Source organism: Catharus ustulatus, chromosome 15, assembly GCF_009819885.2.
Source record: "Catharus ustulatus isolate bCatUst1 chromosome 15, bCatUst1.pri.v2, whole genome shotgun sequence".
Classification (NCBI taxonomy): domain Eukaryota; kingdom Metazoa; phylum Chordata; class Aves; order Passeriformes; family Turdidae; genus Catharus; species Catharus ustulatus.
In genome coordinates this window covers 2156080-2270522 of record NC_046235.1, presented here as the reverse complement: position 1 = coordinate 2270522, position 114443 = coordinate 2156080, and the positions used below count along the sequence as shown (strand labels likewise).

The 114443-nt window shown below is 44.7% G+C and overlaps 1 protein-coding gene across 5 annotated transcripts; it reads left to right on the top strand.

Moving 5' to 3' along the window:
* The first annotated feature begins 822 nt into the window (after positions 1-822).
* On the top strand, positions 823-105889 carry LOC117003564 (protocadherin alpha-C2-like). 5 transcript variants are annotated; one of them, XM_033073546.2, is made up of 5 exons: positions 823-3365; positions 60330-60388; positions 62508-62596; positions 102044-102145; positions 102583-105889. In XM_033073546.2, the coding sequence occupies exons 1-5, from the start codon at positions 867-869 to the stop codon at positions 102651-102653; spliced, it is 2820 nt and encodes a 939-aa protein (XP_032929437.1). In that variant the 5' UTR covers positions 823-866; the 3' UTR covers positions 102654-105889. The 5 variants fall into 5 exon arrangements, with proteins under 5 accessions (XP_032929437.1, XP_032929435.1, XP_032929436.1 ...); XM_033073544.2 differs by having other exon boundaries at positions 828-3365; positions 102044-105889; XM_033073545.2 differs by lacking the exon at positions 823-3365 and adding an exon at positions 7728-10307 and having other exon boundaries at positions 102044-105889.
* Positions 105890-114443: the final 8554 nt, after the last annotated feature.

Genomic DNA, 114443 nt, shown 5'->3' with positions numbered 1-114443 from the left:
CGGGAACTGTTCCCCAAGGCGTGTTCGTGCTTCATGGGGAGGGTGATGTAATCACTTGGAACGATCCATTGATTACTGAGACACAGAAGAAGGAAAGAGAGAAGACAAGATGAGTGTGTGTGGTATAATGACAGTGAAGAGAAGGAAGGAAGAATTCCAGTAAGGACGGGAGAGTTTACTGATATGGCACAGATGCTCTCACTGTACACAAGGAAGGAAGGAGAGCAAGTAAGTAGGACATAAGCTGACAGAGAGGAGAAAGACAGAAGATGCTATGAAGGAAGTAATTAAGAATGGAAGAAGAGAAAGAGGAGAAAGAAAACAAGAGCTAAGGAGATGAGCGGTACGCAATGAGCTTACCTGTAATCACTGGGTGAAGCTGGTTCACAAGACCCTTTGCCTGAATTAGAATATTCTGTGGTCTTACAATAGTGCCATGTAAATCGAGTTGGTGCATCCGGCTTGTTTTTTTCTGCTGTCTGGAACGAATGCTTCATGCGAGTTATAAGAGGTAAAGAAGAGGGAATAGAAGGGGGGAAAAAAGAAACAAATAATCGGAGGAATAAACTGAAAGACGAGCACGGTTGGAAGAGAAAAAGCAGAGGAGCTGGCCGTGACGGTCGCGGAGTGTGTGAGGCGGCGGAGAAGCGCACGGTGTCGCTGCAGGCTCAGGAACGGCGTGTGGGCGGCTCCGCCCCGGTGCGGCGGAGAGCCCGGCTGTGAGCGCGGGGGGCGGCGCGGGCCGGGCAGCAGAGCCGGTGCGTCCGGGCGGCGGCGGGGAGCCGTGCGGGGCCCGGGCCGGGGCCGGCGGGCACAGCAAGAGCGGCAGAGCTGCAAGAGCGGAGGCGAGAGCAGCGGCGGCAGGGATGGGCGAGCGTTGCTGTGCGGTGCTGCGGGTGCTGGTGCTGCAGGCGGCCTGGGCGCTGGCGGGCGGGCAGGTGCGCTACGCGGTGCCGGAGGAAGCCAAGGCCGGCACGGTGGTGGGCCGTCTGGCGCAGGACCTGGGCCTGGAGGCGGGCGAGGCGGAGGCGCGGCGGCTGCGGCTGGTGGCGCAGGGCCGGCGGGCGAGCGTGGAGGTGAGCGGGGCGAGCGGCGCGCTGCTGGTGAGCTCGCGGCTCGACCGGGAGGAGCTGTGCGGCAAGAGCGCGCCGTGCGCGCTGCGCCTGGAGGTGCTGCTGGAGCGGCCGCTGCGCGTCTTCCATGTGCAGCTGGAGGTCACCGACATCAACGACAATGCCCCCATCTTCCCCGCCGCCCGAAAAAACCTCAGCATCGCGGAATTGTCTGTTCCGGGGTCTCGTTTCCCGCTGGAGGGCGCGTCGGATGCGGATATCGGAGCGAACGCGCAGCTCTCCTACACACTCAGCCCCAGCGAGCACTTCGCTCTGGATTTACAAAAAACAGATGAGGACGGTGAATCCTTATTCTTGGTGCTTAGGAAATCTCTGGACCGCGAGACGATTCCGGTGCACCGGTTGGTGCTGACGGCGACTGACGGGGGCCGGCCATCTCTGACGGGCACCATGGAGCTGGTGATCTCGGTGGTGGACGCAAACGACAACGCGCCCCAGTTCAACCAGTCGGTGTATAAAGTGCAGCTGCCGGAAAACGCAGAACGCGGCACTCTGGTGATCAAACTAAATGCCACAGATTTGGATGAGGGGTCGAACAGTAATATTTACTACTCGCTGCAAATCCTTTCCCCGCAGGAAGGAAAAGACGTTTTCGGACTTGAGAGGAACAGCGGAGAGATTCGTCTGACGGGTGACTTAGACTTTGAGGAAGTTAGTCTCTATCGCCTGCAAGTGGACGCGACAGATAAGGGGACACCATCGCTCTCGGGTCACTGCAAGGTGGTGCTGGAGGTGCTAGACGTGAACGACAACGCGCCAGAGGTGTGGGTGACGTCGCTGTCGGTGCCGGTGCCGGAGGACGCGTCGGTGGGGACGGTGGTGGCCCTGCTGAGCGTGTCGGACCGAGACTCGGGGGCGAACGGGCGCGTGCGGTGCTGGGTGTGGCCGGCGGCGCCGTTCGGGCTGGAGGCGACGTTCGCGGGCTCGTACTCGCTGGTGCTGCGCGAGGCGCTGGACCGGGAGCGGGTGTCGGAGTACGAGGTGGAGGTGCGTGCGGAGGACGGCGGGGCGCCGGCACTGGGCGCCAGGCGCGGGCTGCGGGTGCCGGTGTCGGACGTGAACGACAACGCGCCCTTGTTCGCGCAGGCCGTGTACACGGTGCTGGCGCGGGAGAACAACGCGGCGGGCGCGGAGCTGGCGCGGCTGTGGGCGCGGGACCCGGACGAGGCGGGCAACGGGCGCGTGAGCTACTCGGTGTGGGAGGGCGCGGCGGGCGGCGTTGGGGCCGCGGCTGGCAGCGGCTGGCGTGCGGCGTCGAGCTACGTGTCGGTGGACGCGGAGAGCGGGCGCGTGTGGGCGCTGCAGCCCTTGGACTACGAGGAGCTGCAGGTGCTGCAGTTCGAGGTGCGCGCGGTGGACGCGGGGGAGCCGCCGCTGTGCGGCAACGCCACGGTGCAGCTCTTCGTGCTGGACGAGAACGACAACGCGCCGGCGCTGCTGCCGCCCGCGGGCTCGGCGCCGGAGGCGGGCGCCGTGGCGGCCGAGGCAGCCTCCTCATCGTCGTCGTCGTCGTTTGTGGGGCCGGTGTCGGGGTCAGGCATTCTGTGGGCGTGGGCGGCGTGGGGGGCGCCGGCGGGCCAGGTGGTGGCCAAGATCCGCGCCGTGGACGCCGACTCGGGCTACAACGCGTGGCTGCGCTACGAGCTGTGGGAGCCGCGGGCCAAGGGCCCGTTCCGCGTGGGGCTCTACAGCGGCGAGGTGAGCACGGCGCGGCCGCTGGACGAGGCGGACGGCGCTCGCCACACGCTGCTGATCGTCGTGCGCGACCACGGCGAGCCGGCGCGCTCGGCCACGGCCACGCTCAGCGTGTCGCTGCTCGAGGCCAACGAGGCGGCGCTGGCCGCGGGATCCTCGGCGTCGTCGTCAGGGTCAGGGTCGCGGTCGGCGGTGGGCGTGGATGTGGGCGGTGCTGCGGCCAGCGCGGCGACCAACGTGTGGCTGGTGGTGGCGATCTGCGCCGTGTCGAGCCTGTTCCTGCTGGCGCTGGTGCTGTACGGGGCGTCGCGCTGGGCGCCGCGGGCGGCCGTGCTCTCGGGGCCCGGGCCCACGACGCTCGTGTGCGCCAGCGAAGTGGGCAGCTGGTCGTACTCGCAGCGCCACAGCCGCAGCCTGTGCGTGGCGGACGGCGCGGCCAAGAGCGACCTCATGGTTTTCAGCCCCAACTTCCCTCCGCCGCCGCCCGGCGCCGCGCCCAAGGACACGCAGCCGGAGCCCTCCGCTCTCCTCCACACGGTCAGTGACACTGCCTTGCTCATCTCTCTCCCCCTTCGCCGCCTAGTTCGTCTTCTGCTCATTGTCTGTCGCCCCCTGGGTAGTTCTTGCTCGTAATAATGCTCCGCCCCCGCAGTCTGAGGGCGGTGGGTGTATAAGAATGTTAAAGGGACTTTGCTCTCTACCGCTGTGTCCATCCCGAATTTCGCAATTTTTTGTTATGTAGAAGCAGAAATAAAGTATCATGGCATCCCAGAGCACTCAGCATGCACAGCTGAGTGTAACTGCGTTGGGCAGGAGTTGTGTCCTAGAATGAAATCAGTGCCAGTTTCAGTGAGAGGTGCCCCGAACTGCTGCTTTGCAGGCAGCTCTCCTCATTGTGTGTTTCAGTGTGAGCTTGGGGTGGGAATACAAAATACCTTGTGTTGGAAACAGTCCCCCGATCACTTTGTATTGACTTAATGGCTTTGCTGACTTCTGACCATGTTGTTATTAGTTCTGGATCTTTATTAAAACCTCTCCTCTTTCATTTTCCTTGTAAGAGAAATGACACAAATTTACACTTGGAACTTGAAATACTTGGTTCCCTGTGGAACCAACAACTCTGCATTTAGGTTCTATCATCAGACTCATCAAGAAAGTAGGAAAGTCAGTATTGGCTTTTACTATAATCTTTTTCATTGCATCTTTTTATTCCCGTAAAGGCAGGAATCTGTAGCATGTTTATTGAAGTGATTTTGGCAGTGGCAGAGGAAGGCATTGATTTATTTTTTTTTATGTGACCTTGAGCAGAGGGATGAGTCGCCTAAGGAAGGTGGGATTCATTGGGAAGGCCATGGGCCATGTTTAAGACAGGAATGAGTGAGGATGTGCTTGTCTTGAGAATTCATGAAGGATACCTGTGATGAATCAGGGATACCTGGAGAAAACTGTGAGGCAGCAGGGGCACAGGGTGCTTCTGCATGGGATCCATTGCAAGGCTCTCAGGTTCTGGAGTTGGAGTCTTTGTGGACCTTGAGGTGCTGTGTGGTATTGAAGTGGCAACAAATGCTTTGAGGTGATGAAGATCTCCTTCCAAAGGATGTAATTTGTGCTGCTGCATCATTACTGTGCAAAATGTGTTGGTCAGAGTAAACGCAATGCTGAATATTGTTTGATGAAGCATTTCCCTCTTCTTTTGAGAAGGGCATTGATGGAGGGCAGGACTTCAGCTCGCTGGAGTTCCTGTGTAGGGGTGCACGTCTGGAGCAGCTTCCTCATGTCTTGATTTTGAGATGATGGCTCCTTTCTCCTTCTCAAGTGGCATTGGCAGGGGGATGTGATGGGGAGGAGGTTATAATGTGTTTGCGCCACATTTTTCCAACCTGAGCATTGCAGGATCAGCCTCAGTAGAAATGGGGTGTCCCCTTGTCATGCTCAACCCTGATACCTGCACAAGCACAGCAAACCTTCCAGAGCAGCCCAGCTCTGATATTATGATAGAAATTCTACTGCCACATTCTCCCTCACAATTGATATTGTGAGTGTGCTTGTGCTTCAGCATTTGGTGTGGTTCTCTCAAGACCAAATTAATCTGGACTAGGATCAGAGCTTTCACTCTGATTATAGAGTTTTAAACATCTCTCATGTGCACTTCTGTGGTGAGAAGACACCAGTTCCGTCTGCAGTTGCTAAAAAAGCATAGAACATTCAGAGCGAATTTCATGGAGACATTCTGCTGGACATTTTGCGATTTGTTTATTCCTTCTTAACTTCTTTGTGTCGATTCTAAGGGATGGTGGGGATGTGTGAAGGCCTGGATCGAGCTCAGAGTGGGTTTTATTGCTGGGCCAAGCTGTTGTGGTGGAGCTTTCGGTTACTGCAGCTGCAATTCTCCAATTGCATGGAGCCCTCTGTGATGGAGAGGGTGAGTTCGAGTGGAGAAGTTTCTTTACTGAGGAAATGGAGCTGCTGTGTAGCATAAGCACAATCACTGGGGAAGAAAGCTCCAGCTGCTGATCTGGAGATTCATTTGCCAGAGTTTGGAATTGAGGATTCCACTGGAAAAGCTTGTGAAGACCTTAAAGGTTGCTTGCCTGAGATCCTCTGAGGTCTTTCTGAAGTCCTGTGTATCCTTGGTATTCTTCGTGATCTTCCTGCCAGATGTGAGGACATCTACCATACACAACTCAGAGCACTTGCTTTTGAAAATATGGTGTTGGTGAAACAGCATCATTTCCAAATATCAGTCGTGCTTGGTCAGCCTTCTTTGAAGCACTCTTTTCTACATCTCTCCTCTCGTCTTGATAGGGAGTGGAGAAAGTTCTGACCATAATTAAGAAGTTGCTAGACCTGGCATTTTGATACGGTGAAATGGGATCTTCTAGTTTTCTTCTCGTATTTTACCAAAAAGATTCTTCTTTTGCATTGGCAATTTGTTGATAAAACTGGGTGAAATGTAAACGGCTGAATATTGACAGCTGTCAGGTTGCAGAGTTTGCAGCTGTTGACCATCAGTATGAGGGATGGATTTTCCAGTCTTCTAAACTGAGTTTGAAGTTGTGAGAATGTCCTTAGATTTGCGAGATCTCTCCTGTTTCACATGTGATAAAAGTGCATGAAATGCATTGTGTTCTGTTCAGTGATTTAGTGTTTTTTGTTGAATGTGGGCCATTTTTGCCTAATCATCTTCCCCGAAATCTCTGATAACATTAAAAGGAATGCTCCAGAACCGATTCCCTCCCTTGAAAGTAAATGTTTTCTGAAGAAGGAGCCCGGGATGCTTCAGGTAAGTTGCTGTTCCTGAAGAATGAGTCTGAAGGACAGTTGTACCTTTATATGTCTTTGGTCCTGGATTCTTCATTTTGGATTGACCAAGTGTACCTGGATTTGGAGTTGTACTGAATGATCCTTATGGATGCCTCCCAGTTTAAAAAGTTCTTTGATTCCTTTACTGGATCAGCAGAGCACCACTGCCTCCTCTCCTTTCTATCTTCTTTGTCCAGACACAGCACAAATAAATACCAGAAGCACGGATGCAAAAGTGACCCTAAAACATTTCTCAGAGTGGATGTGTTGGGAGTCGGGAGTGTGTTCTCAGAGCAAACAACACAGATAAAATGACTTTGTTGCTTTTACCCTGTGGATCAGCTACACAGATGCATTCCACTGGGGAAACGCCCCTGAGGCTGGACATTTTTTCTGTGTGTTTCTGACTGGCCTGCCTGCAGTATGAAGACAGAAATTTCCATTCATCATGTATGTTGCAAATGAGGCATCATATGAAGTGTGTTTGCGAGCTGTGGTTGTTCTGTATTTTTTCACCATTCAGGAAGGGTTGTTGTGCTTGGCCATGATGGTTTCACCCCTGAAGAACAGATTGCCCTGTGTTGTTTGTGCTTAGTGAAGCCTGTTTGCACTAAGGTAAAAGTACCTAGGGATTTGGCTTTGTTTTCAGAGAGCTGTGAATTCGTTCCCTGGAAAGGATGGGACCTGAAGACTGTGGTTTCCTTGCAGAAGATGAGGTGAAAGATCGCTGTGTCAGCCTGGCATAGACCGGAAAGGAGCAGGAAGTGTTTTCCTTGAGTGGAGAAATGAAAAAAACACAGAAGAGAGGAACGGGAACTGTTCCCCAAGGCGTGTTCGTGCTTCATGGGGAGGGTGATGTAATCACTTGTAACGATCCATTGATTAGTGAGACAAAGAAGGAGGAAAGAGAGAAGACGAGTGTGCGTGGTATAAGGACAGTGAAGAGAAGGAAGGAAAGATTCCAGGAAGGACGGGAGAGTTTGCTGATATGCCACCGATGCTCTCACTGTACACAAGGAAGGAAGAAGAACAAGTAAGGAGGACCTAAGTTGACTGAGAGAAGAGAAATACAGAAGATGCTATGAAGGAAGTAATTAAGAATGGAAGAAGAGAAAGAGGAGAAAGAAAGCAAGAGCAAAGGAGATGAGCGGTATGCAATGAGCTTACCTGTAATCGCTGGGTGAAGCTGGTTCACAAGACCCTTTGCCTGAATTAGAATATTCTGTGGTCTTACAATAGTGCCATGTAAATCGAGTTGGTGCATCCGTGTTGTTTTTTCTGCTGTCTGGATCCGAATGCTTCATGCGAGTTATCAGAAGAGGTAAAGAAGAAGGAATAGAAGGGGGGAAAAAAGAAACAAATAATCGGAGGAATAAACTGAAAGACGAGCACGGTTGGAAGAGAAAAAGCAGAGGAGCTGGCCGTGACGGTCGCGGAGTGTGTGAGGCGGCGGAGCAGCGCACGGTGTCGCTGCAGGCTCAGGAACGGCGTGTGGGCGGCTCCGCCCCGGTGCGGCGGAGAGCCCGGCTGTGAGCGCGGGGGGGCGGCGCGGGCCGGGCAGCAGAGCCGGTGCGTCCGGGCGGCGGCGGGGAGCCGTGCGGGGCCCGGGCCGGGGCCGGCGGGCACAGCAAGAGCGGCAGAGCTGCAGCGGCGGAGGCGAGAGCAGCGGCGGCAGGGATGGGCGAGCGTTGCTGTGCGGTGCTGCGGGTGCTGGTGCTGCAGGCGGCCTGGGCGCTGGCGGGCGGGCAGGTGCGCTACTCGGTGCCGGAGGAAGCCAAGGCCGGCACGGTGGTGGGCCGTCTGGCGCAGGACCTGGGCCTGGAGGCGGGCGAGGCGGAGGCGCGGCGGCTGCGGCTGGTGGCGCAGGGCCGGCGGGCGAGCGTGGAGGTGAGCGGGGCGAGCGGCGCGCTGCTGGTGAGCTCGCGGCTCGACCGGGAGGAGCTGTGCGGCAAGAGCGCGCCGTGCGCGCTGCGCCTGGAGGTGCTGCTGGAGCGGCCGCTGCGCGTCTTCCATGTGCAGCTGGAGGTCACCGACATCAACGACAATGCCCCCATCTTCCCCGCCGCACGAAAAAACCTCAGCATCGCGGAGTTATCTACAATGCCGGGGTCTCGTTTCCCGCTGGAGGGCGCGTCGGATGCGGATATCGGAGCGAACGCGCAGCTCTCCTACACACTCAGCCCCAGCGAGCACTTTTCTCTGGATTTACAAAAAACCGATGAGGACGGTGAATCCTTATTCTTCGTGCTCACGAAATCTCTGGACCGCGAGACGATTCCCGTGCACCGGTTGGTGCTGACGGCGACTGACGGGGGCCGGCCGTCTCTGACGGGCACCATGGAGCTGGTGATCTCAGTGCTGGATGCAAACGACAACGCGCCCCAGTTCAACCAAACGGTGTATAAAGTGCAACTGCCAGAAAACGCAGAACGCGGCACTTTGGTGATCAAACTGAATGCCACAGATTTGGATGAGGGGTCCAACAGTAAAATTTACTACTCGCTCCAAATCCTTTCCCCGCAGGAGGGAAAAGACGTTTTCGGACTTGATAGAAACAGCGGAGAGATTCGTCTGACCGGTGACTTAGACTTTGAGGAAGTTAGTCTCTATCGCTTGCAAGTGGACGCGACAGATAACGGGACACCCCCGCTGTCCGGTCACTGCAAGGTTGTGCTGGAAGTGCTGGACGTGAACGACAACGCGCCGGAGGTGTGGGTGACGTCGCTGTCGGTGCCGGTGCCGGAGGACGCGTCGGTGGGGACGGTGGTGGCCCTGCTGAGCGTGTCGGACCGAGACTCGGGGGCGAACGGGCGCGTGCGGTGCTGGGTGTGGCCGGCGGCGCCGTTCGGGCTGGAGGCGACGTTCGCGGGCTCGTACTCGCTGGTGCTGCGCGAGGCGCTGGACCGGGAGCGGGTGTCGGAGTACGAGGTGGAGGTGCGTGCGGAGGACGGCGGGGCGCCGGCGCTGGGCGCCAGGCGCGGGCTGCGGGTGCCGGTGTCGGACGTGAACGACAACGCGCCCTCGTTCGCTCAGGCCGTGTACACGGTGCTGGCGCGGGAGAACAACGCGGCGGGCGCGGAGCTGGCGCGGCTGTGGGCGCGGGACCCGGACGAGGCGGGCAACGGGCGCGTGAGCTACTCGGTGTGGGAGGGCGCGGCGGGCGGCGTTGGGGCCGCGGCTGGCAGCGGCTGGCGTGCGGCGTCGAGCTACGTGTCGGTGGACGCGGAGAGCGGGCGCGTGTGGGCGCTGCAGCCCTTGGACTACGAGGAGCTGCAGGTGCTGCAGTTCGAGGTGCGCGCGGTGGACGCGGGGGAGCCGCCGCTGTGCGGCAACGCCACGGTGCAGCTCTTCGTGCTGGACGAGAACGACAACGCGCCGGCGCTGCTGCCGCCCGCGGGCTCGGCGCCGGAGGCGGGCGCCGTGGCGGCCGAGGCAGCCTCCTCATCGTCGTCGTCGTTTGTGGGGCCGGTGTCGGGGTCAGGCATTCTGTGGGCGTGGGCGGCGTGGGGGGCGCCGGCGGGCCAGGTGGTGGCCAAGATCCGCGCCGTGGACGCCGACTCGGGCTACAACGCGTGGCTGCGCTACGAGCTGTGGGAGCCGCGGGCCAAGGGCCCGTTCCGCGTGGGGCTCTACAGCGGCGAGGTGAGCACGGCGCGGCCGCTGGACGAGGCGGACGGCGCTCGCCACACGCTGCTGATCGTCGTGCGCGACCACGGCGAGCCGGCGCGCTCGGCCACGGCCACGCTCAGCGTGTCGCTGCTCGAGGCCAACGAGGCGGCGCTGGCCGCGGGATCTTCCTCGGCGTCGTCAGGGTCAGTGTCGCGGTCGGCGTTGGGCGTGGATGTGGGCGGCGCTGCGGCCAGCGCGGCGACCAACGTGTGGCTGGTGGTGGCGATCTGCGCCGTGTCGAGCCTGTTCCTGCTGGCGCTGGTGCTGTACGGGGCGTCGCGCTGGGCGCCGCGGGCGGCCGTGCTCTCGGGGCCCGGGCCCACGACGCTCGTGTGCGCCAGCGAAGTGGGCAGCTGGTCGTACTCGCAGCGCCACAGCCGCAGCCTGTGTGTGGCGGACGGCGCGGCCAAGAGCGACCTCATGGTTTTCAGCCCCAACTTCCCTCCGCCGCCGCCCGGCGCCGCGCCCAAGGACACGCAGCCGGAGCCCTCCGCTCTCCTCCATACGGTCAGTGCTCCTTCATTTCTTGCTCTGTGGTTTCTCACCCATCCCCTGGACATTTACTTCCTTGAGTTGTGGTCCTCCCTCGCGGCATCAGGGAGGTACGTGTTTTTTGCTGATTAGACCAGTCTCTGCTGATTCAATTATCGTCCTCCTTATGGTCTGTAATGTGTTACATCGCAATCGGGTTTTTTTTTATTCCACTACAGTCTTCTCTCTTCCTCTTACCGTGTTAACGTGGGGTGCTGTTCTAAATCCTTCGATCTTTTTGCACTCCCCCCAAAGTTGTATCAAATGTTTTTTTGTCTTGCCATTTTGATGGCACTGAGAAATTTTGTTAATATATATATTCCTTTCTTCTCTCTTTTTTATGCTTTTAGAGCCTTCATTGGCTGTTTCAGAATCATTCACAGTCTGTCTTGAAGCTACATCTTTTCTTGTCTACTCAGCTTTGTAGTTCTCCGCATTGAAAATATTTTGTCATTTTCCTACCTGGGTGTTCAGTCATCAACTCTTTCAGTCATCACCTCTTTCTGCAGTTCTTTTCTGCAGACCTGTATTCGAACTCTGCTCCAAATGGTGATATCGCTTCTAATTTTTGATACATCACTGTCCAGGGCCTTCTGAGATCCGCTCATGAGTTATTAAATGGAACAATTATTGATAAAGATCTCTGCCCCTCTGCAGTGTTTACCTAATCTTGCTGGTTTTATCGGGTGTGGTTTTCTTTTAACTGTGGAGTCAATCAGAACTCTGATTTTTCTTTCAATTTTCATTTTGAATGGAGTATCTTCACTTGCCCACATTACCCTGTCTTACACATGGGGCAGTTCTAATGAATTTCTTCTTTTGACTGCTGTAAATTGCTGCTTTCCAGTCTTTTCTTACTCAGAAGTCTCCTTTTTGATTCGCCTCTGAAACAGAAATCTATATATGAAGTTCCTTCCTCCTCACTGTGCATGGCATATATTAGTTTATGAAATGCTACAGAATTTCTGTTAATACGAAAAACACAGATGCACTTCACGTTTCCCCCTTCCAAGTACGATTGAAATGCACTTTCTAATGTAAGGTACTTAATTGCAGAAAACCACGAACCGAAGTAGATGTCAAAATGTGCAGCTGTAGTGCCAGACCGAGGAAGACATTGGTAGAGGACTTGTTTTTGGTGGATTAATGTATTTGTAGAAGTAGCTCAGTTTGGTTTCTGGTTTGGGTAGTCCCATGTACCCAGCAGTCGCAGGCATTGTATTTCTAGGATATTGTGGGGTTTTAACATTATCTTATTTTTATTCGTGTTTACTTAATTTTATTTTTTCCTTCCCTGAGAATAATTTTTTAAAATAAAGTGATTTTTTTTGGTCTTATTGTGTGCTTGCCTTATGATAATCATGTGAATACGAAGATGGACGATGCTTGAAACTCCCGATTTCCACATAGAGTGATTTAGCTTGACTTTATCCGGAGGTGTGTTCAATCAGGAATTGTGAGTGAAAGCCATGCTACGAAATAATACTCTTTTGTTTCGGAGTCTGTGCCCCCTGCCATTACCGTGGTTCACTGTCTTGTAGTCTCTTAAGGCAAATTTTCCTTCGAGAGAAAGCTGTGAGGCTTCAGGTTTCGTTTGTTTCTGCTTTCATAGAAGCGGATACAGAAATGCTGGCAATACAGCAGAGATTTGAGAGGATGGAAAAAAAAACTGTTTGCTTTTTCAGCCGTACTTCCCTGAAAATTTGAACGGTGATCCTTGAACACAGGCCTGACAACGGAGACCTAGAAATAAATCACGACAACAGTTAGAATAGCAACACCTGTAATTAGAAGTATCTATCGGGGGACCTACAATGATGTTTTTAGCGTTTTGTATGTTCCTTTTTTGTTGTCGTTTTTTTTACCTGCGGATTTATGCATCGTTGATTCTTCCTGTGGTAGAACCAGCAACCCACTAACCTGTGAAATGACCTGGTGTGTGTCACTGCCTGGCCCACATGGCAGAAGGAAGTACTGTGTGGAAAAGAGGTTCTGATGTATTTATGTCAGTAGATGAGGTGGGAGCCTGCGAAGATGCTATGAGATGAACTGTGCCTTGCCACAACCGTGGTGCGAGCCTTTTATCTTGTCTTCAGTTGTGTCATGGTTCTATGACTCTGCTGTGCCCTTCAGCACCTCATCTCCATCAGCACCAGGTGCATTGTTTTGACATACTATGAGTTTCTGCCTAAAAATGAGAACCAAGACCTTGATCTTCATTGTGCAGCTACATGTGGGGAATAAAACTTACTGAAAATATTTTACTGACACATAAAGTCGATAGAGTTCAGGTTCCCTGAGCTATTTCATCCTTCTGAGAGGATTTCTGCTCTGTTATGTTTAGAGCATAGAGTTAGGGAGTCACTGATGGAGTTGAAAGTCTTTAGAGTTGGTATGTGCTGATGCTTTATCGGTTGGAAATATACTTCAGAAGGCAAAACAATTCTGCTATGGACAGACACAGGTATTCTTTGTCATATGATGGGCTTACTGTATTATTTACTCTACAAAAAACCAAGGAGACTGTGGAATTGCTCGGCTACATCCCCGTCACAAAGTCATTTAAAGGTAAGCAATTTCTATTAGTTTCTAACATTCCTGGACTGGACCAATTACATTACATCTGAATCTATGTCTTCTGAAGACCTGAGTATTTTCTCTGGATGGAAGATCGAGGATACAGTATTCTTCTGCTGAGGAAACAGCTGAAATATCTTCCAGAAGAAAACATAAATGAGAAAATTGAGTTATGCCTTGTCAGGCCTAAGAGAAGATCAAGTCCGGTGATCAGAAGTGGGGTAGGCTTTACGCAGTGAAGATATTCCTAGGTATGATTGCTGAGTTAATATGGCGTTCAATTATATGTACATTTTGGAAAGCGTACTTTTCAATAAAAGTATCTTAAGGAAGGAGAAGAGGAAGAGGGGAAGGAGAAGGGGAGCACCCAAAAGAACCTGCTATTACCGCTGCGGAGGAAGGCAGTCTTCGGGAAGGAAATCGCAGGGCGCATCGGGAGCGGGCGGAACCACGGCAGGTCCATCCCCGCCCGGAGCCGCTCAGGCAGCGGGAGGAGAGCAGCGGAGGAAAGCTCGGCTCACGGAAGGAGCCGCGGTCGGACACCAGGTGCCGCTGTTGGCCGCGAAGGCGCCGGGAGACACGGGAGGGCGGCAGCTCCTCCCCGAGCCTCAGTCACGGTACCGTCAGCGGGAGGAAGAATGCGGCGGACCGGCCCGGGCGCGGCGCAGAGAAATTGAAGCGGCGTGCTGCTCCTCTCAGGGAGACCCTAAGGCGGACGTCGGGGGATCCCAGGGGAACCAGACAGGGCGAGACAAGAGGCCGGAGGCAAGAGTGGCGACGATGCGGTGGGGGCCGGTGCTGCGGGTGCTGGTGCTGCAGGCGGCCTGGGCGCTGGCGGGCGGGCAGGTGCGCTACTCGGTGCCGGAGGAAGCCAAGGCCGGCACGGTGGTGGGCCGTCTGGCGCAGGACCTGGGCCTGGAGGCGGGCGAGGCGGAGGCGCGGCGGCTGCGGCTGGTGGCGCAGGGCCGGCGGGCGAGCGTGGAGGTGAGCGGGGCGAGCGGCGCGCTGCTGGTGAGCTCGCGGCTCGACCGGGAGGAGCTGTGCGGCAAGAGCGCGCCGTGCGCGCTGCGCCTGGAGGTGCTGCTGGAGCGGCCGCTGCGCGTCTTCCATGTGCAGCTGGAGGTCACCGACATCAACGACAATGCCCCCATCTTCCGTGTGGACGAGGAAACCCTGAACATCGCGGAATCGTCTTTGCCGGGGTCTCGTTTCCCTCTGGAGGGCGCGTCGGATGCCGATATCGGAGCGAACGCTCAGCTCTCCTACGCACTCAGCCCCAGCGAGTATTTCACTTTGGATCATCAGGGGAATAATGACCAGAGTGAGTCTTTGGGTCTTATTTTAACAAAAGCGTTGGACCGCGAGACGATATCCGTGCACCGGTTGGTGCTGACGGCGACTGACGGGGGCCGGCCGTCTCTGACAGGCACCATGGAGCTGGTGATCTCGGTGCTGGATGCGAACGACAACGCGCCCCAGTTTAACCAGTCGGTGTATAAAGTTAAAGCCTTAGAAGGTTCAGAGCTCGGGACTCTGTTAGTCACGCTTAGTGCCACGGATCCTGACGAAGGGATCAATAGCGATATTATCTATTTATTTAGTAAGCGTGCCAGTACGAAAGTTAAAGAAATGTTCAGTATCGATGAAAACAAAGGAGAAATCAGACTTCAAGGCAAATTAGACTATGAAGAGATGGATAGTTACGAGATCCCTGTAGAAGCAAGGGACAAAGGTTCTCCCCCGCTGTCGGGTCACTGCAAGGTTGTGCTGGAAGTGCTGGACGTGAACGACAACGCGCCGGAGGTATGGGTGACGTCGCTGTCGGTGCCGGTGCCGGAGGACGCGTCGGTGGGGACGGTGGTGGCCCTGCTGAGCGTGTCGGACCGAGACTCGGGGGCGAACGGACGCGTGCGGTGCTGGGTGTGGCCGGCGGCGCCGTTCGGGCTGGAGGCGACGTTCGCGGGCTCGTACTCGCTGGTGCTGCGCGAGGCGCTGGACCGGGAGCGGGTGTCGGAGTACGAGGTGGAGGTGCGTGCGGAGGACGGCGGGGCGCCGGCGCTGGGCGCCAGGCGTGGGCTGCGGGTGCCGGTGTCGGACGTGAACGACAACGCGCCCTTGTTCGCGCAGGCCGTGTACACGGTGCTGGCGCGGGAGAACAACGCGGCGGGCGCGGAGCTGGCGCGGCTGTGGGCGCGGGACCCGGACGAGGCGGGCAACGGGCGCGTGAGCTACTCGGTGTGGGAGGGCGCGGCGGGCGGCGTCGGGGCCGCGGCTGGCAGCGGCTGGCGTGCGGCGTCGAGCTACGTGTCGGTGGACGCGGAGAGCGGGCGCGTGTGGGCGCTGCAGCCCTTGGACTACGAGGAGCTGCAGGTGCTGCAGTTCGAGGTGCGCGCGGTGGACGCGGGGGAGCCGCCGCTGTGCGGCAACGCCACGGTGCAGCTCTTCGTGCTGGACGAGAACGACAACGCGCCGGCGCTGCTGCCGCCCGCGGGCTCGGCGCCGGAGGCGGGCGCCGTGGCGGCCGAGGCAGCCTCGGCATCGTCGTCGTCGTCGTTTGTGGGGCCGGTGTCGGGGTCGGGCACGCTGTGGGCGTGGGCGGCGTGGGGGGCGCCGGCGGGCCAGGTGGTGGCCAAGATCCGCGCCGTGGACGCCGACTCGGGCTACAACGCGTGGCTGCGCTACGAGCTGTGGGAGCCGCGGGCCAAGGGCCCGTTCCGCGTGGGGCTCTACAGCGGCGAGGTGAGCACGGCGCGGCCGCTGGACGAGGCGGACGGCGCTCGCCACACGCTGCTGATCGTCGTGCGCGACCACGGCGAGCCGGCGCGCTCGGCCACGGCCACGCTCAGCGTGTCGCTGCTCGAGGCCAACGAGGCGGCGCTGGCCGTGGGATCTTCCTCGGCGTCGTCAGGGTCAGGGTCGCGGTCGGCGTTGGGCGTGGATGTGGGCGGCGCTGCGGCCAGCGCGGCGACCAACGTGTGGCTGGTGGTGGCGATCTGCGCCGTGTCGAGCCTGTTCCTGCTGGCGCTGGTGCTGTACGGGGCGTCGCGCTGGGCGCCGCGGGCGGCCGTGCTCTCGGGGCCCGGGCCCACGACGCTCGTGTGCGCCAGCGAAGTGGGCAGCTGGTCGTACTCGCAGCGCCACAGCCGCAGCCTGTGCGTGGCGGACGGCGCGGCCAAGAGCGACCTCATGGTTTTCAGCCCCAACTTCCCTCCGCCGCCGCCCGGTCCTGCTGCAGAAAACGGTACTGCTGGGAAGGGCCTGTCTCTCTCCCCTCTTGCTTCAGGCGTGGTAAGAGTCTTCGAAAACTTTCATTTTTTTCCCTCTGTGTTTGGTGGTGCTGTTTACTTCGTGTTTGAATCTTTGATATATTAAAAAATCTCTGTGATAAAAGTTTTAATACGATATCCTAACTTTTCAGTGCATTGCGTTTAGACGTGATGTTCCCCCTTAGACGTGCGTGTCTACATTTGGAAATTTTATTTACTGAATACATGACTGTCCCTCGAATTTCCATATTTTCTTCTATTCTGTAATTAAAAAATAAGATGGCTCCATAGGACGTTATTTTAATCATGGGGTTTGTAATTATTTTTTTACTTCTTACTTGGCGTCAAATTGCTTTTCTAGGTGTTAGAGGATTTTTTTTTTTTCCTATTTTAAGCGGCTTTCAACCTCTGAGTTGTTCAGAATTTCGGTATCTCCGTCAAGATGAATATAATTGTGTTTTTGAACAAGGTGCGTTTATGTTATTTGATGACCGTGAGTCAGGCGCCATGACGCCCTGATGATTTTTTTTAAATTTAGAATCTTTCTGATTGTGATTCGCCAGTCTTGATAAGCTGAAATACATGCAGTGATAATTTTGGGATGAAAAGTGTGGATGAAATGTTGATGGAGGTTGTGAGCGTTGCTGTGTTCCTGGAAGTCCATCGAAAATGTGTGGATATTTGAGGGTGGAGCAAAGTAAAATCCAGGATGCTGTGTGGAAAAATCGAGAATTCTTTAAAGGAGGCGATGCTAATTTGCCATTCCCCACTATCTGATCTCACTCTTTGTAGTGCTGTGGCATCTTTTTTATCCCATCCGTATTGAAACGTATTGTAGAAAGAAGAGTTCATATTTGGTGGGAGTGGAGATAAGCGGGAAATTGTTTAAGGGAAAAGTATAAGGGAAAATTTCAGTGTGTAGTGTTCGGATGGTAGGTTGAAAGCTTTTGTTTCTCCCAGCAGTACAGCAGGAAAAAAAACCAAGAGAACAACTTCGACATTAATTTCCTCAGCGAATTTCTGACGCAGAGAGCGATCATTTAATTGCCGGGGTCCTTTCAACACCATTTTTTTCAGCTGATCTTGTCCATGCACTGATGACATTGAATTGACTTGGTTCTCATCTCGGTCATCTTCAAAACACTCTTTGAGATAAGACTTTAAGGTCATGTTTAGTGTTTCTTGTTCAGCGTCAGAAAATTAAAGGAATTTTTAAAGGGAAAAATGAAGATCTCTTGTATCTAATTTTATTTTTGTATAGCTTGAAAGCGAAGTGTGTGGAGCTGCCGGGGTAATAAAAACAAGAAGTACGTATATAATTTCGTGTTATGCATTCCCTTGGTTTGGTTAACCCCCATATTTTTAAGACACAGTGATACCTGTAAACGCGGCATTTTTATTTTGACACTTGGTTGGGTTTTGAGCTGATGAGCTCTTTAGAGAAAGGACATGGACTGAAGAACTTAAATGACGGATCGTTCTTTCCAAAATTACGAGAATGGTGCTTATAGGTGCTTATAGGGAAAACAGCAAGGAATTTTAAAAACTGCATGTCGTTTTGGGAAAGTATCGTAGGAGTGGGTTATCTCGTCGGTCCGTAGAAAAGCATTTGCATCCCACGATTTTATCTTTTCTTAGGTCACTTAGTACCGGCTTTAAGTTTGAGGTTTGTGTGTATTCGCTGGGGATTGTTTATTTAGTTCTGCTTTGATCGTGCACTGGAGTCGCGTGCGGAAGGGGCGTGGGTATCACCACTTAACTATGCGTGAACTGCCTTCGCTTGAGAGTAGCGAGGTTTATCCAGCGTTGTAGAGCTGTCACTTCTTTCCTTTATCCACATGGATGTGATGGAATCACGATTTTCTAAAGGAAAAACACCCATTTAAAGGTTATAAACAGATTTAACTACCTCTGTAGAAGATGGAGAAGCAGTATTTGCGCACAAGTGTGGGAAGGGACTCGTTTCTTTAGGTCATGATTAAGGGCGATGTGGGGTCTCAGTGCCGATATTTTGGGGTAGGGGAGGATTTGGCTTCTGTTCTGTTCACCTTGGTTTTTCTGACTGTAGTGATGAGTTGAAGACCTTATCGGAGTTTGTTATAGACATACACTGTCAAGAAAATATTTCAGTATTTCTGTTAGAAACATAAAGCCATCCTAACTTTAGAAACTGCTTGTGGATATTTTTACTCCGTGGAATGGTCTGGGCAGGACTCGTTAACAGAAGACTCTAGAATATCCGTCAGTGCTTTGAATAAACGCTGCCAATTTTGCGCAGTCGCTGCAAGCCCAGGCTTTTCTTCACGTAGTTCTGGAGAGTGATGCTGATTAAGGCGATGTTACCAGGCACAGCTCAATCCTGGCAGCCAGGAGCGCTGCCGAGCGCTCCTGCGGGCGGCTCCGGGAGCGGAGAAACGGAGAGGAAGCGGCTGCAGCGCCTGCTCCGCCGTGGTGGCCGGAGGATGTTTTGCAGCTTCCAGAAGAGATTTTACAGGCAGGGAAAAGCCCGCCACGGCTGCCTCGGTGTTGTCAGAGACTCCGAGTGCTCGGCTCGGAGCCGCTCCTGCCGCACGGGCGGGACCGAGCCCCCGTAGCCGCTGTTGCTGGTGCCCTCCCCGGTGGTCTCTGACCGGGGGTCAACAGACCGATCTGTGTCCTCGTCTTAAAGAGACGAGATCTTGCCTGGGATGTATTGAATAGCATGTAGTGAATCCCCGTTTCTGTGCCTTGATGCGGGCAATGAGGATTTTCGTGGGAATCTAGAAATCCTCTGCATATGAGATTGTTATTCCGAGCTTCTGACAGCTTAAAGTCATCTCTGCTCCCGCGTCCCCAGGGAGCAGCTGAGAACTTTTTGAAGGGCATACTGACACTGCTGGTCGCTCTGCCAGCAGGCACAGCCTGCCTTGGCAAAAAAGAGGGGCTCAGAGCAGATCAGCCCGGAGATGCTGCCAAAATTTCTGTCCGCCCCATCCGCTGGGAGAAGCGCGGGCGGGGCTGAGAGTGAGCCTGGACTGGGGAGCTCCCGCAGGATTCAGTGCGGGCTTCTCCACGCCTCCCGAGCAGGAGGAGCCCGGTGTTTCGGGTCGCCGGGGCACCACCGTCCCGCCTCTCGTTTGGAAGCTGACAGCGGGCTCCTTTGCACCTCTGTCGGCAGCTCCGCGCTGGAGATTTGGACTCGCTCCGAGGTCCGGTCGTCCTTGGTGCTCAGGCAGATCGTGTATAAGCCGGGTTCCCATTATTGTGGGAGCTTTTCATGTGCTGCTTTCGGGCGGCGGTGAGGGCTGGAGCTGCCCTCCGGGGACAGCAGCCGCCGCACAGAGCTCATCGGTTTCCTTGGGAGGAGAAACAGCAGAGCTGTTGCTCCATCTGTTCTTCACGGATTCCCCTGCTGTCTCCCGCTGAAATTCAGTGCCCTAATTTAGCACCAATGGGCGCCCCTCAGTTCTGGTGAGCGCCCCTGGGATTTTCCCAAGCCCCAGCACCGAGCAGGACGTGTCTTGCAAATCTCCGTCGAAGGCACCACCTCTGATGCACTGCCCGCGGAAACGGCGCTTTTTAAATCATCGCTGATGTAACGATGATGTTCAAACACGAGTCTCCCTTCGCGTAGTGCTCCACAGCCACGGCACAAACTGGTTTTGCTCTTCGCCTTTATTTTTTGCCTTTGCTGGTTTAACAGCTTCTTCTGGCAGCCACCACTGCTCTGAGCACAACGTGCGTGGCTGGACTAGTGACATCTGAAGGAAAAGGAGAGGATTGGCTGAAAACGTGAAACAGGGAGGGAGGATGAGTGCGCTCCGAGGCGGTGTAAGGGCAAGCACCTGGCAGGCAGGGGAACGTGGAGAAAGAGCTCTCTGAACACATCAGGGGGTGAGACATGGTGAGGGGTCGTGTAGGAGTGAATGATACCTCAGAAGGATCACGAAGATTAATTCCTCTACGAGTCGGGTCAAACGGCCTCTAAGAATGAGTCGAGCAGAGAGAAGGGAGTAGGGAATGGTTTGGATATGGCAAACTGAAGGCAAATACAAGAGGAGGGGGTTTAAACACAGGTTAAATTGTCTGCTGTGATACCAAGGGAAGTTTCTGAGTTAAAGGTGTTTAATACAACTTAATTCTTTTATACAGCATAATTACGCAATTAGAATCAGTGAATTGAAACAGAGATGAGACCTCTGAGACTGGAGACCCTGAGAGGAAGGATTAAGTGGAAAGGTGGCCCAAAATCGCTGTGTACAAAAGCACACTTGAGACTGTGTTGGGCTGGACGTGGAAGGGAAAGCACAAACAGGCAGGGAAGAACAGGCAGAACTCAGCCAAGCAGAGCAGTGGCTTCACACAACCAACAAGGCTGGATTCTGCCCCCGTGTGTTATTCCCTTCATGGCAGCAGTGTCTGTGTTGTAACTGCCCCATGATATTTAATATTATTAAGCACTGGATCTTGGCTGTGACCCAGAGCTGTTTACCTGAGTGGTGTGAGGATCAGACACTCGTGAGCTGGGTTGAGAAAGCAGCGTGGTAGGATCTGGGTGTCGAGATGATGCTGGCAACATGAAGGTGAGCAAAGCTGCCTGACACATCACTGTCCCCAGCGGAAAATGGCAAGAGGACAAGCTGTGCCAAAACACTAAAGTGGGGTGGTGAGGTTTAAAAATAATGTTAAAAATAGTGAAGACAAATTCACTTAGTGAGCTGTAAACAAGCACTCGGGTGATGCTGTGAAATTAGAGATGTAGCAGAAAGATGAAGAACTTATTTCATGGTCAATGAGTAGTAAATGAATGCAACAAAGAAATTGTAGGCTGCCAGATAATTCTCAAAAGGTGAGTATATCTGTGAACCAAATGTGCAATTACTCCGATTTTGGCCATTCATTTATCTGTTTCTGCTAGCACTGCCAGTATTTCAGGCACCAGAATGAGTAACTCCAGCTTGTTGTTGTTGTTCCAATACTATATTTGAGGAAAATCTGCCTTTGACGGGGCTTTTCTGCTCAACAGGAGGATGTTGAGCCCAAAATTCTTGGGTTTCTTCATTGTAAACTGAGTCACAGGTGGGTGGGTAGAGGCTTATGTTTTACCTGTGAGGGTATCAATATGTGGCTTTTCAGATGGACTTATCTGAAGGTTAATATCTGCAGGTTAATATTAATATTAAGGAAATATATCACTCTTTCCTGTGGCTTTCATAGACGTTATTGCATTTTCTCGGGGGGTTCAGAACGACTGTGTAAACCCAGCATCTTCTCAGTATAGTAGGTGACATCATTGCAAAAGAGGAATCTAGGGCACATTGGGAGTGGGGGCAGTCTGGGTGACAATTCTGTAGTGATTGGGTAGGAATTGGGGATTTCTGCTCTTAATAATCAAGAAAAGAAAAAGGGGTAAGCAGCAAACGATGAGCACTTGCATTGAATACTGTGTGCAAAGAGTTATTGAACAGATTTGTGTCCTCTGTGAATTGAGGTGGATGCACAGCAGCAGCTCTGTAGCTTTCTCTCAGCCTTCTGCTGCCAGCCCTGCTTCCCCCCGAGCTGTAAGAGATTCGGTAGCATCAGTGCAGCAGAAGTAAAATGCAACATTCAGGTACTGCCCGGACCTCCTGGAGTTAAAAAAAATCACATCTGCAGCCAGCTGTGCTGGAGCAGACCAAGATCTGTTCCAGTGTGCCAGGATGAGAACCTTGTTGTGAAGCTTTGCTGAGTTGTGAAGATGCAAATAGATGTATTGATTTTTTTTTTTTTAATTTAATGTACAACTTTTGGCTGTGCTCCAGATTTCCTCCCTTTTTGAAAGGCTCTATGTATCCTATACATAATTGAAATGTTCTGTTTCAGTTGCCTTGAAATTCTCAGCTGCAGAAAGAAGCACCATGAATATGAGAAGGGTTAAGATCTGTCTTTGTCACACATTTATAGCCTCTTGATTTTGATCAGGATCCCATCATAACAGGCTCTCACAGAAGGAAGCTGGAATGGGGGGGCTGCCAGGGCCCATCTGTAGATACTGCTGCTGAAGATCATTCCAGGAAGGCTTCCCAGAAGGATATTTTAAAATTCTTTTCTTCCCTCTTGTACCTGTTTTGGGGTGTAGTTGGTGTAGTTCCCTCTGTGTGGAAAGTTGGGAGAACAGAGAGTTTTGATGCTTTTTTTTTCCCACTCATGAGCTGCAGTCTCTGTGTGGTATCAGCTCGCCTCTCACCACAATTCTTGGGCATGTTCTAAATGCAAAACCTCTTTGGTGCCGATATTAATTTCTAGAGAATAGTTGAACTGCTGCAGCCTCCCGTTTTCCCCTGCCACCCGAGCCAACCTCATCCTGCTTTGGGAGGCTGGATGGGAGCTCGTCTGTGGCTGGGGGTGATCTGACAGAGCAGAGACCCTTCTCTCCATTAATTCCTGTTCCTTGTTCAGAAGGTGAAGCGGGAAAAAGCCTTTTTCTTTTGCCTTTTTTCAAATTCTCTTTTTTCTCCCCAGGTTGTTTTCTTTTGTTTTTTGGTTTTTTGTGGGTTGGTTTTTTTTTTTTTTTTTTTTTTTCCGCCGTGAAGTTTAACAGGGGCAGAGCCGACTGCCTCCTTTAATTGCGCTCTTAAAACCCCTCTGGGAAATGTTGTGCTCAGCCGGAGCGTGCCCGGGCTATGCTGACCCATGTTTAGCCGATGCCTGTCACTTCTCATCCACCTTTCCCTTCCACCGCTGTTCTCTGACAGCATCCTCTCTCTGCCTCTCCCGCAAGGAGCGGAGGGAGGAGGGGGCTCCGCTCCGCATCTCTTTTTCACGGAAACACATCCATGACGCACACCCGGCTGCGCGCATCCCCCCGCTCCCTCTCCGTTGGGGCGTTAAAAAAAAAAAAATAGAAGGAGAGGGAGGAGAAGCAGCCGCCGGCTGGCGGGACAGCGGCGGCGGGGGGAGCGCTACCCCCTCCCCCGGTGGCACCGGTGTCGCCGCGGCCTCTGGGTGGCGCCGCCGCCGCTGCTCGCCCAAGAACCGCGCGGGGCCGGAGCTCCGGTCACAGCGAGCGGCGGCGGCGGGCGCAGCGCTGCGGAGCTGCCGCCTCTCCTCTCCTCGCCTCTCCTCGCCCCGCACGGCAGCCGGCGGCACGGCCCGGGGAGGGGGGAGCGGAGCCGCCGCGGAGCCTCCCGCGCCCGCACCGAACTTGTCGCCTCGCCGCCGGCGCGCCCCGTTCGCTCCGCGCCGGGAACTTGGGGTGTTCGCTGAAATTCTGGATTATGTTCCTGCTGAGCCGGTCTGCGGGGAGCTGAGCCAGGGGAGGAAGCATGCGGGGCTATTTAATGGTTTTCTGCCTTATTTGCTGCACCGCGGACGGGCAAATAGTGTATTCCATCGCCGAGGAAACAGAGCGTGGAGCGTCTGTTGGGAACATAGCAAAGGATTTAGGAATAGATGCAGCTACACTTTCAGCTCGGAAATTTCGCATGATCACCGGTTCAAGTAAGCAATATTTTAATATAAATGCCAGCACAGGGGCTTTGTCTGTTAACGAGCCCATAGACAGAGAACAGCTTTGTGAATTAAAGTCTGTCTGTCTTCTCAATTATGAACTCGTGTTAGAAAACCCTCTAGAGCTTTATAGGATGGAATTCAAAGTCTTGGACATAAATGACAACTCCCCCAGCTTTCCCTTAAGTGAATATCATATAAACATGCCTGAGTTCCTGTCACCTGGGGCACGGTTTACACTCCCCAACGCCCAAGATCTCGATGAAGGTGCTAACAGTGTCCAGAATTATACTCTGAGCCCTGACGAACATTTCTATTTGGAAATGCAGATACGCGGGGATGGGAGTAAATATCCTGAACTGGTGCTGAAGAAAGCCTTAGACAGGGAGCAGCAAGCCACTCACAGACTTGTGCTTACAGCCAAAGATGGTGGGAACCCTCCAAAGTCTGGTGATGTCCCGGTCATTGTGACTGTGCTGGACACCAATGACAATGCACCAGAATTTGAGCACTCGGTCTACAGGGCGAGTATCTTGGAAAACTCCCCCAGTGGCACTTTGGTAGTCCAAGTGCATGCCACGGATTTGGATGAAGGTCCAAATGGAGAAGTCAGGTATTCCTTTAGCAATACAACTTCTGCTGACTTGCAGCGGATGTTCTCAGTTCACCCCCACACCGGGGAGGTGACAGTCAATGGCGTTTTAGCTGTTCAGAGACCCCTTCTCGAGATGCTTATTGAGGCAAGGGACAATGGGGCATTTGGCATGTCCAGCACAGCCAAGCTGCTGGTGGAAATCACAGATGTGAACAATCATGGCCCAGAGATTACAATTACATCTCTTTCGAGTCCTATTCCTGAGGATGCCACTCCTGGCACAGTGATAGCTCTGCTGAGTATTTTGGATAAGGACCCTGGGGAGAATGGCAAAGTAACCTGCCAGATCTCTGAAAACCTTCCCTTCCAGTTAAAGCCTTCCCTTCAAAACTACTACAGCCTTGTCACCAGTGAGCTGCTGGACCGAGAGCTGGTCAGTGAGTACAACATCACCATTACTGCCACAGACTTGGGTTCTCCTCCTCTCACCACTCAGAAGACTGTTTGGGTGCAGATTTCTGACGTGAATGACAACCCCCCCGTCTTCAGTGCTGATGCATTTGATGTGTTTGTGGAGGAGAACAATCCACTTGGTGCTTTTCTCTATCAGGTCTCGGCATCTGACCCTGATATAGGGGAGAATGGTCGGGTCTCTTACACGCTCAGGAATTCCACAGTTGCAGGCAGTGCCCTGACCAGTTTTTTGTCTATGAACTTGGCCAATGGCAGCATCTATGCAAAACGTGCCTTTGATTTTGAGCAGCTTCGGAGCTTCCATTTCCAAGTGGAAGCCAAGGACAATGGGTCACCAGCCTTGAGTGCTGCCATAACAGTGAATGTTTACATCTCAGACCAGAATGACAATGCCCCAGCCATCCTGTACCCCACCAGCCACAATGGCTCAGTCGCCGTGGAAGTCGTGCCCCGCCTGGCTGATGAGGACTACCTGGTCACCAAAGTGGTGGCAGATGATGAGGACAATGCAGAGAACGCCTGGCTTTCCTATCACCTCACCCATTCCTCCGACTCCACCCTGTTCCAGCTGTCACCGCACACCGGCGAGCTGCGCACCACGCGCTCCCTGCGCTCCACCGACTTCCTCAAGCACAAGGTGGTCGTGGTGGTGCGGGACCACGGGGATCCACCTCTCTCCTCCACCGTGACTGTGGGCATCCTCCTGGCTGACACCCTGCCCCAGGCACTGCCAGATTTCGATGACAGCGGGGAGCCACCACCACTGCTCAATGCCACGAACATCTACTTGATCGTTTCCCTTGCCTGCGTCTCGTTCATCTTCGCAGCGTTCATCTTCTTCCTTGCCATCATCCGCCTGTGCCGCTGCCGGACTTGTTGCTGCTGCTGCCCAGCTGATGACTACAAGAAGTATTGCTACAGTGTGCACATGCTGCCCAGCTCCCACCTCCCAGCAGACATGCTGGAGGTCACTGGTGTGGGTAAACTCACTCACACCTACTTGTACCGGGCATCTGTAGGTCTTGGGCCAAGTAACAGCAGCATCCCAAATGGAGATGCTGGGAATGTTGCTGGTGGCTCGAGGTTACAAGTGCCAGGACCCTGCATCCAAGTGCAGCAGGTCCAAAGTGACCGCTCCAGTGTTGTCCTTGTGGTAAGTGCTGCTTCCTTTCACTTCTTTCCTCCGAGGCACATGTGGGAGGGCTGCTCAGTGCAGAACATACTGAGGGCGTCTGCAGGAGAACAGGTGTCAATTCATGGCACCTGGAGGAAATTTCAGTCTCTTTTCTGTATTTCCTAAAGCCAAAAATCTCTTTGACTTTAGAAATATCTCCTAGAAATATCGTTATGAGATGACAAAATAGATTTTTTTTGCACTGTAAACATTAAGGACCTTCAGACACAACTGAAGATAAAGGTGTAAGTGAAAATGAAATACCTCACAAGTCAAGTCATTGTCTTCAGAGAGCTAAGTAGGGGCATGACAAGAGTCCATGCAAGTTTCTAATCAATGGGTGATTCTAAGAGTAGAGTCTGTGATTTTTATTTTAATTTTTTTTATCCATGCGTTGACATTCCTGTGATTTTTTTCATTGAGTGGGAGCAGTGTGTTGAACCAAGATGTTGGTTTGCAATGCCTAAGGTAACTCTGTGGTGGAATAGCTGTCATTTCATATCCAGCACCTGTAACTTGTAGTGCTCATCTCACTTTCCAAGCAATCCATAGGTTTTGTGAATCTATAAGAATTCTCTTCTGGGCCTTTGACCAAGCTGGTTTCTTCTCAGTAGTGTGATGAGTGATTCTGCAGGAGAAAATATCTTCCTGTGATTACAGTGTAGGGCCACAAGGTGGGCTGTATCTGCAGGCCTAATCTGCTGGGTGCTGCTGTGTTACTTGTCCAAGATCCAGTTGTCTTATATCTATTTTTAATAGGTCCTCTGAGTGGTCTTTATATTTCTATGAAGTTTTGAGATGTTTTGCCTTCAGACTGTCAAATTCTTTGGTGTGCATAACAGTAACTAACCATTGTTGGGTCTGTCCAGGCCAATATTCTGTGTCTGGTGAGTCACTCCAGATGTTTCTAAGGGAAATGAAAGAACTCAGGTTAGACAGACATGGTGTAATCTCCTTCCTGCTGTTGTTTTTTATTCTACTTTACAATTATTAGAGGTTGTCCTAAATCTATAGCCATTATGTTTATTTTCACCTTTGAAATCTTTAAATATATGTGAATGCCCAGCCCCTTTTTGAACATTGATGTAAGGGTAGCTTCAATAATTTATTTGAATAATCAAATATACATTCAACTATATAACATTTTGGTTTATAACTCTTGAATTTCCAAGTAGTGAATTTTTGTAAATATTCCCTTCTAGAAAGGTTCAAATTTGCTCTTAACTAGACAATTAATTCATCATGCCTTCTCTCATTTATGTGTTAACCAGATTTGATTTACACATGATGGTTTTCCTAGTATTTAATCAGCCATAATTAGTTTTAAATTCTGTTCTGTGTAGCAGCAGAGGGCTGCAGATGTTGTGGGTTTCTCACTGCTCAAAGAGGAGTGTGTGGAATACCCAGGTCTTGTAAAAGCAGAAGAGTTGGTGTCCTTCCTTAAGAAATTGTAGAGTCTAGAAAAATAGCAGTTGGCAGTATATAAAGAAGGATCTGTACCTAATGCATAGATTACTTTGGGAATATCATTAATTATTTGAGGATCTGGAGAACAAAAAAGTTGAGTTAGAACCTTTGTAAAGGGGAGGTAAAAGTGTTTTGGCAATATCTTGATTGAGGAGGTCCTGACAGTATCTGGGGGCTGTAACTTGGGCTGGAGAGTAGTTCGTAATTGCAAAACTAATAATAGTGATGACACATATATATATATATATATATACACATATATGTATAAGAACAACAACAACAACAAAAAAAAGCTCCAAAAATGGTCACAACTCATTTCTTTGTTCCAGTTGAGCAAGATCTGGAAACTCAGGTTACCAACACGTTGAAGAACCAAATGAAAATAAAAATGCCCAAGTATCCCTAATCTCCATAACCAGAACAACTGTAATGTGTCTTGCTGGATTTCAATCATTCAGGTTAATTTTTAAACTTGTACCATGAGAAGCCTTTTTGCAGCTTTTGATAGTGGGCAAAATAAATCCCAGATGTCATCTCTGGCAATTTTATTTCCTTGGCTTCTAATGCTCAGAGTTGGGCAACCATAGGCGTGGCTTATGTGGAAAGTCCAAAGGTTTTACATTAATTGAGCTGAGCAGGGGAGAAGAGGCAGAGACTGAAAAATTCATCTACCCTTGAAAGCAAAATCATCCTGGTTATTATTAATTTGGGGCTGATCATTCCAGTGGCATTTGAGCTAGAGAATTAACTACATGTCTATATCTATATCTATAATCTATATCTATAATCTATATCTATCTATATAATCTATATCTATATAATCTAAATCTACCTATATCTATATAATCTATATAATCTATATAATCTATATAATCTATATAATCTATATAATCTATATAATCTATATCTGCATCTACCATTAGAAATTCCGGTTAAAATTTTAAAATTTAATTTTGGGTATTGACTAAATATCCAATGTCTGGAAGTGCTTTCAGGCTGATTCATGTGGAGTTGAAAATACGAACCTATGTGACCCTCTGAGCTTTTGAGGAGGGGAGATTGTATTGCTTCCTGAGAAAATAAATGTAACAAAAAGAAAGTAACAAATATTTAAAAGGCACTAGGAGAAACTTCATGGCTATCGTTCCAAGCACTGAAAAGTATTTGAAAAATAAAATTTTACCAGAACTTCAATAGACCTGATTTTTATTTTGTTGGGTTTATTTTAATTGAGAAGGTGATTACATTTTTCAGTATGTGTAGGATAGAAAAAGGTCTGCATATATGAAAATTTAATTAAATTTCCAGAAATTCGGTGTATTTTCAAAATTTAGTCTGACTTCCTTATTATTGTTCTGCTTTTGCTACTGAATTCAACAACAGGCTTGAACGTTTTTACACACGTAGACACATGGGACCCATTTGTGTTTTATATTTTCTATCTGGGTTAGAGCTATAAATAGCTCTGTGTATGGCCATAGCAGCAGTAGAGTAAACTGTAATTGTATCTTTTTCAATATTTTGTTGTGCCTTTCTGCAGCATGGCATAAATGGCAGCTGAGTGAAAAGCGGGGCAGGAGAGACAAAGGCACGAGTGGTTACTAAAGTAAGCAGTGGTTCCCTGAGCAATTTCTGGGGTTGTGATGTAGCCATGGATTGCTCCAGTTCTTTTGTTTGCTTGTGTTGGCCATTGTGCTGCACAAAAGGCCTGTGGGATGTTTCTGCACTCAGAGCGTGCTGACCTCTCTGTGACTCGGCATTCGATATTTAGGTTACACCCAAAAATAGACGCGAACCTCGCGATGGAGAATTTGTCTCGCTAAACTGCAATGGGAGTGGAATAATTTTGCACAACGTGGCATGAATTTGCTGTGACAAAAATGGATCCACTTCCATTGAGACAGGCTGGCAATCGAGGCTGAACTGCTGCAGGCTAAGCATCAGTGGCTTCCTCACACAAGGGAAGAGCAGATGTGTGTGCAAGCCCTCCCTTGTTCTGGTGGGGATAACACAGGCAAATGTAAGAGTGAATTCCTCCCCAGTTCCTCCTGTCAGTGCTGACAACAGCTTGTCTAGAACTAGCAGTCTTATGTCCACATCACAATAATTCAGTTTCTTGGCTGTGAAAATTACTCTTGGGGTCAGGCCAAGGAAATCCTAGAAGGAGCAATGATCAAAGAAAATCCAGTGAGGAAAGTGCCTCCCTCTGACCACTCCAATTCTTCCACAGGAAGGATGTGTTCTGCAAAAGAATCTTGTAAACCCTACAAATGCCTGGGGTGAAACTTTTCTTGTCTGATGCCTGCCCTGGAGTGTTATTTTTAAAAGTAGGGGAAGGGAGAATGGCAGGAGGAGTTGGTTGAGACAAAAGGCTTGAGGGGATGTGGAGAGTAATGTGATCGTGTTTGGAGATGGATGAGGGGAAGGGAAGGGTGAGGTTGAATGGTGACATGGGCAGAAGAAGGGTATGAAATCTTTTTTGTATGAAAGCATAACACCAGAAAACATAATTTAGATCAACTCCAGTCCTTTCCTGTATCAGTTACAATTTCATCTTAAATATTGACATTCAAATATTTAAATTTTAGTGGTAAAAACAATAATTTTAATTACAAAATTCACTAGTCTGTGCCTGTTATTCCTATTGGAAAGTTATTCCTCTAAGGATTTGAAATGTTCTTCTGACATCCTGCCAACTCTTCTTTGCTATGAGTTTGTAGACTTTTGATTTTGTGCCAGCAATTCCCTTTTAGTATGAGTAGTTCTTTCCCTCTTTGCATCCTGCTTTATCCACAGCTTAGAAAGCAACCACATCCTTTCTTAGCTTCGTTTTACCAAGCTAAACAAGTTGATCTTGTTCAGTCTTTTTTCCTGTGGTCACCTCTGCACTTATCTTATTATGCTGATATCCCTTCTCAGCATCAGCTTTTAATTTTTGGATATATATTTCCCGTTTTTCTTGCAAATATGTGACCAGACCTATGTTGTTTCAGAGACAGCATTTCCTATGTAGACAGGAATATTTCCTCACCCAGGTCACAGGGAATTCATCACCTAATTCTTCTTGGGAGGCCAATTACTTCCTCCATGATTTTAATTATTTGATTAATCACGCAGGTATTACTGCAGAACTTCTTTGGGGGCAGAGTGGATGGGTCAAGGTTAATTCCCAAGATGTTTCTTCTGCCCAAATCCATCCACCTAAATGCTTGATGTTTGAGCCTTAGATGTTAAAAAGTCTTGGTCACCTGCTCAGAACAAATCATCCTGTTAATCTTTGTTCTGTGAGTTTAGACAAAGCCCCCAGCATTGAGAGTAAATGAATGAGTTTTATCTCAGCAGATCTCCAGATTGTGAAGTGAATGATTCCTTGATTGTCCTGTGGAGTGTTGTTAGAGTAGTCCAACTTCTTGTGTCTTAAACTTTCCAATGCTGCACTGTATTCAGTGTTTTACTAAAATCAGAATAGATGAGATGAATTTCAGTTTGTTTCTATTGAAGAGGATTGAAAACCAGTCTAGCAAATTGTTGTCTTTGATAAATCTATGGCTGTTTTCCTTCCTTTTCAGTGTACCTTCATTTTTCTTTTAGTCCTTCCTCCAAATTTGTATCCAGACAAAAAGGGCAACGGGCTTATGGTCACACAGGCTGGATTTCACCATTTTAAATTAAAGTCTGCAGTTGTTTTTCTTCAATGAGATTATTCCACTTCAGACTTGACAAGTTATATTAAAAAAAAAAAATAAGCCAAAACAAATTCTCCTCACTCATATGCTTTTATTTATCTATGCTTTTAGAAACCTATGATGGAAATCAGGTAGTGGGGAATTGAGGATTTTCTCTTGGTGACAGCAATTTCCGTTTCCTTGAGTGATTTGTCACACACTCAGTGTCACACTCCAGATGCTGAAAACAGAGGAAAATACAAATTACTTGTCACAAAAGGGGATCATGGTCCATGTGTGCCATATTTTGTACCAATGGCCTGTGCATCCTCTGCTGCCCATTGGAGCTGCTGGATTTTAGTGTGGCTCAATGTGTTAATGCTGTGTATTGCTGGGGTTGCAGTTTATTCTTTTAGAATAACAAAAGGAGCTGTGACTTGTTCAGATTATTAAAAATCACAATTAATCAAGAGAATGGCAGCAAAATCCAGCATCCAGACTAAAAAGGGGGCAAGCAGGCAGATGGGAATGAAGGTATTTAGTTGAGAATTTGTAAGGCAAAGAAACACAGGGCAAAAACTCAAAGATTTGGTGCTATCAGAGGCATTTCTGGAATAAAAGCAAATTTGACCAATAAGGCAAATGGAGATTAAATATCATAGAAAGAAGGTACATTAAAAAAAATGGTTTGAAACCTCTAGTCTCTCTAGTCTTTGAGCAGTCTCTCTAAGGAAAATGAACATATTTTTGTTCTTTGGATTCTTTCTTCTCCAAAGGTTTGATTTTTATATTTTGATCTGTTGGTTCTTCCATCTCCCCCATGGCTGGTCCCAGTCTGATGGCTCTTGACACCGTTTTTAGTGGCTTTTTACTTCTTTCTTGCTCTGCAGAAGTCGAACATCTTTGCACCACCGGCCTGCAAAATCAAAGTTGATGATGTTCCCTCACAAAACCCGAAGGTATTGATTCTAAAAGGTTCTGTGCTGTTACTTCTCAACCTTTTCCAATCCCTTTGTTGGGGTCAGAAATGAGGGAGCAGGGAAGTCTCACAGCTGAGTGGGCTCTTCATCTTTTGAGCTACACAGCTATTATTTCTGTGTGTTGGGAACGTGTTTTACACACTTTTAGGTTCTGCTCTGTAGCCAAAATTTATCTGGAGATTGGTGCAATATCCTTATGGTTAAAGCAGGTCTCATTACATGGTATTAAATTGGCAGGACTCTGATCATACCTGTAGTTTGAAGAGATTTCAAGAAAAGCTTGAATTCAGCTTTTCAGCTTTGTGATTTCAAGAAAAGACAGATGTGGAGCTACTGGAGACAGGCCAGTGGTGGCCTCTAGATACCAAAAGGACTGAAGCATTCCTCATATGAGGGAAGATAGAAACTGGGACTTTTCAGCTCATAGAAGAGAAGGCTGTGGGACTGGAGGGATCTCATTTCTGTGTGAAAATAGAGCCAAGCCCTTTTCAGGGGTGCCCAGTGAGAAGAAAAGAGGAGGATGCTCTGTCTAAGTTCAGGTCATTTGTTTTGTTGGTTGTTTTTTTTTCCCCACTGTGAGGATGCTGAGCACTGGCACAGGTTGCCCAGGGAAATTGTGAAGTCTCCATCCTTGTAGATATTCAAAAGTCATCTGGATGTGGTGCCAGACAACCTGCTTTGCTTGACCCTACTTAGGAATCTCAGAGATCCCTTCCAGCCTCAACCAGCCTGTGATTCTGTATCGGCCTTAATGGAGAAGTTGACTCAGTTTCCCTCTTTGTAAAATATTAATCTTGTGGAATATGGCCCATGGAAATTCTATTATCTCTATATATTCCTCCAAGTGAATCCTTCACATGTTTGGATTTGTTTTATTGCTATGTGTGTGTTTGGTTTTGTTTTTTTATTGAACAGTCACAAATATCCTAAAGATAATCAATCTCTAAAACAATTTGTTTTTCAATATCATATTGGTTAGAAGGAGATTTGGTGGAAAAGGAAATTATTTCTTCCCTGCAGTCAGGGGAGATGTAACTACTACCTTATCTCACATTTTTGGGGCTGGAGAAGTAAAATCACCCCAGCAAATGACTTGTGTAGTCAAAGTTGCCAGCTGGAATAGCTTCAAAGGATCTGGGGTTGTTGGTTTAGGACTGCTATTTGCACTTTCATCTTTGTTTTAATCTTATTATATATTTGTCTAGGGATTAGAATTTGTTCATGTCTTCTCTTTTACAGCACTGTGCTTCTCTACGAGGCATTCCACCTCTTTAAGGCCTCTCACCTTATTAAAAAAATGACAGGAAAAATTAACCTGAGCTAATAGAGACCATGGAAAGATGCCAGCTTGATTCAGTGGTCAAAGCTGCAGAATACAAATGTGCACTGGAAAATATTATCACTTTTACCATTGTCATGTCATGTTTGATGAAAAAAGGTTTTCTTCCCTCAACCTGCTCAGAGAGGATCCAGATGGTTTTGAATAAAATCCAAACCCATCAAGCTGTCCCCATTCCATGAATTAATAGCTCAGCACCAAATGTTTCTCTTCTGTTTTGTTTGCATTCTCACTTAGGATGGGAGGCAAGAGTGGGTAATGTAGGTAATTGAGGTTCTTGGAAAACTTGTATTAAAAACTTGTATTGGATTAAACTTGATTGGGTGGGGAAAAAATGAAACTTAGTGGCTGCCCAAGATATTTAAAAAGCCAAAGCTGAGTTTAAATGTCCCTACTCCCTCCTAACAGTTTTTCTAGTCCAGAGATCATGTTAGAACAGAAGTGGAACAAGGGTGGAGTTTCAATAGCTACAATTTTGTTGTAGGTATTTTCCCTTCTGAAAACACTGGCACATTTTTTTCTCCTTTGTAAAAAAGTATATTGGCTCTAGATTAATCAGAGTCTTGGCATAAGTGTTTCATGTGTGCAGGCTGGAAAATCTCCATATTTTGTGGCCATTTCAAGCAAATTAACAATCTCAAACAGATGTATATTGCATTATCTCATAACTTACTACATCCTTGTACCCAGGGTTTCCAGTCACCTCAAAGGTAGCAGAATTATTCTATTTATCAACCTTAATGTTGTATATTTAGACTGTTCCAGGTCTATATTTGGCTACTTCTAATGCTCAAGCCTGGTTTACTTCCAATAAAGCTGGTAGAATTTTATATATAAAAGTGTTCTGCCTGAAAAACACTTTTTAGTTACTATTATAAATAGTGTTGAGTCATTTAACATCATGCATTTTTAATGTAGTAATAACTCTTCCAAAACGATTGTTTTTCAAAATACTTGAACAGAGGAAAAATGGATCAGCAGCAATTACTGTCAGCAGTTGCATCTTGTATCCAAAGATCCAATCCAAATTTGCTTCCAGGACCAAATCTATATTGCTTATGGGGGGATATTTTGCTTAAACCAAAGGAAAGGTTAATGTGCCATCTGAAGAGACCTCCCACCTCAGTAACAGATGAAATGAAGTCAGTATGAGCAATTTTAAAACTGTTCTATTTTATTTAATGAAAGCAATTGATGGTCTTGGAGCCACAGAATTCTGTATTTTCAGCTCAGTCCACTAATGAATGCACGAAACCTTTTCAGCATTTGAGGCTGTATCCATATCATTATTTACTATAAAAATGGTCTGATGTATAGAAACCCTCACCACAGAAACCCCCAGGTGCTTCAGCAGGGTGATGGGTGGGAACTGGGCATTACCTGTTAGACAATTTGACTGCACAGTTTCTCATTTCTCAGACTGGCTGCTCCAAGTCTTATCCAAGCTGGCCTTGAGCACTTCTAGTGATCCAGGAGCAGGCCACAGCTTCTCTGGGCACCCTGTGCCAGCCCTGCCCACCTCCCAGGGAACAATTCCTGCCCAATATCCCATCCATCCCTGCCCTCTGGCAGTGGAATCCATTCTACTTGTCCTATAACTCCATACTCTCCCAAATATTCTCTCTTCATCTTCCTTTGGACTCCCTTAGGTACTGGAAGGCTGCAGTGAGGCCACCCTGAAGCTTTTCTCTCCAGACTGAACAATTCAATTCTCTCAGCCTTTCCTCACAGCAGAGGTTCTATCCCTCTGTTCAGCTTGGTGGCCTCCTCTGAACTCATCCCAACAGCTTCTTGACCCTCTGTCTTGGTTTACATTACAGGAATTGATCAAAGGTATCTCTTCTATCACCATCTGTTGAGGGTGGGGCAGTGATCCTGATCTCCTTGGGAGATATTCTGCTAATGGGCCATCCATTGAAACCAGGTCGGGTAGTGTTCTTTATCTACATGGCATATCTCCTGTTAATGGCCATATTTTATAAACCAGGTGGGGCATTGTTCTTTGTCTTTTCACAACCCATCCTTCCTCCACGGAGTTATTTTCTGCTAATGGCCATTGAATCCTACTGTGTGACTGATAAAATTACTGCATCCCATTGGAAGTTGCTCCAGCCAGGAAGAAAAGCCCAACCTTTCTTACCAAGATAAAAACAGAGGTTTTGGGACATTAAGGTAGCCCCTTTCTCCACTGGACTCCAGAGGGAAACCGCACCTTGTACAGGAGCACTGCTCCAACTGAGCCACATCTGTCACTGCAGGAGGATGCAGCCACCATGGAATGGGACTGCTGCCAACACCCTGCCTGACGGGTGTCAGGCTGTACTCTGACTTTGTCAGGGTTTGGAGTTTGTTCTTTGTAGTATTGTATTTCTGTTTTAATTTCTCTAGTAAAGAACTGTTATTCCTAATTCCCATATCTTTGCCTGAGACCCCCTTGATTTCAAAATTATAATAATTTAGAGGGAGGGAGTTTACATTCTCCATTTCAAAGAAAGGCTCCTGCCCTTCTTAAGAGACATCTGTCCTCCAAACTAAAACACCCTCCTGTGCTGGGGACTGAGGGCAGCTCTGCAGGTGGGATCCCACCAGAGCCAAGAGAAGAGGCACAATCCCTTCCTTTGATCTGCTGCCCACGCTGCTTTCGATGTGGAATGTGTCTGATCTTCCCTTGAAATGTCTTGCTGAAGCATGTTTTGGAAAAAGGACTTGGTATTTGTTGCAAAGTGGTCTTTGTGTCATGCTTGATAGCCATTAAGAGCTGCTAAGGCTGGCTGAGTTACAAACTTTTGACAAATTATTGTTCACTCTACTTGGTAGATAATCACAAGAGCTGGAAAGCTCAGCTGCCTCTGAGTCCTGCCAGCACAGAGCCCTGATCCAGCCAAGAGCTGGCAGGACCTTCTGATAATTGCAGTTGTATGAATTTGGCCCAGATCAAAACTGAGGCTGGGGCTGGAACAGAGGACAGTGGATTGGGAGGTAAAAAAACCCAAAAATGAACACAGTGCCCAGCCCAGGACCAGGGTGCAGGGAAGAGGAGGGTCCCTAATTCCAGCACAAAGGTTTAGAAATGTGAGTCTGTGCATGGGTGCTGTTGAAGCAGCCTGTTTCACAGTGTCACTAAAAAATATTCAAGGAGTGTAAGAAACTGAGAGAAGTGAACAAATAAGTATCCAAGATGAGCATAAATAGCTTAACTAATTGCATGATGCAACAGGATAGTGATTAAATAGATGTACCACAATGGAAAATAATAGATAAAATATTTTATACCTCAGAAATCTAATAGTTGTTTTCTTCTAAATACTTCTCACTGGAATGAAGATGCTTTGTTTCAGAGAGATTCTAGCAAGGCTGAAGATTGTATTTCAGCAGTATAAAAAGACCAGAAAATAACTCATCAGGGTTAAAATTTGGCAGGGTTCCCATTGTGGGTGAATTTAAGCGCCAGAATTCTTGAATGAAGGATTAAAGGAGAGCTGAAAGTCTTTGGTGAAACTACAATGTCAGGATTGCTGCCAGTGTATGAAGCAGAAGGAGAACTGTGGTGCTTGTCTCTTTTTCCTTACCTTCTCCTGAGGTCTAGTTCCTACCATCAGGAATGTTTTCACATTTCACTCTGATTTAAGATACATAAGAGAGGGATCAGACCCAGTCTCCTGTTCCCACTGAACCAGCAGACAGAACCACTCGGCTTTTTGTGTTCTTCTAAACCCTGACTTTGACTGCTTCTGTTTCCACAGAAATCCTCCCCTGACCACCATGCTGATGGCTTGGGGGGGAATTGTCCTTCTCAGTGAAATCCTCTAAACTCTGTCTTTAACCAATATTCAGAGTGATGAAGAAACCCAGCAGGTACACTGGTGTTGCTGGATGTTATTTTAGTTTTTTCCTAACCATGTGGCCAGTAGTAGTTAGCATTCCAAATGCACAATCCTGAAATCTGTCTCTAAAGAGCACAATTTGCAAGGAATATGAAATGCAAGGAGTCATGCTGAGACACTGCAGCTTTATCTGCTCCTGGAGGACAATGTTTTGATTAGTACAAGGAGAGGGGATTGATTTCAGTGGGTACATTTGGGATCATCATCCCTGTTTATCACTCAGGCTCGCACGTCCTGCTGTGGTTTCTCTGTCCAACGCTGGGAGGAATGTGCTGAGCTCAGCTGAGCTGTTAAAAGCTGGAAGTCTGGTGTCATTTGAGGTGTTCCAGGGCTAGCAGATGTATTCTGTAAGACTGGGAGATCTGTGCCCTTCTGCAAGGAGCAGCTGAGGACTGGCAGGATACCCTGTGCCCTGCATCCCACAGCCTCTGCTGCTGTTGCAGGATCTGGTACAAATACTGTGGGTTTCCCTCAGTACACAAAAAATATTTGGCTTTGCCACGTGTATGATCCATGCAAAATGCATAAGGTAATTCTGCATTAATGCTGCAGCACTAAATCATGCTAAACACCAGTCCAGCTTTTAAAGCAATCTTTCATTAGGTCAATCACTCTGATCTATTCAGTAAGAGCTCTGGTGCTCAAGGAAACAAATATTGAAGTCTTACTAAATTCAAACCATAAATATTTTGTGTCACTGAGATTTTAAGAATTCCAAAGGGAAGTTTGAAAACCGATTTGCTTAATGTTTATTTAGAAATCCCCAAACACTTATCTCCCTTCAGCACCTAGTGCAAATAATAAATTATACATGTGCATATGTACCTTACTGCTTGAGACTACCCAAGTATCCTTTGCAGCAGTGCTTTAAACCTGGCTGTGGCCATTTGAGCCCAGACTTTGCTGACATCTTAGGAATCAATTAAGATACTTGCCAAAAAAATCATGAAGTCCCTGATGTAACAGTGAACAGAACCCAGCTCCCTTGACTTCCTGCTTTTATGGCATGTGATCAACTCCCTCTGCCTCCATCTCACTTTTGTCTTGTCTTGATTTCTAAAGCCAGTTTAGTTCTTTATTTTTTTCCTTCTTGTTACTGCATTAATGCCACTGCTTCTCAGGCTTCCTCTGGGCTTCTGATCATGATCTGCATGGCTTCCGTCTCCAAAAACTCTCAGATGCCATTATCAGAGGTGGACTTGTTGCTCTGGTGAATCTGCCAGGACTATCACAGTGTTGAAGCTGGGCATATGGGTCCTGAACTGGACAGCTGTAACCAGTGGCTTTCCAGCATCATCTTAATCCCCTGGCCACTGTTTCATCCCAAGGTGTGCCTGTCAGCCTGTACAACACAGGATAGTTCCCATGCCATGCAGCCAAATCCTTTTTCAATATGGTGTTTGATATTACAGTTCTTGTATTTCCTAAAATCTGTTCACTGCTGCCTCATTCTCTGCTGCTGTACCCTTCCAGGGAAGGAGCTGGGATGTTGCTGATTGCTCCCATCTGATCTCCTCCCACTCTGCTCCTTACAATCCCTCCTTCTGCCTGGAGCTGGTCCTGTTCTCCAGCAGCAACAGCAGCAGTGGGTGCTAGAGACTGAGGAATGCTGAGGAAGGATGCAGGAGTGGTGTCTGTGTGTAGACAGGAGGTGGATGTGGAGCAGAGACCTCGTACAGCTGTGCCTCATCCCTTTCTTGAAGTCTCTCTGGGTTGTAAAACCATTCTTGCTTTTCCTTCTCAGCGTTGTCTGTGCTTTTAACTTGGTTGCTCACAGCATCTTCTGGCATCAGTCTCATCCTTTCAGATTGAATTCTTACCCCAAATTGAGTCTGGCACAGAAGAATCTGGAATTATTATGTAGAAAATCAGGATTGCAGAAATGAGTGTAAGATCTTGTGGCAGGGAAAAGGGATTTTATCCTGCAAATCCCTGAAGTTTCCCACTCTCACTCATTTTCTCACTAGATTTTGCACACTCACACCCACATAGCACCAGTGCCTGATGGCCACTGGTGACCAGGATCATTTGTGTGCAGTGCTTTGGGACAAGGGACATTGGCTGTCATGGCTCACAGTGTCATTCATTTGTGATAAGAGACTGATCTGGGACTTGTCATTGATGCCCTTTAGCAGTGGGAGCTGGCTGGGATCTTTTACATCATTGTTTCATTTCACCTTTTTAGTCTTAAGTAAAATTCCTTAATTTCACAGTTCTCTTGTATTCCTCACTGTGCATATTAAGTTCTCTTCTCCATCTTCTTTACACCTTATTTTAGGTAATTTTCCTCCTCTTCATTCATTTGGATTAAAATCTCATATTTTAATTATGGGTCCTCTGTAGCAATTAATGCATTATTTTCCTGTTTTTCCTTATTTTGTATTTTGTTTGTGTGCTTGAGCATTTGCACACACTTAGAGTCATACTGCCTTTATACTAATCCTAAATAATTCTTTTCTTTTTGCAAATCTCTGCATGCAAAAGGAAAGAAAGTAAATGGGTTCAAGTCATGGATTGAAGGCAGGAAAAATTCAGATTAGTTACACGTAATGAACTCAAACTACTGATAAAGTGCTCACAAGAAATGAGGAAGCTAAATTGTTGCTGGGGCTTTTTTATTTTGCATAGCATTATTATCAGATTATTTTGGTACATTATCAGGAACTACTTGGAAGTGCACAGCTGGAATCCAATCCTCTGTGCTGTTCTGATAACTTTATTAAATATGAATGAGATTGTAAAGTACAGTAAAGGGCATAAAATGGCTAGAATACAGATTCCAGGTCAACAGAAAAAAAAACCACCCAAGCTTTTGTGTGTCTATTTAGGAGAGAGTTGGGAGCAAGGAGGGTGTGGAATCCCACTGTGTGCCAGCACCCTGCAGAGAAACACAAATAGAAACCAAAATCATTTAGCAGAGAGTGTAAGTCAGGGTGAAATGCTGCTCCTGGTTGTGCTGAGTAAGGAAATCAATGGGATGTGTCCTGAGGTCAGATAATATCAGCAGAACCTGCAGTATTAACATTTTGCCCATCATATTCGTGGCTATAGGTTATAAATAGTCCAAGAACAGCACAGTTTGGGCAGAAGGATTTTTTGTAATAGGATTTGAAGTAAAAATCTTCTCAGCTCAGAAATGCCTGCTGAGAATTAGCAAACAAAATAAAATATTTTCCTGCCCTACTTTCCTTGCTTAGCCATTCCCGTGCAGATACATGAAATACAGAAAGCTGTGGAGCAGAATGCTGGTCTTATAAAAAAATCCTCACATATTCAGTGTCTTTTATGGAGTCTGTACTCTAATCCCCTCCTGCCTCCTTTATGGCTCTCAGCTGCTCTTTAAAATAGTTGAAGGGGTTTAATTTTCTGTCTGGCTGCACAAGATGTGGCACTTGGACCAGAGGTGCAGGAGAAGACCTGCAGCTGAAAGTGCAGCTGCAAGGGGATAAGAGCAGAGGGTTCTTGGGGGTTTGCCCTTGCTGCTCAGCAAAGCCTTCCCCATTTGTGCTAAGAGCTGGGTGGATTCTGTGATGCAGATTTTCCCCAAAAGGAGAAAAGAGGGGAGGAGGAGACTGAGGGCAGACCTCAGAGCAATCTACAATTTCCTTATCAAATTCCTTCTCTTCTCTCTGGTGACCAGTGACATCAGGGCAGGTTTAGGAAAATTTTCTTCATCCAGGGGGTTGGAATTGGTTCCCAGGGCAATGCTTGAGGCATCAAACCTTCCAGGACTCAAGGAGGGTTTGGACAACACAGGGTGGGATTATTGAGGTGTCCTGTGCAGGGCCAGAAGTTGAAATTCAATGATCCTTAGAGGTCAGCTCAGGATATTCTGTGATTCTGTTTGTTCCTGGGGGTCAAGTTTCTTCCTTCGCACTACACAGAGAATTACAAATCTAAACCATGACTAATCCTGAGCCCACCAAGGCTGGAACCAAGAGTGCAGAAATTCACTCCACACCATATCTGGCTTGTCTGTTGTGGCAGGTGTGGTGAAAACACTCTGTACCCAGCCTGTGTTTGTGCTGCTGAGCTCTGGAAGCCCAGAGCACCACCTTCATTGCTCCTTTGGTTGTTCATCCCTTCCACAGCAAGGAATTTCCATGATATATCAGCAGCTCTGCCTTGGTGATGGTTGAGCCTCTGACTCAGCCAGAGGTAGAGGTCATGGTTTGCTTCACTTCTATGTTTTAAAAAGCACAGCTGTAATAATTTAATTTCCTGGGAAAGTTGACATTGAGTTTGTCCAACATCAAGAAAAGAGCAATCAAGCAGTTAATTCTAAAATATAACCTTGAAAGGGAAAGTCATTGCTACACTTTTAAGTCTGATTAAGTAGAACTTGTTCCATTAATTTGAGAAATTTAGGGCAGCTCTGTACAACTCAGTATAAGAGCATTTTGGGTCTGATTTTAGATTAAGGAAATCTGCCCATCACTTCTCTGCTGCTTTACATATTCAACTTCAGGAGCAAATTGGAGCTTGGTGCTGTGTAAGAATATCCTGGTGGTTTGAAACAGACCCTTGTAGTTCAGAGCTAACCTCATACAGCTTTGGAGCAGAGATGTGGAGAGAGGAGGAAGAAATTCTTCCCTGGGAGGGTGGGCAGGCATTGGCACAGATTGCCCAGAGCAGCTGTGGCTGTCCCATCCCTGGCAGTGTCCAAGGCCAGGCTGGATGTGGTTTGGAGCAACCTGGGATAGTGGAAGATGTCCCTGCCATGGCAGGGGACAGAATGAGATGAGCTTTAAGGTTCCTTCCAACTCAAACCATTCTAAGTGTCATAGAGAAAGAAAGAACTAGAAACAATTTGGAGCAGCATGAACACAGCTTAGATTGATGATCCAAACATCTTCCAGTCGTGCATCTGAACTTTCTGCTTGTGTCTTGGGCTGCCTGGAGTGCCTGCAGTGTACTGGAAAGCATTCCTGTCTAGGGAAAAAGCACAAAACACTTCAGTCCCATTTAATTTGTCACGTGGGACTGAAGCTGCAGGTAGGTGTGCTTTGGTGAGAGAATGCACCTGATATTCCAGCACAGTTATAGGTTAAGAGGCTAATTCCTGCTTCAGCCAGTATTTTGAAAATACCAGGAGGCAGAGTGGCAGCAGGTGTGAGACTGGTGAGTCTGGGCTCTCTCCCCCTCTCAGTGCAACATTTCAGAAGTGTTAAGGATGGATTAGGCAGGCTTGTAAAAGGAAGTTGCAGTGAAGGTATCTGTGAATAACAAAAGTATGAGTTAACCTTTCCGTACAAGGGGTAATCCTGTTAGTTCCTTAGCAGTGCAGATGCTGAGGAAAGGAGAATTTCATGTTTTGTGGCTCTGAACTGAATATGATTGCCCAAATACAGGTCTCAATAAATTAGGCATTGAAATCAAAACTTAAGATATGCTTTTATTACTTAAATTTACAATTCTTTTCCTTGATGTACTTTTATGAGCTAAGAGAATTCATGGAGATGTCATTAGGAAATGCAACAAACCTGGAAAAGTCATTAGTGAGCAGGAAAGCAAGAAAGAAAAAGTGCAAATGAAGGTGGAGAAAATTCCAACCTCCCAAAAAGCAAAATCTGATCCAGCACAAGGTGTGCAGGTTACAATTTAGAGCATTGTCAGTCAATACTTCCAACAGACTCAAAGGCAAACTCAGGTCAGCATTAAAACCCTGTGGTTTCAAACCTACCAAATTGCCAGTTCCTTGTTAGATGCAAAGCAGGCAGATTCAGGTTTAGGTTGTTAACATCTAAGAGACACTTTAGGAGCAAGCAGGGAGTATAAACAAAGCTAATAGATGTAACTCAGCATGTGTTTTTAAGAGAGGCAATCCACAGCACTTGGGTACTTGTACAGTCTTTAATAATACAAACCTGGTTTCTTTTCCCTACTAAAGAGAGGCACTGGCAGGCTCTGAAGAAAATGCCTTTGGTCTTTCTCAGCAGTGAAGAAGGTGACTGTTCCTCATATTACTCCTTGCCTGGACTTTTGATTCTTGCCCTCTATTTTTATACCTAGGTCTCCATTTCCATTGGTTCTGTGCCATTGTTTGGTGCTTAGCTTCCGACTTTATCTGAATTGTGTAGACAAAAACGGGGGGAAAAGGAGACCTCAGCATCATTTTGGAACACAGTGTATTTCTTGTATAGCCACAAGGACAAGTGCAAAACTCCTAGGACACTGAGGGGAGAGAAATATGGAGAATTACCATAGAGGGAGAAAGTGAGTGGACATCCTGTGGCTCATGATGAAGGCACTTCTTAGGGAATTGAGTACAAAAGTGCTCCTTAAAGCAGGAAACTAAACTGAGTGTTCAGTTTCCAGGCAAATGCTTACTCATTTATGAATTTATATGTTCATATTCAATTAAGCATTCAGAGTTTCAGGAGGGTCAGAGCTATCTCATAACCTTATCCCAGTTCTCAAACTCTGAAGAGGAGCGTGCAACACACATAAATATAAGTATGGAGTAAAGCAGTAGCCAGAGCTGAGAAACAAATTAAATTCTAATCACCTGGAAGAAACTTGTTTGAATCCAGTGTGTCTCACAACTGAGGTGAAATTTAATGGTGATTGCATGAGCTGGAGAATCACAGCCTGGACAAGTGGTAATGACTCTGCCTCCAAAGAGAGACAGTGGTGATAAAGGAAAACACAACCTTCAAGAGAATATTTAGAAGTAACATTTGCAGGCCTGGTGGTGACTTTAGAAAGGTGAAAAGTAATTTTGTTGGTGTCCACATTGTTAATGTCCTCCCATTTAGAATGGCACAGTGTGTGACATTATGTGCAATAAATTACAAAAGGATTCTGAAGTCATCAGGAAAATGTAGCAGAAGACAAACAGAACGAGTCAGACATATCCATCCTTAAAATTTAGACTAGAAGTGAGGAATGATTGAATGTATCTGGCAATGAGGAGAAGAAAAAGATTTTTTTTCTATGTATCTTTGTGGTTTATCTCAATAGAAATTTATAACATCAACCCCTCTCCATATCCCAACCCCAATTTTTTTACATGACATTTTCTAGAACAAGCAAGTTCCATTATTGCAAAGAAATTGTGACCTAAATACAAACAGGATTTTTTCTGGCTGTTTAGCAGCCTTGGTTCCCATAACAGCAATGTTTTAAATAGCCTGGCTTCAGATGCTTGTGATACAAAAAGAAATTCTCACCAGTTAGATTCCTACCAATGGGAAAATGGATTTAAGGAAAGACAGAAGAACAGAGCCAATCCAATTGAACAATTTGGATTTCTCTATTTCAAACATGAGAGAGGCAGGTTCCAAATGAAAAGATGACTTGTCAATAACTAATTCAAGACATAGGAGCAAAGAAGTTGGGTGCAGAAATAAGCAGCTCACAATCCCTCAGGGAGGCATTTTGCTGCATTTTTAGGAAAAGTGGGAGTCCCACATCCCCAAGAAATTCCATACAGAATGCAGATCTTTGAGTTGCCATATCTCTAGGCAGTATTTTCCTGTTCAGATAATCCTTGAGATTTGGGAAGTCACCAGAAAAAAGCCCTGTATAATTTCCTTCAGAGAACAGTGCAAGGGGTTCTCACTGAAGCAAGCAGGGCTGCAGGAATCCTAAGAACATGAAGTGGGGTTGAACTGAAGAAGTAGCCCCCTTAAAATACCAAAATGTTTTTTTTTCCCATAGACTTCATAAGTACCCATGGACTAGAGGATGGTGCTCACAGGAAAAAACTGTGCATAAGAAACTGCACAAACTCATCATTCCCTTACCATTTATTTTTTCCACTTTGGTTGATGTAATCTGGCCAATGACTGATGGATGTTCCTTTCTCTGGACTTGATTTAATTCTAAGTAAGGCAGACAAACTGCAGGCACCAAATACAAGCAGGCACATAGAGGAAATTTAGTTTTTTCCTGGAGAATGACACCAATTACCTGTTTGTTAATGGCTGAACTATGGATTTTGTGGACTTGTCTCCATATTTTTTGCACACAGTTGTATCAGTAGGCTGAAAACACGCCTGCTTTTATACAATACTCAAACAATCTCATTGCTCCTAAAAATCAGTGTGCTGGGAAGTACTGCAGAAATCTGGAGTCCAGTGCTTGGAGCTGGAGTCTTCCCAGCAGTTTAGAAAGGACCCTGAGTCATTGAACCTGATGTTTAAGGGATATGAATTACTGAAAGTGAAATTATTTATAAAAGAAGTGAAATGTCTTTTCAAATGCCAAAACACCTTGAAGTTCTTCAATTCACATGTTGTACATTCACATCTTTCTGGTTTCTAGGATATCTTTCTCTCTCCTTTTGCTGTATGAGACTCAGAAATAACCAGAGAAAGAACCTTGCCTTGTTCTGCAATGAACAAATTGAACACAAATTTATTGCTGCCTGAGAAAGTTAATGAGATCCTTGTTACAACTTCATAGAAAAATAAAATCACTTGTATGATTGTGATTTGAAATGGATGAACTTTTCAAGGGTCTAAATACCTACAAAAGTTTATCTGAATATAATTGTATCATTACCAAGAGAAAAATCTGCACAGACATTTCTGTGGCACTGCATCAGCCTGCTTCTAATTCAGGCTTATTCTGTATTCTAGAACTGTTCCAAGGAAGACTTGCAGAGAAATGTGAGGATTTTCCATACTAAAATAGTTACATTACTATGCCTGCTGTGGTATATATGTATCCATGTATAACCACCTTGAGATATACTTGATTTTCTTGTGCAGGACTTGGTAAAAATCAGTATTCTTTGCTCCACCTGCATGTTTGTACTTGTGCCATTTAATTTAGCCCAGCTAATTAAAGCAGTGCAGTTTTTGTATGTCAGCAAATAGCAGAGGCCTGTGTGTACAGACACTGCATGCAGGCAGCCTCCAGTCACTCCAGGGGTTATCAGATTTATCAGCTGGTTTTGCTGCAGGGATGAATTCTGATTCTCCTGCTTGTGTGCATTGTTCTGAACTCAATGGGTACATCTTTCTTTAGTGAGATTTGAAGGGGTTTCAAAATTTTAATGCTTAGATGAAATTTCAAGAAATTCCTGAAAAGCAAAACTCTGGGAAAAAGAAAATTAGGAAGCCTCTAAGCCTTGATTCAGTTGAAACTGAAATTACATTTTTCTGTGTTTCCATTTTTGTCTATTACTAGAAAAATCAATATTACTACAGAACTCATCCTGAAGTGTTTTCTCAATTCAAGTTTTTCCTGAATTAAAATCACAGCCTGCAGGACTGACTCAGCATTAACACTGAAGCTGAAAGAAATACCTAAAATTATTATGGCCATTGATGAATTTTATAGAGATTTAAAAGGACCTGGGGAACATTTAATCAGAACAGAACACATTTTGGTGTTACTACTATCCTGCTTATCCACTCTGTAGTCAGCATTAACTTTATAAAGCAAGCTTTTTGAGAAAGGCTGTGACATTTGTGCAGTGCTACTGTAAATAAGCCAAGCTATAGTATCAATTTATACAATGATGATCAGAGTAATATTTTATTGGTGCTATAAAACCCACAAAAAAGGCAAGAAGCCAGGCAATCCTAGATCTTACAATTCTGGAAGGAGAAAAATTTTTTGAGATCTTGAGGCTGAGAGACAAGTTTGATGGGAATGAAAAACATTATGGAAAATGTGAATTCTCTCTGTTCAGTTTTATGTTCTGTGGTGTTTTGGTTGTGCAGAGTCTGAGCTGAGCACTGAGGCACAGGGTGTGAGAAAAGATGAACCAGGGTGAGCTGGGGCAGGATTTGAGGGTTCATCAGGATTTGAGGGCTCATCAGCCCTTCCTTGTTGAAATACAATAGAGCAGAGCCTGAATGTCTGTCACAGGTAACTCACTGATGTCCAGAAACAGTGGGAGAGATTCCTTGCTGGTATTAAACCTCCCTGGATGTGTGATTGATGTGTTTCATTCACACAGAGTAAAATCAGCTTGTGGCTAGAAAGCTGCTGCCTGCAGAGATGAGATTTATCTTCCCACCACCTCCTAGCCATGGGCATTGGCCATTTCCTGAGAGGCTTCATTAATATGTCCTTTAAGGCAGGGTCAATATTGCTGGGGCTTTTTTTATTGTTGTTTTGTGTCTTTGTTAGAGCACTCTGTGGGTGTGCACACCTGGAGGTGTGGGGCAGAGGTATCTGTGGGCTGTCTGGTGAAATCACTGTGTGTTTTTTGGAAAACTGAGGGTGTCTGTCTTCAGGCTTCAGTCTTGCATGATGGCTGCAAGTTGGTTTGACACATGGTTGCATAGTTCATGTATGTTGGTGCTGCTGTAACTTTTATTTTTATTGCATTCAGCAGGGTATTGGGTTCTTTGCTGGGTGCAGATTTCTTCTGTTTTGGTTGATGGGGATTTTGCGGTTTAGCACTTTTTAACTTTTTTTTTTTTTTGTGAGACTGTTAAGGTATTTTGTTCTGAATCTGTGAATATTGTGATCTTGCAGGTGGGTGCCTCGCCAAAAAAATTGAAGTTAATTTTTTTCTAAGTGTTTGGCTCCTGGCAACTGGTTGAAATGGGCGATTTTCCAGGTGTTCTAGGCACTTGGCATCTCTAGCTGCTCTTGTTGGTCTGCACAGACCTACATTTATCCTCCTTAAAAAAATATACAGTGTTGGTGGCTTGACAGCAGTAATTGCAGATACTGGGATACTGGGCAAATATTTGAACCACAAAAATGGGCTGAGAATAAAGAAACCATCAGCCAAAATGGGGTAATGTTGCCTCTTCTGGTAGAGGTGGCCACAGATAAAAGCTGAGAAATTGGTAGCAGTTCTTAGTGGTGCTGAGTCAGAGTGAGGGCAGTTATGCTCCAGGGTTTGTGCATCAGATATGTTAGAGAAAAACCTTCAGAGATTTGTAGTGTTCTCATGCTGAGGGTGCCCAGGCCCTCTGGGGTATTTCTGTATCCCTCCCCTTGACAGACCAGCCCAATCCAGAGAGGATATTTTGGATGTTCCAAAAGACTTTGTGGGGAAAGAAAGGGGGAAAAAAACATCAGGGAAAGAAACTTGTAGAGAAAAAGTTTCTGCATTGTAGGTGCAACATAGCCGCACACCTGGAGCACAATAGCGTATGGTTTGTCTCATGAAATCTCTCACCTTAGGTGGTGTGTGAATGAAGTTTAAGTTTATTGTCTTTGCTGGGACTTTTGACATTGGGCTAAAACTCATTGCAGGTGCAGCATCTCCACCCCCACTGCTGAGTTTGTTCAATTTTGTGTCTGGTTTTTGTCAGTCCTCTGTCACAAGGGGAGAGGAGGAAAAAAAAACTGGGAACTTGGAAACAGATCATGTTCCACCTTCTCTCTGCAGCTGCACCTGATCACCTTGAGCCTGTGTATTGCACTGGGTGAGAAACTGAGGCTCACCTTAAATGCTCGTAAGTCATGGGTGTGACTTGCAGAATCCTCAGAGCCGAGCAGAGGTGGGCGGGAGCGGCTCAGGGGTGCCCACAGAGATTGGGCAGGGGGATGGTGCTGCAGCAGCGATGAATCTCGGAGGGAGCAGAGGGGCAGGTCTCCAAGAAAGAGGTCGTCAAACCCACTGCAGCAGCACACAAACGGCACCAGGACCTGGCTGCCAGCCCATTTGCTTCGGCGCTCTGCGCTGATTTAACCCTCTCGAGCGGATGTACTTCAGCGCTGCAGCAGCAGCGGGTCCACAAGCGAATTGTCAGCTCCCCAAAGCTTCAGCAGCGAAGCCAGGGCGGAGACAGGACCGGCACAGGAGCCGCGCCCCTCCAAGCTCGGCGACCACGGGCACCGAGGGTCCCGGAGCTCCGCGGGGCCGCAACACGTGGGCGCGGGGCGGTGCGGGGCCGTGCGGAGCCGTGCGGGGCCGGACCGGGCGGGGCCGTGCGGGGCCGGGAGGGGCGGTGCCCGCCGTGCCGCTGTTCCCGGCCCAGGTGCTGAACCGGCGCCAGCCGCGGCTTAAGCGTCCACCCCCGCCTCCTCCCGCGCAGCAGCTGGAGCAGGAGAAAGCGGATCCGGCAAGTCCCGGTCCCTCCTCCTTCCTCCTCCTCCTCATCCTCCTGAGAGCTGCCGGAGGGAGAGAGGTCGGAGCCGCCGCTTGGCGAGCATGGAGCGGGCGGCGGAGCCGGAGGCGGCCGGGAGCTGCTGCTGTCGCCGCTCGCCGCTTGCATGAGGCGGCCGGGCGGGGAGTGAGGCCGGGCCGGGGCCGGGCTCGGCAGCTCCCGGCCATGGCGGCGGCGGTGCTGGGCCCGCTGCTGCTGCTGGGGCTGTGCGCCGGGCGGGCGGCGGCGGGGCAGCTCCGCTACTCGGTGCGGGAGGAGCTGCCGCACGGCGCCTTCGTGGGCAGCGTGGCGAGCGACCTGGGCGTGGATCCGCGGCGGCTGGCGGCGAGGGGAGCGCGGATCACCTCGGGCAGCGGCCGGCAGTACCTGGAGTTGGAGCTGGGCCGAGGGGCGCTGCTGGTGCGGGAGCGCATGGACCGCGAGGCGCTCTGCGAGCTGAGCCCCTCCTGCTTCCTCAGCCTGGAGTTGGTCATCGAGCAGCCCATCGAGGTGCACAACGTGGAGGTGGAGGTGCTGGACATCAATGACAACGCGCCGCGGTTCCCCCGCCAGGATTACCGGCTGGAGATCAGTGAGTCTGCCGTGCCCGGGGCTCGTTTCCACATTGAGAGCGCCCAGGACCCCGATGTGGGCACCAACTCTGTGCAGAACTATCTGCTCAGCCCCAGTCGACACTTTGCCCTGGACCTTAAAGGCTTCCAGAGTGGCAGCAAACTCCTGGAACTGGTGCTGCAGCAGCCTCTGGACCGGGAGCAGAGTGCCCTGCAGCAGCTGGTGCTGACTGCCGTGGATGGGGGGGATCCCCCCAAATCCGGCACAGCCCAGATCTCTGTGCGAGTTGTGGATACCAATGACAACCCACCTGCCTTCGACCGCTCCACCTACACTGTGAGCCTTCTGGAGAACTCCCTGCCTGGCACATTAGTGGTCAAACTGAATGCCTCAGACCCGGATGAGGGCTCTAACGGCGATGTGATCTACTCCTTCGGCAGCTACACCCCCTTGAAGGTGAGACAGCTCTTTAGCGTGGACCCCCATTCAGGGGAGGTGCGGGTTAATGGCACTTTGGACTATGAGGAGGCATCCTCCTATGAGATCTATGTGCAAGCCACTGATCAGGGCCCTGTCTCTTTGACTGGGCACTGCAAGGTGCTGGTGAACATTGTGGATGCCAATGATAATGCTCCTGAAGTGGAGCTGACCTCCCTGTACAGCCCAGTACCGGAGGATGCAAGGTCAGGAACTGTGGTGGCCCTGATGAGTGTCACCGACCAGGACTCAGGGCTGAACAAACAGGTGAGCCTGCGCATCCCCCCCGGCCTCCCCTTCACTCTCAACTCCTTCAAGAACTCCTACACCTTGGTCACCCAGGGCAAACTGGACCACGAGAAAGCAGCAGCCTACAACATCACAGTTACTGCTACTGATTCTGGGAGCCCCCCTCTGTCCTCCCAGAAGGTGATCCATGTGGAGATCTCTGACATCAATGACAATCCCCCACGCTTCGAGGAGCCTGTGTACTCGGTTTACATCCCTGAGAACAACCCCCTCGGAGCCTTCCTGTGCACTATTAAAGCCACTGACCCAGATGTCGCCAAAAATGCCTATGTGTCCTATTCTCTGCTAGATGGAGAGATTGAAGGGCTACCAGTTGCTTCCTATGTCTCCATTAAATCTGATAGTGGCAGCATGTATGCTGTCAGGTCCTTTGACTATGAGACACTGAGGGAGTTCCAGGTGATTGTCCAGGCTCAGGATGCTGGGATCCCACCACTGAGCAGCACTGTCACTGTCTACATCTACGTGGTGGATGAGAATGACCATGCTCCACAGATTCTGTATCCTACCTCAACCAACACTTCAGCAGCCCTGGAGATGATCCCACGCTCGGCATATGCTGGATATTTGGTAACCAAAATTATAGCCATTGATGGGGACTCAGGACAAAATGCCTGGTTGTTCTTCTCCCTGGTGCAAACCTCAGATCCGGGTTTGTTCAGGATAGAGCTCCACACTGGGGAGATCAGGACTACTCGCAAACTGGGGGAGGACAGCTCTCCCACTTTCAACCTGACGGTGGAGGTGAGAGACAATGGAGAGCCATCGATGTCCTCATCAGTATCCATCACTATTGCTGTGGTGGACAGAGTTTCCAAAATCATCCCTGATAGAAGAAGACACTTTAAAAGCCCAAGCAATTACTCAGAGGTCACTCTTTATCTCATTATCGCTTTGAGCGCCATCTCCTTCGTTTTCCTTTTCACAGTCATTGGGCTTTCTATTATCAAGTGCTACAGATACAGTCTGTATGGGAGCTCCTGCTGTGCAGGGTGCTGTACTGTCAGAGAAAGGAGCCCTGCTGAATTGTACAAGCAGGCCAACAACAACATTGATGCTAGATTGCCCCAGGGTTTGAAAGTACAGCCCCATTTCATTGAAGTGAGGGGCAATGGGTCTCTCACTAAGACCTACTGCTATAAGGCCTGCCTGACTGCAGGATCAGGAAGTGACACTTTCATGTTTTACAATACCTGTGGCCCAACAGGAACTACTGGTCCCTCTGCAGTGGTGACTGAGAGGCATCTGACAGGACAAAGTGGGCAGAGTGCACAAAACCTGATCATACTTAGAAATGACTCCATTACTCCTAACGAGGTGAGGCTGCCTTGGTTAATGGTCTGCACAGTGCTCTGAGCAAATCTGTACTCAGGCAGAGTACAGCTGGAAAACTCAGATGAAACATATTCCCTGAGGGGCTTGCTGACACTCAGCTCTGAAACTTGGTTGTAATGAATCTAATCTATGCCATGCATTTTGTTTCTAGGTAAATACTGAGACTTTCAGGGCTCAGGTGGTAAGTTCAGTGTATGCGTCTGTTGTTCGAGATTCTCATTTTTGCAGCATATGCTGCACTGAGTGTTGCATCCTTCCCTGACTAAAGTTGCCTCCTGCTTCAGAGTGCTAGGAAATGACTCATCTTTGTCATTTTTTTATGGGAATTTTGATGTGAGTTTTGATGGGAAAACTCATATTGCAGGAGAAAAAATAATCAGTGATTAGCCTTGAAATCAAAAGGTTCCTTCATGGCAGTTATGGGTGTTTGCTGCTTTGCTGTCTTCATACCTAAGGAAATCTGTCCAATTCAGAAAAGCATATTACTACAAGGATCTTGCTAATGTGAGCATGTTTTAGTTGTCTGAAAACTGCAATCCCTCCTCTGATAATGTTTGTTCTACCCAGTGCTGCATTTTATGCTTTCTGGCCTGTGACAACCCAGTGACACCTTTGCAGAGAATTACAGCAAGTCATTAAGTTGCACAGTGACAACTTCGAACCTGCTGGGTTGCTATTGAAAATTGTTTAATACCTATGGTTTGACCAGCTGTGTATTAACCTTTGTAATATTTTCCCACAGTAAGGAATTAATGGTTGCTTTATGTAGTTGCTGTGTGGTTTGCATGATCTGTGCAGTTTCCTTTTTACCCTTGTTGGGACTGAACTCAGAAGCACTCACAGGAGAGACTCATTCTGGTGCACAAAAGGAAAATATTGCCATTACTGTGTGTTGTTTGTACCCCATAATTGTGGCAGATTGTGGTCTAAGATCAGTTTGTGCATTAATGTGTGCTATGCCCCAGACAGGGGAAAATCAGGGAAATAATTGGTGGGATAGAAAGGAGCCTGCCTTGTGTTTTCTTGCCACAGAAATAGAACAAATTTCTTCCTTCTCCTTCTCCTTCTCCTTCTCCTTCTCCTTTTCACATATGGAGATGTTAGCATCTTTAGCAACTGGTTTTTGTTGAGCAAAGATGCCCATAGCTTAAGGGCCAGCAAGTCTTCAATAAAAATGCTTTTAGGGAGTAATGATCATCCATTCAGCATTAATCCATTTTAAATTAATGCACTGTTTTTCTGTGCCAGGGTACAGGGGAAGTACTTTTTCTCTTTCTCTGCAGTTTTTGTATCTTAAAATTTTCCTGAGTGTAATAAAATGCCTGGGATATGTTTGAGTAGGAGGGAATATGGGACATGCTCTATGAGCTTGTATGCTGAGGAATCAAAGAGTGAAATATATTTTATAGGTGATTTTTGGGGTGGGGGTGTGCAAGAAGAAAAGCACTAACTGGAAATGGCTTCACTTTGGATGCAAGCCGAGTAGGAAATCAGTTTAACAAAGAGATTCCTATCACACTTTGAGACTCACTCCATCAAATACAGTGAATTAGCAAGTTTTGATTAGCAGCACAGAGCAGGAAGTGGCAGCAAAGCCAGCCCAAACTTGGAGCACAAAAGCAGACAAATGTAAAGAACAAACTAATGAATACTGCCTGTGTGGGGTTGTCATCCAAAATGGGAATCAAGTATTCAACCCATTCTGTGTGATTTAAACAGAGATGAAGTTCTGACAAGTTTTACTCTTCACAAGTTCTTTGCTTTCTGCTCCTTCACCTGTCCTGTTGTAGGACATTCTGTGAAGGTGCATCAAGGCCATGTGCTCATGAGGAAATGGCTGAATGTAATGGCATTCACTAATTACTAGTTCCTAGCTAATTACATACTAAAAGTCACATTATTCCCCTGTTTCAAGCTCAGCATTCGCACTGAAGATGCCATCAATTGCTTAGCAACACTGAATTCTGCATTTTAAGGATAATGACCTTTGTATTATTAGATTTGCAGAGAACTATGTTTCTCTTTTTAGTTTAAGTGAACTTTGAATCAGCCTTTGAGAGTCTGTGCCTTCACTTGTGAGGCAGAGCAAGGCAGGATTGTCCTTGCACCAATTTACAAAGTCAGTCTCTGATCTCTGTGTTACTTTTGGAAAATGTGAACAGGTCCTTTATTTCTTTTTTTTCCTTCCACATAGTTTTTGGAAATGAATTTTCTAATTGGTGTTCATTGAAAAGGAGCGGATCAGGTGAATAAGTTTGCTATGCACAGATAACCATACCTAGGGTTTTACAGTGGCTAAGATTCTGAAAATGTTGTTTATACAGTGAGAAGAAAAATATTTCCAAGTTATGTGGGATTAATCTCAGTAACATTTGGGGCAATAAGTCTTACTTCTGTTCCTATTTGCTGGTAAGGTCAAAGATGCTCATAATGACACAAAGTTGTGACTGACTTTATTGGGTCATTAGAAGGATACAGAAGTGCAAACAAGTGCAATAAGATTAGGTAGGGGCTTTTTTGTCCCTGGTGAAGTTCTGACTCCTGTGTGGCAATTCCTTTTTAAGTGCCAGTGTTGTGATTGTGGGATGGAAACTTGTTTCTACAAGATAGCTGCTGCTTCTGTGCTCACCCTGCTTACCTGCACAGTCCTTTATGGATTTATGACTCAGACCAGGGGTGTTTTGTAAAAGAAGAAATGCCCTAATGCAGCTGCACAGAAAATCTTGGCCATGGTTATTGCTGTCAGGAGGCTGGTGATAAGAGGAGCAGTGTGGGGTTAATGGATATTGTTCTCTCATCAGATAACTACTGCAGAGGGACTAGGCAGGCAGTGCAGGCAAAATAAAGGGATAAAAAAAAAATACTGTGGCTTCATTTCTGCTGCTGTGTGGGTTATGGGCAGCCTGGACTCCTGTCTTGCCAAAGAAGGATGAACACACTGTGGACAGGTTGCGTGTGGAGTTGTGATTTTGTTGCTGGGCACTGCTGCAGTGATGATCTATCATTTTCAGGAAGGTTTTCAGTGCTTTAGTCTGGAGTCTGTTTCCTCATATTCCTGTGAAGATGCTGAATGATGTCTGGGTAGTGTCTGGTCCTTGGTATTTCTTTTCATCTTTCCTGTTTTGTTCTTACATCCTGGGCAGTTAAGCTCATTTCTGGTGCCTTGCACCCCATGACAGCCTCTTCCCTTCAATGCAGGAAATAACAATCAAACCAAAATGTTTTAGCAGGACTTTTCTGTCCCAGAAGGCAGCCTGGCACATTCCTAATGAGGAGTGGGCAGTTGGGATACTTAATAGAACTAAACTCTTTTATATTATACATTTCCTTGTACCCTTTTTTGTGTAGTGACACGTGTGGAAGAAAAAATATGATGTTTCATGTGATGGTCAGAAGTAGAGCATTTTTCTCTATGGACACTTTTAAAGAAAGTGAAAAAACTGAACATTGATGGTGGTGAGACCCAGGAGATCCATTGGAGTTTTGCAGCTGTTTGCTCTGCTTTTGTCTCTTTCTCTGTGTTTTTCACTTCAAAACCAGCTTGCTAAACACATGGAAAAAAGAAAGTAACACTTGAGTCGATCACATTTTGATACTGCTTTAAATGCAGGCATGTTTTGAAGTGTCTAAACCCAGTAACCCCACAGCACTGTTTGTAGCAGTCTGGCAAGGAGATTTCTCTCAGAGGATTTCAAGGTATTAATGGTGCAATGTCTTACAATCTCACTTCAAGAACTTAAGCCTCTAAGAAATTCTCCAGCCCTGCTGACATTGAAAAGGTTAACTCCAAATGTTTGTTCTTTTGTTGAATGGCAGTGTCTGAAGCTGCCTGGCTAAGCAGGGACTGTGCTCAGGGCATTCAGGCTTGGTTTGAGGCTTCTGCTGTGCCAGCAGAAATCTGCATCCAAGATTTAGCAGAGGTGTTTTCCTTCTCTTGGAACTCACTAAATGGACTTTACAGGAGCACTTGTCTTCTCCCTTCACCTCAAGTTTTCTCAGAGTTGGGAATGAAAATGAACATTCCCAACTTTGGCCTTTTGAATTACACCCTTTTCCAGCTTCCTTTTTGATTTCTTGAATGATAAAGATATGTTTAAATAGTTTGTTCTCCACATCAAGTTAATTCTAAATATTTACAGAAGGAAAGCAGGAATAGAAGTCTCTGTTTCCTCATACCTGTCAGCATTGTCTCACTGGAAAATAAGCAGACCCATAAGTCATCAGAGGTTCTAAAAGGCTTTTATTATTGCTTCAAAGCAGATACATTTGATAAATATACCTTATGTCATTCTGTTGTGCATTTGTGTGGAAATCAGAATGAAGCAGGATGTTTTTAGGAGTCTCAGCATCTGGTGACTGTTTGTAAATATTTGATTTACGCTTCTCTACCTCAAGCAGGTTTTGTTCCAGCAAGCACTGAAGTGAGAGGTAGTGTTAGCATTGATCCATTGAATATGGGATCAGGACAATAAAAAAATTAGAAATAGAAATAGAAATTTATCCTACCCCAGGGAGAAATTCTTTCTGTATTAGGTAAAAAAGAGAGCTGAGGAATATGTTTGTAAACAACATATTTTCAACTAAATTTATTCTCCACAGACCACTGAAATGATTCTTCAGTTAACCCACTTGAAAACAACTGTGGGACATTTTGCATGAGCTTTCCTGCTCCTAAGATGGCTCTGTTTTCCATGACATATTCCCATTATCAGACTTCCCAATGGGATTGGTTGTTTATGGCCAGTAACATCCATGGCTGTGCTTTTGTGCTTGACAGAATGTGAGCCTGGTGCCTGGAAAAAGCAGCAGGAGCAAACTGGTGTTCACCTGGTGCAGTGACAACCACTTCTGTAGGCACCTGGATGGATTTTGACTTGGTTTTGATGATGTGTGCTGTAACTGAATTAGAAAAAGCAGCTGATGGGGGAAAAAAAAAAAAAGGATGGTTGATTATTTCTGTGCTGGATCAGGGGATTTCTTTCAGTTGTTGACAAGACTGCTGAACTTGTTACACTTGAGGACTGCTTGGACTTGAGGGAAGTGGAAAGCTAAAATTGTCTTCAGCCTGGTAGAATGTGCTGGATTGTGCTAAGAGCCTTGTAATGAGCTGGGGAGGAAAAAGGAACAATATTGTCTTCATCAGCATTGTGTGACACAGTGAGAACGTGGGGATTTCCAACTGGGAGCCCTTCAGAGCCTGCATTCCTCTTTGTGCTCCCTCTCTGTCCTCACTGCTGCTGCTCAGCTGTGCCTTGTCCTGGTGCTGGTGGCTTAAGACACGTTTCACAGCCAAATCTGTGCCAGGGCTTTGCAGAGGAGAGCTGGGAGCTGCTGTGCAGCCCCTGGGGCTCTGCTTGGAGATGGTGTCCTGGCACAGTGCCTGTGCTGTGGGACACACCTGGACGTGTGGCAGGTTTTGGGGAGAGGTCTGGGGAATGTAGTCTGTTATGTTTTTGGATATAAGTTCTGTCTTTGAATTCCAGTGCCTGAACTTAAGCACCCACTACACTATCACCTACAGAATCTTGTTTTCAGTATCCTGGGAAATAACCTTGGTGTGTCCTCAGGGCTTAGTTTTCAGGGACCTGAGCTTGCACTCATTGGTTGTAGTTGAAAATTACAGTGATGGTCCCCTGACAAGGCAAAAATTATTTGATCAACAGAGGATTTCTTAACCAGAGATACCAAGCAACCCAAGCTCTGAATTCCTGATGGATTTTTAAGCAACAGCACTACTGCATCTGAGCTAGGGAGAGATTTCTGAATAGGTTTGCTTCTTCTGCTGTGCTCAACTTCTCTTACTGGTCATGCTTTACTGCTTTTCTAGTCTGGTCTCATTTAGAGATGTATTGAAACAACTTCTCACTTATGGCCAGAAACACTGAAAGAATTGCAGCCTGCAGCAGAACAAAAGGAGAAGCTAGCTATGCTGACAAAACAGAACTTTCACTGACTTTGTCGGACACTGACCTGTGGTAAGACAAGTGTGGGACAAATGTGGCTCTTGCTGAGCTCTGGAATGACCCAGTCAAGCAGCAAGCACTTGGTAAAACTGGGTGAAAATAGATCTGCACAAAGGCAGGCTGCTGCCCAGCTGCCTTGTGCTCTGGTTCTTCTGTAATCACTTCAGAAAGAAGTCTCAGATTTTGGTTTATTTCATAGTTAAAAAAACCCCAGCCCTGACAGTCACGTGTGGCAATAGTTCCACCTCCAGAGTACCTTTTGCTCATCTTGTTCTCTCCTTCCTTCTTCTGCTCCTCTGGAGCAGCACTGCAGCCATACCTAGGGTCACAGAAAAGAAAGAACTGTTTGGGAATAGCCACAAGATGCCAGAGCTTCTGGATAGTAACCCTTGAAAATCCCAGTTTCCTAATTTCTCATATATTTATGTGAAGAGTTTGGGTCTGTGCATGTGAAGTGAATAAATTATGAATTTCTAATTAATGAGTTTCTCCTGCCACCACCACTCTTTTAAGATCAGATGTCCCATTGCAAACAGAACATAGATTTTTGTTTTCTAGCCAGGAGTTGGAAAGCTGTCATCCAAACCCCAAAAATCTGTGTACTGTGAGTGAGTGGTTGTTTTCCTCTTTTCTCACTCCTACCCAACTCGTGTCAGACTTTTTCAGTGCTTTCATGTAATCTCACTTTATCTGTGTTTTGCCTGGGGTAAGATTCCTCCTCCTCACATTGCCTACTGGACTGGTTACTACTGGTTAGTACTGGTACTACAGGTTAGTAACCTGCACCTGTCAAATTGCAAAATAGAACAAAAGTCCAGCAGTTCCCCTGCTATATAAAAAATTCAGCAGAAGAAAAGACAAATCTTCTGGTGTCAGCACCCTTGACACTCAAGAAAGGCAAGCTCAGGAGAGGATCTGATCAGTGTGTGTTCTCTATCCTCTTTCATTGACTGTTACTACATGGGTGACTTTAGAGTTGCTTTGACATCCCTGGGACTGGGGCCAAAATGGAATTAATCAGAAAAGACTAGAACCATGCATAATGGGCTTCTTGTCAAATCACTTTCTGCTAAACTCAGCAGAACCTGAGCATGACAGAGAACAGGGGGCTAAATGGGAAGGAAATTGCTAGCACAGATGTTTAATGTGTGGTTGGAAACAGCAGCCTTCTCCCTTCTGTGTAACCCAGACCATAAAAATACTTGTGTGTGCATCATCCAAGAGCATCTGAGTCTTGAGTGATGCTGGACCTGGGAAGACAGAGCCATACTGGAAGTTGTAATTGCTCCATTTTTGTTTGAATAAAACCTATTGATCCTGGGAAAAGCATATGCCAAACCTCAAGAGGAAAGACAGAGTTGGCTTTAAATAATTCAGAGTATTCAACACTTTCTTTTTCTCTTTCAAGTAATGGGGTCAAATTCATTTCTGATCTGCCTCCAATAATTTGAAGAGAATTAAACCATTACTGTCATTTATTATTTGTGTGATTGGCACTGTGCAAGACACATCAGGAATGAATGTAGTCCATTATGTTTTTGGATATAAGTTCTGTCTTTGAATTCCAGTGCCTGAACTTAAGCACCCACTACACTATCACCTACAGAATCCTGTTTTCAGTATCTTGAGAAATAACCTTGGTGTGTCCTCAGGGCTTAATTTTCAGGGACCTGAGCTTGCACTCATTGGTTGTAGTTGAAAATTACAGTGATGGTCCCCTGACAAGGCAAAAATTATTTTCTGGAGCAATTTTTGATCAACAGAGGATTTCTTAATTATCTCCTTATTTAGCAAGTCATGCTGCAGCACATCAGCATATGCTGAGGTTTGTTGGTCAGAGGGTGCTGCTGGCTATTTTCCGCTTTTGCCTTTTATGCCCTCTCATGAATATGGAGAATCTCACAGGTTTTGGTATTACGGCCATGTCTGTCCTTAATAAAAGACTTGCTGCAGTCTGCAAATCGGATACCATTCATTGCAGTCCTCTGCAGTACACTGAATTCCAGCAGAAACTTAACTGCCTACGTCCCCCTCACAGGGGGATTTATACATTTATACACCCTCAGGCAGATAATATTCAATACAGGAGTTTGGATTTCCTCACCTTATCAGGTAAATAACCACCATATTTTCTAGATTTCTTGATGGGGATTTTTTATCCTATGCCCAAAATGTTGATGAATGTATGAAATAACTTTCCACCAGTTTGCAGCATTAAATGTTCCACAGAGGTCATCTCTAACCAGAGGCCAGACAAGTTTTTTACAGAGACACTCCCTGTATGCCCATTTGGAAGTTTTTTTTAAGTTGTAGAAAGATTTGGCAATTCACCAAAAAAAAATGAGTATATCCATATAAGCTTTTCTGATAAAAATGAGCCAGATGCAGATTTTTAGCACTTTATACTGACACTAACAGCATTGTCCTGGCCTTTTGTTTCTACAGCCAAAACACCCCAATCCGGACTGGCGCTACTCTGCATCCCTGAGGGCAGGAATGCAAAGGTATGTTTGCTGTTTCCCCAGAAAAGGGGAATTCTGGCTTTTTCCTCTCTGAAAAGGACAAAGTTCCTTCTGGTGATATCTATGCTGAGATGGAAAGCACCTGAGTTCTGCTGCTGTCACTTCCAATCTCCCCGTGCTGCAGATTCAGTCTGACTTGCATCTTATGTTGTTACTGCACTGCTGTAGAGCTGTGCTGTTCCTTCTCTTTACCTTCTGCTTTTGTACCCATTGACTGTCAAGGCATAATTGTTCCAATTATTGAATCAGTTAACTGTCATTATATACTTTTTGTTTATTTTCAAGCTCCCTGTAATCATCAGTGCTGATGTTTCAATAGGCAGCCTGCATTTCCATCTCCTTTTCCTCATTACCATAAAAGTAGCTGCTCCTGCAGCAGGTTTATTAACCACATGGTGCAATCAAGAAGATTAATACAGTTGAAAGGACTTTTTGAAGATATGAGATGGATTTTCAAAGAAGGAAAAGTGAGGCTTTTGTCCAAATCTCTTTAGACATCTTTGAAAATCCACTGCCTAATACCATAAGCAGTCTCTGCTATAATTTTCTACTCAGTGCACTTGGAAAAAGAGAATTATACTAAAATTGCTTCTGCAGAGCCTCAATCAAACATTATTTTTACTCTCCCTGAGCAGATCAGAAAACTGCTTCTATGTTCAGGTGTAATGTGATGTGTTCAATAAATTCCTGTAGAGGTGGAGATGCAGTTCCAAAGCTGCAGCCATTCCTTGTGCCATCCCAAAATGAGGATTCTATGGGTTTCTCAGAATTGCTGGTGCAGTGGTGCTGCACCTTTCTCCATTACCCACAGGGCTGAAGAGTCTGTGTGAGACTGAAGTCCTGAATCCAGAGTCACACTGTGCTTCTTGTGGGTGACACAGAGTGACTCCTCACTGACTTTGAGATGCTGTGTGAAAAGGAATCTAAACCTCAAGGGCCAAGAGCAAAGGACCACAGAGCCAGCTTGACTTTGTGGCCTACTGAGCAAGCTGTTTTCTTTCTTTTATATTCCTGCCATGACTTTCAATTTTTTTTTTGTAATCCGTAACTACGAAATCAATGAACAGTCTGGGGAGCAGGATCCTGGAGAAGGAATTCTGCCTACCTGAGCACCTTACCTGCTGGTCCTGAGTCAGGCATGCTCTTGTGAATCTACATTCCTTCCTATAGAAAGTTCAAGATTTTATCTGAAGCTACTTGAACAATTCATGAAAGGTTAGAGTTTATTTTAATGCCACAGGACTAATGGGGCCTTGCTGGGAAATTGCACATGTTCCTCTGCTGCCTCACATCAGCAGCCTCTGTCCTTACCTGAAATCTCAGGTTCTGAGCCTCTGTACCCTGCCCAGTTGATGATTTTCATAAAATGCTGCCATTTCATAAAACTTGTAGAGATTTGGTGCCCTTGATGTCTGTCACATGTGGATGAAACTGGCCCTAAAGTTCAGCTGGAAGTGTGAAAGGGAGTGTGAAGCCAATGAGCAGAGACAGGGACACAGCCACAGATTCCTGTTTCTCTTAAGGAACAGCATCTAAATATCATATTTAGTTTTGTATTTAAAATAGCAGATTTTTTCTTTTCCTTCCATGTAAGGTGCAAATTGGTGCTTTTGATGCCTAGTGCTCCTGATGGGACACTGCAAAATTTGCTGTATTATTTTTGCATTTGAGAAAACGCATTTCTCTTCCTGAATTGCTCATGAGAAACATGCAGCAACCCAGGAAGGTGGGATTTGTTAAAATGGCAGAAGCTCAGAACTGACTCCACCAACTTTTTAATAATTTGCCCAGTGTTGCTACATCCTAATAGCAAAGATGTGTCACTTCCTTATCAGTGATTCCCAGTCAATGAGAGCAAAGTGTCCTGCAGGTGTGTTTATTTTATAAGTTATTCCATGACTGGGTTTTAGTAAATAATCAAAGGCATTTTTTGCAAGTCTAAACAGCTGCTTCTCATGCTGCTAACATCATGCAGTACTGTAGGAGTAGCTGCACAGTGATAAATAATTCTGAACTTTGAAGAGTGGCAGGAAAGGGAAATGCTGTGAAGTCCAGGGCAGAAGGGAATTGTTTAATCCAATTTTGGTATTTGCTTACCCAGTGCTGTGCATATGGAGGAGGCAGCAGTCCTGCGTGGAGGAGCAGCAGGGCCTGAGCAGCAGTGGCCAACAGTCTCCAGTGCCACAGCAGGTAAGGATGTGCAAATCCAGAATATTTGTGAAGAGCTGATGCTAACTGCAGTAGATGTCCTGATGCTTCTACTTAATTTTTCCTCTGTTTTTTATGTCTGAGTGAATTTTTCCTGTTTTAGATCTCTTAGCGAAGACCCTCAGATGAACTCAGCTGGTCAGAGCATGGTACTAATAACCCCGGGGTGTGGGTTGAGTCCCTGTGTGGGATTTGAGCCCCAAGGTTTGGGTTCAGTCCCTGTATGAGATTTGAGCCCCAAGGTTTGGGTTCAGTCCCTGTGGGAGATCTGAGCCCCAAGGTTTGGGTTCAGACCCTGTGTGATTTGAGCCCCAAGGTTTGGGTTCAGTCCCTGTGGGAGATCTGAGCCCCAAGGTTTGGGTTCAGTCCCTGTGGGAGATCTGAGCCCCAAGGTTTGGGTTCAGTCCCTGTGGGAGATCTGAGCCCCAAGGTTTGGGTTCAGTCCCTGTGTGAGATTGGAGCCCCAAGGTTTGGGTTCAGGCCCTGTGTGAGATTTGAGCCCCAAGGTTTGGGTTCAGTCCCTGTGTGAGATCTGAGCCATTCACTTCAGAGCTGGACTCGATGATCCTTGTGGGTCACTTCCAGCTCACAACATTCTATGATCTGGATATAAAGTTCTTGTCAATTAATCTGTGGAATCTAAATAGAGTGGAACAATAAGGCATAAAACACATCTTTTTCTTTACTCAGTCTCAGATGAGATAAATCCCTGATCCCAGCTTTCACCCTGCTTTTGGAGGTTACTGGTTTGTGTAATGGATTAATGGAATAATGGTTCCGTTCTGATGTGTGTATTCAGGTGTGTGTATTCCAGAGCTGGTTTACCCTCCATTTCAAAAGAACAGTAAAACTGGGGTAGGAGCTTATCACTTTTCCCTTTGTTATTTTTACAAAGCCAGTAAGACTCTTTGAATGTCTCTTCTCATTTTACTTCTCGGTGGTGAAATCAGACCTAATTTTTTGCTAGCTACTTTCATTCAGTAATACATGATGATGGAGACTAAAATGTTATTTACTTGTCAAAATGATGACAAAAAGCATGGTTTAGAATGGTGCTTCATTGACTCTGTCACTGACTGATGACTTCAGTCAATAAGAATTGGCAGAAGGCTCTCATGGAGTTTAGGAAAAAAATCACCTGGATGTTTTGCAGTGCAGACAAAAAAAAATTCTCCCTTTTGATTTTGGAGCAGGAATAATATAGAGACATAGAGGAGCAGTCAGTCACTGTTTTCAGCCATGTCCTAAGTAAAGTGTAAACTCAGTGGATGCCCTGGGTAGGGTGGTGAGCCCTGTATGGCAGCTCTGTGAGCACTGTCAGTCAGGAATTCAAGTGAGGAGTGATGCTCACATCACAGAGGCAGCTCAAATGCTGGGAAGCGGGGTGTCCAGCAGCAAAAAGGTTAATTACTTCATTTTATCTTTCTTGGTGCAATCCTTTCTTCCTATTTAAATGGGAATTTCACCTAGATAAAGGGCTAAAGAACAAGCTGAGGATTTGCAATCACAGTTACAACACCCACAAATTAATGATGCCCAGCCAAACCTGCACTGGTTGCAGAAGGGCTGTTTGCAGAAAGACATTTGGAAATTAATTTAATATCTAATGGGGCCCTAGGCTATGACCAGCTGGGGTTTGTGTGCCCTTCCTGCTGCTGCAGGCTTTGCAGGAGGACACAGCCTTTGCAGAATATCAAGGGTGTGTGAGTGTTGAGCTTGCATTTGAAAATGTCACCACGAGAACACTCTAACCTTTGTGAGGGCTCCCCTCAGGCTTTGGGCTGTGCTGATCATCCTTGGCTGAGCACTCAGTGTGATGCCTTCAGTATGGATACAAACATTACCCCAGATGTTTTCTTGCTGGCACTGCCAGTTTCCAAGCACCTGAATGTAAATGCAAAGGCAGGATGGTTCTGGCATCTGAGGAGCTCTGGGGGCATTTGGGTCCACTCTGGAGTCCTGCTTGCTGTTCTGTTTTGGGTCTTATCATTTTAGACTTGCTTTGGGAACCTGAGCATCTCTTTGAGCAGCAGAAACTCTTGGCTCTTATTGCTACTTCCTTCCATAACTTGTGAGACACTTGTGTATCCCAGCACAAAGAAGATTATTTTTTGTCTTTGTTTTTTTGTTTTGTCTTTGTCCACTCCCAAGGGATTAGGACCCTGATATTACATTAATTCTTTTTCCTTTTATTTGTAGTGGGTTTCAGATAATATTCTCCTCCTCTCTTTGTAACCAAAAGCTTTAGATATCCCTGATCCTTAACAGCAAGCAGGTGTTTCATGGAGAAATCTCAGGATGAATGGTTGTGTTAGCTTTTGTAGCCTCAGTGCACCACATATTCAGCAAATTGCGGCCACTCCTTTAGAATCCTGCCTGCAGTTTCCCAGAGATATCTCTTTCAGTGCTTCTTTCCTTTTTTGATTTAGGTTCAAGACCTGTAATAACAAGTCAAGTGTTAAATCAGTAAATCCTTAATTCCTGATATACAGTTGAACATCACCACACATTTTTCAGCAAATATCTGTTGCCCAAGCAAAACCTGGTCCTTATTTGACTGACCTGTTGACTTTATTGAATATTTCATCCATGCAAAGAGCAGTGAATCTGGATGTGGCATTTTTAAAATTGTGTTTGCATCTTCTTAGGCACCAGTCCAACCAATTGTGGATTTGCAGTCTGGAAATTTCTGGGTGAGGTGGGACAAGGAGGTTCAAACTCCCTCTGGCTTGGAGTTCAGCTCTCTGGAGCATCTTGTTACTTAGTTAGGGAGTGAAAACAGATTTCTGGTTTATGGTCTATGCCCTTTGGTAGTTTTGTCAATTCTGTCAGACTTTAGATGACCACTAATATGAGAGAACTCTGTATTTTTGATAATTAACTCAGAACAAATGGAGCTCGATTGGAGCAAAATGGTGAGAGCTCATAACAGAAACTGAGATGAACAGAAATTTTGCTCTAGACATAAAACACTGATAATTTCTGAATAAATCAGACTTATGAATAATTCAGAGCTTAGAGTTAGTAGGCATTAGACCAATCCACGTGTATTTCTCTGTGCTGCTGGTTCCAATCTACAAAACAGAACTGGTGTAATGCAAATGCTTCACAAAAACATCTGAAGATGCTTTCACAGCACATGTAAGACTCAGGAGAACAATGAAAAACAGTCATGAGACATTTCAAATCTTGTATTCAATGTAGGCTTTATATGTGTGCAGTAAACAAGGCACTGGGCCACACACCATAGGCAGAGAGGAAAATAAAAAGACTTCCATTCAGACAGCTCTGTAAAAGATGAAAGGATCTCATGATAAAATCTGCATCTGAATTTTCTAAGTGTGTAGGTGAAGCTGTGGGTGAAACACTGGCATCTCTGAAGTCCATGTCAAATAGCCCAGGGACTTTCAGGAAATGAGGATTGCAGTGTCTACCCTTAGAAATATGCACAAGGGACTGAATTCAGATTGCCTAGGCAAATGCCATCCTAAAATGAACTAATTTTGTACTTCTGATTTTGCTGTGCTAACGTTCTTCTGAATATATCTGCTATTTCTTTTCCTTTTCTCAGGGAATTAGATGGGGAGGAGAGGTGGTAATCCTGATTTTTAAAGTTCCAACAGGTCAGTGTCCTCCCCGTGCTGGGGCCACAGAGCAATTATTTTAACAGAGCCTGCCTGCACTTGGGGCTCTCCCAAGGACCGAGGGACAGCACACAGACCACCATGGACTGGTTGGGAGCACTGCAGGAAGAAATTTTTCTCTGCCCAGAGCAGCTGTGGCTGCCCCTGGATCCCTGGAAGTGTTCAAGGCCAGATTGGACAGGGCTTGGAGCACCCTGGGCTCGTGGAAGGTGTCCATGGCAGGGGGGTGGAACAAGATGATAAATAAGGTCCCTTTATACAAAACTCTTTGCATCTCATCACCCCAAATTTTAATCTCTCAGCATTTGTCCTCTGAAATTACTGTGTCTCACAACTTTCCTGGTTTAATTCTGGTTTTTCTGCTGTTCCTCACCTCCTGCCTGTGACCTTCTCACATGTGCCATGCTAGCTGGGGATACTCCTGGTCCACATACTCCTGGGTTTCCACTGGGAACTACAGTTCCTCTGGAGTAAATTTGTCTTGCTCTCAGGTTCCTGCTGCAATCACCTGGAATGCAGACAAGGTCCACTGGCAGGGCATGATATGCAGAATAAGTGATGAATCCAGAAAACTAAATGGGAAGCAACTGTAAATATAAGCAAATAAGCAAAATTTCCTGAAAAGGGAAGTCAGTCTTCCTAGTGAGTTTTGTGCTGCTGGTTTGGGGTAGGGTGTTGTGAACAGAATGCGGGAGAACTGAAGAAAGAGCAGGGGGTTCTTGTGTGGATTTTAAGAAAAATGTCCAAGAATGCCTTGATAGAGAAAGAAATCATTATCATTATTCACTGTTAGCTGTGTCATTCCCAATTCTCAGACTAATTTGGATGTCAAGCAGGTAAATCACAGAATTCACAGAATGACCAGGTTGGAAGAGACCCTCAAGATCATCGAGTCCAACCCATGCCCTAACACCTCAACTAGAATTTCAAATCCAGCCTGAATAAAAGTATTTTATCTGGAAGAGATAATTAATTCCAATGAAATGTGAGAAGGGCCCAGATGAGATCCAGGATGATGGTGGAAGGAGGGGAGACCTGAGCAGAGAAACCTGAGGGCATGAGAGGGGACACCAGTAAAAATCTTGTACAGAAAGGTGAGCACAGAGGATCTGGAAGAGAGAAACAATTGGAAGAGATGCTGAAGGATCTACAGGAGGCAGGTAGCCCTGGGAATGGCACAGATCAGTTTTTAAGTGACTACAGAGCATAGGTCACTGGAAAGGAGATTGGCACCCTGGGGTTGGGTAATAGGTTGTGATGAGAGGGACAGAAATCTGCACTGCAGTTGTTCTTTTCATGGAATAACCATTTGACATTGTCCATGTAACATCAGCACAGAAGGAATGGAAAGGATCAGGGGGTTGAGTCTCACTGGTGGAACAGACAGTGGTGTTGAAATCAGGCATTGCAGGAGAAGCTGCAGGGTCCCACAAAGCTCTCAGCCACTGAATCAGTCTCCTAAAAAGCTACTTTTAAGAGAAAGAGCTAAGAAAATAACTCAGAGAGTGATGAGACCTAAATTGTAACATATTTCACATGATATAGCTTCACACTGTGGCTGTAAGTGGAGGAGAATTTCTTCCTAAAATGTCAGTGAATTTCTGTTCTCCTTCTTCAGATGACCTTTCTCATCTGCAGAAAAAAGGTGTGATTAAAACTCATCAGGCAGTCACTGCAAAGAATGTGCAGGAGCTGGAAGTGCTGTTTCTTTGAGACTATTAAAGGTGAATTTACAAATAAACCTGCTCTGGCTTAGCTGTAGCAGTTCATTGATTAAAGCTATAAAAGATAATGACTAATTAGCAACCCAGAATACAAAACTGGTTCTTGGTTTGTTGCAGAATGCTGCAGGTGTTTAAAATGGAAGGAGCTAGAAAATGCTGCTGTGCATATCTACAGCCTCTATATTTTTTAAATTAATAACCAGTTTTCTATAGAATTTTGTAATTCCATCCTTCAAAACCAGAAATGTATAGAAAGCCAAATATCAGCCCTAAAATTCATATCTTTAGTGGTCTAAGAAACACTGTGATAATATGTGTAATGTTTTAAAGAACAAAAGAGGGGAAATACAGAACAGCCTGGTTAATTTATGTTTCTCATGAAAATTAGTCTTCAAATCAGTGATTTAATCAATTCCCAACATGAAAGTCCTAAGCAGTTCCTAAGAATTTGTAGAAAAGTATCACAGAGATTGCATCTTGAATTTCAAAGCCTCTTGAATCATGGAAAAAATCCTGCCCTTAAAGGGCACTGAAGGCTAAATCCCTTTCTTTTCTTTTGCATTTACATTTCGGTCACTGAGGTCTCAATTCAGTTCCAGCCATTTGCTGAGACCTTCAGCCCTCAGTTTTGTCCCTACTCCCAGAACATTTTATTTCCAGAACATTCCCTGCATACTTCCTGCTTTTTGCTTTTTCACCTCTGTTTACTCCATTTTCACTCCTTTCTTGTTACCTCTCTGGTTTGCCAAGTATGTAGCTCTGTCTTTCTAATTTTTCTTGGTTTTTCCTTTCGTCTAATGACTTTGGTCCCTTCCTGCTCCCCTGTCCACTGTCTCCCCTCTGTATTGTTATTTCAGGGCTGTTGAAATGTAGGTCACCAGCTTGGCCCCACATCACCTTTTCAATATTTCATACTGAACTAAGAATTTTCAGGGATAAATGCTTCTCACTTTGACAGCCTGATGGAAACTGGAGAGGACTGAGAATTTCAAATGCTACTTGGACTGAAAAAAAGAACCATTTGGAAATCAAAAGGACTTTTTCAAAAGAACATGTCAAAAATACATATTTGTTATGACAGATGCAGCTTGACATACTGATCATTATTTTTTAAAAGCTGATGTCTGTTATGACCAGGAGCTCATCTGCCTCACCCCATCCAATTTATGGTTGAACCAGCACTTTGGGATTTCAATATTTGGAGCCAGGACTGGGTAAATTAATAGGTTAGTTTAGATTTCTGTTCAGCTGAGTGAGCAAAGAGAGGAGGGGATAACAGATGATATACAGAACCTGCAGTCATGACTTGGCTAAAGTTAAATTTACTTTCTGTTAATTTATTTTCCTCTTAGCTGCAAAACCCTCATGACTGACCTGAAATAGTCTGTGATCTTTATCAAGGGGTCCATTCTTTTTCAGCAGGGTGTACCAAGTGAATGAGATGACATGGGTGAGAGATTTAATACCTTAGTCCTTGAAGGCTCAGTGTAAGGAAAAAAGGACAGGACTCATCAGAATTTGGGAAAGGCTAATTCTGGGAACTTTAGGACTTTGTGTTAATTTTGACTGTCAAAGAGAATGGTCTTGAAAGAATTTTTGTCTTCATGTACTGTTAGAAGTGCATGACATATTGTTGGCTTTTCACAACTATTAGAATAAATTCTATATGTATAATGTTAAAATAACTTTTCTGTATAAATATGTTTTTTTTCTAATAGCAAAAGTTAACCATACGTTTTTTAACCATAATACACTTATACTACCTGCTTAATTAAAATAACAGCCCATAAATGTGTAATAAAAACTCTACAGCTAACACATCAATTACCAACACTCACAGCTGCAAAAAGCCAAAACCACCACCCAAATTAAAAAATAATTTAAAAAATCAAAACCACAAGCCAAAAAACACACATGCTCTAAAAAACCAAACCCAAAAAGTGCCCATGGTAAATAGTTCTCAAAAAAAGTTAAACTAGTTAAACTACACATAAAAAACTATAAATATGCAACAAGTTAATGTATTATAAAATGTATTTATAAAAGCATTCCCGAAACAACCATGTGCTCTTAACAACTTGCCAAGCACACAACCATTTTAACCCTTTACTTTATGTGTGTCTCCTATTATCTTTTTATTAAACCTTTTAAATTTTACCGAAACAATAAAATGTATTTTTCACATGTACTATGGCAAACTGTTGATTTCACCTGCTGCAAATATTTGTGAGAAGAATTTCCCTTTCTCATCAGTGATTTGCCAAAATATGAGTAGTGGTCTAATAACTGTGACAGACAAAAGACTCTCTAACAATTTAAAGTTAGAGAGTGAATATTTATTCAGCACTGGGCAGCAGTGTGGGATAACCCCCAATACACACTGCAAAATTACAGGTGGTCACAGAGTCTGTTTATTGACAAAAGGTTCAAACCAATTACATATTCATAATACCAGCCCCTCCCATCCCTTGCTTCCTATGGTAATTAGCTTGAATGGCTATTAAGCAGCGTGGTTGGCTTCTTGAATTAAGTCTGGGGTCGTTTTTGTGGGGAGGGGTCTTAAAAGGAGGAAGTAAGGTGAGTCTTCCTCACCCTGACCTTTTCTATTAATGACAATACAAATGGCTTTGGGGCAACTCCAGTTTGGCAAAGAATGAGTTTCTGGTTGCAATTGTTTAACTACTAGTTTCATCTTTTCCCATTCCAAGCACAGCTAAGCAAACACAAATTGACAGGCAATCAATTATTTAAGTTTCAGGTAACTATCTCAAGCCCAGTTTCTTCCAACTTTTAACTAAAATCCTAATTTCTTTAAGATTAGTGTTTCAATCAGGCCCAGGATGCATTTGTGCATCCCACCATTCAGCCCAGTCCCTGTGTATGTACATCCTTCCACTTGGGTTAGGACAAATTCATCCCTGACTGGAGCCACTTGTTGAATTTTCCCAACTGGAGATCAAGTCCCATTTCTGATCCCCACATGGGGTGATCATTTCAGTGCAGGTAGGACTGATAGCTCCAGCTGAGATGTAAATAATCCTACAAAATTCCTGAAACCAGGAATGAAATAAAAGCAAAGGGGACAAAAAGCTAGAGGTTTTCTGTGGCTGAATAACATAAAAAAAGTCTTCTGAAATTGTGGACAAAAGCTGCTGCAGCTTCAGACTTCATCATTTTAAGAAGTGATAAAGAGATTTTATGTAAGCAGTTTATCTGGCTATAATTTCTATATTTAGGCACAGGGAGAAAGTTTAACAGCAATAACTCCTTGTCTGCTTAATTCATGCTTTCCTGTAATAATCTTTTTGCTTCCTCAAAATGGAGGTTAAATTTGCACTTAAAAAATTAAAATATTTCTCATAACTGAGCCAAAAAATAAAAGGGGGGGGGTCAAATATAACATTTGCCAGATGATGTGATTAGTTCTTAGACATCTGGTAGGAAATTATTTTATAAATGTAATAAAATCGGATTTTCAAATCTAAGCAACTTTTTCACTGTCCATTGCTTTAGGCATGTGGTTCTTTGTGATCTTCATAACAACACCAGCGAGTTTGCCTTGTCTGCCTACTGGTAATATTTTGTAGCTGCACAGAAGACATGGATTTTGATTCCTGTCTTTATTATTTTCAATAAATAAATAGAAAAATCCCTCCCTTTCTGCTGAACTACCTTGGGTTGTGATCTTGTCAGAACTTATAAACTAAACAAGTGTTTATTTGGTCAGTACTTCAGGGAATTGATGGTAATCAAATTGTTTCCACTTGAGGTTACAGCTGCTTTATTTTTTCCCTGTTGTGCCTCGCTTTTGTGTGCATGGTTTGGGGGTTGTTTTTTTCTCTCTTTCTCTACTGCTGTGGGCTTAGTCTGTTTAGGTTTTTGTTTTAAAAGAAAATATACTCAAGTAAATGTTAAAACAACCTATGGTATTTATGATCCCAGATCATAAGTTTAACCCTGTTATCTCTAGCAATATACAATTCACTATCTGATAGAAAACAGATGGATAAAATAAGGATGTTTCTAAGTAATCCTGAGAAACTGGGAATGTATTTATATTGTGAGTGGTGGAAGAAGAAAAGAGGCTGAGGGAGTGCAGACCACTCTGTGATATTGAATCTTTTCTTAATGGATGTCTGCCTGTGTGCAGCACTTTGCAGTCCACAAGGGTCATAAATGTATTTTTCATGTGTTTATTTTTGTAAGCAGTGCCTCAGCGTCTGCTGTGGATGCTGCACAAACAGCAAACAGCAGAAGACAAGCCTTGCCTCAAGGAACTTGCCACTGACATGAGCAGGGCAGACAAAGTCTGGGAACACAAGGGAAAGGGCATGTTCATTATCCTGCTGTAAAAAGAGGAAAACCAGGGAAATTAAAATTATTCTTATGGCAGAGTGCTCTAAGAGGGTGTTGATCAGCACCCACCTGGCCCAAAATGCTCTCCCTGCAGGAGTGAGTGAGGAATTACAGAACTGTGAGGTTGTTCTGCCACACAGGAGTCAGAACTTCACCAGGGACAAAAAAGCCCCTACCTAATCTTATTGCACTTGTTTGCACTTCTGTATCCTTCTAATGACCCAATAAAGTCAGTCACAACTTAGTGTCATTATGAGCATCTTTGACCTCACCAGCAAATAGGAACAGAAGTAAGACTTATTGCCCCAAATGTTACTGAGATTAATCCCACATAACTTGGAAATATTTTTCTTCTCACTGTATAAACAACATTGGAAGTGTTCAAGGCCAGGTTGGATGAAGCTTGGAGCAGCCTGGGATAGTGGAAGGTGTCCCTGCTGATGGTAGGGGTTACAATGAGATGGTCTTTAAGGCCCTGTAGTGGTTTAGATTTGTTAATTTTAATGTATTTATTTTTTGTTGTGAGATAATATTAGAAGTAAGGCAGGCTTAAAATGTAAAGGGTGTAAAGAAAAATTTTATTAATAACATAGAGGAACAATAAATTTAGAATCAAATTTTTAGATTACTTTTTAAATAATAATATACAGAAATATTTTCGTTCTTAATTTAAGAATAAATTTTTTCCAGTTTCTTTTAGGGAGAGGAGTCTTTTATTGTTAGGTTATAGGGACTTATTTATAAGAGGGGAAAAAACAGTTTTTTGTGGTTTTATTCTTCACAAATAGTAGTTGCCTGGGAATTCGTAACTGTGAATTACTTAGAAACTAATTAATGCAAAACCAGCAGAGGCCTCTTCCAACCCAAACCATTCCATGATTCTCTCTTGTGAACCTCTCTGATCTCTTGGCTGTTCCCTGGTTTTGTTGAGGCTCCAGAGCAGAGCAGGGCTGCAGAAGGCAGAAAAGCAATATGTGCATGTTTTTCCAGCACACATTCTATTTATGTAACTTTGACCTGGAGATGCTGATTTTACTTCAAGAGCTAAACCCTGGAATCATTCAGTCCTTACTTGGGTGCACTCAGAGGGTGCAATGAGAGATGTAAAACAGCAATAGCAGCACACAAAGGCTTCCCCTTCATTATGGGGATTTAATTCTCAGAAAATCAAGGCTCTGGCTGTGGAGGAAATGAATCTGACTGCAGCTTCTCTGCTCTTGTCTTATATAATTACAGTCAGCCATCCCTAAAAGCATCCCCTCTTAGCATGCACACACAGCTAGCAAAATAAATGGGTTGATTAGGAAGGAAAAAAAACCACACCAGAAACCCTTTGTGGTCTTGTGGAAATTGTTCCTGTGTGTTTATGCTGAGAAAAAGAGTGTCTTGCTTTATCCACACAGTGGATAAAAGAGGTTGAGAGAACACAAAGGAGACTTGGAGCAGTGCTGGGGTCAGACACCAAGAGTGACCAGAACAAACCAGTGAACAGCAGCAGCTCATCCCACAGCAAAACTGTGCAGACTGGAGCTAGAACAGAACTGACTGAGAGGGGGTTGACTATGATGAAATTAAATTTTTTATATTTTTATTGGGTTGGTTACTAGGAACAGGACAAGTGGTTCAAAAGAATGAGGGAGTGGAGTGACAGGACAAGGGGGATTGGCTTCAGACTTAAAGGGAGTAGGTTTAGGTTGGGTGATAATCAGAAATTCTGCCCTGGGAGGGTGGTTGAGGCACTGACAGGGTGCCCAGATTTGCTGTGGCTGCCCCATCCCTGGAAGTGTTCAAGGCCAGGCTGGATGGGGCTTGGTGCACCCTGGGACAGTGGAAGGTGTTCTGCCATGGAATTAAGTGAGCTTTAAGGTCCCTTCCACCCCGAGCCCTTCTATTATTTGCTGTTTGTATCCCAGTTCTGCCTTCCATGACTTCTTTTTGGGCTGTTCTGAGAAGGAGTTTCTGGCAAAGCAAGATTTGTTTCTGCCAAGCAACAGGATTCACAGCCTCTCTTTGTGTGGAGCACAGTGAGGGGCTGCAAAGGGACTTGAAACTCCATTTATAGGTCACACCTCGGCTGTGTAATACTGAAGCACGTGGAAACAGGCTGCTGTCGTGGCTGGGAGTGGCACTAATTAGATCCCTAATTGTGCAGCTAATCTCCTTAGACAATTAAGGGCAAGAGAGGTCCCCTGCCCTTCCCTCTCTGCATTTGTCCCTGTGCCTGAGCTGCCCAAGGGATTTTGCCTCAGGTTATGCCTTCTTATCCTGTAACTCCTCCTTGGCTTAGTGCCTGGGCCTTTGGGTAGCTTATTCTAGCTAAATTATTCAAACCTTGAAAAAAGAAACTCTTATTTCCAAGATGCAAACTCTGATCTTCAAGTGGTTTCAGCAGTTTTTGCATATGCAGGTTTTTAATGCATTGAGAGGCACTTGAAAATCCATGACACAGATTATGAGCAACCAGGAAAGCCATGAGCCTTCTTTAGTTGGTTTGATTAAATTTTCTGATATTTTTGTTCCACATAATCACTTGGATATGGTAGCAGAGTTTAAAGGAAGAATGTTGTAAGGCAGAATAAAATGAAAGAACTTTTGACCAAAGGCAGTGAGTGAAAATGGCAAAATAAATATTAAACATTTTGTGTTTAATATTGGGAAAAATGCAGAACAAACAATTCCTCCCCCAGCTTTCCTTCAAACCCTACATGTAGACCTTACAACTTTGCTTTAAGAACCAAAATCCAAACTGGAATTTTCTTTACCAAGGAACACCATGCATTAAATTTGTGATGGATTTGTGATGGCAAAGTACATTCTCCTCCCTCCTGCTCTCTGCTTTTCACTGCTTTGTGCTGCATTTGTGATCCAGAATGTTCCCAGGAGCAAGAGATTGTCATTTTAGTAGTAAATTAGCTTGCACATCCATAGTGATGGTGAAGTGAATTCATAATTAATAATTCCAGCAGCTGAATTGTCCACGCTGTTCCATCTCACACTGCTCCTGTTGTCACCTCTGGATAGAATCAGACTCTCATGGTAACAGTGTCCTTTCCAAATGCCTGGAGTCTGTGAAAAACCAAGTTCACTTTCCTGGTAAAATTTTAAAAGTGTAATAAAAGAGAATGAGAGCCAGACAATAAAGCACAAGGTTATACAGCTGGGTGCCTGGCCTTCAGCCATGAGCACAGCACTAACTCACAAAAAACTTCTTCAAATGCATCCACATGTTGCATATTCACAGACCTTCATGCATTATTCAAAATCATCCCCCCCAACCTGTAAATTGACTTTTAAAAAAATTTCTCCTTGTGGCTCCATCCTGGGGTACTCCCTGATAACTGAAGATCAATAAATTCCCTCCCTGGGGTTCTGGTGTGCATCACCAATAATCCAAGAATGTGAAGAATTTCCTGATTATCTTTTTAAAACTCTCTGAGTTAGCTACATGAATAAAAGCTTTTTACATCACCATGTTATAATCAAAAGATATATATATTTATCACACTATTATTTTTAAGTTTTGTTAATATCAGAAACTATATTCATACAGCAAAGTTTTCCAACATTATACATATAGCATTCATTTTAATATTTGTGGAAAGTCAAAAAATGTAAAAGGTACTTAAAACAAGTCACATGTAGAGGATGAATTCTCACAAAAATTGTGACTGCAGCATGCACAGACTATCAGCAAGAGGAGTGGGCCAGCACCACCCTGCTGGTTTGGTTTCCAGCTGATTTATTCTCTCTACTTACCATGTATAATGTCATCTCTTCACAGGGAAAATTACCTGTTCTTGGTAGATTATTATCTTGCTGCAAATTTATGCTAAGTAGGTAGCAGGGTCTCCCACATGTGTAGCTGCAAACCAAAGAATTTAAATAAATTAATAACATTAGTGCGAGATTTTCTGCTTCATTTATTCCCAGACTTCAGTTAGGAGAAATAAAGCACCCTGAGGAACATCACCTTTTGTTTTTAATTGAACTGATTTTCTGTGGGGCAAGAAAGGGGACAGAGCTCCTCAACGACCACAGGTCCTTTTTCCTTTCTGAAGAATGCAGGTGGAATTAGACAGTGAAACTATTTTCAGCATGAATTCTGGAGCCAGAAAAAAGCACATTTATTCCCAAACTTCAGTTAGGAGAAATAAAGCCCTGTGAGGAACATCACCTTTTGCTTTTAATTGAACTGATTTTTTGAAAGGTGACAGAGTTTCTCCAGGACCACACATGCTCTGGGTCCTTTTTACTCTCGGAAGAGTGCAGGTGCAGTTAGACAGTAAAATTATTTTCAGCATGAATTCTGGAGCCAGAACAAAGCACATTTCTGTTCACACTGTAAATCCAGCCTGGTGCACAGCCTTTCAAACTGCAGCTGAAGCCACCCAGAAGAGCTGGAAATGGAAAAGCAAACTGCTTCACTTCTGGGCTGACAGGCAAAGCAATTTGGTGATCTTCATCCAGTTCCCCACTGGCAATTTGCCACGTCTCAGAAAATATTCTCACAACTGAAGCTAATGGGCAGCCCCAGCAGGGAGGCCAGTGGGTCCTGCAAGATGAAATCCATGCAGGGCAGCTCCTGATCTTCTCTGAGGCATCTTGGCTAGACAGTGGGATGGAAAGCTTGGAGCATTCCTGCCAGCTCTGGAGCTGTTCTCAGTGCAAAATACATTCCCAGCCATAAATAAATACTGATGCTCCCAGTGTTTATTTCATGATGAATTTTTATGAATCTTGAAATTATGTGCCAAATAGAATTTTAAAAGCTTAGTGCTTATCGAGGTGTAGAATGAACCTTGTTAATCTTGCTTTTTTTTTTAACTTTTACCATTCACAGATGGCAAGATTTTGTAACAGACATTGCATTTGGATCCTTCATAGCTGTGATGTGAGGTCAGCTCTGGCTTTGATCTTCTTGGATGATAGCTTCATTTTAATCTGCAGATTCTCCTCTCCATTTGTTCATTTCCCCTGACCAATTTGATTAAAAACTCGTCTAAGAGCTCTCCATCATTTTTTCATGTGAAATAAAAAATCATCAGAGGACAGAATGTAGGTAAAAGTAAAACACAGGTGTTACTAATCTACCAGTCAGCCTAAAATTGCACTTTATTTGTACATTAAAGGAGAGAAGGAGGCAGTGAAAGATTCTGAATCTCTCTGTGAAAAGAGCTGAAGCAAGCCTGTAACTGGTGCTCAGTATAAAATCACTGCTGAATTGGTCTTCAGAGTTGCTAGGAAACTAAAATACAAATCCCTAGTCTGTAAAGCACAGATATCATGAGCATGACAGATTTTTGCTGCAGTTCCTCATTTATTTTTCCCTTCCTTGGTGGAGGATGGAGAGAAGCTGCACAAACCAGTTTGAAGGAAACATTAGGAAGCTGATTTCTGTCCTGATGTCCCTGCAAGTAATTAGAATTTTTAGGAAGAGCTGTGTTTCAACTTTAGGAAGAGCTTGCATGCATTTCAGGGAGATTCTGTGTACTAAATGAATGGCTTGATGTGGTTCCCTATCAGCTTTTGCCTGTCTTGGTCTCTTCCTGGAAGTGTTCAAGCCCAGGTTGGATGGGGCTTGGCACAACCTGGTGTGGAGATGTCCCTGCCCATGGCACAGGTTTGGAATGAGATGAAATTTAATCCCTTCTAGTCCAGGCTGTTGTACGAAATCTTGGAATTTTTTTTTGTTTTGCTTTTTCTTTTAGTTCTTGCCATATATTCCAGTCCTTTATGAGATCTCCTCTGGCTGTAGAGTTAGCTGGTTCAGGGAGCCCTGATTCTGGAGAGGCTTGTGTAGGCTGGGTTTTAACTCAATTAGCTGCTGCTGAGAACTCAGACTGGCACAAAAGGGGTGGGGATGCCACAGACTAAATGCTTGGAACTGCATGCTCAGAACAAAGGACTGTGCCTGTAGAGAATCACACTTGTGAAAACAAGGCAGAAAGAGGAAAGAAGAACTGATCTTGTTGTAGAGTTGATCAGAACAGATAATGAAAAGCAAAGAAAGATAAGGGCTTTCATTATCTGAGTAAGTAAAACACCAACAATGAAAGAGATACTGTGTCCAAGAATAATAAAGCATTTGATAAGGGGTTTGAGAAGTACAGTAACCTCCTGAAAATATTATTTCTTCTAAAATTCGTTGGGTCTGAAGTGTATTTATGAACTAGAATGTAGAATAGAAATCTGCTTGAAGAATATAGAGCTGCAGCACTCAATACATCAAATTTAGAAATTACAGGTGAAAGGCAGATGAGTTATAGCTATGCTATAACAAGTTAGACAAGTAAGAAACTAAAATCAGGCATTAAAAAGGTGAATTTTTGGTTGATCCCAGTTGGTCACACAACCTGGCGAGCTCAAATTCTGGTGAAGAGGAATGATGTGTTACATTTAATTTGTCATTTCCTTGAGCAGGTAATTAAAGAGATCAGCTGAACTATGTTCACCAAGTTCCTTTTTCATTGTTATTGGAGTAGTTTTATCATCACTACTGGAAATGCTGTTTTGCAGCTGGAAGGGAAAATACCCAGACTCATGACTATAACCTTTCCCCTTTGCTGGGAAAGACCAGCAGTGATACTGGGTAGGAAAAAAGATTTACTCCAAGTCTGGATACAGCAGCTATCCAGTCTTCAACAAAGCAGAAACCACCTGGTCATGTGGAAATGCAGGATGGAGATGACACCCATGGCATGATTTTGCAGACCCAGGCAGCCTCAGCAGACATCCCACAAATTGCTGCCAGGCAATTTTCAGCTGCCATGTGGGCAGCCTGATCAATGGCCAATTCCATCTCAGCTGGGTTGTGCTGCCAGCTGCAATGCGATCAGCAATGCTGATGGGTTCAATGAGGCAATCCTAGGCTGGAGAACGTGACCCAGTGTTGGATTCATGTTTTATGGCTGTGGGGAAGAAAGCCACCAGCCATGAGACTCTGGTGTTTGGGATTTATCCCAGCCACTCTTGCATGTGGCTGCAGTGTTGCCTGAGCATATCCACAAGAGAGAAGGGAGAACTCAATTGTGTTCTTCCTCCCTTCCCACTGTTAAAAATGAGAAAAAAAAGTCTCAGTTTGTAGCAAAATTTAGATTGATTTTTTTTATATAGAAAGAGCAAAGCAGCGCTGGGGAATGTGAGGGGTCACTGCCCACTCCATGCTCCATCCAATCTTGGTTTGCAGCTTCTTCTTACACTGTGGTCTCTTGCGGTAATCAATAATTTTTGTTTTCTTGCTGTCATAATTTTGCCAGGGAAGCAGTGGTGGCTGAAATAAACATCCATGTGATCTCTAGGAGTCAGTCTCATAGATACCATCTGGTCTTGGTAGATAAAACTGCCAGAAACTGGGAAGTTCTGCTCTTGTACAGAGGCAGCCATTGATAAAACAAAGGCAGGAAGTCTGATTTTGCAAAATCGATCAGACTATTGGAAAATCTGACTTTAAAAACTTGCAGTAGATATAAATTATTTAGAAACATCATATTCATGACAGGGGGATTTAAAACAGAATTATTTAATCACATTTTTCCTCCATCAAGGGTCCATGCTTCAGACCTTTGTATTTTGGTTTATATAAACCCCAATACTTTGATGATTATCACAAATCTTTTATCACTTATCACAACACACCCTCTGAGAATGTTTCTAAGAGCAAGCTGAAGTCAAAACAGAGTCCACTATTTATGAAATTACTGAAATGCAACGGCCAGATGCAGTAATACCAGTGAAGAAAGAACAGAGTGTGTGAAGGAAGTGCCATTTTCATCACAATTAGAAAGCAAATCCACAACTAAATAATTATTTTAAAATGTGTGGGTAAGCTGAGAACCATCACTGGCAACCCATTGATAAAAATGTCAGTAAAAATACAGGCAGTATTTCCTGACTCTGTTCTGCCACACAGAACTGTCTGTCTGTCTGCCTCAGCTTTTAGGAGGCATTTCTGGGAGTAAGGCATTAAGGCTTGAAAAAAACATTGATATATGCAGACAGCAGAGGAACTAGACATCTAAATGGCACCCAGTGTCACTGAATTAGCATTTATTTGGAAATAAATTATGTGGAAAGATAGCAAGCCCAGAGGAAAATGCTCATATCATGCCCTAGAAGTGGGTGTAGGGGGTGTGTAGCCAACTGGAGTCCTGGAAATGAGGGAAAATCTTCCATGAATGTTTATCCAGTACTTGCCATGGAAAGTGAGGCTGCTCAAGCAAGGGATTGTTCTCTCCTCACATGGGCTGACCAGTCATCCTCTTACCTGCACCTGCTCCTGTTAAAAAACTAAAATGCTGAGGTTGTGGTTAGGAGACTCTTAATTGGAGACTTCAATTGTCTGTATGATTTTAAATTTTATTTTTAGCTCAGTCACCCAACCCAGCTGATGTCTTTCACAGTGATATGCAGTGCCTAGAAAGCCAAAGAATTTTTATTTTCCAAACTTTTCATCAGTGTTTGATACTGCTGCTTGGGATTTAGGTAATATGCTGATGGATTCTGGCTGAAGTGGGCAGGATTGCATTGGGTTCTGCTGCTGAGGAACAGCTTGGGAGTTGGAGAAAACAGTAATTAAATATTTGCTCTACCATTTAGAGTTCATGGCAATAACCTTTCCTTTGAGCTGTGCAGAGCATTATACTTGAGAAGATCCTTGAAAAGTAATTATTACCAACCCCATGTACAGAGCTCAGTAGTTAAAGTTCATCTAATTTTTTAAAAAATTAAACTTCTTATTTATTTTTCTACATCATTAGACTTGAGATTATTTTTTTCTTCCTTCCTCTCTTTGGCCAGCTTTTTCTAAAGCCATAGAGATTATAGATTTGATTTTGTTTAATTCTGTGATTATGTAATGCTGGAGCAGCTTTTGAGCCTTCAAAAACTCCAGCAGCCATCATGTGGCATGCACAAAATGAGAGAACTAGGCATTTTGTGCTTCAGAGTAATTATTGGTAAAAAGTGGAGCTGTGTTAATTCTGTGGCATTAATTTCTGTGAACATGTTGTGACTTTTGGAAGCTCAACTACTCATATCCTGTGTTAGATTAATAGCTAAGGTCAGCTCAGATACTCAGTGTTTTACTCTTGGAATTGGCAAATAATTGTTCTTGTGGAGCAGAGCTTGCTTTCTGCTCTTCCATATGCTGAGTTTTTGGCTTTCTGGTCTGCAGACAAAGTTATATTTTCCCGGGGGAGTTGAGGAGACAAGAGATGGTTTTGGTTTCAATGCCTTTATTTGGTCTGCAGTGTGGCAGCTGTTGAAGGTTTGGGTTTTTTTCCATACAGAAGATGTGATCAGAGACTTTGCAATTCTCATAGCAAATATGACAAACATACAACATGAATTAAGATAAGTGGGATGTTTGGGTGTTGAGGTCAGTTCAGGATTTGTGAAAGGGAACAAATTGTTGCACCAGCAGTGAGGTCTCCTGTTGGCTGGACAGAAGAGGTGCTAGGCAGAAATTCCACCTCCTTTGCAGACCTGCTTCATCCTGGAAGAATCCAGGCTAGCAGCCAGTGGCTAATTCTTATTTAGGTATTAATAAATCTTTCTTTCTGTGCTGAGGTTGGCACCACCCCTTGACAGAGACTCATCACTTCTTAAAACGTGTGCTGGGAGAAATAAGGAATTGAAAGCTTCCAAATCATGCTGGTAACTACAGCTTTTGAAATACAGACAGTGTCACACATCTGGGTTTTCAGAATAACTCCAGTACACCTTTATGCTGAGACAACAATTTGAATGTACAAACAGAGTTTCCAGATGAGAATGTCACTGCCTAATCGGGAGAAACATATTCAGGTCAAGTGCCAGACAGAGTTATGCAGGATAACAGAGCTGGTCCACACAGCCTTTAGGGAAGCTGCACAATCCTAAAACACTGAAAAAAGAATCCAGAATCTGGTGCACAGCTTTGAAGGAAGCCATCAGAAGATATTTTTCTGTCTTGCAGACCATGATTATTGATTATGCAGTTCTGTGAGTCTCAGACACGAGCTCTTCAATGACTGCAGAGAGATTTATGAAGGAGTTGCTTTCTCTGCAGCATGTTCTGTTTGTCACAGATGGGTAGGGGAGAGCACCTGGTATTAAATGCATGATGGTGTAGAGAACAGGATGGATAAACAGACCATGAAATTGCATTGGGTCAGTCCTCTGCTGCCAATCCCAGACATTCAAAACTTAAGCCCCAAGTGACTTCCTTTTGTTTGCTTTCTGGTGTGTTACCAGCCAAAATTCACTTTTTTAAGGTTTGGAGCTTCTTTATTCCCATGTGAAACCTGAGCTTCTCACAAAACTGCTGACACTTTAAAAATAAAGTCACCTGTCAAGGTTGAGTAGGTATGACATGATTCCACTTTGCAAAGGCTGGAGACACTAAAATCTCACATGGAGTTTTCTACCCCACATGGGGAGAAAAAACAACATGAGAAAAGCCAGGCTGTAATTTATGCTCTTTCATTATTTAATTGTGTTTAAAACACAACAACCATGAGGGAACAGGTTTGATTCCTTTCTCTGTGTGTTAGGCTATGGTAGTGCTACCTGCTCAGCATTTTCCTATCTTAGTGTAGCTTTTCTTCCTGAGCCCAAAGCAGAATTACCTGGAGGAGCAGCAGAAAACCTGCAGAGCTTTGTGACAGAGTGAGGATTAGGAGGCAGGAAATGGGTGATTCACTCTGGCTTCTGAGGACAAGCATGAAATCAAAGCTGCAGGCAGGAGTGGGAAGGATATTTGGGAGGAGTATGAACTGATTCTGAAGTTATTTATAGAGGGGGAAGAGTGGGCTCTGCCCTAAGAAAGCTCTGCAGGTTTGGGTGCAGTGCAGACATATTTGTGCAAACAGGAGACTTTGGGTGGAAGGAGAAACAAGATTCCTACAATGTCCATGGATTAATGAGTTTATCTGAGCTTCCTCAGAAGCTCCCCCGACTTAGCATCACTTGGTTTATTTTGGTGAAAGTCTGAGGCCCTGAAGAGAGCAGCTGAGCAATTAACACAGTATTTTCAGTGGTTGCAAACTGTTGTTTTGTTGTCATATTGTTGGCTTTCCCTCTCACTTCTTTTTTTAAGGTGTGTTTGTATCTCTAAAAAAGCCAAGGGGAAGCTCTGGCCCCTGCAAAAAATAAGAAGAGAGTAAAGCCATCATAATTAATTTTTGTTAATTGATTCTCTCTGATACTAAAAGGCTCATATCAGTAGAATCACATAATGGCTTGGGTTGGAAGGGACCTTAAAGATCATCTTGTTTCACCCCCCTGCCATGGGCAGGGACATCTTCCACCATCCCAGGGTGCTCTGAGCTCCATCCAACCTGGCCTTGGACACTTCCAGAGATCCAGGGGCAGCCACAGCTTCTCTGGGCCCCCTGTGCCAGCCCTGCCCACCCCCACAGGGAAGAATTTCTGCTGTAACCTCAATTTCCCCTGTTTCATTTTGAATCCATTTCCCCTTGTCCTATCACTGCAGTTCCTGATAAAGAGTGTCTCTCTAGGATTTGCTTTTGAGCCTAAATATTTGTCCTCTCTCCAGGTATTGTCCCTGCCTGCAGACTGACACTTTAAGCTTGAAGCAATTGGCAGATCTGCTCAGGCACAGAGATAAAAATCTGTTTGCCTGTTCACTGACTTGTTTCACTAGAGATGCAAATTGGATCATTGCTGAGGCAAAAACGGTCTGTAGCTGCTTGTGGAAGATCTGCAGGCATGATTATCTTGTTTTTGCAAGAAGAGGTATTAAATATTCGTGCTAGTTTCAGGAAATGCGCACACATGTTTTGGAATATCAAATTGTGAGCCTCCCTGGTGAGCAGGATGAATTTTAGATCAAGCACAGCATTTCAAAGCATCCTTTTGCTGTCTTTCTGTTGGGAAGGATAAGGATTGGACAGGAAGGTCTCTAAGATATGTGTGTATAGCAGAAAGATCTTTGAATGTAGAATCTGAAGAAGGAATAGAAATGAAAGCAAGTTTTGATATAGAGGAAAAGAATTGCTGAGCCAGTCTTACTGGGTAACTAGAAAGCAAAGAGCAAGTGAGTTGGAAGAGGCTTTTACGGCTCTGAGCAAAGGATAAATCCGCCTCAAACAAAAGATGTTTTTACCAAGCAAAAAGATTTTCACAGACAAACAAAAATGCCATGTTGCAAGTAAAGAGCTCAGAATTTTCCACTGCAAGAAGACTGAAAAACAACTTCTAGCTTAAACTGTAACACACTGACTTTTTGTGATTGGAAAATAGTAACATGAATATGGTCATGTTAGTATTTGTGATAGACTATAGGTAATAGTAAAGGTATTGATTGGTTGTCATGTATTAAGATGATCTACAATGGAAAGTATATAATGAACTGTAACCAGAACTAGAAAAGCTTTCAGACAAACCCACAGCTGTGGCTGTCAGGCTGTGGGCTGGGCTCTTGTCACCCACGAATTGCTGCATCATTTGGAGACAATAAACAGCATTTTAAAGAGCCTGTCTGGAGTTCCACATTCCTCATTTTAGGCTCTTACATCTTTCCTCCTCAGTACAGAGAATATCTGCTCTGGCTGCACTTCCCCCAGCCTCAGAGCTGCTCCATGCAGAAATTCCAGCCTGAGCAGCTGCCTGTATGCTTGAATGAAGTGTGTACTGCTCCATGTGGCAGCAGGAGGAGATAAAAATAGAGCTTTTTTCTCCTTGTTGTCATGGTCTGTGCTTCCAGTGGCTCCCCCAAGCTATTCCTTCTTCAGGTCTGGTGTCAAGGGAATACATTTAAATGATGTCTGGTGCTGCAGTTGTGGATCATGGAGAGCATATGAAGCAGTTTGAGGGTTGCAGCCATTTACACCCAGTGCTTAGAGGGGCAGGGCACGTCAGGATTAATGAATGGCAGCTCTTGCTGCTGGCCAGCCAGCTGGAATTTGGCTGCAGAAGTTGCTTTTTTCTTTTTCCTTCCCTTGCCAGTGAGGGGATATATTGAAATAGTTGGAAAAAAAAATCTCCTTTCATGGAACTGTCAGGCTGCACAGTGTAAGGATGATTTTTGACTTTGTGCTCCTCTCCTCACATATGCTGGTCTCACACCTTGCACTGAGGAGATGCCAACTCATGCACCAAAGCTGAGACAAGACTCCACAGTCCAAGAAACACAAGGAGAGGGTCTAGTGGAAGTCACAAAGATGATGAAGGGTCTGGAGCATCACTTTTCTAAGGAGAGGCTGCATAAGCTGGGCTTATTTATACTGGAGGAGACTGGGAAGGGATCTCATTAATGCATATAAAAAAAAAAAGAAATACAAGGAGCCACTGGAGAGGGTCCAGTGGAGGCCACAAAGATGATGAAGGGTCTGGAGCATCACTTTTCTAAGGAGAGGCTGCATAAGCTGGGCATGTTTAGACTGGAGAAGACTGGGAAGGGATCTCATTAATGCACACAAATATCTGCAGGGGGTGGCAGAGGATGGTGCCAGACTTTTTTCAGGGGTGCTCAGTGACAGGACAAAGAGCAATGGCCATGAAGTGAAATACAAAAGGTTCCAGCTCAACACCAAGAGGAACTTCCTTACACTGAGGTGGCAGAACAGTGGAACAGCTGCTCATGGAGGTCAGGGAATCTCCCTCTCTGGACATTCCAGCCCCACCTGGACACTTTCCTGTGTCACCTGCCCCAGGTGTCCCTGCCTTGCTTCCAGTCCTGGGACAGTGTAGTAGGTTTAGTTGTACTACTTAATTAATGGCTTGTCTTTATTTTTTTCTGCCTTCACTCAGAGTTAGGATTAAAAACACCAAGGAGCTGAATTTCTTGCTTGGACCTGGTTGTTTATTAAATCTTACCTAAAGTACAGAGAGTTCTGCAACACTTTTAGCTACCAGGTAAAAGCAAGCAAAATAGAGCTAAGTTACAAGGTTTTTAAAACAGCCTAATAAAGAGATAACACCGATATTATTTATCCTTTTGACCCAATAACCAAATGCCTGTGATCCCTATTTAATCAAAAATTACTGCCTGAAACTCATGAAGAAGAAGGAACAAGAAAAGGAAGACGAGGTGACACCCAAGAATTTCCACCTTGTCCCATACCTGTTAGTACTTTATAAAAACCCCAAATTCCAAACCCTTCACCATGTGGAATCACACAGTTCTGTTTAAGTACACACCAGTGATTTTAACTCCATCACTCAAATTTGGAAGTCTTTTCCAAGGCCTCAAGTCCAAAGCAGTGTTCTCCAGGGGGTCAGTGTCAGAAAGCTCAAAACTCCCAGGTTTTGGGGATCCAACATGACAGCACCCACTCAGCTACTTCCAGATACTGAGTTAAAAATATAAGAAACCCTTTCCTCCATGATGTGACCTGGTAGTGAAAAAGATGCTGGGAAAAGTAGACTCTGATGTGTAAAATGTAGAAGTCAGTCAGACCTCAAGAACTGCAGAAACTCCAAACCAATGACCCAGTTTTATATTAATATGGCCATGTATAATACGCACAATTATAACAGGAAAATGAAAGTGTAAAGTTTAATTCAGTGTTAAAATAGTGTTAAAATATTCTACATGTGAATTCCACCAGATGGCAAATTAAAATTCTTTTTGAAGTGAAGGATTCAGGAAGCAATAACATCACCTTTTAGCCTTTATGAGCACTAAGATCTTTTAAATGTTTCTATTCTTTGACAGCTTGTCCTAGTTACCTGAACATATGACACATTTCCTGGAAGGAAAATAACTATGCTATCAATCCAGATACAGTCTGTCCTTGATTTTTCTTTTTCCCTACCTGTTCATTTAAAGGGAATCACAAGTCATTTTCTCCATTTTAACCAGAGTAGTCAGTCTCAATTAAGCAATAATGTGGAAACAAAGTTAATTTCCCTTTCTTTGCTCTCAGATCCCCATTTTACATCCATTACAATCTGTGTGAAATAATTAATTTCCCAGATTTGATCTTCCTGTTCGTTTCGAGCCAGTTCTTAAATTTTTAATATTTCCTTCAGAAAAGTGAAATGGCAGGAATATTAAATAAATAATTTTTGGGTGTTTTACTACAATTATTTGAGCCTTTCTTGAAGGAGTGGTCATTAACAAATGAGCAGTTCCTGAGTAGGATGTACAGCATCATTTTATGTGGAAGGACAAGTCTGAGCCATTTTTCCAATTGTTCCATTGAGGGAAGAATTCTTGGCTATAAAACTAAAATCGAAATATTGAAATACAAACCATATAATTTACTGACTCTTACACTGAGGTTATGAGTGGTTTATTCTGAAGTGGTTATAGTGATCAAGTGAGACAGCTCCACCCACTTTTTGTGTGTTAGACTTCCAAGAGCCTCCCAGAATTAATACCCCTCATCTGATGAATATTTAAGAAAATGCAGTCTGAGACAAGTCACAGAGGCAGCTGCCACTGTTAAAGTGCCTTTTGCCATCCATTTTGTGCAGCTGCCAAATTTGATTTTAGCTTTACTTAGGTAAACATTCCTTAATATTCCCTAGCTGTGTATTATCCCCCCTCAAGTTACATTTTTGTTAAGTTTATTTTGTTTCAGTATTCTGTGGCCTTTACAGAACCTCACCTGTGATTGCAGTTTGTGTGGCCAAGCAGAATAAAACACTGACCAAGTTAGGAGGTTCATAAACACATTTAAATGGGATTTCAAACAACCATCCAGAGCTAGGGTTTGATATTTGATAGACCTGCATGCAGAATTACACCTATAAAAAACCTTTGAAAACCTAATTTATGGTATGGCTCAGTTTTGAGAGGACACCTTTAGCTGCAGCAGAAGACAAATAGGTTGGCTCTGTGATCCAGAGCAGCACCAAAAAATCTGCTTTAGAGAGTTAAAGGCCCAGATGACTCTTAATAATCATAACACCTGAATTTACCTACAACCTGAGGAAAAAATCCTCCAAATGTGAGCCTTGCAAGCACTTGAAAGAGCAAAATTATTTCTGCAAAAAGAGAAGGGATGTGGGGAGTCTTCACAAGGTCACCTCCATTTTCTTCTCCAAGAATGTTCAAAAGATCCTGAAAAAGAGAGAAATTATGCAGCATGCTTATCCAGAGGGCTTATCATTTTGTATTAGCACTTACTCATCACATTTAATTAAGATTCCTTTTTTAACTGATGTGGAATATTATGAGCTCCATTCATCCCATATCAGTAAAAAAGGGATAATAATGGGATGTGATCCTGACAGGAGATGATGGGAAGCTGCTAATGTGACATAAATATCATGGAGGGGAAAGGGTGCTGGGGCTGCCAGGGTCTGTCTGGAGGTTTTTGATGTCTTCAGTTGCACAGCCCCATTTTGAGGAAGGTATTTCAGTGACAGATGTCTTTTAGGGCAGGTTGCTGGCAAACAGAATCAAAATAGACATTGGTTCGTGTTTAGTTAATTGGCTTTCAGAAGAGAAGTTTGCAGAGGTTTAGTGATAAACTAGTCAAAGTAGGTCAGCTAAAGGATTTTGTAGGTCTAAATTAATTTTATGTACCTGTATGGTATTGTTTATTTGTAATATTATGAAAGCAGTTTGGGATAATAAAAATCAAACTAAATTAAACATTAATTCTACCCTTTCTTCCCCTTCATAAATACAGAAAAGACCAATTTCAGGTTTCATCTATAAAATACTGCTAAAATTATCCCTTTATTTGAGATCAGAGCCAGAGGGAGCCACAGGTGGCAGCTCTGAGGTTCAGAGCCATCTCCAACCTCTGAGTGCATTTCCCACTGTCTGAAGCTTTGTGTGTTTGGGGTTTTTTAAAAAGAATATCCAAGCAGAAATCTTTACCCTGTAATCATCTGGCCTGGAGATTGCAATGCTTTGGGCTACTGAGGTGAGAGCCCAGGAGGAGTTGTTGAAATCTCTGAGCTAAACACACATGGTGAAGAAAGAAAGAAAAAATTTCTCTAAGCCCATTTCTCCTGTGTCCCTGCTGCATTACTCTCCCATCCTCTTTAAATGGTGAAGCTCACACATTCATTCATTCATGTTTAAAATAGATGCCTCTAAGAGCCCTTTTTCTTTCACTACCACTTCAAGCACCCAATTAGTTGGTTAAAATTAGATTCTGCCTGGAAAGGCTAAAATTGATGCTTCAAGTTTCCATAGTTACTGTCTCTCTATTAATTGTGCTCAGATTGAGGGGATTCTCTCTTGCCCACCCCACTGTGGGTTTTGGGAGCTGTGCTGGACTCTGCTGTTTGTACATGTGGGCTGTGCTCAGGTAAGGACACCTGTGGAAGGTTTTCAGAGCTGTAGAGACTGGTCATGGATGAAGTTTTGTTGAGGGGAAGCAGGAGGGAGGGAAGTCAATTCTCTTAGCAGTGTTCAACTCTCCAAGATGGACACAAATTAAACACAGAAAACAGCAAAACAGAATCACAGAATTGTGAAATGGCTTGGGTTGGAAAGGATCTTAAAGATCTTGTTTCCACCCCCCTATTCCACAATTTCTACCATCCCAGGCTGCTCAGAGCTCCATCCAACCTGGCCTTGGACACTTCCAGGGATCTGGGGCACACTGTGCCAGGGTCTCCCCACCTTCACAGTAAAGGATTTTTTTCTAACATCTAATCTGAAGCTGTTCCCCTTGTGCTGCCACTCCAGGCTGCTGTAAATTGAAATCCAATATTAGAACACTTAATCCTGCCTTCCCTTTAGGAAAATTTTTGTTCTTTGGGGGTCAGCCACAGCCAGGCTTTGGCATGGGTGCTGAGGCAGAATGTGGCTGTAGACAGGAGTCCTGGTGGATCCTGTGTCGCCCCATAGAAGCAGAGTGGCCCCCAGTGGCAGGAGATGCCTGGAAAGAACACATTCTGTGCTTTGGCTTCAGTTCAAGCTCATCCAGCAGAGAGCAAGGGGAGGAGGGGGCTGACTGGCTGCAGGGCACTGTTACAGGCTCCAGCAGCAGCCAGGAAATGCTTCCTCCTTTTCACCTTCACAGCAGGATTTGTGATGCTCAGGGAGCCTCTTGTCTCTCACATAAAAGGGCTTGTGTGGTAGAAAAAAAAAAAAATTTGTATTTAAATTTGACAGAAGACAGTAACCAGAATTGGCTTTCCATAATATAGATGAAGCCGTGCACAGATTTTCTGTCCTCCTGACATTTTGTATTCTGCAGTGACTTTTGCTCTCCTTGCAATATTTCATGTCTTATATAACAGGCAAACCCCACCCACAGCCTCCTGAAAATGGTTCGAGTGCCATCCCCACAAAAGATGTGAGCCACAAAACTCAACATTTTTTAAAGATCTGACTCAAAGTCCACCTTTTTGGGATGTGTTACCAAGCACGGCTCAAATCAGCCTTCAGCAGAGCTCTGGGTAGCTGAGTGCTGCTCTAGTCATTCCATTTAGGGCATTTAAGGACCTTTAATTAGGGCATTTAGGCTACATAGCACCTGGTCTGACATGAAAGCAAAGCAAAGCCAGGGGAGCATTGTTCTCAGCCACTGCCCACTGCCTTCGCAGCTACTGAAGTCCCCCCGCTCCAATTTTGGTTTTCCTGCACTGTTCCCTGCTCTTTACTATTAGCATTAAAACCAGGGCAGAATGGCTGGTGCTGTAACTGCCCACACTGCATTAAAAACATATTTATAAGAAGAAAATAATTTGGGTGATTTTTTTGTGGTTGGTTTGAGTTTTTTTGGGGGGTTGGAGGTCGGTTTTCTGCTATGAACTCTTAAAAACAGACACTGTGAGCCTGTAGACATAGGGAAATACCCCCCAAAAATATTTTTTCTTATATTGCAGGAATAATGTCTCTCTAATCACCTCTTTATGTGACACAAACATTCAGTGCTGCATCCCCTGAGGTCCAACATTCGATTAGAGCTGCAAAGATGATAAGGAGCATCCTGCATGTGTGCACATGCAGTCTCGGGGATGCAGCAGATTAACCCTCAGTTTGGGGAGGAAAGATTAAAAATTCAAACTTTGGCAGCAGGGCTGGGCACAAGTACTGCAGCAAAAGGATATTACCTGGAAAAGTCGATATTTTTATGGGAATAAAAGCATCTTTTAACCAAAGAAGAGTGAGAGGAGCTGCAGACCCCGTGCTCTGTTTGCTCCTTCTGCAACTCTGAGAATCCATTTACCCTGGGCTGTGCTCTGGCCACAGCAGGCTGTGCTGGCAAACAAATCAAATTATGCTTTGACATCTCTCAGAAAATGCAGGCAGAGCTATTTGATGGCTGAGACAATTCCTTTAATACACAGATTGTTTTTTTTATAACGAGGTAAATAATCTCTAGTTAAATGAATTGTCTGTGTCAGCGTGGACAAGAACCTGAGAGTGAGCTGGGAGCGACCTCGGTGCCACCCCTGCTTTGTGCCTGGATGTTGGAGGCACAACATGTGTGCTATAATTACCCTGTTTAATGGCTCTGCCTTTAAACCCAAGCACTGGATTAAAGTCACAGGCTCCTGGTGGGGAAGAGTTTCCATTTTGGTCACTCCAGATTCATTAACACAGAACAGGTCAAAGAGAAGAGAGGGCAGAGAGTGAGAATTATTTGGGTTTTTGTTTAATTTGGTGAAGTCATTAGAGATGGTTGGGGTTGTTTGGCAAAGTGATAGTTAAACTGGTTCAGATTTGTTCTGATTAAATAGCTTTTCTGTCTTGCAGTTCTATTTCTGTCATTTTTATCATGCTGATGATGGATTTTTTCCGCTTTCCTTTTTTTTTTTTTTGGTGGGTTTGAATTTTTGATTTGTTTTGTTTTTCAGTAAAAAAGAGAAAGATTAAATGGGCTTTTTAATCCCAAAAAGGCTTAGGGATGATCAGTGAAGCCAGAATGTCCGCAGAGATCCTCCAAATGACACGGAGAGGGTTTTTCAGTGCACTGTTTGCCGGGGATGTGCTGTTTCAGACTCTTGATCATGGTGAATATTCATTAAGCCTGCCAGGGGCAGAAGCTGCAGTCAGTACAGCGTCAGTGGAGGAGGCAGGGAAGAGAGAAATCAGGTTAATGACTAGCTTTCCCTGCAATTTGCTTCCTGCTTATTGCCTGATCTCAGTTTTAAACAAATTCATTTAATTAATGTGTTTTGCTACTTTGACCTGCGGACAGAAGGGGCTGTGATTAATGATGGGATATTCCAAATCTTGCAGTGGCTTTAGTCCTCATGTTCTACTGTCTAGAAAAAGAACATTGAAAACTATTTCCTTTAAATTTAATATTAATAGAAATTTTGATTGAAAGCTTTTATCTAAATTATTTTCTTATTCCACGAGCTACCAAATTTTTAAAGACAGGAACAAAGTGGTGAGTGGGGAGGAGTGGAACAGAGTAAAAACAAGCTGCTGTCTTGGCTGAGCATGTCACACAAAGATGTCTCTGCAGGGAGACAGAGCTGCACAGAAATGCTTTTCTCTTCTCCCCCTTGAGCAGGGACACATCTGTTCTAACATGAGTTAGCCCTCTTCTGACAAAGGCTCTGGAACAAAGCAGCAGAGGAGGTAGAGAAGATGCTCCTGACACTCAGGATCTATGGGCAGCTCTCATTATGGGAAGTGAGCACCACCTGTTCCCAGTAAACACCAGATTGGAGCTGTGGGGCTACACAGGGTCAGGGGAAAACCATGTTGTCTTAGTTTGGGGGACAGGTGTCTGCTAAGAAAGGCAGGAGCTTCTCTTTGAAATGGAGAATGGAAACCCCCTCCCTCCAAATTATTATAATTTGAAATCAAGGGGTTCTCAGGCAAAGATATGGGAATTAGGAATAACAGTTCTTTACTAGGAAAATTAAAATAGAAATACAGTACTACAAAGGAACAAACCCCAAACCCTGACACAGTCAGAGTACAACCTGACACCCCATCAGGCAGGGTGTTGGCAGCAGTCCCATTAAATGGTGGCTGTAGTCCTTTTGTAGTGACAGATGTGGCTCAGTTGGAGCAGTGCTCCTGTACAAGGTGCAGTTTCCCTCCAGAGATCCAGTGGTGATGTGGAGAAATCTGGTTTTCCTCTGGAGTCCAGTGGAGAAAGGCACTCCCTTAGTGTCCTAAAACCTCTGTTTTTATCTTGGTAAGAAATGTTGGGCTCTTCCCCCTGGCTGGAGCATCTCCAAGTGGGATGCAGTAATTTTATCAGTCCCACAGTGGGACTCAATGGCCATTAGCAGAAAATGACTGGCTGGAGGAAGGATGGGTTGTGAAAAGATAAAGAACAATGCCCTGCCTGGTTTATAAAATATGGCCGTTAACAGGACATATCCCATGTAGATAAAGAACACTGCCCCACCTGGTTTATAAAACATGGCCATTAACAGGAGATATCCCATGTACATAAAGAACACTGCCCCACCTGGTTTCAGTGGATGGCCCATTAGCAGAATACCTCCCACGGAGATCAGGATCACTGCCCCCACCCTCAACAGATGGTGATAGAATAGATACCTTTGATCACACCCTCTATTGTAACCCAAGACACGTGGCCTCCCCAACAGCCAGAAAAATGTCACTGAGCTAGAAAGTGCAGGCCTGATGGGATAGCCCAGACCTGATGGGGTATTGATTCCTGATCTGTTCTGCCAGCAGGTATTTTGCCCCAAATTCAGGAGACATCTCAGTTTCAAGCTGTTTGTACTCATGGCTCAGCATTACCTTTCAGCCTGGGTGGTTTTACAAGCTGATGGAAGCCAACCCTTCAACTGAATGCACTTGCAAATTCCACACCTAAAAAGGCAGCACCTTAAATCTCAGTGACACACCTGTGCTCAGGAGTTCTGCACCAGAGGTTCTGAGCTGTGCTGCTGATATTGCTGTCACAACTAAAATGTGGCTTTTTAAGGGGTGAAAATGAGGCAACCTTAAAAACAGGGCTGTGCTCTCTCAGGCATTTTTGGACAGAAGATGCCAATGCCTACCTGAGTGAAAATCCCATGAAAGGCTGAGGAAGTTGCAAACAGTTGCACAGGATTTTTTGTGGCTACCAGTGTTAAAGAGATTAATTTCAAACTCCTTTTTTTCCAAAATATTCTGGCATGCTCAATAGTACAACACCCAGCTGAGCCATGGTGTTGCTTACCTGACTGCTGAGGGTACAATTCAGCTCCCTTCTCATTAACTACCTGAAAGATGGCTGTCTTCAGCAGAAGGAGGGGAAAACAAAAAAAAAAATTGATTTTTTAAAACAGAATGCCATGTCCATTCATTTCCTGAACACCACCAGGAATGGTGATTCCACCACCTCTCTGAGCAGCTTCTACCAGTCCTTGACAGTCCTTTCTGTGAAGAAATTCTTCCTAATATCCAACCTGAATCTCTCCTGTTGCAGCTTGAGGCCATGTCCAGAGAGAAGAGGCTGATCCCAACCTGGCTACAACCTCCTGGCAGGGAGTTGTAGAAAGCAAAAAAGTCTCCAAACATAGTGATAAGGCCTCCAGTTCAAAACCTCTTAAACCAAACATTTAAACTTAAACTTAGTTTTGAACTGCCTTCTGAGGGTGCCTGTCTGTTTATAGACCATAGCATGAATTAAATTAGAGGTGGTAGATTGGATGCCTAAAATAAACACATTTAGTAAGTAAATACATTTCTAGTGGCTACATTTAACAAAGGGGTGTTTAACTCTCTAAGAAAAAGAAATGTAGGTACCTGCAGTTACTGCAGGTTAAATTTTAGGGATCTGGTTCCTTGCAGGTGTCTCACTTTCCTGCACATGGGTACCTCTGAAAAACCTGAGAGCTTGCAGGAGAGGATCAGAGAGGGGATGCAGCTCACCTGCAGCCTGCTCCCTTTCTGCAGTCTTGGACACTCTGACATCCACATAAAATCCTGAAATGGTTTGGGTTGGAAGAGACCTTAAAGCTCATGGACAGAGACACCTTCCACCATCCCAGGCTGCTCCAAGCCCCATCCAACCTGGCCTTGGACACTTCCAGGGATCCAGGGCAGCTTCTGTGGGCAGACCTGACCCTCTGTGCCTGACATTGTGTAGGAAATCAGGTGTTTCAGAGCAATTAGGGCTTGTTGAACCAGTGCCTCTTGACCGAGGTTTTTAGGTTTTTCAAGTCCTGTGAGAGGCAGAGAGCTACAGTACACGACCATTAAATGCTCCTGGAAGATAAAAAACATTAGCTCTGCACCATGCCCTATTCCCTGTGGCTTTCAGCTAGGTGATTTGAGGATATGGAGGTTTTTTCTGTCTAAGTCTGCCTGTGCAGACAGCAGTCACGGGATGGGAAAAGAAGTATTTTGAAAGACAGCCTAGAAGTCCTTTCATGCCAGCTAAATATGTGACCTACTCAACTGCAGAGTCTCTGCTGCTCTGGGTTCCATTTAAAGTCTACTGAGACATTTGTATTTCAGTGAGAGTAGGAAAGGGATGGGGTGAAAAGTTCATCTCCTGTTTTAGCTTGCAGACACATGGGCAAAAAAGCATCAGGACCTGCAGGTGCAGCCTAGATTTTGAGTTCTGCTGCATGCAAGCATTTAAAAATTTAATTATTTGGTCATTGAACACGAAGTCTGAAGTATTCCTGGAGAATAAAAGAAAAGGTCCAAAGCAATCCCATAAATTACCCCAGGAAATGACCAGACTCTGGGCATTTATGTATGAACTCTGGCAACCCCCTTCCTTTAGCTGCAGGAAGAAAAGAAGTGTAATGTTTTAAATTAAGTGTTATAAATATAACCAGGGGGTTTGTTTTATTTAGATTTTCCTCTAAGTTTAATAAACAAATTTGAAGCATTCAATTAAAGATGCAGAAAATATGCAAGAGAAGTACAGCTAATCCCATTAAATGTAAAATGACACGTAAGTAGAAAGCTTTTGTTGTTGAATCCCTGCTGATAAGAAACAGAAGAGATGTTTAAGGAAGCCTTGGAAGCTAGGTAGTAAATGACATTTATCCTTGATCTGTAATGCCTAAATACACAACTTTGTTAGTACAGCTGAACTGTGACCTTCCAGGCTGCCAATACAGATAAACACACATTTTTTTCAGGTAAATCACGCAGAAGAGAAATTTCCTGAGGACGGTAGAAGCCCCACTTGTAGGAAATGATGGCTATTAACTCATTAAATTCTCTGTGTCTCTTTGTGTATGCAAGCTCTCCACACAGCTGTAAGGATAATTAGTTCCCTTTGGCTTAGTGAGTATTAAGGAGTATTAAAATGCTTGAGTTTTATGGACAACATATTCAGGGGCTGGGATAAAACCAGACATAAGTGCAAGCAAACTCCCACAGTCTGACAGAATCCTGATTGCAGGGTAGGTGTGATGGCTTTGTTGTGTTTGAGTGCATGAGGTCAGATTTTTTTTTGGACAGATGTTACTGACTTCATCTGGTGAGTTGATTTGCCAAGTCAGAACCAGATTAAAGAGTCGTTTTCCTGCTCTGAATTAGATTTCAGTAGTGCAGATGTATGTGTGCACCACATTAGTGTGGGAAGAGGTTTCATGCAGGTGATTCTTTACCTCAGCGATACCCTGGATTCTTGCACATTACTGTATTTGTGTGCTAACATGGATAACATGGTCACTGTCATTGTCCCATGTCCTGTGTTCAGCCTAAGAAGTTGGTCAGAGGACTGGAGCACCTCTCCAGGAAAGGCTGAGAGATTTGGGATTGCCCAGCCTGGAGAAGCTTCAGTGTGACCAAACTTCCAATTCCTGAAATGAGTGCACAAGAAACATGGAGAGAGATTATTTAGAAGGGTCTGGAGTGACAGGACAAGGGGAATGGTTTCAAATCCACAGAGAGTAGGTTTAGATTAGATATTAGGAGGAATATAAAGTAAGTGGTGAGGCTCTGGCCCAGAGAAGCTGTGGGTGCCCCATCCCTGGAAGCATTTCAATCCAGCTTGGATGGGACTTGGAGCCACCTGGTCTGGTGGATTGTGTCTCTGCTCATAGCAGGGGGCTGGAACTGGGTGGTATTTGGGGTCCCTTCTATCATTTTATGTTTCTCTTCTGACATCAAAATGGCACAGCCATGCACTGCAGTCCCAGCTGGGCTGTGCTGACCCTGCAGCTCTCACCCTGTCCTCTTCAAAGTAATTTATCTTTTATTTTCTGCTACAGGGTTCTCCCCAGCCAGAGCAAGGGTGGGTCAAACATGATTTGAGGTCACCTTCAGCTGTCTTTTTCCTGTCAGGAACAGAAAAAGAACCAATGTTTGGAATACATTTTGGGTCTGGGCCAACATTTGGAATGCATATTGTGTGGGCTTGTTGGGAGAAAGAGAGGATTTATTTGTCAAATCAGGCTTAATTTATTATGTGCAATATGAAAGTTCACATTTTTGTATTGCAGCAGAAAGACAATTGATTAATAATTTGGAAAAAGGCCAAGACACACATTTTCCACCTTTGCAATTTATCATCTCAGGGAAACAAAAGTGATATAAAAGGTACCTGAACAAAACAATTTATTAAGCAGAAATGAAAGCTGGTTCACGTTAATGCATTTATTATGAAAGGACTTTCTAGGACATTGTTGTTACTTACAGGAAACATGTAAAAATTCTGCAGCTGATACTAAAGACCATAGGAAATTTACTGATAAAATAGAGGAACTTTTACATTAATAATAACTTCAGAAAAGCTGTTTGAGACTCAAGAGGTTAAGGTCACTAGAACAACGTCAGCAGTTTCTGGAAAGAACATAAAGTCAAAGCTCCTTCATCATTAAATATAATCTTAGGGGGAAAAGAAGTGTACAGTGTCTTCTAGTTCTTGAATAAATATCACATTTTAAAAGCAGTCATGTCATGTCCATGTGCCTGGAGGTTCAGAGATGGCAAAAATTTCATGTCCAAACATCTCACACAGATGGGTTCAGAGATGGTTCTGATGAGTTTTGTGAACACAAAACTTGGGCTCTGTAACATGGACCTGCTGCATCACTACAGAAAAGTTTGAAAAAGGAATCCTGCTTCCCAGCCTTGCTAGTTTTGCTGCCAGGCAGGAGGAAAAAAAAAGCAGCAAAATATCCTTTTCAGCTTTTGAACCTAAAAGGAGAGTCTTATGTCTGCATGCACCACCCACCATTTATTCCATAAAATAAGAAATGGTACAAACAACGTAACAGAAGATGAAATCATTAAAGAATAAGAAATACAGGAGCTGCTGAAGTTAATACAGCATTCTTCATTACAGGGGCAGGGGCACAGAGCAGCCAGTACCAGAAGTTTTCTGACAGAACATTTGGGATTCCCCTCTAAATTTTCTGCTTTGTTTTCTCTTCCTGCCCTCTTTAACCAGCAGGAGACTTCTCGGAAACTTCTCAGTTTCTTCTCCCCCATCCAGTGTCCTCATCTCCTCTTCCAAGGGACATGAAATCCCTCAAAATGGTTTTCCAACACCGTTCCCACCTCCTTCTTTCTCCCAAATATCTTTGCCTCTTCAGCTGAACAGCTCTGATACACAATGCTGAGATTTAATCAGTGATATTGGAATTGTTTGTGTGGCATTGGGAGGATCTGTGGGAGGCTAGGAGCATTGCAAGGGTGAGAGTCCCATGTTTTGTTATTGCACTTTTAGTGTGAAGATAAGAAAGTTTTCCTCTCATTTGGGGGATTTAGCATGAGTGCATAAACATTGAGCTTTCCTCTGATCACAGTTGTTTAAACACTTAAAATAGATATGCTGTTCCTATTCAAAACTGAGAGTTATGTAAATTATAACAAATGTTCAAAGTGTAAAAACCAAGACCTTCTTTCATAGGGAAACTGTGGAAGAAGAAAGAAAGACATACCACGCCCTAAATCTTCCATCTTGTGTTCAGACCCCTAATAAAAACAATTTTTAAAACTTCACTTTTCTACCTTTTATTGCTCTAATTTATATTCTACTTATTTTTGTGACTTCATAATTCTTCATATAAAGATGGTAATTTCTCCCAGGGACTTATCAAACTCACAGGGGTTTTGGGCACCATTGCAAGGCTTCTGAGCCCCCTGCCCAGATTCCAGGGAAGCCAGGGGAATATCCTGGGTTCCCACAGGAAACCTAATTCTGTTGCATTTTATTGTGCTAGAAATTTGTCCTTGTCAGAGCAACATATGTAAACATTTCAATCTGATTAACTCAATCTAATCAAAATAATGGAAATAAAATTAAAACTTGCTTCATCCCACAAGCCTAAAACTGGGGATAGTTTATATTTGGCTGTATAAAATACTGTGATCTAGAGAGAATATCAGGATATTCTATGATTCTGTGGAGACCATGAATGTTTCTGAGGCCAGATTGTGCACCCTGATGGAAACAGTCCTGCAGTGTCTCTGCCCTGGGTTTGCTCTGGGGCTGTGTCTGCTGCTCAACCACATTGCATCCATACCTGCATCTACACTTGTGCATGATACAATTCCTTCAAAGCCATTTTCCCCTGACCCCTGGAACTTACTATAACAGATAAGGTTTCCTAGATACCAAGGCTGAGCCAAATTCCTTAAGAATTTGGTCACTCTCTGACACCTTGAAAGATAATTGGTTAGAAATTAGTTTGTGTAATTGGTCACTTCACCTTTAGAACTTTTGACTTAGATTGGATGCTGGTTTTTGTATAAACTTTTTATTGGCTGCAGTTTCAATCCCCCTTGAACCTATAAATATGACTGTCTCTCCTTTGTCTCTGAGAGAATCCTGCTTGACCACCCTTGGCATGAAATAAAGATTCTTGTGGAATGCATCAAGCAAGGCTCCGGTCTTTCTCTGATGTGAGCTCCTGAGAGATGACTGATGGATATCAGCACTCTCAGGTCCTGGTAAAACAACTACCAGGGACAAAAGGAAAGCTTACATACACCCACGTGCTGGGGGGCCTCAGGTTCCTCCCTGGGAGGCGCCAGCTCAGAATCACACAAGGGGTCAGCTTGGGAGGGACCACAGCAGCTCATCTGGTCCGGCCTCCCTGTTCTGTCAGAACACACGGCACAGGATTCCATCCAGATGGTTCTGGAATATCTCCAGTGAGGCGAACCCCAGAACCTCTCTGGGCAATCCGTTCAGGGCTCAGTCACTGCACAGGACAGAAGTTCTTCCTCATGTTCAGGTGGAACTTCCTGGGCATCCTTTCCTGTTCCTCTTGTCCTATTGCTCAGCAGCACCAGAGCCTGGCTCCATTCCATCCTCTTGACACTCTCCCTTCTTTCCTGGACACATCCATCACAGGACTGATAGCAAAGTGTTAAAAATGTTTCTAAAATCATGGGAATTGTATACAACAGATTCAGAGGGTGGAAAGAAAGGTTGGGTCTGGTAGGCCTGGGAAGGGAACCAGGCCCTGGGAACAAATGTTGAGCTCTGTCTTTATTGGATCATGTGAAACTGCACCTGTGGAATCATCATGTGATAAATAATATCATTGTTAAATGTAATAATTGTTTGGTAAATTGAATATATTATTGTTTGATCGTAATAAGAATCATGAGAAGCGATGTAATGGTAACAAGAGTCATGAGAAAGGATGTTTGGGGACCTGATGGAAATCACAAGAGTCCATGCTTGGATAAGATCAATGCATACAATAGAACAACATGGGTTTAGTAATTATTATATGGTTACATGATGGAAAGGGTATAAAACCTGTCCCTCTGGAATCCATGTGGGAGTCAGATTTGGGTTTGTACCCGTGACTCGCAGAGCTCTGCAATAAAAGCACCTGCAGATAATCATCCTGTGATGATGTGTTTCTACACTAACAGGATGCTTTGCTAAAATACCCCCCTGGATGTGCACAGTGCCAATCCTGTCACCCCTGGCCACTCTTCTAACCCTGGCCCAGCAGCCTCAACACCCTCAAACACACCCTTGTGCCATGCAATGCATGTGCTTGTGCTCCCTGCCATAAAGCACCACAATGGGCTGCATCACACTCCAGACACTTCAAATGCAACAGAACAAAATGGGATCCATGTGGTTGGTGGTGTCTCTGGAACCTGAGCCGACCACCTGTGTTGTTTTAGAGTCTCTGTGTTCCAGCCGGAGCACCGGAGAAAGAGTCAGGAGACTCTTCTGTTGTATCCAGAGGTGTTTATTTTATCTCATCTAAAAGTTCTTTCCCTGACCAACCCAGGTCCATTCAGCAGGTCAGCCCCAGGCAAACTGCCCACCCCTGGGGTGGGATTATCTTTTTATACTAAAAACTATGTAAACATTATTTACAATTATCTTCCAATACCTATCACTTATATTGTACAGTCTGGTCCTATTCCAAACCAATTTAAAAGTACCAACATCACCCAAAAGATGGATGTTAGGAAGAAGGAGAAAGAAGGACAGAACACACCCAAGTTCCTCCATCTTGACCCCAGACCCTTATTATAAACAATCTTAAAAACCTACTTTTTCACCTTATAATAATCTAACTTACACTCTACTTATTTTTTATGACTTGTAATTCTTCATGTAAGGGTGGTAATTTTTCCCAGGGAGAGAAATCCAAGGCACAAGGGTTTTGGGCTCTGTGCCAAGGCTCCTGAGCCCCCTGCCAGGGTCTCAAGCCACCCAGGGCACCCAGAGGGATGTCCTGGATTCCCACAGATCCAGAGCCTGTTGCACCCAACAGCCCGTGGAGAGGGTCAGTGCATGCAAACCCTGAGCAGGCTGGACAAGAACCAGTGGGTGACTCCCAGATGAGCAGCCAGGCAAGTGAGAGTCGCTGTAGGCTGAGTCCAGAGCTTCCAAACACAAAGCTGCTGCTCACTGAGTGCCTGTGTTTTAAGATGCTTTAAGCTTTTCTTGCTGTTTTGACTTTTTCAGAACCTGAGGCGGGAGAGGTGTCCCCCCCAGTGGGAGCTGGTGTGAACAGCAACAGCTGGACCTTTAAATTTGGACCGGGCAATTCCAAACAAGGTGGTCCTGGTGAGTTGCCAGACAAATTCATTATCCCGGGATCTCCTGCAATCATCTCCATCCGGCAGGAGCCACCAAACAGCCAAATTGACAAAAGTGACTTCATAACCTTTGGCAAGAAAGAAGAGACCAAGAAAAAGAAGAAAAAGAAGAAGGGAAACAAGACTCAGGAGAAAAAGGAAAAGGGCAACAGCACCACTGAGAACAGTGACCAGTGAGGGAGTTATACTGAGAAAACCCTCTTAGCCAGTTTTTGTAATAATGGCAGATTTCTCCTATGTAGCAAATCCCAACTTCTTCCTACTGTTAACAAATTTCCTGTATGTACAGACTTGAGAAAATCAGCAGGAAATTCAGTGTCTGTCTAAATTGCTTAACAGGTTTTGTCTTAAAAGCTTTATTAAGTCTGGTGTTAACTCTTTTTCTCCACTCTGGCTTGTTTTCAGAATCTAAAAAGCAGACACAAGTTTCCTTTCTCCTACGCCGAAAAGGAGAATCTTCACAGTACAGCCAGTGAGAGGTTGGACTCTGCACTGTGGTTCCTGTGCTCCTGTCTTGATGACACTTACAGGACAGGTTTAAAAGTTTTAATGTTGTGCACCCTCTATCTGATTGGAAATTTTTGTGTGCAGATGTCAGCTAGGTGATATGAAATCAGATTATAAAATGCAAGAAGAGCTGGTAAATATGCAACAGAGGAAACACCTGATGAACACAAATGTTCAAAGATGTTCAGGCTGGGGAGAAAATGTCTGAAAGGAGATTGAGCAGACTTGTCAAATCCTGAGAAGTCAATGTGTGGAAATACTGACTCCTATACATGACGTATTGTACACACTGCTTCAAATGAAACCTCACATTTACAGCTCTTTAAGACACCATCAATTAAATCTCTTTACCAAACAAGCCATTGGAAAAATTGTCCCTTAAAGCCCTGCATTACCCTGGTAAGGCTAGCCCTCAGAGAGTAACAAGGGCTGGGCTGACATCCCAGGAATGTGACTGTGATGCTGTGTGTCCCTATTTCCACATTATTTTGCACATTATGTCTCTGAAAAGGTCAGAGTTTCTCCACGACACTTATGCAAAAGAGAGAAAAAAAATTAACGTTAACTATGCTATTTGTTATTTGAGATATTTATTTATAAAGAAATATAGCTGTAAATGTTAAAGAAATATGATGCCCTTTAACCCAAACAGAAGTCAATCTAGAGCCATTATAAATTACAATTGCTGCTATTAAAGTGCTTTAGAAAAATTGCCTGAAACATCTGTATTATATCGGCCACTTGCCAATAACAGCTTTATTCTGTCGGGTGACTTGGGGGCTGCCTCTTGCATGTATTCATAAATACAAGAATATCTTCTCTTTTCTTTTATTTTGCATTATTCTGCACTTTGAATACACCTTTGCAAACAAACTGTCCTAAATATGAAGAAGCAGAAGCGAACTCCTCACACACATGGATTTACTGACCTGCTAGCTCTGTGCAGTACCTTGGTGTTACCTCCCACACGACCTTTTCTGCTTTTAGTTTTACTTTTCTATGAGATTATGAATTTCTGATCCTACTAACACTCCTTATGTAAAATTCAAGTACTGTATGTATGCTGTATGCTCTTATAAGAATCCTGAAATATTTATTCTGTGCTTGTGTATGTGAATGTCAATGCAACTATTATTAGAGTGGACTTTAAGCTTTACCGTTGAATGTAAATTCATTATTTCTTTTTTGTACACTTGTGATAAAGTGGAGTAGTGTTAATTTTTTAAGCCACTGTTGATTATCAGTTGTTTTGGGTTTTTTTTTTTGTGTATGAAACACAAGTAAAATATCTTTCTTAAACCAAGCCATGCATGCATTTTGGGATTTATTGGTAAGAATCTGTGAAGCTGAAGTTCTGTGAATTACTAAACCTAAGGGTATAAATGGAGTACTGAATGTGGCTGAGGATGTTGATCTAAAACCAATACATGTATTTTTAAACAGAATATAGCTGATGAGGGAATTCCAAGGAGTTTTCTACGTTATTGTACATTCACAGAATAAAGCTCAAGTGTCGTGTTAATTGGAACTGTGTGAGAAACTACATAGCTCTGAAATTTCTAAAGGCCCTTTAATCTAGGATCAAAGAGAACAACTGCATTTCTTGAGACATGTCCTGGATGTTTTAAGTTTCCAAACTGCTGACAGTTCAGAATAGAACAATTCCTATTCATTTTGAAGAACCTGCAGCAAGTCTTAAAACATCACAGCAGAGCTCTAATAAAAGAATTCATATCTCAAAGCATGAACCACCAATGGCCTCATGTGCTCTATTTAGAGTTTTTTTTTCTTACCAGTCTTGGTTTACTGGCAATAAAAAGGTGCTACTCAAGAGAGAATCCTTGATTCCCTTTTAAAGGCTGGACAAGAGGAAAAAAACTTAAGTTTTGGGGAGGGAACTGTTATTTTATGCAAATGGCTATGCAAGTACATTTAGATTTTTGGTTTTTTTAATTTGGTGACTAATCCAACAGCTCCCAAAACGTTCATCAAGTGTAGTTACAGTGGTAGCTTAAACACACAGAAAAATACTCTTGTTTTGTATTCATCATGAAATAGCTCTCTCAAAGCCTCTGGCAAAAATTCAGTACAAAAATTTGATTCTTACAGGAATCTTCTACACTTGAGTATGTTTAGATTTTAATTGAATATTGGTTTTTCTTCTGAGTGCTTACATTTTCCCCTATGCAAGCCAGTCTGATGCATTCATTTTTCATCAGTGGCCACACACAGCTGGTTTTCCAAGGCTTGCATCTATTATAATGAACCAAGAGCTGCAGAATGTCTCCATTTTGCTGGTTTTAACACAAAATCACATTTACCAATGCTGTCTTTGTTGCCTGTATGCCTTGGGAGACAAAACAGAATCTGAAGATAATCATTCCACCTGATTATCAATGATGACAATCATTCCAGTATGGAGAGCTGATAGAACAGAGAAAAAACTCTGTTTTTCTCTGAGCTTTTCTGAGATTTTTTCTCTGATTTTTTTTTTTTGAGTTTTTTTCTGAGTGTTTTTCTCTGAGGGGAGGAGGAGCTCTTGCTGGAATTGTCTGAAGAGGGGCTGGCTTGCATTAGGAGTTCCTACATCCCACACACTCCCTGTGTGTTCAGAAGACTGAATCAGGCACCTCTCCAGATTTTATAAAGATTTTTCTTTATTTGGATTCTCTGGGACAACTAGAATGAGATGTGTACAGCGAGATTTGGCTATTTCATAACTAATACACAAATTACACCACTGACATCCTTGATTTGGGGTGTCCAGGAGGAGGAGAAACCCTTGGTAAGAATTTTGTTTGGAGGACCAGGGGTGGGTGGGGAGCAGAATCTGCGCATTCCACCACAGTTTAGGGGTTCCTGTTTTAACACCACACAACAATGGAAATTGGGAGCCAGAGGTGGACAATAACAGCAAAAAATAAGAAAAAAAATTATTTAATCCTCCTGCTGACAAGGAAGTGAGCACGACAAAACACACTGCAGAGTTTGCTAACAAGGAAATTACAGTTTTGGGGTCTTTTACCACTCAAATAATTGATGTCTTTCAGAATCCATATATACTTTCTGTGAGCATATTGTCTTTGGAAGTCTGGTTTCTATGCATATGAGATCAGTGATGAAAACTATTGGGCTTTTATAACAATAAACCTGAGCTATGTTGTATATTAATTACATCCTGTCATTAAAAATATTTCTCATTTTACATTAGGCTTCTAAGACAGTTCCTTTCTGCTCAGTACATGGGTCATTGCACATCATTAAAAGTTTTCCAGTCATGTCACATCAGGGGAAGAACCAAGAACCCAAAAAGCATTTCCCAAATTTCATATATGAAGATCAGTCATGAAATTAATTGCAGGTAGTTTTGATACCTTTTAGAATCTTCTTTAATTTCTTCTACTTCACTCATTCAAGACCTGCTTGTATCAACAACTGGGTAAAATAAACCAGGTACAATTTTCCTTCCAAATCAAATTCTCCCCTAGCAGCAGTTTTGTGGATTTTGCATAAGAAAAATGTTAAGGAAGGAGCTGAGCCATTTTCCTCATTTGAGCCCTAAAGAATAATCAGGTTCCTCAGTTTTGCTGTCATTTGATTTCTTAGAAACTACTGACTGTTCCTTGACACCTTTTTAAGACAGTGCCAAGAGTCCTGTGTTCTAAGGCTCCTGTAAATATGCAGAAATATCACTTGAATCAAAAGTTTGGCTTTGGTAAGTGAGTGTACCCTGAAGTCCTTTGGTTTCTTCTTTTACAAGTCTCTGGAGGAGAAAAGAGTGAACAGCTGGGCAGTGTTTTGGTATCACACAAAGCTGGATCTGCATGAAGCAAAAAGATACTCTGGAAAGTAGAGCTAAGGGCTCCAAGCCCAGCACTAATAAATCCTGGATGTGAAGGGCTTCATGGGGTGGCTGCAATCATAATTAGGCTCACACATGCCTGGGTGGCTGAGCAGACAGAATGCACAGCACAGCTCTGACAGAACAAATGCTTTATCACATTGAGCTGCCCTTGTGCAGCATGCTATGGAATCAGTATTGATAGTATATACATTCATTTTCCATTAGCTCTGGATATGGGGATGCTGCACTCTCTGCTCTCCTGGTTCATTCTCCTCTCTGGGGATCCCTGGAGGGATCCCTGGAGGATCCAGTGTCACCACTCTGCATTTGCAGGGTGGGGGGTTTGTATCCAGGCATTTACAGAGAAAAACAATCCTGTCCTGGGCTCATCCCAGTGTGGCCATCAAGGGAGGGGATTCTGTCCCTGTGCTCAGGTAGAGCCCACCTGCAGAGCTGCCCCAGCACAGGGAGGAGCTGCAGCTGCTGCAGCCAGCCCAGAGGAGGCTCCAGGATGAGCAGAGGATGGAGCAGCTCTGCTGGGAGGAAAGGCTGGCACAGCTGGGATTGTTCACCTGGGCAGGAGGAGCTTTGGGGTGAGCTCAGGGTGGCCTTCCAGGACCTGAAGGGAGCTGACAAGAAACATGGAGAGACACAATTTACAAAGTCCTGGAGCGACAGGACAAGGGAAATGGCTTCAAACCAAGAGATTGTCAGTTTAGATGATATGTTAGGAAAAAAACTTTCCCTATGAGCCTGGCACAGGCTGGGAGGGATTTGGAACAACCTGGTCTAGTGGAATGTGTCCCTGCCCATAACAGAGGGGTGGAACTAGGCCATATTTTAGGTTCTTTCCAATCCAACACAATCTGCCATGATTCTATATATAAAAATCTGAAACATGGCTATGTTGTTGTACACAATACTTCAATACCCACTGTCAGTGAAAATACTTCTTATGTATCATAAAAATCTGATTTTTCAAAGTGATTCTACTATGGTGATATTAGGCATCTACTTCTAGAATATTTGTAGTTCAGGTGCCTTAGGCTGGCTTAAAGAACTAATGAATGAAACCCTTCAGCATGAAGTACCACAGAATTCTCTCTGCCACATGGTGAGAAGAGCAGATCTTACACTGCACCATGGATTCCCTTTCATATCCCAGGACAGCCCCCATGAAATCACTCTGACACAGGTATTAACATCAAAAGATGACAGAGATGTGGTGAAGCAAACATCTCTCAGAACACCACACAGCTTGAAAATATTAAAAATGTTTGCCACTGATGCCCAGAGCTGTGTCACTGTTGTCTGCAAAGTGACAGCAAGTGACTCATCCACATTTAGGAACTGATGTTTGAAGCATATTACGAAGCAGTCATGCTAGGCTTGAAAACTAGATTTAAAATCTTGACAGAGCTGGCCTTCACACCAAATAGAGCAGGCCTAAATCTCTGTCACTCCCACTCCTCAACTCCCTTGTTCCTTCATTTTGGTGGGAAGCAGGAATCCTGAAGAGATGACCCCATTTATGCTGCCAGGTGGGAAATGTTATCCTGCAGGCACACCGTGGCACCAGGCTCATAAAGGGGTGTGGGGCACACTGTGGGCACAGTGTTGGGTGAAGAGTGACAATGTCACCAATGTGCCACCCCAGCAGGAGTCCTGCCTGAACCTGAACCCAATGTGGGACTCTGCAGGGCTCCCTGGGAGCTCAGCAGTGCCAGGGCATTCCCTGGGATTTCAGCACTGATGTGGGGTAACTTTAGAGCTGCTCCTGGCAGCCCCATTCCAGCTCCTCTGGCAATATTTTATGGACACCTCAAGGGTCTTGGCACCACTTGAGATACACTGAGGAGAATTAGAAAAGCCCTTGCCCATGAATTACAGGAATGATGCTGCACAACAAGGCTGGCAAGATGTAGTAATTGTTAAAGCACATCCATCACAGCCATCCCAGACTTTTAATCCCTCAGTAGTTTTCCTGTTAGATAAATCCTTCAGCTTTTCTGTGGCTCCAATTCTACTGAGTGCAGCTTCAGTGAGAGCAATGTGTGTGGTTCTGGGGGAAGCTAGACTGAAAATATCATGACTAAACCCCTAGTGTATCTTAGCCCCCATGGAGGGAGGCATGAATCACTCACTACCTTGAAAAACTTCCTTCTGTAGGTGTTTAAAAGAATCCTGCCTCAAGTCTCTCAGGTGTGGGGTGATGTGCTAAGCAATTACAAATCAAATCAACTCTGCACACTGGGATTTAAGGTTTTCCATACATTCCCACAAGCCTTTACTGACTGATATCCACCTTCCTCATCATCACCTGTAGTGCAAACAGCCTTAGGCTCAGTGAGGACCGGGGATCTTGTTTTGTGGGCTGGCACAAGAGGTTCAGGACCTGTCTAGAGCAGCTTTTTTCACCTGGCTCTTCCCAGATGCTCTGAGCTCCAGCTGTGAGCAGTTTCATCCAGGGTCACATGGTGACAGGATTAACTGCTGAACTTGCTATCACCCTTCACCTTCAGTACAGAAGTTTCCTGAGGTGTACACTAGATAAAAGACAAGCCTAAAATAATGAAAAATCCAGCCTAAAATCTGCTTGTCTTCTTACATGCTTAAAAGGGGATTATGCAACACTTAGGTACTGACATGGGAGGAAATGATCCACAAAGCTCCTGATGGGTGTTTACACAATAAAGAGGATCTGCCAAGCCCCAAGGGTGTGTAAATTGTGTTAGTCCAGCTACTTGTAGACTCAGAAGGTTCTTTGTACAAATATAAGCAGCCACCAAGCATCACAAAAGCTACCTTAATCTTTCCAAAGCCAAGTGTAACAATCTCTTGTTAATCTACTTTAGTGCAGTCACAATATAAATACAATCCTGAAGACGAGCTGCATCTTTCCCTGAAGGGTGACTGCACTGAGGATGGCAGGCACAAGTACCTCCTTCTGTTCTCAAGGAACAAACGACCCAAAAAGGTGAAACCAGTTTTATTTTATCCTCAGGCTCCCTTCACATGCACAAGAGTGGGTCTCAGCTGGCCACATCGAGTCAGATTGTGACCAGCAGCACAAGCAAAGAGACATTTATTGGCTAGAAAGTGATAAAAGGGTTGTGTGACTGAATTCTTTCACGACATTAGAAGGTACCAGAGATTCAAAGTGTGACAGGTCAGTCCAGGTCGCTAAATGCACTTACTTTGAGTCACAGGGAGTGGCTGGTCTGCTTACAGAGCTCGCTAATGGCCCCCTGGGTCAAGCAGGCTTTCACAAATGCACAGCCCATATCATCTTTAAAGCTGTCAAATATGCTGTTGGGCTCATGGCAAGAACTGCTGACCTGTGAGTTATATTGCTCCATTTATTTTAGTATTTAAGAAAAAAATTAAAATTCCGATGAAGCAGCTTAGGCCCTTACTGTGCCTTGCTGGGCTCCTCTGTGAACCTGTCAGGCCATGTAGGTTCACTCATTAATTACTATGCACACAGGCTCCTGGAAGTAACAGGATATTGCAGTGCTATAATGCCAAAGCCTTCCCAGCCTGATCAATATTGATGGTGCAGTTCTGCATTGATAACTTCCAGAGCAGAACCCCTGGAGCAAGTGAGCTCTGTGCTGAAGCACTGCTGCCAGACCTGGGTGAGACAATAAATAGGTCACAGGCAAGCTGCAGGTGTGTGTGCAGCCCAGATGTTGCAGTGTGCAGTGAGCACTTCCAGCAGGGCTGCACGCCCCACTGGCTGATTTCTGTTCTGCAAGTCTTGTCCTTCCCCTGCACAGAGGTTTGTACAAAAATCTCTTCAAGCCCAGGGGCATTATCCATGTTCCCTGACCTCAGTGTCTAAGGACATGTGTGCACTGCTCTGTATATGTTTCTATTTGTCAGGAAAATGAATCCACAAACACCAGAGGTTTGTGTCCAAAAGGGAGACAGAGGAGTCCTTTTTGCTTTATTCCAATAAAGGGAGAGGCCATGGGACATCCCCTGGGGTGTCTCAGATTTTTGGGGGACTCAGCCTCCTTTTTATCCCAATTTCCCTCTCTCCTTCCCCCATGGACTGAGGTGCTTGAGAGGTCCAGAATTTCCAGAACACTTACGCCTGAGACTCCCCTCTAATGTACAGCCCTCCCTTTCAATTTTTAATTCTTACAGAATTCATAATTTTCCCCCATTGTTTCTTTCATCTTCCAATATCCAGTTTCATTTATCAGCAAACTTACAGTTTAATTGTAAAGGCAAATATATTTTCCCATTCATCAATTAGTGGAATCTATCCTATTGTTTATTTTATCTCTCAGTGCTAGTTTTATCTACTAGCAGCTTGTTTGTAAAGACAAATCTGACATTCCTCTCATATTGTTGGGCTTGGGCCTGCTGGTACCTGCTCTGTGTGGAGCCATAGGGCTGGCTCCAAAATCCATACATGCAGCTAATCAATGACAGCATTGTGGTGGCAAATGGGATAGATGACCTGATGCCTTGAGTTTTAGCTTTTATATTTTTCAGACTTTCTGCTACTTGGTGTGTGACTCTGAAAATTCCTGTTGGGTGTTGGTGGCTTCTCCTTGCAGGGTTGGACAGGATGGTCCCTTCCCAGCTGCAGAATCAAGGACAACTGGTACCCAAAAATCAGAAACAACAGCGAGAGAAAGGGGGCAAAGCCAGGGGCTGAGACTTCATAGCCTGGGGCTGTGCTTGGAGAATTGACCCCGATGTGGAGATGAACCCAAACTTCTAAAAGTGTAAAACTCGTGCCCAGGATCCATCTTAGATCCAACTTGGTCATAGCCCCAGCCAGGCTCTTGCACTGCCCAAAGTGAATCCTTTCAAAAAAACCAATTTTATTCCTTTTGCTCTCTCTAGTCTCTGTTCCAGCTCAGCCTTTCCTGACATCAACAGGGCAAATAATTATTTGGTTCATCCCATTCTGAAAGATCCCAGCTTTCTTCCCTCCTGTGCAGCTGGGTGAGGTTATTTTTCCTGTTCTGGTAAGTTAGCTCAACCACAAGTCCTGTGGCCTTTTATAAACGCAAGGAGGAAACTCCATCTTCCTGTATTTTCTATGTGCTTCCTTCTCCTCCCCTGCTCCAGCTCCCCTAAAGGACAGAGCTGGGCACATCCAGCAAGACTGGACACATTTAAAATTAAAAAACTGTCCAAACACTTCCTAAGCCCATCAGGCTGGCTTCTCTTCTCCTCTCCTACCCATCCCCTACCCCAAGTTCTGCTCCAGAAAACTCATTAAAATGCTTTGAAATGCCAGGTCCCTCCTTCCTGGCAGCAGATGGCTCATGGATTTTTAACCATTTGTAAATGTGAGTGCCCAATGGCTGACACAAAACAACTCAAACATCCCCAAACTCCACTAACCAGTGTCCCAATCATTCCCTAGCAACACTCACACATCCAGGACAATCCCAGCTGTGACTCCTCTAGACAGACACATGCCCTACATTCCTGACCAAATAAAATAATACCTTTGCATGTCACAGGATAGATGTGTCTCAGTTGCTCTCCACCTTCAAACCAGCTGAGCTCAGTCTGTGTGATTGACCTAAGTTTTTTATTAACATACTTTTCTGTATAAATCAGCCCAATGAGTAATTAAAAATTGCATTGCATTTATTTGACAAGACCCATTTTTCACAAAACCATGGTTTAGCTTTTTACTGTTTACTTACTATTCCAGTCTTTTCTTTTTTTCTTTCCTGACACAAATTTCAGGCTCTTTGCCCACTAATTTAGCAAAGTGGCTGGGTCTCTTTCACAGGTCTCTCTCCAGGGTTCCAAGAAGTGTTAAAAATACTCAGTCACTGAAGGGACCTGAGCCAATTCTCATATTGTGCTTGAATACAGATAAAGAATCACAGAACAGAATCACAGAATGGTTTGGAAGGGACCTTAAAGCTCATCCAGCTCCAAATCCCTGCCATAGCAGGGACACTTTCCATGTCCCAGGATGCTCCAACCTGGCCTTGGACACTTCCAGGGATCCAGGGGCAGCCACAGCTGCTCTGGGAACCTGTGCCAGGGCTCCCCACCCTCACGGGAGGGAATTTCTTTCACATATCTAACCTAAATTTCCCCACTTCCAGTTTGAACCCACTCTTTCTTTCAGGTCCTGATGCAGAATCTCTCTCTGGATTCTTTGTAGATCCTTTCTCACACTGGGTGGCTACTGTAAAATTTCCAAGCATCCTTCTCCTCTCCGGGCTGAACAGCCCCAGCTTTCTCAGCCTACCATCACACCAAAGATCTATTTTATATTTCACAAAGAAGAACCATTTTAGATGAAGCCCATGGGGCAGTACTTTTGATAAAATAACAATCACTACTGAAAATCCATGCACAGCACCTAAGAAAGCTGTCTAGAAATGTTCTCATTTCGTGCAGTCATTTTTGGCAGATACTTATCTAGCAGTTTCTCATTCCCTTCAATGTTCTCACAGCTTCTCAGGGCCTGTTTCTTATCTCATGAAAGTCACCCTTTTATTAACAGTGGGGTGTACTGAAGCTTGGACTCTGATGAAATCTTTTACCTGGGCCACACTAAAGTGTAATAATCAAAATAATGCTACTGAAAACTTCAGTTTAGTGTAGGACAAGGAAATATCACAAATTTAATTGTCAACAAACAAAGCCCTAAATCCTACTTTCAAACAGCTCATTCCACTGTTCCCTGGTGCAAAAAGACCAGAAATTTTACTGTGGTTTCTTTTTCAATTGCTCACATAATCAGTACAGTTCTTCTGAACTGTTTCCTTTTAATATGAAGTTGCATACATGACACACTTTCTCTCTTTTTTTTTTCCCTCTAGAGCCCTGATTGTCCTGTTCTCAGAAAATAGTCTCAGAGAAAGTGTCAAAAATAATTAGAAAAGAATTGGAGCTTTTGGCACACGAAAAAATGTGGGAGAGAGTTGTAGATAAAGGAGCTTTTCTGTAAAAATGAAAGAGTTAAAGGCATTGATTTTTGAGCTATGAATGTTTCATTTCAGCATTTTCAGCTCTTTGAGATGTGGCAGTTCACATTTCTCTGCCTGACTGGCAGCTTAGGACAACCCCCTGGAAATGGAGACACTGTCAAGTTGTGACAAGGACATGCAGGAAATACCAGAAATAAAAGAGGGATTTGACCATGCAGTGGGAAAAAGGAACAAGGTCTTTCATCAACCTCTGCTTTTTAACAATAATGAAATGTAGCATCCCACAATAAAAGCTGGGGGCAAGTTTGTCTTTGCTGGCATGTTTTGGAAAAAGTGGATTATTACATACACTTCTTTTTGCTGTCAGTACAAGACATTTTCTGCTGCAGCCACATAGCTGGGCTTCTTCCTCAAGTATTTCCAACAAGGTCACTGTGATCATTCTTTTCCCCTGCTAAAATAAGATTATCATGGCTTACTGTGAATATGGGTAATAAATATAGATATTGATAAATACAAATATATATGAATACAAATAGAAATAAATAGAAATAATATTATTGATAAATATAAATAAATAAATATTCACATGAATAAAGGCTCATGTAGGCTCAAGGCATTAGCAGGCACTACTCCTTTTCCACCTGAGTGATTTTAATAACAAAATGTTTGTTTTTGGGATGTGCCTGCTTGGGCAGGGACCACACCAGATCCTACAAGTTACTGCTGTTGGAGAAATTGTCCAGAAATGACAAATTTTGGTAGCTGCTTAAGAAGTCCAGAAGACTGACTGAAACCTTATTCTTACAGCTGGAAAAGTGTTTGGGGTTTTCTTGTTGCTTTGGAGTTGCTCTCTCATTTGTTGTCTTTTCTGTTCTTTATTCCTTTTTATCCTAATTTTCCCCAGTAATGACTCAGAGAATTGTTATCAATAAAGCACCAGCTCTCTGATGCAGAAAAAAAATCAAGAAATATTTGATGTTAGTTAT

Excerpts from the sequence above, each read along its gene's own strand:
- LOC117003564 (XM_033073544.2), top strand. The coding sequence starts at position 867 with ATGGGCGAGCGTTGCTGTGCGGTGCTGCGGGTGCTGGTGCTGCAGGCG. Across the intron at positions 3,366-60,329 it reads CCTCCGCTCTCCTCCACACG|CCAAAACACCCCAATCCGGA; the intron begins GTCAGTGACACT and ends TTGTTTCTACAG. Across the intron at positions 60,389-62,507 it reads CTGAGGGCAGGAATGCAAAG|TGCTGTGCATATGGAGGAGG; the intron begins GTATGTTTGCTG and ends TTGCTTACCCAG.